The following is a 144,179-nucleotide window of genomic DNA, read 5'->3' as shown; positions in this document are numbered from 1 at the left end:
TTTTGTGTAATGAAAGCAGCTTATCTCCCTGGCACAAGTCAAGAACAAACAGTACACCATTTGATTTTGTTAATGTGGGGTACAGAAGAGTTCCTTAGTGGCATTTCCTCAATATAGTGAGCTCATTTTCAGGTAATCTTTCTGGACCTGCTCAAAGCTAATTAAAGCACTTTTTGGGGCCTTTTTTCCTATACCCAGCAACTAAGTGCTACCTCAGTAAATAAAGAGATAAGGAAAGGCTAATACCTTGAACGATAAGAGAAAAAATAATTATTTAGCACAGAAAAATGGTAGTAACACATGGCTAACACAATTCCAAAGAGCCAAATAAATGGTCACCTGCACTTTCAGTATCAAGCACCCCAGAAATAGTCATAAAGTATGAGAAAAGGTTCCAATGACTCGACATCCAGATTGCTGAGACAGTGAAAAACGCCAATAAATGCATATACAAAACACCAATTACCTCAATTCCGCAGACAAAGTGTTATTAAAATAGCACCAGAATTTTGCTGCATAAAATACATAAAGGTTGCATAAAAATTGGGACAAAGCAGTAACTGAAAGACAGAGGGAGCTACAGCACCCATGTTGAAAAAGATTACAAGGAAAATGATATATATGCATATTTAAGTTTACAATTTTCGCTCCAACATATAGAAAAAGAACGCATGCACTTAGAGCATAAAAAGGTTCATGTGCCTGGAGAATGCAGCACAGTACAAAGAAGCGTCATGAGAACCGAAAAGTAGATCTTACTACGAATGCTTGCAACCTACAATCAGGCATGTGCCATGTCATGCCTTGAATGGATGAAATTCATAAATCTTACACACAAAGGAAGTTACCATCACTCTTATTGGCTTCCTCAGGGGACTCCTTGAAATTGAACTAGAAAAATGTACTCAGTGTCAAAAACATTGAGAAGATAAGGCCCTATAGCGTTCTTCCTGAAATAAACAGCGCAAATAACTTCATGTATCAATTCTATGGACACTTCGCCAATTCGGTGTACATTTATATTTCACAACCACCTAAACAGAGACGAGAAGGATGAATTAAGGTAAGAACACACATGAACGCTGACTCAAGTAGAAGTTTATTCGTGAAGACGAAGATTTTGAACACACTGGCCAACTTCACAAAGAAAAAGCCATGGATGCGCAGCATACACAGCCCGGCACAACAAAAAAGGACCTAAATACGTCCTGTAGAATAAACATGTGCGTCAAAAACTAACAAAAACATGAAAACTGAAAGGTTTCTCCTGTAAGTGATATTAACGAGAAGTACTGCAGCAACTCTTTCCCACTAATGGTCACAGAAATCTTGCTTATGAATATTTCTTCGTGATCAATAAATAATGCTTCCATAAGTCCTCTTGTGTTCTGGTCTTTGTGATGAAACAATCGTTCTTTCTGCTCTATACCACAACCCCAGAGGAGTTCCAGAAGCAATATTTATTGATCACAAACGAAACAATTGCATAACCAAGTTATCTGTTGCCCTTAGTGGGAAAAAGTTGTTCTCAAAAGAGTATTTCCCGTTGGGTAGTATCACTTATCGGACAAATCTTTCGCTTTTTCAATCCATTTGACCGATAGTTCTCGTTTTTCACGCACGTTTATTCTACATGACATGGCTTCATATTTTTTTCTTGTCGCACGTGGCTGTTTCTGCCACGCATGCACGGATTTTTACCTTTGCCAAGTTGACCAGTGTGTTTAATACCTTTGTCATCAAAAGCAAACATTTAGTAGAGCTTGCGCTCGTGTGTGCTCCTACCTATTTCGTCGTCCGCCTCTGTTCGTGCTGCTGTTTACAGTACGCACGTATCACTTGGTTAGGCTGGTAAACATTCTCACAAACAAAAGTAAATGCCTCCCCTCAAAACGTAGTCCATCCTTTACTACTAAACGCCAGAGCAAATCGAAAGTAAGCCTTCACAGCGTCCATGCGGCAGCTAGTACACCACAGAGCAACACAAAAAAAAGTTGAAAATCCCACTTGATGGAGAGTGGCAACAGAGATGCGAGCTTGCTAGTGAATCAGCCACATATCAACGGGTGTCTCTTGCACGACGCCAAGGTGCTTTTGGCGTAGAACACTTTAGCATCTGGGAATTTACTGCATACGTAACCTGTGAGAAGGGAATGTGGACAGAAAATGATATTGCGCGGAATAAGAATCTGCCACACACTGCACATAACTACGCACGAAATAGAACTACACACTATACTGGCAAGTAAAAATTTGCGACTCTTTACGAGTGCCGTCGAGAAAAGGAAGGAATGCGTTGCTACGGTAAACGTTAGCTAAAACACGCACAGCGATGTTTCACAGTGGGGAAAATATTCCCAGCTCTCTCACAGAACCAAAGACCACGCGACAGTGCATAGCCCATACCAAACAGATATCGAATCTTTGGGCAGAAGTCCAGTAGAAGGAATGACCTAAACATACGCCGAGAGTGATGCGAGCGTGAGCGTGCCTGTACGAGTGAGAACATGTACCGCTTCTTTGAAGCTAGCCGCTCCGGCGTGGCTCCGGTCATGCCGCGCGATTTGTGTGCAGAACGTCGCTTACACGCCCTTGCGCGTTTTGCGCGGTAGCGTCCGCGCAGTCAGCTAGCTTCATGCACGCGTCATTCTTCACCGCGCAAACGGTGCTCGAGTGCGACGCTTAGCTCGAGGCGACAACGCGCCGATTGGCGCTCCTTTCGCTTCTGGAAACAACGCACATTCGGATCGGTCCAACTCAAAGAGGCAGTAGAGAACGGTGGCATGTTTCGGTTATCGCTTATTAAAATTGTACAGTACGCCTTCAACGGCAACCCGCCGCGCTAGATAAAGATGCTTACTGCGGTAGTTTTGGCGGCGATAGAGGATAAGGTGAGCCCGTCGGCGGCTGTGTTCTTTGACCACGTCACCACACCCCCGTTCATTTGCGCTGTGTATCCGTGTACAGTCACCGCGCGGAAGCTGTGACTAATCGGTTGGCCGTTCTCCGCAAATCGCAGAGAGGCGAAATATATTTCGCGGTGCGCCGCATCATTAGCCGCAACCTAAATCGAGGCGCGCTAACCGCTACGGCACAAAAGGTGATCACACTAACCGTATGGTATAGGATGAGCCACTACGGAAAAAAAATAATTCTGATGTTCCACGTGCCAAACCAACGACCTGATTATGAGGCACGTCGTAGTTGGGGACTACGTATTAATTTTGACTTCCTGGAAATTTTTACGTGCATACAATGCACAATGCACGAGCGTTTTTGCATTCCGCTCCTTTGGAATGCGGCCGCTGCAGGGATCGTATCCACGACCTCGAGCCCCAAATCGCCACGGAGGCCGCCATAGTTACGAAATGCGTAAGCGTGAAGTGCAACACTGCCTTCCGGTACGAGTGTGGTACAAGCGTAGCACAGCTGCACACCTGCTGCACGATTATTTGTCGCGATTCTCCTAAACTCGTAGTGCCTGCCTAAATACCTTGAAAGGCAGCGCGCCTCTCACGTTACGGAACGCGATAACAAGCGCTTAGACGGCATACATGAGCCCCCATGAAAGATGACGTGGCCACTGTAGAAAATTATCACTGCGCAGAGAAGCCGATCCTTATGTTCCAATTGTGTTCTCTCATACAAATGAAGGAAACGTTATTAGACAGGAACAAATGAAGCAATGCAATTTTACGCACATGGGGCGCCGCTGCCTCTTCGCCTACCATTGTTTCAAACGAAGTGACGGCGGCAGCGAGAGTTAGTATCGCGCGCATTTGCTCCGGGGCATGCAGTTTGCTTCAAGAAAGTGAACGGTGTGCTTAACATGTCACGCTCGTCAATGCCAAAATAGAAAAGAAGGCTACGTGCCCAAGAAAACGAGATTACTTACCTATCTTCAGAAGTGCGGCTGCGACTGTTTCGGGGTGCCTTCTCTCCAAGAGGCATCATGGCCTCTGCCGCGCAACTCATCAAAACCGTCAGGCTCGCACATCAGTAGAAGACTAGTTGTTGGGTGAGCCAACCACTTCACCGGATAAACGTCCCACTTATCGTCGTTAAAGCATTTCACTAAAATGTGCGTCATGATGTCCGAAAAGAAAATACTTTCATCAAGAAGCACGAGGCGTGAACCACCGCACAACTGCAAACGAATAACTGAGTCCGAGAGCCGTTCACAGCTTCACATGGCTTCACTATCGTATTCAGTTATAAAAACCTTTCAAACACAAAATAACGGCACTTAAGAACCACTAATTGATTAGCAATAATTTTTCATCAACTAATCTTCATAAATGTATAAGACCTACCTAATTTATAGCGTAAATAATAAATACTATGACCAAAAAATGCGACTACGAAACTAGCGGTAACCATGTGTACTGTTGCAAAAGTGTGCGCAAAACGAAGCTCGGTTGCGCCCGTTTGCGCGCACACATACACACCCGAACCTACCTTAATGTTTGTTGCGCCACCTAGCAATAAACATTGCTACTAGTTTTGCTACTTTTACAAAAATAAAACTTCTAAAATAGTTTGCAGCATCTTTGCAGATAACGAGGTGACAAGTAAGGTACAATCAGAGTCCGTTACCTGTATTTCTTTCATTTCCCTGTGGTGTTCTTAACTGAACATACGAGGCCTGCAGGCTTGGAACATGAGAAGACGACAGTTCGGCGAGGCTCAAATAAATCGCGTGCTTCTTGCAAGGCGAGTAAAGCCTGTTTCACATGATGCGATTTTCGTCGCACCGGAAGTGCGATTTCCGTCGTTTGCGATGAAAATCGCAGTCGCAGTGCCGACCCCCCGATTTTCGGCTGCGACCAACCGGTTGGTCGCACAGTCGCACCGTCGCACCGATCGCTGCGATTTTCCGTCGAAATTGCGCGGAGAGCTGTCAACGGAGCTATTTCGCCGGTTTGTTTTGGAAAATGGCGTCTCGTACGACAAGTGCAATGCGCGCAGACGTGGATCGTCGAATTCGGTACGTACGCGCAGGGAGAATAAAAAAACTTGTACCGCAGATTGCATTCTCCGATTGCTATGCGTTTGTTGACACGCTACACAGCAAATGAAGTGCATTTTCACGTTTGCTTCGTACGCCTTTGCGAGTTGTCAGTGCTAGGAGGTGTTCGATCCCCAGCAGACGACGAGGTCGTCACAATGTTCTTTTGTAAAATCGCGCTTACGGAGCAGCTTGAATTATTTCAACCTCGGCAAGGGCAAATGACAAGACAGCAAAGCACCCGAAGTTTCAACGTTGCGCTGAACGCGGTACTGTTCAGTTGCATTTTCTTGTCGGTTTTCAAGCATGAATTTCCCGATGCATCTTGAAAGCTTATCTTGCCTCTTATTAAATTTGACAGAGCAAAAGTGTAGGCTATCGTAATGAGTTTGCTACGATAGCATTAAATTCGTGGTTTGAATAAAATATTACATGCATGTTAAGTTGCACCTCTTCTCTGGAGAATTTTTTTTCCTTGCACAGAAACCAATAAACATAGACTATGTTGCGGACTTTGTTCACTTGCTCTGCAAGGTAATTAACTGTACAGCTAGTAGATTAATTAAATTGCTTGCTATAGTGGCAAAGTGACGACGTACCCTCCTGCACAATTATGTAGAACTCGTGCAACAACGCGAAAAGCAGGCAAACGGCCTGTTCTTGTGGGGATAAACCAGTACAAAACGACACGCTGAAGAAAAGTAAATCAAAACTGTGCAGTGAAGTCAGCCAGTACAAGCAGTTCTTGCATGTTCACAGCTGATCAAGTGTGCAGAAACATTCATGCCTTACATGTTTCTAGTAAGTTTCTAATAAGTTTGTGATCACATATATTAGTGTGTAAACCCATATAACGATATCCGCTGCGATTACTATCTTTATAAGTAATGAAATACCATGCTACTTGCAAGAACATACATCACCCGAGGATTTTAGAACAAATTGCTGCATTTCAACTATACACAATATGTGGTTTATTCAATAAAGGACCACAAACTGGGCTTTTTTTGCAATGACAAACTTATTCCAAACTTTACTTACATACAGGCAAGAAAAAGAAATTATAGACAGACATATCGTTCTTCAACTTGTTCACCTGCCACTGTGGCTATAGCATTCTGCTGCTAACACAAGGCGAGGGGTTGATTTGCCAGCCATGGAAGTCGCGTTTCGATGGGAGTCATAGGTAAAAAAAAGCTCTTGCACTTAGATTTAGTTCACCACCTTATATTGAACCCTTAAACTTCAAAATACTATTGCATAGGGGGGCATACTTAAGCAAAATCTAACACCAATAGAAAGCAAAGGGCAGAATTGTAAAACAACCATCTTTCGTGATAATTCGAGTGTGTAAATATTCATTGCATCAATATGTATTGTTCAACAGCACTGCACAAATAAGCATGATCAGGTATAGCAAGTACTCTGTCAGGAAGCTGGTTCTACAGATGTATAAATGTCAAGGCATGAATGCTCATACTACGTCACACACATAGCACAAAAAAAACCTTTTTCAAGAGTTGTCCCTTCTGGCAGATATGAGTGGGCCATAAGCAGCAGAAACTTTATTGCAGGACATTGTGTAATACCGCTTATGAAAGAATGAAGAGAGTGAAGAGGCTTTTAACAGCAGTAGCTCATGCTGCTCTAATAAGAGGAACGATGAGCAAAAACATTTCTGGTAGAGCACTTAAACAGTAACTTTCTGAAAGACAGAAAATTCCAGGTGAGAGTTGGAGGTACATTAGGCCCACACACACCAACAACACAGGCATACTACAAGAAACACTACAGCCTATGGTGTATTACAGTCTATGGGAAAGCTATCTTATACAGAAATCAAGAATGATGCAACAAGCCCTCGACAACACTGCAGACTTTCTTGGCCAGTCTGGCCTCGCTTTCTGATAAGTCAGCTCATATCGACGTTGGCAAAAAAAGAAAGACTAGAATCAAGAACTACCCCAGATTGCACATTGTGATCCACATAGCTGGACAAATATGCCCGCAAGTCAACATCCACAAATCCTCAGCTAGTGTAAGCCCATGACGGCAGAGCCAGCACGTGGGTGAAACAATTATGCAATGCCTGGGCGCAACTTCCACACCTGGCGAAAAGAATAATCTTGAAATAATGGGGGTGGACGAGTGGATACTATAGAAAATCACAGATGCTGTGCTTGTGTCCAAGGTGTGGTACGGTATGCATTACCAGCAGCACACAAAAAAGACAACTCATCGAATACAGGCATCGGGTAGTAATAACAGGTCTTTCCAACTGTACCATGCTTGAAGACCTCCATGAGAAAGAGCTAACGAACAAGCACCTAGACAGAGTAGGGTTGCAGCCTGCAGCACAAATTCTTTGTCTCAAGAGCTCAGAACCTCGTCCCAAGATACTATGCCAGCTAGCATATAAGATGCAAAGACGGCTACCCCTCCCTTCAGAAACACAACCTCGGGAGTACCTGAACTTGAAACATAACAGGCCCATACCGTGGAATATGGGGGCAAACAATTAGGCCAGGAGACTGTATGCAACTGCCAAACACACAGAGGAGGTTGCTAATCATGAAGATGCAAGCAAACATAAGGCACATATAGTACACTGATCTGGCAATAGCAGTGTAACAGTAGTATGACACTACATAAACTTAAACCCCATATAACGTTTCGACAAGTGGACTTGTCTTCTTCAAGGTCCACGTGTGGAAACGTTGGCTCCTACTTTCACCTTGTTCTCATGTTGCTCATCGTCTTGAATTTCCATCTCCTGCCTTCCCCGAGTTTTCCCCAGAAAAAGAAAGACATCTTTGAAGGATAGATAAAATTGGTGCTTGATGCAGCCAAACATAAATAAATATGCTACAGAAAGAAAATAGAGAAAAATTCCAAGTGCAGGAAAAAATCATTACAATTGCCAATCCTGCATGCCGGCACCTTTCAAGAAACACTGTTGTTATTCCAATAGACAGACTGACAGCTTGGTTATGCAAGAACATTCTTCCACTTCCATGCCATTGGGGAAAAAATGAGTTTCCTGGAGGGTAATCACATGCACACTTGGTGATCACAATGTTTTTTTCCCCTGGACTTGTATATCTATATGTATTTTCTCCTTTTCCCGCTTTTATGTTTGGTTTCATCAAGCACTAGTCTTTATCAGGTTTTATTGCTGTACTACTTTGTGGTAACCTTTATAGATCACTGCATTTTCACAATAAACCTTTTAATTAGAAGTTAGCATACCCTGTTCTTACTGCTTCACACTGTACATTCTTTCTACATGGCCAAATAAAAGATTTTATAAGGTATCATGAGGGCCATTAAAGTGACTTGTTGCAGTCTAAAAAAAAATGAGTAGCCTGGCTGCAAATGGCACCAGAGAACACATAGGACAAACAAGAAAACCGAGATGATCTAACAACCAAAAGTTTAATGTACACACCGAGTAAATGCTCGCTTACAAGCAATAGACTGAACATACACAAAAAGGAGAAGCAAAAATGCATGTGCGTTTCCTGACAGGAAATGCATCCATTTCTAAAGGAGGCCGTGCTGACAAGATTAACCCAGCATTTTTAGATTTACAGCTTCCGTAATTTCTCTAGGCAGCCGATCTGCACAGAATGCTAGCTTCTTCCTCTACAATGCACGCTCAGATGTGGAGAGTGCATTGTAGAGGAAGAAGCTAGCATGCTGTGGTGATCGGCTGCCTGGAGAAATTATGGATGCTGTAGATGCAAATACACTGGGAGAATCTTGTGTCAGCATGGCCGCTGTTACACTTTCAGAGATGGATGCGTTTCCTGTTGGGATCTGTATGGACACACATCAGATCTTGCTTCTGCTTTTTGTGTAAATTCGATTTATTGCTTGTCGAACAGCATTTACTCGGCATGTTCAATAAACTTTCATTTGTTAATACACCTCATGATTGTCTTGGTCTCTAGCAGAAAGGCGTTCATTCTTTTTACAGTGAAGCTGTATATGCCTAGGCGAAACACTCATGGTCCGATCCCAAAAACCCTACTGTAGGGGTATGAGCCATTGTTTAAGGGGGTGTGAGCCATTGCATTCGCCTTGCATGATGGACGGAGACATTTCTTGTTGGGTAGACATAGAAATGCTTATGCATTTCAAACATACATTATATCTGCGTATTATTGCAGGGAAGGGACACAGAGGGGGATGGGGTTAAGACAAGATCATGATGTCATTATTATCACAGCAAAGGTGTGGTGGGCCATTGGCTAGACAGATAGTGACGTCGTTTCTCTCTAGCAGCAGTCTCTCCGACTTCCCAATAGGTTCGAAAATGTGTCCCTGTATTTAATTAAATGAAATGTGCAGCCCCAGTGTGTCACTTCGTAACTACAGTGCATAACTGAGTCATAAACATTATGATTAACGCATTACAAAACACAAGTGCGTAACATAATTCAGAAAGACTTTGATGGACCCACTGGATTAACACAATGAACCACTCCATTGCACTTTCTATGATGGTGATCTTGCAAAGTGCAATGTGTGGCATTCCAAATAAAGAATGTGATAAACCCAAGCCAAACATGTGCATAACCTCATTAAGAAACGCAGACATAACCAATAATACAGAAAGACTTGAATGAACCATTGGAATTAACCCAGTGATAAACACCGGGGCTGCACATTTCAGCTTTGCTGGTTCACCGTCTCTACAGGGTGCATGGGCAGTAACTTTTTCTGTTATTGTTTGTTAAGTATTGTATAATGTTATGCCAGTAAAACACGTTGGGCTAGTTGGTGCAATGTATTGGTACTGCTTTTTTTGCTGGTTTTTTTCTTAATGTTGTGCCCTTCTTCCTTTTGTAACAACTTTTTTATTCCCCCTTGCATAATACTCCAACCTTGCAGCCTGCGAGGTATATAAATAAATAAGTACATAAGCACGTCATGCATTCATTTTGTGCGTGGAACAAAAACGCATTGATAAGCTTAGACATATAGTCATTGCTTCACACTTTCGAAATGAATAATTATAGCTTGCTATCGACATTGAAGCAGCCTTTCGACAGCTAGAAAAGGAATCAGTTTTTCCAGCTCTGAACATTGAATTGCAGGAAATGCAAGCAGGCATAAAATTCTGCCAATGTAATCTGTTTAGGAATACCAAATTGGAATAAACATTGAGGCTTGCATTTGTACTTTCTCTGGCTGAGCAATCTAGTTTGAAATGACTCCCATAAGCATGTCGTAACAATGTTGATCTAATACAGACTAAATGCATGACTAGCTTAAGAAATCTGGATGATTGCTATATATTACAGTGAAGAAACTATAATATCTAATAACATTAATAATATAATAATAATATTTATTTCCACAAAACAGGCTAACCGTGAGAGGCGTGCGAGGCTGAGCTGAAAGCTGAAAAATTCTACGGCAAGTGCGCCTGCCGTGGGCCTACGATCCTGCATTACGAATAGCGCGTATTGATATGGTCTTCTTGTTAGAAGTTCCGAGTATACTACCAGCGCGAGACACGGGACAACAAAGTGGACGAGAAGCGTGTCTTTTAGAATGCTATGTTACAACGTACAGGTTTCTACAAAAGTGACGGTAACTGCTCGAAACATTTGATGCGTCGGCTTTTGCGCCTTTAGAAATATTTAGAGAGGGCTCCCATATATATATTCGCAGCGCAAGCACGGCGATGGACGAACCAGGCTAGCGCTAAGGTTGAATTTCACAACACGATTTTCATTCCACGTCGTAATCACACAGATCGTTTGAGGCTTCGTTCAGGGGCACACGCGGGCGTTCGGGTTGGTGCTTCTTGTTGCGTTTGGCGTAAGAATATGGCTAGGAGCAGGCACCACATATGCGCAATGACGGGCAATATACACGCATCATTTCTCCAGAAGCTGACGCCGAGCACGGGTAGCGCGAGGATCTTGTTGGGCTGACACGACAACTTCGTGGCAGCCGAATTCCGAATACTGCATATACGGTGAGGGTAGCTATATGAACTTGTCGATAGGTCATCTTGTAGATTGTTGTAGCGCAGGCAGAACGAAACGGTCATAGAATGTAGATAAGACAACACACAGCGCTGAACCACCTGCGAACAGCTGTTTACGTGCGCGATGTCGCACTGAACTACAGAAACCGCCGTCGCGCACCCCAAGACAAATCTTAACTAACGTTTTTAAATTAGTAAACGTACATATTATTTGTTTCTAATCAAGAGAAGTCAATAATATTATAGTGTAAACGTTTTATTCACTACAATAAAAGAATTATGCAGCGTGTGCCACGAAGCCGAACGAGACCCTGGCAATAAGCAACCCTGGGCGTCGCACCAGTCGCATTGTTGAAATCGCAATCATGTGAAATGAGCCCTCAAAAAATCGCATTGCGACGCGTGCGACAGCACCGATTTTCGTCGTTGCAGTCGCAGCATGTGAAACAGCCTTAACGGGAGCAGCCGCAGATACAGCGATTAGCTGTGATACTGTTGCGGCTGTTGCTGAATCTGAAGCTCTTTGAAGTCAATGGTTATAGCGGCTGCGCGCTGCGATCTCAAAGCGCGTTCATTCTTTGATCTCTAGTACCACGGACATTGGACAAAAAACTATATTTGCTTTACGGACAGAGGGTACGTCGCAGGAAATTCGAAGACCTCACCGTGTATGTTTGTAGCGTGTGCGCGCTTGCATCCTACGGTTCCCACAGTGCGTCCGATGCTCGAAGGTAGCGCCGTCGCCTGTCGGTACCTGTCTTATCGCCGGCCGCGCTGCCGCCGTGTCTACTTTTGGGGAACTCCACATGCGCGTAGTCACCGTGCTTGCAAGTGAATTTCGCATTCTTCTGCTCCCCGAAACGTGCTCATTTCGCATCGTACCAATGGTTATGTCATCTAGTGTATGTTAAAACGACGATGGCATTTGTACACCGGCGAAGAAATAAATCGTTATGAGCTTGGGCGGTCATGAATCTAGTTTAACGTTGCAGTTTTTACGTAGCGAAAATGGCTACGAAAGTGGGGCGGTCCCGGTCATAGGCGCTTCAATGCGCCAGCTGTAGCGACAGCACCAGGAAGTGGCACGAGGCGCACACGCCGAGCATTTCAGAGCTTACTAGCTTTCGAATGAGAGGATTATGCGCGCTCTCGTGGCTTATTGGTTAGAGTACCGGGCTCGACGGCCGACGTTCGATTCCACCCCATCGGTCACACATAATTTTCTATTAATGAAAGCGAGGCGAAAGAAGAACCTACCTGCCGCAAAGTGACAGGAATTAGGTTGGAACGCATCGCAAAACGTGTTTGGAATGTCTTCATATGCGATTTCTAATTATTGTATACTGGACTCAACTGCTACACAACAAAAGAACAACTAGAAAAATCAACACAAATTACCCAATAAATTGTTTATTGAGAACACTCAACAGTAATATTGTTGTGCAAGGATTGAGTGAACTCAATTGCTCTTGAAAATTTGTTGAAGTCCGTTGTTTCAACAATTCCCCAACAATATATCAATGGTTAATAAAACACTCATTTTTGTACGGGCTTGTCACGTTGTTTATTTATGAGTTAATTGGTTACGAATTTTCTTATAGTCTTTCCTCGATTATTTTTTTTTCGCGAAGACATCTACAACGACACTGTAAACTAATTCAATGTGCGCGATAGAGCATAGGGCTGTGTTGTGAAGCACGAACACTTTCCTTAGAAGATTATGATTGCTCAATGTGCACGATGCTCAGATATAGATCATGTATTAAAGGCAATGTTTCGCTGTTTCTGAGGCTAAGACAAGGCGTTCCCAATAATGCCACTAAGGAAGTGCGAAATTACCAATAGCTGATTTCGTGTGACCAAGCTTTAAGTGGTAATTGCTATGTAGAAGCGCTGTTTGAATTTCTTTGCTGATCTCTGATACACCTTACTCCCTGCGCGAATCTACGGGTAGGGGGTTGGGAAACGTAGGCCATTTTCCCACCTCCCCCACTTTTTAAAGCCAGGAATACGTCGCGTGTAGTTCCGACCGAGATCAACCAAGTTTACAGACAGCCACTTGAAGACCTGAAAATGGGGTGTTTGCTCTCCACCAGCTGTACCCAGAGTCTCGGCCACCTTGGTTCTTCAATGTCCTCATCACCGCTATGCACAGAGCATAAAATGTCTACTCGCTACGAGCTGGTAAATTTCCCCACCACTATAAATTTGCAGTTGTCTTTAAAGTGTTGATCAAGGCATTGATTCGGGCTATTTGATCTGCCATACATCGAGCCTCAGAACTGCAGTTGAGGTTCCAAATACCTTCAAGACTGCTTTAATTTTTTTGTCCGTGAAATGCATTCTCTTGGTGAAGCTAGAGCGGTGACAGCATGAAGCGTTCGCTGCTTGCTCCCAAAGCTGTTCATAACGCCAACGTTGGTAATAGAGACTCCTTTCGGTCATCGATTCAGATGTTTTTATATTTGCATGCCCGTGCATGACACCGTGCTTGTCATAGGCATATGTACCGGTGCGTGGGGGGGGAGACATTCCCCTTTCCCTCCCCCCTACACGCCCGCACACACACACTTGTGAAAGTAGGCACTGTCAGCTGTACACCAGCAAAGCCAACAAAACGACATCTGATGCCAAGATTTCTCTCAGAATTGCGCCCACATTAGTGCGATTTCTTTATTACGTATCCCCTGCTTGGGCAGCTTGGATCGTTATTCGGATGTCGTCGCCGCGTGCTGTAGTAGATGATGCTAGGCTTTCCGTACTAAGCAGTTCAGCGGGACCGTGTATTGCGGTACGAGACCCCTGGAGGACGCGCTTGGGAAACCAGCATTGCTGAGAAAGCTTTCCGTGGGCAGCCTAGAAAAATTTTCATCTACCAGCACTAGCATCATCTCGTGCTTCTAGTGGTCGTCTAACCTAACAATATTGAAAACACAAAATCATATTCGCGTCTACGCGTCTATGCTGATGTCCCTGCTCCGAACCTTCGCTACAGCCGCTCGCCCTCACCTCGACGCCACCAGTCTCGTTCGCCCCAACCCCGCCGCTTTTCTTCGCCGCCTATCGCCTCCCGCAGCCAGCCGGAAAACTAGGCACTGCAGCTTCTGGACGTGAAGCTGCGTTGTCGACCCTGCCCTCAAATCCTCTGCTCACGTTACCTACTAACCGAAACCTTCTTGACGTTGACGTTGACGGCTATCCTGTCACGGCACTCATCGATACAGGAGCGCATCTTTCTATTATGAGTGCTGCCTTCCGACGACGACTGAACAAGCTCCTCACCCCAGCGTCGGCACGCGTCGTCCGCGTTGCGGATGGCGGTACTGTGCCTATCATCGGCATGTGTACGGCACGTGTCAGCATCGCCGGCCGCCACATTCCTGTACTCTTCACCGTAATTGCTCATTGCCCCCACGACCTTATTCTCGGCCTCGATTTTCTCTCCGCCCATTCTGCCCTAATTGACTGCTCTTCCAGTACCCTTCGCCTCGAGTTGCCGATGCTCGCAGAACCTTCTGACTCACCCCATTGCCGCTTACGCTCCACCGGCTTTCTTCGCCTGCCGCCAAAGTCCATAGCCTACATTGAACTGTTGTCTTTCCCACCAGTTTCTGATGGCGAGTACCTCGTCACTCCTCTGCCCGACATCCCAATCCAGTATGACGTCACCGTGCCTCACAGTATAGTTACTATTACTGCGAACCACACTCGCATGCCTGTCAGTAACTTTGGATTGGCAAAGCAAATTCTACCGCAAGGTATTTGCCTTGCCACCATTGATTGTCTCGGCGACCAATACGTGGCAGCGTTATCAACCGATGGCTCTCGCGACCTTAGCATGCCCATCGCGCCAGCTTTGGGCGTCGATCCCAACATAAAGAAAATGGTTGCGACGGACCTGTCCTCTACGCAGGCTGAAAACCTTTGCGAAGTATTATCGTCCTACCGCGATATTTTCGACTTTGACGATCGCCCTTTAGGTCAGACGCTCGCGGTCAAGCATCGCATTCTTACTGGCGATGCTGTGCCTATTCACCGACGACCGTATCGAGTTTCTGTGTCGGAACGCCGAATAATTCAAGATGAAGTGAACAAAATGCTCGATAAAAACATCATTGAGCCTTCATCGAGTCCCTGGGCGTCCCCTGTGGTGTTGGTTAAGAAGAAGGACGGCACGTGGCGCTTCTGTGTTGATTACCGTCACCTGAACAGCATTACAAAAAAGGACGTCTACCCGCTCCCACGCATAGACGACGCCCTTGATTGCCTTCACGGTTCCAGATATTTCTCGTCTATTGATCTTCGTTCGGGATATTGGCAGATTGCTGTTGACGACATGGACAAAGAAAAAACCGCGTTCATCACACCTGATGGCCTATACCAATTTAAAGTAATGCCGTTTGGATTATGCAACGCCCCTGCCACCTTTGAGCGTATGATGGACTCCTTGCTCCAAGGTTTCAAATGGTCCACATGCCTCTGCTACCTCGACGACGTCATCGTCCTCTCGCCAACGTTCGATACTCACCTTGAGCGTCTCACAGCTATACTTGATGTATTTCGAAAGGCGAAGCTACAACTTAACTCATCCAAATGTCGTTTTGGCCACAGACAAATTACTCTTCTGGGCCATCTAGTTGACGCTTCTGGAGTACAGCCTGACCCCGACAAAACTCGCGCTGTCCGAGAGTTTCCGGTTCCGAAGACAGCCGCAGATGTTCGAAGTTTTGTAGGGCTGTGCTCATACTTTCGTCGTTTTGTTCAAGATTTTGCGACAATTGCTAGGCCCCTAACTAATCTTTTGAAGAAAGGCGTACAATTCTCGTGGGGTACTGCGGAAGCCGCCGCCTTCTCTCGTCTCGTCACTCTTCTAACCTCACCACCCATTCTCGCCCACTTCGACCCTGATGCCCCTACAGAATTGCGTACAGATGCCAGCGGTCATGGCGTAGGTGCCGTCTTAGCCCAGCGTCAGCGTGGCCAGGATCGCGTAATTGCTTATGCGAGCCGCCTCCTCACACCATCGGAACGCAACTATTCCATTACGGAACGGGAATGCCTTGCTGTTGTCTGGGCGGTTGCAAAGTTCCGTCCTTACCTTTACGGTCGCCCTTTTTCCGTAGTCACTGACCATCATGCTCTTTGCTGGCTCTCATCGCTAAAAGATCCTACAGGCCGGCTTGGTCGATGGGCTTTGAGGCTACAGGAATTTTCATATTCCGTGGCGTACAAGTCTGGCCGCCTGCACCAAGACGCTGACAGTTTGTCGCGTTACCCTGTCGACGACTCTGACTCCTCGAATATTACCAGCGCTTCTTGCGTATTCTCGGTATCCCAGCTGCTTCATTTCGCCGACGAGCAACGCCGTGACGCCTACATCAGAGCACTCATCGACCGTTTTGAACACTCTCCGGCCGATGCTACTCTACGCCTCTTCGTCCTCCGCGACGGTACTCTGTACCGTCGTAACCTTCATCCAGACGGCTCTGAGTTCCTGCTTGTAGTACCTAAACACCTCCGCTCCACCGTTCTTGAAGAGCTTCACGACGCACCAACGGCAGGACACCTCGGCGTATCTCGAACCTATGACCGTGTACGTCGCCGTTTTTTCTGGCCGGGCCTTGCCCGTTCCGTACGACGTTACGTCGCCGCTTGTGAACTTTGCCAACGACGCAAGAAGCCTTCCCAGCTCCCCGCTGGTTACCTGCAGCCGCTCGACATCCCTGCCGAGCCCTTCCATCGTGTCGGCTTGGACCTTCTAGGCCCATTTCCGGAATCTACATCAGGAAACAAGTGGGTTGCAGTCGCGGTGGACTACGCGACCCGCTACGCCGTAACCCGTGTTCTTCCGACCAGTTGTGCAACTGATGTTGCGGACTTCCTGCTACATGATATCATATTGATGCATGGTGCTCCGCGTCAATTGCTTACAGACCGCGGCCGCACCTTTTTGGCCAAAGTCATTGACGACATCATGCGTGCCTGCTCAATACAGCATAAATTTACCACCTCCTACCACCCCCAAACGAACGGCCTCACTGAGCGTTTGAACCGCACCCTTACTGACATGCTATCCAAATATGTTTCACACGACCACCGTGACTGGGACCTGGCTCTACCTTACATTACCTTTGCATATAACTCTTCCCGTCTCGAAACTGCTGGCTTTTCCCCGTTTTACCTCTTGTATGGCCGCGAACCGACGCTACCACTGGACACTGTGCTTCCGTCCGCCACAGCTTCAACTAGCGATTATGCCCGTGATGCAATCGCCCATGCTGACCATGCTCGCCAACTTGCGCGCGCTCGTCTACAAGTGTCGCAAGACAAGCAGAAACAACGCTACGACCTCCGTCACCGTGATGTCCATTTTGTGCCCGGAGCCCTCGTGTTGCTTTGGTCACCATCGCGTAAAGTCGGCCTTTGTGAAAAACTGCTTTTCTGTTACACAGGCCCATATCGCGTGATACGCAAAGTGACCGATGTCACCTATGAAATCGTGCTAGCCACGCCCACGACGTCCTCCGCTGTGACCACCAGTGACGTTGTCCACGTTGCCCGACTCAAGCCCTACAACTCTCCATGCCCCTTGGATATTTAACAGCACCGTGACGGTGCTTTTGCCGCCGGGGGGTAATATTACGATATGATTCCGCGAGAGACGAGCCGCCGCGAGAACGACGAAGAAGTTGGTCGGTGCCCTCGGCACGAGCGAGTGTCAGCCTGGCTGCCTGGCTCCAGTGTAAATAGCCTGTAAATAGCATCTCTCGTCTGTGTCTTTCCACACGTAACAATATTACCGGTCTTATTATATAATTTTGCGACTTTGTCACTAGATTTAGTTACTTTTAGTCATTTAAGGCAGCGTTCTTTGTTTAGCAATCACCGATATCTTGATTGACCTAAATGAACAATTAACGATATTCTAACGACTTATAAGTTCGAAAGGCTGCTTGAAACAATGGTCTTTTGGACGCAATATAATATTGGAAAGCTACACATAGAAAGTGGAAGAAACTCGCTGTACGACGCATAAACTCCGTGAACATGATGAACAGATGGTTGCCTCCTCAATGCTAGTCTTGACATTGTCAGTGTGTTTTGCTGCACAGTGGTCGTCGTAGCCTTCACATGATGCTCCCATAATAGAAGTTTCTTTATAATTTACACAGCCAATTTGAATGCGTTTAAACGCTGCAGATTCAGCGGTGTCACTGATTCCATTCGACTGATAGACTTCCGCAAGCCGGTCAGGAAGATAATTTACCAAAACCAACTGGAATAAAGTTTGTGTTCAAATTTAGGACGCCCCACGCGAGTAAGACATACGGACTGCGTAAAAAAAATGCGCAAGTAGAGTAAGGGCTAAGGCCGTCCACGCACGACTGAACAAATCGCTCTCGTTTCTGACTGCTTTCCAACCAATCAGTAGTTAATGGCGGCTTTTAATTAGGTAAAAGGCGAAAATGTAGTATTTGGAGCCGTACACAGCTCCTGTAATCGTCATCACCGTCTTATCAGCAAGCGGCAAAGCCCATTCCACAGAATTTAGGGTTAATATGTAGCATAATAGCATTTTTGTGCTTAGAAAACTCCATAAATGGTGTCCTTTCCAATCGTGTTGTATTTCTAAATTTGCAATCTGTCGTTAACAAAAATTTAAGCTGTCATAAGAGGTTAGCTACATATCTAATAATAGGTAGGACATCGAATATCGACTTTTTCGAATGCGATTAATAAATATGAAATGTGTAATCGAATATAAAAACGCATACATATATCTTTACAGCAGCGGTTTTTATTCTGGTATAACTTGGATCGTTGGATATAACTTGGAACAACTTGGATCGTTTTAAATGTAAGATCACTGCAACGGCCAAGAAAAGAATTCCCCCAAAATAGCCGCTTGACACCTTCAGAGCCTGGCAGTAAGGAAGCTTTCAAGTATGACAGGATGTTGTATTACCAACCTTCCCAAAACGCAAAATAATGTTTGGTTGGATATTGGATGTGTAAGAAGTTTCTCGAATCATATCGATAGTTGTATCCGCTGGCTGTTGTCACGCGGGTACCAGCTATTACTCTGGAACCTTCGACGAGTCGTTGAGAAAATCCGACGCGCTTGACCAGCAGATCATATTTTCGATGATGGCATACTGGTCACGCCGCCATCCTTTTGCTTGAGTGTTACTTGTTTTGCAACGGCTCCCTCCGTTTGTAACCTGCCGCACGAGACCGATTGTCCGCGTCAGCCAATAAATCGTGATAGTAAGTATGCAAGTGCGCTTAAATTTCACACTAGTGATATCGTATTCGTCTGTAATCTTTTTTTTCTGCCACATGCGTAAAAAAAAATCGCGACACTGTATAGTCACACTCACGTTCGCTCAACACTGTATAATCGGCCGAACACAGTTGCACGTCAAAGAAACCTATAACTTGTTCTTCATTTGCGGCCATACAAGCTACATTATATATTTTAAAAAAATAATGAAAGGGTATTTCATTTCAACTTCATTAGCATAGTGATGAGTCATTTGGTAACTGGCTTACTGAATTATCCGTCAATGAAAACTCACTCATGGTTATCGCAAGCGCTACTTAAGCCATGCAGTAAATTTTTCGCTTTCAAATTACTATTTTGCTTTATAGACTATACATATCTTGTTTTTATAACATGCCGGTGAGTGTAACGAACGTGGAGTTTTTGAAAAGGGGTTTCAGAATTGTAAAACCTGTTAATTAGGTTTTTTTTATTCGAACCATGGTTTCTTGGTCGAAAATGTGTTAGCCTGTGAGCGTGAGGTCGCGCTATGGAATCCCGGTCACGGCAGCTTCATTTCGATGGGACGAATTGCGAAAACTCCGGTGTACTTGGAATTCGGTGGACGTTAAAGAACCCCATGTGGTCAAATTTTCGCAGTCCCCCACTGAAGCATTCCTCATAATCAGATCTTGGCTCTGGCACGTAAAGCCACCTAATTTAAGATAGAGTCAATCACATTTTATTGCGCCTAATTTTCTATTTATAGTCCTAAAGACATCGCGCCGAATTGGGCAATATTGAAACAGACCGCTCCCCCTGCTTGCTTGAGAAAACTTGCCGCATAAGTTAAATTTAGTGAATGAAATAGTGGGGTTTTACGTGCCCGAACCCCGATCTGATTATGAAACACGCCGCATTGGTGGACACCGGAAATTTCGACCACCTATGGTTCTTTAACGTGCACCTAAATCTAAGTACACGGGTGTTTTCGCATTTCGCCCCCTTCAAAATGCGGCCGCCGTGGCCGGGATTCGATTTATCGACTTCGTCCTCACACCACAGCCACTAAGCAACCACGGCGGGTTGCCGTGCCAGTATCTGTCGCGACTCGCCGTGACGTTCAGTTTCAAACTTCGTCGCGCGTTTCATAGCCTGTCGTTTCCGGCTGGTGTGATGCGAAAGGGGCCTTTAAGGCGCTCCCGGCGCACTCGGTTTCAACGACTGAGTTGAAATTCTATGATAGATATATCGTAGTATGTCCGATTTTCAAATTTAAAACGAGTTTTCACTTAAATGTGACTTCCTCTTAAATTTGTTATATAAACAACTGGACTCAAAGCTCAAATGTCAAGTAAAAGAATATTTGGTAATTAGCCTTCCATCACATTATTAGCGGTAAATATGTGCGCCTCACCTAGGAACTCCGCTGAGAGAAACACTAAGGGCGCTACACTGATATTGATAAAAAATCTGCATAGATAAAAAAAATGGAGAGAGAAGATTATGTATTGGGCATCTGAGTTGACGTTGATGTGGAGCTCAGAGCTGGGCTCTTGGGGGCCGTACTTCGGGCGGTTTAGTATCGTGTGCACCGTCGACTCGTGCATCTGCAAGTTGCCGAACGGCTGCTGCAGCTTCTAAGACGTCCCGATCACCGAGTCGAAGAATTCAAAGTTTACGTTCTGCTCGTTGTGGAGAAATAAATTTCGCCAAGCAAATTGCGAATGGCACGACACAAGTATTATATCTAGCCTGACACTCTGCACATATGAAAACGTAGAGGTAGGAGTGTATGAGGTGTACATTGAAGTGAAGTCTACGATTCCTTCCAACGAGTGTATCGGATGACCTCCGAGTCACCCACCTCGGCGACCCAACGGTCAGAGCCTTGTTGTAGATCGCACGGTCGTGGTTAAGATTAGCTGCTGCGGTGGGAATCTTTGGAAGTGGAAAGGAGAAATGTGCTTGTGCACTTAGTTTTAGGTGCAATGTTGGATAGCTCAGGGTTGTCAGAATTAGTCGGGAGTTCTCAGTACTAAGGCACCTATCATAGCCACGTTGTCCCTTCGGGTTGTCACACGCAATCAGTAAGTCAGTTAATCAATTAACTAATGAATAAATCTTTCAAGCGATCAACGATTACTCAGTGAATTCTTAATGACAAAGTTTTTGAGTCATGACTTAGAACCACATAGGCCACGAACTAATTACGGTCTGCAAGCGTTAGTTTCACCTTCTAAGCCACTTTCGTGCCTTCATACCATCTCTCCCAAACAATTTTGTGAGCTGTTTGTTTACTTCGTCACTCAAATAATGAATAATACAGCTTAAGGCCTTCCTCAGGTCCCGTTAAATGGTTTAGTCCGGGACCTTACATATGAAAAAGTAAATAATTTATTAAATCAATCAAATCAGATCATTCAAAAAATAAAAAAAAACATCAGATCTTAGCGAATACTTCAATCAGCCTGGCATATCGCTTCCTTGCTATCTAATGTACGTAAGGAGATATTTGCGCCTCGTATAGTCGATATCTTTAAATGAGAGGTAAAAGCTGAATAATTTAGTACCACTACATCTAAATTACATCTCAAATGTGTTCTTCATAAAAAAATTATGTCCCGTGTCGCTACAGTGAAACTGAACCGGCCCCTAGCGCCAATTACGTGTCGCCTCGCACCAACCTTCCCTAGCACTTACCCTAAGTTCCACTTAACCATGCCCCAAGATGCCTGTAACCGGTAACGCTGAAGAAAGTGGAACACCTTTGTAGTTTCTGACAGATTTTGATGACGAGTACCACAAAAGTGGTGCTCATCTCACAATTCCTATTAACAGCACTGGCATTGACGCTGACCATACAACTTTTTGCAAATGAGGGTCGAGTCAGCGTGCGAATATATAGGAAGTAATTACTACATATTTGTTTTTCCCTAGTTAATCAGAAAAAACTAGAAGTACATGTCGGCAAGAAATGTTTTCAGTATCTCCATGGCATTGTTTCTGAAAAAATTATTTCTTTCTGCTTGAACCCTATGGAATATAAGCAGACACCTTTGGACAATTTAAATCTGGACAATGGTCCAGATTTAAAGGTGCCAGATAAAACCAGTGTTATGACCTTTCTTTGGTCCTTTATGGCAGAAACACTACATTGATCACTTTGTACATTTAAGCAGCCGTGTTCCTGCGCGAGTTTCAAAGAATAAACCAGATAATTTCCGTTAGAGTACTGTTTGCGAAATATTGTCATTAGATAACTGAAGGATGTATTAGGTTATGTAAATTTCAGTGGATGTACATACATTCACGTGTTTGCGCAAGCTCTCCTTCTGTTCACTAACTGCCGAAAAAATATTGTGCTTTGCGCCCGAGCGTTTTCGCTTCAATTCCTTCAATTCAATAACTAAATGATTTGCTTTTGTAAGTGAAAGACAGCACCACTAATCAATTTCTGTACATGTTGTGAGGACGACCTTGAGCAGTGGAATGTTGCGGTGTCGATGGAGCCACATCTAATGAAAATCTCTCTTCTTGCTATGTTTCAAAACCTGCTAGGGTGGGTTGGGAGATTTACACAAGCTTCTTCTAATTTACCAAAAGTCCCTAGGTTTATGCAAATGGCAATCGGACGGTACTTACGTAAGACATCCACTGCTCATATCTTTAAACTGCTATTCTCCATTTTGCCACCGACAATTGCTACTCTTCTTGTTTATGCCTGCAAAATGTATTTCCTTATCCACTACGGAGCTTGAGATCGCAATAACACAGGACATTGTAATATTTTTAACGCTAAACGCATTAGAGCGAAAGCTGGGTTAAAAATCTGGCAAGTGCAAAGGTGGCGACATTTTCTAAGACTGTTTTGTAAGGACAAAATACTTGCAATATTATTTTAAAAAATCATTTACAGGTTGTACGTACATGCGGATATCGTTTAAAAATTTTCGGCGATTTTAAAGTCAAAGTTTTACTGGCCGCGAACTAGCGATTTCGCCGTGGCGGTACTCTGAGGAGGCGCATGAGGTCACAACGCCTGCCTCGCCACGGATATTTCACTCTCTCTCGCTCCCTAGTCACTACTGCGCGTGTGTGTGTGTAGTGATTATTAGGTGAAGGGAAGGGAGAAGTGCAGTGCCGTAACTGTCCCTCAAAGGAGGACACCTCAACAGCACTGCACAGGGTAGGGGAAGTGGGGAGAAAAAGATTAGAGAGAGAATGAAAGAGAGCGGAAAAAAAAAAGAAAAGACAAGAGGGTTGAATAAGAAGAAGCAATGCGGGGCTTATAGCCGCGCTCTCAGTTGTGTTTCGACAAAAAAGTCGAGAAGGGCAGCAAACGCTCTCTTGGCGATGGAGGCGTGGGCTGCGGGAAATAGGAGTTCTGTCTCCGTGGTGCAGGGTAGACCCACACGACGATAGGATGTACAGAGCGCGGTGCGCTCAGCGTCGAACGATGGGCATCGCAGCAGGAGATGTGCGAGAGTCTCATCCTCGCCGCATTCCGCACATGCGGGGCTGCCAGTTCCGCGCAGTCTGTACGATCGGGTCACTACTGCGCATTCGCCACTAGTATTACCGAGCCACAGGTGTTCCGCCGCTGCGCAGCGCCGCGCGTTTCCGCCGCCGCCGTTTGGTATGACGCCTTACCGCGTACCCCGTCGCTGCGCTCGCCTTCACTCGCTTCGCCAGCTGCGTCGCATGCCTGGTAACATGTCGGAGGATTGAAAAGGAGAGCTCGCGTGCGCCGCAACTACTGTTGAGGCGGCAGTATGGGCCTGTGCTGCCCTCCGACGCACGCCGCTAGAAACGTCTTGGGGATTTCGCCGGTATTTGTGTACTTGCGCCCATGTAGAGTGTGCGTCGGCGGTGCGCTTCATGGATCGCGATTAATTATTAATTGTTTCTCCGTGGCAGCATGTCGTTCACTCATCGACTGTACTGGGTGAATAGGCCCGAGTGCGCTCTTATGGTAACAGCGTGGCTAATAAAGGCACGCCGAGTTCCCTCCGCCGACGCGGCTGCCTTGGAGTTAGTTGTCGCTGATGTCTGTGCTTGCGCATCACTTTTTGTATTCCTTTTAGACATGCATGAAACATTTTGCATATTCAAGAAGCTTTCGAGCGCAGCCTCCCGCATCGGATTTGCCAAAGGGCTGCATTTGTTTACATCTACATCTAAAGCTTCAGATGGCTGTTAGCTTCGGATATTGTGGAAACGGCGCATCGCTGATGTGATATAACTTCAAAACGTAGCAAAGATACATGTCTGCACATATGAGCCGCGTTCTTCCTCCCTGAGACGAGTCAACATAAGCGGCGTGCCACTTTAACAACTGCAATTGTGATCCAGACACATATATATTACAGGCTGTTACTACTGATCCTCGCTTTTCTTTAACTTAATCATACTTACAGTTTGTGCGTGCCATAACGTATCATTACAAAAAAATGTGCTCGGCTTAAGCCCCCACTTATAGGCCGTGTAGTTCTCTCGCGAAAACGCGGATGCCATCGCTGACACCTTTGATTACTGAGCTAGTTTATGCTGCTGTGCTGAATGCATTGTCTCTTCTTTCCCGTTTGACGCAAAGGTAAACAGTGCATCTGCGGAATTAAGAAATTTGTCAGCATACCATTAGACACGGGCCCACCATCTACGGAAAAGCGACCGGCAGCGCTCTGGAAAGATCACCAAAGTACTAAATGTTGGCACAGCGGTGTTTGCCGCTTGACGCTTATTGTGTACGTGCCGTGCGAAGTGAAGAGTAGTTATCAAATCGCTATAGGGACACAAACGAACCATAAGAGCTGTTTCCATTGTCCTGGCTGCTTATTTGTTAAGATCAGGTCCAACGGTTGCGGATGCACAAATTCGATGGGGTCAGGCCTGACCCAACCCTCGCCAAACAGGATCAACAATGGCTCAAACTTCAAGTGCACGGCTTGAGAAGACTGAAGCTTGTGCATTTCGACTTGGAAGGCATGTCGACTCATTTCGAGCGCGAATAATTATATTTACAAGTGAATGAGCTGCAGCTATCAAGTTGTTGGTTCGATGGCTGATCGCGTGGGTTTTGGTCGTGCGATCACGGTCGGCACGCTGATTTTCTCTGTGCCGTCGTCGACAAGAAAGCCCGTCACGCTATATGACCACTCCCACCCATCGGTTCCGTAGTTGGCGTATTGTGATCAAATGGTTTCAGTAATACAGTGCTGAATAGTTAGCCAATTGCCGGCGTCAGCGTCTTGTCTGTCTCGTATCGAACAGTGTTACCATGCGTTAAACGAGTACGTGAAGTCAGGCACGCGCTGCTACCACCAGCAAGAGTGGGCCGACGATGCAAGAAGACTGCGTCAGCAACGTGTTTTTGAAGTGGCGCGCAAGTGTGACCTAGGGGTTTATCGATAAATTTGACAGCTGTCAATGCAAGGCGGCAACTACGTGGATCATGGCGCAGTCCGGAAGCCCTGGGCCATTTCCGTTTTTAAGTGGAGCTGTAATCGTACGCTATGCACGTTTTCGGCACCACACCGGCGTCGAGCTTCCAGTGGAGTACAAACGTGGTACACCCCGCAAGTGTTGTCTGCAGTGAGCCTCCGGGCGCTTTTTTTTTCGGTTAACTTTACCCCGATATCTCGCCGCGTGGCCGCGCGCGCGTGCCTTCCAAAATGTTTCGCGACTAACCCGCTAGGGCAGGGTGCATGCGCCGTCACGCCGTGAGGAAGGCGGCTCCCGATAAGCTGGAGGAAGCCTGGAAGCGACATCGGAACGAGATGAAGAGGAAACGAGTCGTCCAGGAAACAGACGAACAGTGCGCCGAACGACTGGCTAAACACCACAACATAGATAGACAACCAGACTAACCTGAACTTGCACTCAAGATTAACCAAGGGCAACCATGGTATGCCTTAGCTTTGGCTACATATATCCTGGCATAGCCGAGCTAAGCCACTGCCCGTTTTTTCGGAGATCGTATGGTTATTAATATATTCCTCTGTAGTCTTTAACATCGATTGAGTGAGTTAGTGATCGAAACATTTTTGTAAAGGATGTGGTAGTCGTGTAGGATCTGGAGTCCCGCGGCTCGAGGGCCTCTTGGCTGTCAGTGCAGGTGTGAACCTTCTCTTCTCTGTGCTCATCACGGAGCATGATGGCTCCATTGATGGCTTGTAGTTCAAGGTCGCTGGCTGTCAAGTGAGCACAGCCACTGTGGATGATGACATGTGCTTACGATTTTTTTGTGTAATAAGGCCTAGCGTTATACATTTTGAAGAAATCGTCATCGTATTGTAAAGCAGCGTTAGTTTAAATTATTTTTCTTTGGCCATTTTTTGCGCGTTTAATGGTCATTGTTATCGATGTGCTCTGCCTTACACTTTGGTGTTCGGGGAGATGGTCTGGGTTTCGTAACCCTTATTACATCCCAGGACGGAAGGCGTTGGTGTAGCTCTTGCAGTTTAAGGTTCATGTGAGGCAATCCAGGTAGCAGTTGCTCACCATCAATGGATTGCCAGCCTCGATTCTGCTACGGCGCGTTAATTTATGTGTTTCCAAACGCCTGAATTAGATAGCGCCGTTTTACTGAGTGAAGCTGAGTATCGCGTCGATTGCGCGTCTCGACTGAATTACATCTCGTCGTCTGCGCATGTGTGCCTGCGCAGAGTAGCAGCATGGTGGCACCATTGCCTCTGCCGATTCCAATGCATGGGCGCCATGAGGAGCTTTTCCTATGGAGTTGATTAAATTAACTATGGCTAAAAGTTTCAAACTTCCTGGTGTAACACCCGCCTTGGTAAATTTGGGGCTAAGGCGTTCCAAGTCTGAGACGAAAATCGCACATTTATTCGCGGCCACTGCTACCTAATTTCGATAATAGCAAAATGGAAAAATATAGAAACCCTTGTGTATCTTTTTGTATGCACGTTAAATAGCCCTATATTGTTACAATTATTCCTGAATTTCCTATTATAGCGTGCCTAGAAATCAAATAGGGGTGTCTGCACGTGGACCTCATAATTGAATATCTACCTTGATGAGCCACCAAAGTTTCAAGTTCATGTTCATATTGAAGTTTATTCACATTTTTGCGTATTTTACAAGATCTTCAGTGACGTTATTGCATTCTGTGGTCCAGTAATTATGAAACTTTCAGATGGACCACCTAATACTATACATATCAGTTATAGAGTACAGCTTGATATGAAAGGAATGCATGAACCATAAATTACAACAGGAAAGCAAGGCGGAACACAACAGTAAAGAAGTAAAAGCAAGCAAATGAAGTGACAACATTATATATATATATATATATATATATATATATATATATATATATATATATATATATATATATATATTTATGACAATTAAAACATTAGTATAAGCTGGATTAGATATGCGACTAAAAGACAGCACTGGCGCAATAAATGAAAACAAATTTGATGGTTTATGGAACAGTAGAAACACGTAGAATACGCTTTACATGATTTACACATGCAGAGTGATAAAAAGAACGATAGAAAACGTAGGCAACAGGCGATATAAATAAAGAAAGAATGTCAGAATTATTATTTAAACTTTAATTCTTCATATAACTTGTGTAGTAGGCGTTTCTTGTGGAGGTGTAGAAGTACAGGTGCTCCCAGAATAATTCGGAACGCCCGACACGCAGCTGCTCGTCGGCTGAGCCCGCCAGCGGATAAATACAGGCAATATCTGCGCATGCGCGGTCTCCGAGCAAGTTTCGCTCCCTAGTGCATCTAGATTGGCGTTGTCTTGCTCCAAAAAGGTAACGCTAGGCGCCCTTTAGCGTTGTGCAATGGGGCTGGGCGAATGAATGTCTGTAGCACAGCATGCACCGTAATCTATAAATAAAGGCTGGTGGATTCCTTGCAGCGTATTCTCGCCATGGTCTGCATCCCGTCTGGGAGATAGCAATGCTTTGCGTGATTACGTGCTAGTGAGGCGGCTTGGCTACGACGGCATAGCTGCCTGTTTTCAACCGTGTTAGCCTGTCCTACGAATTATTAGTTCTTATTAAATTATCTCCCGATCCGTGTTACTACTAGCTTCGTAATACGAGGACAATTTCCACTATTACATGACCCCTCTTAACGGGTGTGTCGGTGATAGTGGCAATAAAAGAGTTTACAAAATGAAATAACGCGGCACGCTCATCAAGGCCAATTTCACGCACCCGAAGTCACTTCATGCAAAGGGCACTCTAATGAACTCTTCCCGAGCCCAGTCATTCATTGGCACACCACGTCACGTGGTTCGCATATATTGTGCGCCAATCAGTCACGGAATCTGGACCATTCGTAGCGAGTATCCCTAAGTATTCTTCGCGTGTCGGCATTTGTTGGCGTAGATACTCATTTTCGTACTCATTTTCTTTTGCTCAGAGCTACAATGATAATGAAGGGTAGGCTGTGTGAGCTGAATGCAAAAAAAAAGAACATAATAAGGAGAACGTAGCAAATCTAAATAACAGGAATAACATTGGGTTTATTTTTTCCACAGGAAACAAGAAGCATCGAAACGTAACTATGTTTTGTCTCAAGCGATTGGCATGTCCCGCTATCAATATCTCTCGAATGCGCTGTCCAGTCGAAGCGCAGCTTGTAGGCTGCGTGGAATTGACTCGTAGAGCGCATCTACGTAGTCTCTCTTCTCACCAAGGCGCTTCCACTCGCACGTTATGGCGAGTCACAGTTCGTCGGCACTGGCCCCTGCCAGATTCAGCTTGGATAAGCTTTCCTTCATCGTGCCCCACACGTTGTCCATAACATTGACGTGTGCACCTTTCGGAGGACAGTCAAGAACGCGAACACCACGTTCTTGAAGTTTTTCCACAGCTCTGGCGGTGTGCACCGGGCTCAGGTCTTGTTGAAACAAGTAGCAGCCATTTTTAAATGGCCCGTCCAGAGCGTAAGGTGATAGGTGGTAGTCCAGAATTTCCCAGTAAGCTTCAGCTGTGAACGATGGGGACAGTCGGATTAACGGACCGAGGACCTCATTGCTAATTGCTCCCCAAACGTTGACAACAGAGCGGCCGCTGCTGTAGATCTCGGAAACATACCCAGACTCGTATCTACACGAAAAGAAGGAAATAGCTCATGGTGTTTTCAGATGAAATACCTTTTGCGCGTCCGAAGAATTTGTGCTTAAAATATGAGAAAGAAAAGGAAAACACCTGTTGTTGTATGGTCTCCATACGCGGCGCTCTTGGTCCCATCTAGATGAAAATGTCGATTCATCTGAGAATATTACTTCCTTCCATTCTTCCGACGTCCAGCGCACATTTGCCCTGCCAAACTCAAGGCGCCGGTGCTTTTTGCGCTCCGTAAAGTGTGGCTTTTGTGCCGCGACAAATCCACGAAGACCAGCCTCTCGCATGCGCTTTCTAATTGTTTCCTCACTGGTTTACAGGTTGAGGGCTATCTTGATCTGGCATGCGCTCTGAAAAAGATCGGCAATGGCTGCAGCAACAATGATAAGGCCGGACTCTTCCGACGTGCATCGGTGTCGTCCCGATGGTGATGCATCTTTGAGTCGGCCATCTTCATCCCTGTATATATGCTCAGATTACTCGGTTGACGTCACTTATGAGTTTCCTGTGAGGCGGCATATCTCACGTTGAGTTATACCTTGTGAACTGAGTTTAATTATATTTCTCCGTAAATTCATCAGCACTCTTTTCGGCATGTTGCCTCAATTTGAATAGGGCGGAATTCCGTAACTGTTATTGTTTAAATATGTTCGTATCTCTTTTACAATCGAGCCGCCGATATCATCACGGTTGCATCAGGCGAAAACGCCACCCTTTGCCGGCGCTAGTCATGGTCACCTACCATAAATATTTTGAGCAAATCATAAATATGGCACACATGAACAATACAGGAAAAAAGGCGCCCAAGCACGCGAACATGCAGACACGAGCGCTTATGCTCCAACGCGAGTGCATGCGCAGACACAGCTTGTCACAGACACCACCGACCCATCCCCCCTTGACAAAACGTTAAGGGGCACCTAGGGCTACCGTTTTGCAGCAACGCAACACAAACTAGATGCACTAGGGAGCCAACCTTGCTCGCTAGGGAGACCGCGCACGCGCAGACAACGGTACTACTTTTTCCACGGGCGCGCTCCGCCGGCGAGCGGCCGCGTGTGTTGCGTTCCGAATTATTCTGGGAGCGCCTGTACATGTACCAATGCTGCCGATTTAATATAGTATGGTACGGAATTCCGAAATTGGTTGCCAGAGAAGACAACATTTCGTTTTCCGCGGTTTGCTCAAAAGCGGGAAAGAAGTAAATTATTGTTCGCAGAAAACCAGTAATGTTAGTATTTTGGGGGAAATAAAAGATCGTAAGTTTCGTTCATTGCAAATACTTGGTAATGAAATGCTCGAAGCCGTTTTGCGGCATTCTTCACCCTCTTTCACACCATCTTTAGAAACTTCTATGTCACCCCAAGTTCGTCTGTCGCAAAAATGGGGCTAATGTTCTTTTTATTGCAATAATTAAATTCAAGCTTCGTAGCTGTTGTTAGACTTGCACAGAAAACTCGGCCCAGGAATTATCCCTATTTTCATTCCTTGTGCACGGTTTGTACAATTGCAAACATTTCTTTTGGACAACTGAGCATGGCGCTTAGAAAACATTGCTTGAATATAAGGGCTTATTGTGTAAATTGCACAAACGAAGGTAAAATTGTCGAACTCAACTACAGCCTCTACAGAAAATTGTGTATTACCCCACCGCAGGACAGTTTTGAATGTAGTTCGCAAAGGGTGGGGGGAGAATTCAATACGCTCCCATGGAATTAGTATTAATGCCACCGAAACATATTTAGCTGAAATGAGGGGAAATGTGCGTGCGAATTCAGGGCGCGTGCTTTAATTGCGGCACTTCTAAAAATCAAGTCACAATTTCGTTCAGCAGTCGATGCACTTCATTGAGATAGCAAGGTACCACACAATGGCAAAAAGTATAGGTAATAGTTTTAAGCGGCACTACACAATCTATTACTAATTAAATTAGGAAGCACAGTATCACGCCCGCAAACGCAAACGTGAACAACGCGGGCATGATGAAGAACGTCGATATAAAACGAACGTCGCGGCTGCCTCTCGCTTCAACGCCTCTCCGACACGTGGAATTACGCAATCTGCAACACTAGACCCGCGAGAAGAGAGCGCGCGCAATGGAACCAGCCATCTCTTCTCGCCTACTTTATGCACCCGCCACAGATGACCTCCAAGATACAGCCCGCGGCGAGAGTATGCGATCAATCTTGCCGATCAATAAATTTAAAGAATGTTGATCCCACACGAAAAAAAAATAAAGTAGCCGAATCCTTAGACTATGAGCGGTGAGCCAACGGATACATAATATTTAAAAATAAAACTAAATCATTGTCGCTCAGTTAGCCATGAGAAGTCTGGAAGGGTCAGTATTTTTGTCCTTGGTTGTATTTCGAACGTCGCAAGAAGACCTACCGTGTCACATATACAACAATTTGGCTTTGACATATATAAGACAGTCACATCTTATTTTCTCGTTCAAGAGATTGCTTTCTATAATCTGGCATAATTTACAGTTATCGCTTGCATAGAAATCGCCACTCGAAGCCTTTTCAAATTCTTAATTACTTCAAAGTTTGTACATTTCTGTACGACCTCACAGCTCCAACCAATCAACCTTTCTAACTACTGGTTCCTTCTTGAGTTCCCCGTAGTAGGTGAACGTATCATTCAAGCAAATAGCACGCAAATAAAGATGAAATGGCGTCAGAAGACTTGTGCTGTCACAATACATGAGCTTAGAGCGAAAGGAATCGTAAGATCATCCTCTTTTTTTGCCACGTGTATTTGCCACTAGCTTGAGCTAAGTTTCCTTGCCACTGCGCACGCTTTCATTTTAGTGTGCACATCACCCACACTCTTACCGTCCTCCAAATTCAAAAAATATAAACAAGACGATTCATTTAGTCGACCGAGGACATCACGTGATCGCTTCGTATTACCCTTAAATGTACAGAAAATTCGAGGGTTCTGTAACTAATTGAAACTTTCATAATTAGGCCACAAATGGTAGCCTTCCGTATATATTACTCATAAGCAATGCTCCCAATTCTACCGAATCTGGGATCGCTGTCATATATAGTTCTTTCAGTGACGCAGGGAAAGACTGAAGATAGCGCCAGTAAAACGTTTGACAGTACTTTACAAGCACCTTAAGTGCTGCAGTGTCTATACGCCACAGGAAATTCTCTTTCAGAGTAGCGACTGTGTAGCACATATTTTCATTATATTCTATCTCGGAGACTCTCGCAGTTTTCTAAGGATAGAGGGGCTACATTCTGCATAGTGCGCAGAACACACGTACAATAATCCGGAATGCTTGCAGACGTTTTATACTTCAAACGCTTTAATTACGTCCAAACCTAACGTTTTGGCTGCATATTACTAGAGATCATCATCATTGGCCTATCTTTATCTCAGCTGCAGGTCCAAGGCCTCTCCCTGAGATCTCCAATTACACTCTCCTGCCTCCGCCGATTCCAACTTACGCCTGCGAATTTCCTAATTTCCCCCCCCCCTAATTTTCTGTCGTCTTCCACTGCGCTTCCCTTGTCTTGGCACCCATTCCGTAAAACTAATGGTCCGTCGGCTGTTTACGCTACGCATTTATTTTTTCCTCCTAAAGTGCATTACAATATCGGCTATCCCTGTTTGCTGTTTGATCCACACCGCTTTCTTCCTCTCAATTATGGTTACGCCTAATATTCTTCGTTCTATCGCTCTTTGCGCGGTCCTTGTTCTCGTGGCACTTATTCAACCTCCAAGTTTCTGCCCATATGTTGGCACCGGTAGAATGCATTGATTGTACAACTTTCTTCTCAATGATAGTGGTTAGCTTACAGTCGGATCTGACAATGTTTGCCTTATGCACATTAGCCAATTTTATTCTTCTCTACGTTTTCTTCTCATTAGTGTCCCTCGTGAGTAAATGAGCTAGGTAAGCGTGGTCCTTTACAGACTCTAGAGGCTGACTGGTGATCCTGAACACCTGTTCACTTCCCAGGCTACTGGTCATTATCTTTGTTGTATGCATAATAAATTTAGGCACCAACAATACTTTCTCTCTCTTAAGGCCCTCAATCCTTTGTTCTAACTGGTCGCCAGTGTTGCCTCTTCAACTCGAAATTATCTGAAATATTCGCCATTGAACTTCACTTGTAGGCCTACCCAGTTTAATACCTTGTATATTTCTTACAAGCATGCAGTTCATAGTATAAAAGAGATTATGTCTCCCTGTCTGACCCCTTTCTATAACGGGATCTTTTACTCCTTTTGTGTAGAATCAAGGTAGAAGTGGAACCTTTTGTAGATATTACACAATACTTTTACGTAATCCTCCTGTACTCCTTGATTACATAATGCCTCTATGACTGCTGGTATCTCTACTGAATCCAATACCTTTTCATTATCTACGAAAGTCATATTGAGAGGTTGATTGTACTCTGCAAGTTTCTCAGTTACCTGATCGACGACATGAATGTGATCCATTACACAGCATGCCTTTCTGAAGCCAGCCTACTCTCTTTATTACCTGAAGTAAAATCCTGCCTTTATTCGATTCGAAATTTTCTTGGTGAATATTAAGTCGAATACTGGAAGTAAGGTAATGGGCCTGATTTTTTTTCAATTCTTTAACGTCTTTCTTCTTGTGCATTAGTTTATTGTTGGCATTCTACCAGTTCTCTGGAACTCTTGAAGTCGCGAGACGCAGCCTTTTCGAGCATGATGTCAACCACATCATTGAATAAACGACGTTTATTCTACCTTATCCTGGGGGTTTTTCACGTTTAATGTTTTGCAACGTCCTTCTAGTTTTATCGCTAGTTATAGATGGAGCACCTGTAACCTATTCATTATTACTTTGAAAGGACGTGCCGTAGGAGCTCTGGGTATGCATAGAATTTTTTCGGTTATTTTACTATGTCTATGGAATAGCTGATGATATTACTGTGTTTATCTTTCAGTACATATTTCTTGGCTTGTCCTATGCCAAGTGTTCTTCTCATTGATTTCATGCTGCGACCATATTTTACTGCTTCCTCACTCTCTCACACGCTATTATATCTAACATCTCTAACCCTCTCTTTATTGATGAGTTTTGACAGTTTCGCGAATTCTATCTGACTTCTTTAGTAGGACGCTCTCATTCTTTGTCGTTTTTTGTTACGTCCTTTCTTACTTTGGAGATCTTACCTATTGGGTTGTCTTGATAACTTACTTCCATTTCAATTGCTGCTCCTGAAAGCAGCCTAGTTGGGGTTGGATTCATTAGCAATATGTCATCACCATCTCTCTGTTTTAGGGCTGCATATTTGCAAGTACAAGCCTGAATTGGTTTGATTTTACTCTTACTGCATCCAGGTTGGTCAGTTGCTTCTCGACCAATCTTGCTCTTTATCCCTTCATATTGAGGTGAATCCTACACCTAACGGACGATTCGTCACTGCACTTTACCTAACACTTCTACAACCTACTCTATGTTGGGATCGGCAGAAAGTACGAGATCTATTTCATTTCTTGTTTCAGCATTAGAGCTTTTCCAGGTCCAATTTTCTGTTGCTATGCATCCTCGAGAGGGTGTTCATTGTTCAACGCTTATTCCTTTCCACGAATTCTAACAACACCTCTCCTCTAGTGCTCCTAGAATCGATGCCGCTGTTTTCGTTTGCTTGTTCACCAGCCTGCTTTTTGCCTGCTTTTGCATTGAAGTCACCCATGAATACAGTATACTCAGTTTGTACTATTCTCATCGCCAGTTCAACGTCTGCATAAAACTGTTCCATGTTATCATTATCGTTACTGGAGGTTGAAGCGCAGGCTTGTACTATCTCTTTTATATACCTCCTATTTTGTTTTATTGCAATCACCTTTTCACTCTCTTATACTGCCGGGACCTCTGCCTGCTTTCCTTTGTCATCCTTTTCCGCGTGAGCCGGAGTTGATAAGGGGCATTGGCCCCTGCGTTCCTGCTTTTCCTTTTTGGTCACCTCAAGGAAGGTGCAGCTCATTGCAGTTATCCGCGTCACACGTTACACGCATTCCACGTGCTTTCCTGACGCGGCCTGCCCTATCACGTCAGCAGACTTCTTCTGTAGTCAAGACCATACTCGTTCGCGATAGCGGCCCTTTTCAGCTTTTCTTCGGCTGCTTGATGTCCTTTTTCCACCGTTTTCCGTGCACCAGGCTCAATATTTAGCTCATTTTTGAGTTCTTCCATATGTTTCACAAGCTCTTACTGGAAATCCTCCATTTTCTTTAGCCTAGCATCGACATCATGGCGTCTGCGTTTGAACTGATTTAATCTCCATTCTTATCCTTCCCGTCGTTTACCTTGCGGGACTCCCCGCACACCACACGTTTTACCGACTTTCTTGCCATGCGCTGCACTAAGGTTTCACGTAGTCAAACACCGAAGCTTTCAAAGCACATGCCTTCTAGAAAATGCCGAGACGCACAAGATCTGTCTTTAATATGCCACAAAATAATTATCAGTAATGTTTTCAAAATCATGAGTACTGCACATATTTAAAGTATGGCACGTGTTCGCACGTGTTCAAACACGCTACCACGCTCCCACTGTCCTACCAAAGCGATATTCCCTATAGCAATGCACACACCACACCAAGACCACTAATATCTAATAGTCTTGCCACTTTCAAACTACTATTAAAAGACAGTAAATACTTAATGTCCCACACGCTTGTACGTGTTCATACACGTGGCGCTAATGGGCACTCTGACTATCCTGCAAAATATACACGAAACACACTCGCAAGAGGAAAAAAGAAAAGAAAGAGAGAACAAGCAAGTTACTATTTAAAAGCTAAAAAAACTGCAAATGAAAAATAGAAGCAAGCTGAAAGCATGTACAAAAAAATGTTTGAGTGCCACCACAGAGCCCTAGAAAAACACGTTCATCCGCCATCTAGTGGTGTCCTCGGCTTTCATCCTGGGGGATGCCCTGACTGCACGGCGATAAACGCCAATCTCAAACATAGGATCTGCTCTAGTCCTGCCACAGCCACCCTTGGGAACACGCACACCCGACCTCTAAAGGAGGCACGCATCCTTCCTTCCACATATCTGTTACCGCCATTTTAGGCCACAGACCATCATTTCTAATAAATGTTTCAATGAACCAATAAATGAGACGATAAATGAATATTTAATATATAATGGTTAAATATCTATTAGCGTTCTACATAAGAATGTTATAAAAAATAATCTGGTCTTTCCCAAATATCGACGATCTTTTTTACACGTTCTCCTCACGTGCGTGCTGCTTGTGAATGAATGTATTTGAATAATATTTTGAATACCTTTACCTTTATAAATTGCTATCGTAGAAGTATGGCGGCGCTTTTGTGGTTTCCACTAATCTGCCACCTGTTCCTAGTCCGCTTGTCGCGGTAAAAACCATTAAGACGTCCTATCTTGATGCTGAATGAAGCTTCGCGGTAGATAAGGAAATTTATTTTGCAAAGAAGCAATGAACACTTGCATTACTAAATGGGAAAAATAAAGTGTCAGAATAAAGACCTGAGGTGCGGACATTTTACGGCAGGATCATTTGAACGCTGCTTGCACGTGTCGAGTTACCTTTGCAAAATCAAATTAAAGTTATGTAAAATCACGGAGCATTCACGGAGGCTTTGTTACATTGCAAGAGCGCAGTGTTCGTTGCTATGCCGGCTCCATCGGCTTCGAATGTATGTGAATTCTGGGATGGCACGTTCGTGTCACGGCAAAAAATCTGTAGAAATTTTGATCAACCTTGATACTGGCTCCGTTGGCACCTTGCGTTCATCTTAAATGTTTTTTTTTTTTTGGGGGGGGGGGGGCGTTTACGTGCCAAAACCAGTTTCTGATTGTGAGGCACGCCGTAGTGGAGGACTCCGGAAATTTTGACCACCTGGGGTTCTTTAACGTGCACCTAAATCTAATCTCTTAATTGTTGGATACCACATTCCTTCAGGGAAAAACATGTACAGAAATTTAATCAACACAGGAAGGGAGAAGCCCTGGCTTATGCCACTTCTACCCTTTGACTCACACTGCTCGCAAAAGCAAACCATTCAGTTACACATGGGCGTAGCAAAGTTATCCATAAATGAAAACAACGTCAACTGTCTGTGCTATGGTTGTCTGTTAACACCGAATGTTGTAGCTCTTTGCGTTTCTTTTTCCTGAAATTTTGAATGTTGCTTATGCGGCTGTTGCTTTGCCTGGTTGGCATAAAAGAACCCAACGCATCAATATAGACCATTTTGGCTTGTTCCAAATTGCATGCCCTAACTAGTGCCGTAGGCCGAAGCGGGATACGCCGGCTGCTGATAACATGCTATACGTGAGCTATTGTCACATTCGTGCCGAAGACATGACAGTACTGTTATGACGCTCCAATATAGACGTCTTAATCGCCTCCCTAACTGCAGACATTCCTATACATTCACATCAAATCGTTGTTTAATGAAATTCTAAAAAAAAAATTAAATTATGGGGTTTTACGTGCCAAAACCACTTTCTGATTATGAGGCACGCCGTAGTGGAGGACTCCGGAAATTTCGACCACCTGGGGTTCTTTAACGTGCACCTAAATCTAAGTACACGGGTGTTTTCGCATTTCACCCCCATTGAAATGCGGCCGCCGTGGCCGGGATTCGATCCCGCGACCTCGTGCTCAGCAGCCTAACACCATAGCCACTGAGCAACCACGGCGGGTTAATGAAATTCTGTTGTAATAAGTAGGTTCCAAAGCCATCGGATTGTTTTAAGCCAACTGGAGCTTTTCTAACGTGCCCGGAGTGCACGGTACCATCGAGGTGCGGCCGCAGCAACCGGGATTTGATCCCGCGAGCTCGCGCTTAGCAGATCAGTGGGAAATCCACTGAGCAACCACGGTGGCTACGAAAACGTCATTTTGGTCAACAATGTTTCATCGATTTAAGAGAAAAACTTTCGTGGTTTTAGCGCGCTGTACGCGCCGAGATTTTGCTTGGCAAATAAAATTGAAATGAGCGCTCGATGATTGTTCTACAACTACTGGGGATTTGTTCGGTGCATGGAATGTACAGTCTCGGCTTCTGCGCCGATCACCTAGGAACGTACCTTCGTTGTTCACCGATAGGAGAACAAACTCATTCGAAAACTTCAACTGCATACATTAGGCATGAATTTGTATGCATTCTTATCTGCACAAATTTCTTACTAAGGACAGTGATAAGGCGGCTCGTGCGGAAACATACTTGGCGGCCCTGGTTAAGAACATTTTTATGCACAATAAATGCACCACTGCCACGGTAGAAGTATGGATCTCTCCCATGTTTGTTTGATGTAAAGGCGAATGGCCGTCAGCTACGTACCGTCGACGTTGTAATTCCCGACAGTTATGACCTGTGATGCGTGTTCCACTGGTAACATCAGGCGTCGTCAAAAATCCTTCAGTTAGTAAAGGTAATGGTCTTAGGCACTTGGAGCTGTGACAAAAAAGCTGAAATTATGTTTTAATGGAAGAAAGTTGGAAAAAACCAAAGCAGCGTTTGGTTAAGCGCGCTTCTTGCAATGTCTCGTTCTCACTAAAGACACACATACTGGCTACATAGGACGAATGTCGCACTCGGGGCAATATCTGGTGTAGGGCATTCATCTAATAAATTGTAAACGTCACCTTGACTTGTGCGAGCCCTTCCAGCTTAACTGTAGAGTACTTACAACGGGTATGATTCCCAAATATGTTGTTGGCTATATAAAAACCACAATTTCGTATCGAAACTTGGTTTATTATATTTTTATCTATCCGCCCGTCCGTCCGAAAAACTTTGGGGGAACATAAATATCCCCTCGTGGTCAGATTTAATCTGGAGTCCCACACTGCGGCGTGCCTCGTAATCAAGTCACGGCTTTGGTACGTAAAGCCCAAGATTGCAATTCAATTCGATCCAAGGCACAGACAGTTCAATTAGAAAACCTATGTGAAAATAGTTCAACTTCTTTTGTTCATACAGCTGATGCTTTGTCAGGCATATATTTGCCTTTTCGCCAGCGTCCACGGAAAATCTGTACATGACGGTCTGAAATTAAACAAATACGAGTAAATAATCCGTTTCAAATATTTTTGTGTACTAAAAGAACAACTGGTAATTTCCTTGCATTTCGCAATTTAATAATTCTTTGTTTGTGACACCTATAAACCCACGAATCTCGCGCAAGACGTCACTGCGCAAAGCGCCTATTAGGTCCTGCTGAATGGCGTTGCTCACTTGAACACGGCGGTTTCATTTAAGATTTTTTTCCATATTTTCTTGCGTGTTTGTTGAAAGCATCACGTGCGCGTCACTTTAAATTTTGCGTGACCCAACGCATCGCATTCATTGGGGAAACGTATGAGTGGAGGCTTTCTGTTATCGGAAAAGTTCACGCTGCGGCATCCGACGCGCTGTGTGTCGTCGTGACGATAAATGATGGACGCTCATCGAGGAAACGTCGCGTTATGTTCGTTCACTCTCCGTAGCACATGCACAGAGTGTACGACGCGCAGCAAAATTAGTAAGTCGATTGCTTTCTTAACTATGTTGTCTTGTCTGCGAACTGTTGGATATGAATATGAATGGTGTCGCACGGCATTGCGAATCCTACGAAAATATTTGGTATATGTTGCTATGCATTACGACTCTGTGCTGGTCAAAGCACATTTCATCCATTGAAATATGTTTGGCTTGGTTAATTATATCGGTTGCCTTATTCTGGAAGAATGAAATTAAAGTTGCTTTTCTAACCTCCACGATACTGCCATTTACTTCCATCCTATTTGATCACCTTCCTAAGCAACCTGCTGGAGCAATTGCCGCCAATAACGGCCTAATTAAGTTCACATTAAGACATACGCCACTCTCATAGTTTAATAATCCGCTGGCGCTTATGCTGAGGCAAATTCCAAGCCTGCCTCAGGCTCAAAAGAACAATAAGTACTGGCATGGCGGTCCAAATGTTAGACGCTTAAGGAATTCAAACATTCGCTCCAAGCAGCGTAAGGTATAGATGTCACTGCCATTTTCGGATGTGACGTCACTTTCTTTATTTTTCATTTTTTGCTTGCTTTTAGTGTCCCCCCCACTGATACGTAGATGGCAACGGTTGCAACGAGCCGCCATTTTCTGGACATATGGGCTTCTATGAAAGCTTCCCTAACCAGTTTACATATACCTTGGTGCTCTCGCCATGTGCGCATTCAAGGCCACTTTTCTCGCAGTCATTTAAATCGCAAGTCGCAGAGGCGTGATTTACTCGCGCATTCATAGCACAATGAATATGGTGACGGTATAAAAGAAGTGCCACCACATAAAACGAGACTGAATTCTCCGAACAAATCGAGGGAAGGTGAGGCGTTGGTCGTTTGAAGCTATTCTTCTATATTGTGCTGGCTATGGCGTGCCATTTATATTGGCAGCCGCTTCCCCATGTTGCTCTAGAAATACAACATAGTGAGCATCAACATGGGATTTGAACACGCTTACGGCTCAGACAATCCTTACTTACTTCCACCCGGCGTATGCGCTGAAAAAGCACACTAAATAAAGCTTTTCATTTACTCATTATTTCATGGCGGCAATCATGTCTGTTTTTGTTGCGTAAGGAAGCACGCTGCATAGACGATCTGTCACAATATCGCAGCAGCGCGTTGGGTAATTTTGTAGTTGCTAAGATGGCGACACAGGTTCTTGCGGCAATGGACGCGGCATTTTGAAGGTAGCGGCGTGGTTATTCATAGGACGTTAGCTTCAATACGTTGGTGTAGGGGTTGCAACGGTGATATACATAAATGCCACGACCCTGTGTGGTCGACGCGCCGAAAAAGGTATTCTGGCGTCTGGAACTTTGGAATGTGTCGGCGAGTGTTTAAACAATTTAAAAAAGGGAAGATGAAAAGAAAGAGCGAGAACGGATAAAGAAACAAAAACCTAGGAACAAATTGAGGGGTCACCGCAAAAAAATCGGGAGGGGGCCGGTGTACATGGGAAAAGAGCTCGAATGGTGGGTATATGTGAATTGGGGCTGAACATAATATGAAATCGATTTGTAAGGGAGAAGCAAGGAAGATATGGAAACGGACAATTAGGCGACGTTAAGAATCGAGGTTAGATGGTGGCACCGCGCGTGTTATGCATTTATAGACATAAGAATTTTCTGTATAAGTTACTGTTTTAACGGTTCTAAGCTGCGACGTGCCGAATTTATTCCTGTCCAGGATATACATTTAAGCATGTGTGAGGGACCATTCGGCATATTTACTGTCACAAGTTGAACGGAAATTATTGTGTAATGTATAGATTCTGGATTCATCGAATGTATAGTTATGTTCATTCAAGTGGTTAGCAGCTGTTTTATATAAATTTTGTTTTGTATCCGTGCGGTGGCCGTGGAGTCTTGTATGAATTGTTTGTCCAGTCTCACATATGTATTGCACGTCACAATTGTCACATTCTAGAGAGTATACTACGTTGCTTGACGTGCAGGCGAAACTAGAAGCTACCTTGCGAAGATACTCCAACGCTCTACCATTTAATATTTTGTTACATTCGATATGTTTGCATGTAGAGCTCCTGGGGCGGCCACAAGCGCCGGGTGTTGTCTTCGTCATTATTCTGGCATATACATGAATATCGTTGATATTATTGTTGCGTCTATAGGGTACCCGGGGGGGGGGGGAGGAGTAAGTTTCGGGTTGCTGGTGTGAATTGAGCTTGCAAGGTGTATTCACGGCTAGTAGGGTGTATTAGAGGGCAGTAAATGGGATATAATAGGGCTCAGTGAAGTTAGGAGGCCAAAAGAAGCATATACAGTGCTAAAAAGCGGGCACGTCCTGTGCTACCGCGGCCTAGAGGAAAGAAGAGAACTAGGAGTCGGATTCCTGATTAATAAGAATATAGCTGGTAACATACAGGAATTCTATAGCATTAACGAGAGGGTGGCAGGTCTTGTTGTTAAACTTAATAAGAGGTACAAAATGAAGATTGTACAGGTCTACGCCCCTACATCCAGTCATGATGACCAGGAAGTCGAATGCTTCTATGAAGACGTGGAATCGGCGATGGGTAGAGTGAAAACCAAATACACTATACTAATGGGTGACTTTAATGCCAAGGTAGGCAAGAAGCAGGCTGGAGACAAGGCAGTGGGGGAATATGGCATAGGCACTAGGAATAGCAGGGGGGAGTTATTAGTCGAGTTTGCGGAACAGAATAATATGAGGATAATGAATACTTTCTTCCGCAAGCGGGATAGCCGAAAGTGGACGTGGAGGAGCCCGAACGGCGAGACTAGAAATGAAATAGACTTCATACTCTGCGCTAACCCTGGCATCATACAAGATGTGGACGTGCTCGGCAAGGTGCGCTGCAGTGACCACAGGATGGTAAGAACTCGAATTAGCCTAGACCTGAGGAGGGAACGGAAGAAACTGGTACATAAGAAGCCGATCAATGAGTTAGCGGTAAGAGGGAAAATAGAGGAATTCCAGATCAAGCTACAGAACAGGTATTCGGCTTTAACTCAGGAAGAGGACCTTAGTGTTGAAGCAATGAACGACAATCTTGTGGGCATCATTAAGAAGTGTGCAATGGAAGTCGGTGGTAACTCGATTAGGCAGGATACCAGTAAACTATCGCAGGCGACGAAAGATCTGATCAAGAAACGCCAATGTATGAAAGCCTCTAACCCTACAGCTAGAATAGAACTGGCAGAACTTTCGAAGTTAATCAACAAGCGTAAGACAGCTGACATAAGGAAGTATAATATGGATAGAATTGAACATGCTCTCAGGAATGGCGGAAGCCTAAAAACAGTGAAGAAGAAACTAGGAATTGGCAAGAATCAGATGTATGCGTTAAGAGACAAAGCCGGCAATATCATTACTAATATGGATGAGATAGTTCAAGTGGCTGAGGAGTTCTATAGAGATTTATACAGTACCAGTGGCACCCACGACGATAATGGAAGAGAAAATAGTGTAGAGGAATTCGAAGTCCCAAAGGTAACGCCGGAAGAAGTAAAGAAAGCCTTGGGAGAAATGCAAAGGGGGAAGGCAGCTGGGGAGGATCAGGTAACAGCAGATTTGTTGAAGGATGGTGGTCAGATTGTTCCATAGAAACTGGCCACCCTGTATACGCAATGCCTCATGACGTCGAGCGTACCGGAATCTTGGAAGAACGCTAACATAATCCTAATCCATAAGAAAGGGGACGCCAAAGACTTGAAAAATTATAGACCGATCAGCTTACTGTCCGTTGCCTACAAAATATTTACTAAGGTAATCGCAAATAGAATCAGGAACACCTTAGACTTCTGTCAAGCAAAGGACCAGGCAGGATTCCGTAAAGGCTACTCAACAATAGATCATATTCACACTATCAATCAGGTGATAGAGAAATGTGCGGAATATAACCAACCCTTATATATAGCTTTCATTGATTATGAGAAAGCGTTTGATTCTGTCGAAACCTCAGCAGTCATGGAGGCATTAAGGAATCAGGGTGTAGACGAGCCGTATGTAAAAATACTGAAAAATATCTATAGCGGCTCCACAGCCACCGTAGTCCTCCATAAAGAAAGCAACAAAATCCCAATAAAGAAAGGCGTCAGGCAGGGAGATACGATCTCTCCAATGCTATTCACAGCGTGTTTACAGGAGGTATTCAGAGACCTGGATTGGGAAGAATTGGGGATAAAAATTAATGGAGAATACCTTAGTAACTTGCGATTCGCTGATGATATTGCCTTGCTTAGTAACTCAGGGGACCAATTGCAATGCATGCTCACTCACCTGGAGAGGCAAAGCAGAAGAGTGGGTCTAAAAATTAATGTGCAGAAAACTAAAGTAATGTTTAACAGTCTCGGAAGGGAACAGCAGTTTACGATAGGTAGCGAGGCACTGGAAGTGGTAAGAGAATACATCTACTTAGGACAGGTAGTGACTGCTGATCCAGATCATGAGAGTGAAATAATCAGAAGAATAAGAATGGGCTTGGGTGCGTTTGGCAGGCATTCGCAGATAATGAACAGCAGGTTGCCATTATCCCTCAAGAGAAAAGTGTATAATAGCTGTGTCTTACCAGTACTCACGTACGGGGCAGAAACCTGGAGGGTTACGAAAAGGGTTCTACTCAAATTGAGGACGACGCAACGAGCTATGGAAAGAAGAATGATAGGTGTAACGTTAAGGGATAAGAAAAGAGCAGATTGGGTGAGGGAACAAACGCGAGTTAATGACATCTTAGTTGAAATCAAGAAAAAGAAATGGGCATGGGCAGGACATGTAATGAGGAGGGAAGATAACCGATGGTCATTAAGGGTTACGGACTGGATCCCAAGGGAAGGGAAGCGTAGCAGAGGGCGGCAGAAAGTTAGGTGGGCGGATGAGATTAAGAAGTTTGCAGGGACGGCATGGCCGCAATTAGTACATGACCGGGGTTGTTGGAGAAGTATGGGAGAGGCCTTTGCCCTGCAGTGGGCGTAACCAGGCTGATGATGATGATGATGATGATACGGTCACAACGAGATATCACGTTGTAACGGCGAACAACACAGTAGCAAGAACTTTGAGTCAGGAAATACTTTTTTATTTGGTGTAACGGAACTAACAAAACAGGTAATACTCGGGCAGAAGGCTAGTGCCGGGCATATGCGCCGATCGTCGAAAAAGTGGTTTGTGCCTAATCAGCGTCGGCTATTCCCACGTGATTCATCGAAGATTGCACCGTCATCGCTGGTGCTCACGCGCCTCTAACGATGCACATCTCTATTGGTGTCGCGCGCACAACGTCATTACAAAAGGTCATCAAAAATGATCGACAAGAAAGTTCGAGAGTGTTCTTATACATGAAGGCTCGTCATGCACTGAGCAGTAACTTAAGATTTGTTAGTGGTTTAAACGGGTTCAATGTAAACAGATACACAAGTACGCGTGTTAATAAGCATAGGAACTGCATCTTACTTGACATGTCATTGGTCGCACGGAGGCGTTTGTCATATCAGACTAAGATTTCACAGCTTTAACTAGAGAGCAGGCCGAGTCAAAACATGCGACTTCCAAGTGATTAAAAACTGCCCCTTAAAACTGACACAGGTTCTACCAGGATAAAACAATAACGAAACATTTTGTACATGGAATGCATATCGTATAAGGAAGCTCAAATCATTTGAATTTAAAAGTCTGACTGCTGTCATCAGCTCAGTTTATAACGAACAATTCGGTAATGAATGGTGTAATGAATATTTCGGTAAGCATGCAAACGCCAAAGAGACCCAAAATATTCAAAGCATTGAAAAAACGTTACAAGAAATAAATGTTCCTATTCATACAGTGTGGCTATGCTTTTGTAAAAGCCCCTAAAAGTATTGTCCGTCGAAGGCAACCTGGCTGAAGAACCGAAAATGATGGCAGATATTGCTTTTTAGTTAATAAAAAACCGTCCCTACTTTTTAAATGGTTCCTAATGATGCGTGTTTTCTTTTATTCAAACAGAAACACCAATATGATGGTTAATTAAAAGTTTTCTATTACACTGCAAAAGACAGTTCCACAAAGCACTACTCTATTTAAACGAGCTGTCAACAATCATCTACGGACATTTCAAGTTTCTAGTTGCACAAAACATGCACTCGTAGCCCATCAAAGTTTGTCTTGAAATCAGTTTCCTAAATCTATGATCGCGAAGAACTTAGTTCTCCAAACAGTGCGCGCTGACCAGGACCTTTACTATACTTCGAGACTGAAGAATGAGAAAATTCTGGCGACGACTTCTTCTCTCTTAATTTTTAAGAAAGCAGCGTTTTACTCAGCCGTTTCTAATGTCAAAAGAAGCCGGTCTCTGCGCATGATGTGTTCAGGTAATTGCTCACGCCTATGAAAGAATGTTAGCGTTGTTTCTCTGCACAGTCTCACAGTCGCGTTATTATGCGAATGCCGCGGGCGATTTACCTAACTTGCGAACTTGTCAGAATATTGCGGCTGCTCACCCCTATGCGTAACGAGGTGTGTGATCAGTTGATCTTCTTCATAAGAATTTCCACATAACTAGCACTTATTACACAGACACAGATGCTCATCGAGCGTTTCTTTCTCAGCGAAACGAAATCCACAATGCGTACACTCATACGGTGCTTTTATCCCTGTGCATGCTTTGACGGTGATGACTGAGACCTGATTTATCCATAAAGAATAGATTACATGCATCGCAAACGAAAGCTCGGTATCTACAATGCAAGTTGAGATGACGTTTGAGAGCTTGTTTGATTTTGAATGCTTTAGTACATTTGTGGCAGACATGGGGTCTCTCGTCAGTGTGAGTGAGCTGGTGTCTACAAAAAGTCGATGGGTCCGAAAATGATGTATCGCATATTTCACATTTGTAGGGTCTCTCGTCTGTATGCATGCGCTTATGCACATCTAGGTGATCAGAACGACGAAATGATTTATCACATATCTCGCAGCTGTACGGTCTCTCGTCGGTGTGCGTGCGGTAATGTCGAACTAGAAGGGAACCCCAAGGGAACAGTTTACCACAGCTTTCGCATTTGTGGTCTTCCCTAGAACGCTTGCGGCAATGTTCTGCAAAGTTCGACTGCTTCGCAGATGATTCATCAGACGCTTTGTAAATATTGGCTGTGTCGCCCGTGTGTTCAATGGGATACCCGTGTAAGGCATTCCTTTCGCTGGGAACATTTCCAGAGGCACCACACAACTCTTGCAGTTCTCTTCCTCTGGTTCCAGTAGCATTCCTGCAACTAGACGAACAAAGGAGCGGAAAGTGGGCGATTGTTGTTACGGGAGGAGAAAAAGAAAGTTTGGCAACATAGAGGCTGACAAAATAGATGCTACATTTAGAGGTTGCACTAGAGGCTGCATTTAAAGTTAGTGCTCATTCTGGGCTATTGATTGGCAGAAATTGAACACTCGTGCTTTATCGTTGTTGTTGTTGCTAAAGTTGAAGGTGAGAACCATCTTCGTTCGAGTTACAAGCAATACAAAACCATGCTTTACTTATTTCATCATGCATAACATACATAAAACAGGTGGAGGTGAGCGGAAATGCCTGCAAGTGAATGTTAGATAAGAAATTAAGCCGGTCTAGACATTCAAAATAGACGTACGCCTTGAACATGCTCGAAAGGAGAATTCAGGGAAAACTCCTGAAATGTGCCCCTGGCAGTCTCACATTCGGCGAGAAAAATAAGTGTTTTGCATCAGCTATAATGCTTCTGCGTTTTCACGAGGCCTCTTATTTTCATAGTAAACAAAAGTACTGAAGCATGATACACTTCTCTAACATGTGAAGGCGGAAGCTTGCTGCACCCGCGGTAGTGCATTAAAGAGTGGAATCAGAGGGATCAGCCTCCTTGTAAGACATAACGAGCTACTGTGTCAATAACCGTATGACGCAGTAGGTCGACCTCTTCAACCACACATGCTTGAACCTAATGTAATACCTGAAGGTTCTTTCGTTTTTTCTGCAATTCTTTCTTTCTGCCTTTCTTTTTTTTGTTCTTGTCTTCTTTGTTCTGTCATTCTGCAAAGGCGCACTATTAGGGCTTTTTCTGCGAAGGATAGGTGGATTAATTTCCCATCGGATATCATACGTCATAGGTCATTCCATACGTATCAAATAGGAAGCAAAAATTTCCGGGTTCAAATATTTCTGCAGTCTTTGTATCAAGTCATTTAACATTCCACTCGCATTCGAACGTTACACCATTGCTGCGTAATGCATGGAGCTGCTGAAGCGTAGATAACGTCTTCCCCCATGTGCAGCGATCACCGATGCCTCAAATACTTCAGTTTTTTGACGCACAATAGATGAAATATGTCGCCGAAGGAGTGTCCCTTTTTGCTTCTTTATATCGTTAGGAAAATATGCATTACACTGTTCTTTACAACTAACGTTGGTGTAAAACAACCTGCATTTCTCTCTTACTTCTGTCCATGGCAGACAGCATTTTTCTCGGTCAGTTAATTATGTATGCAAGCGTTGAGTCAAATCATTGTTGGTATGACATCTTTCGTACCGTTTAGGGGAGAAAAAAATAAAATGGACTGTAGAGCAAAGATGCCTGCGCTTAGTGTATCTTCCCTCTTGTCTGTTGCTCTACAGAAATATTTACACTAAGCTCTACATAAACATTGTGCGCTATTGTTGCGGTAATCTGTTTATTTGTTTACGCATATTGGTTCTTGTTACCGTTGTTAACACGAGTCATACAACCTTATGGTGTGGTTCAACTCGTGTGGTGTTAACATGTACGTAGTTTCTAATCATGGCAGCTTGGCCAGCATTGAGAGCAAATGATCTAATGAGCAACTTACGGCTAGCTAAATAAATAAATAAACATTAGAAAACTTTTTAGCAGGCCACGACAGTGAAAGTGCTGTTTCTAGAAAACTCAGTTAGATCTAAGTGCAGAATACTTTGTTGCCTTGCTCGGGGATTGCAATAAAAATTTCATTGGATTGAAACATTTAAATTTCGTCAACTCTATCAATAATAATGTTGACGACTTCTTTTATTCCATGCAAGATATTCTAAGATTGCTAAGAATCAAAAGAACAAAGGCATAAAATTTACAAATTGAACTTCGCAAAAAATATACCAACGAAGTCCTATTGGCTGCATCATTTGGATATTGCTCGGTGGCCAACTTTGAAACACTTTCACTTCGCGTGAAATTGTTACTACGTGAACAAGGATTTCCGAAATATATACTCAAAAAGTAGCATATTTAAGAGTGCTGTCTTACATATTTATTTAGTGCACTTTACCTTTGTTATTTGGTGCAGTTGATAGAATCCTCGCATTGCTTTTATTGCCGATTTGAAAAGGTGTAATTCTGATGCTTGTGTTTCTCACTTTCTACTCGAGTATGACATCACACAAAAACGGAACTGCTCGAAGTACACTAATAGCGAATTTTTTTAAGTGCCACAAACTTTACTAATGCTGGTGCAGTGTGTTGTCAAAAAAACTGATTTATCCTTTCTCATGTACCTAGGTAGTAGATTCTGAGCTAAAGCTTCCTGTTTAGGCCAGCGTCATACTGTGTGAACAGCAGCTGATATATGGCATTTTTTTTTTGAAGTTGAAGTTTGAAGTTTATTTCCTTTCTTCATTACAGATAGGGGAAACAAGAGCTAAAGCCATTTGGCCTGACAGGGGCTCTTGCTCCTAAGTGCGTTCGGCTTACATGATGATCCAATGTACGAAAAAAGCAAATATAACAAGAAACAAGCAAGTGCGATGTAGAAAATACAAATAAACAAGATGATGTGTACATTATACAATGACTATGTGAAAAAGACATTTATGCTTCAATTTTTGTTTGTGCAATCGCATTACCGCGCAGATTAAGGAATACATATATAGTGCATAAATAAAATTTAGTGTGAGAGCAATTTATGTGTAAATAATTTGATAGTGTATGAGTAGGTTTTTTATACATTGCTTAAAATTAGGCGCACAGAAGTCAATTTTTGGCTCAACAATGTTTAGTAGCCTTGGTATTTGATACTTTATATCCTGACGTCCGTAGTTAGTACGCGTGAATGGTATTTTCTTGATTTGATAACGTAATGGGTATCGAAGAGAAGTGGGTATGCTGACAACATGGAGGCTGTGTTTTTTTATATGTAAGAGTAATCTATAATAAAATACTTGATTTGCTCGGATCAATAAATGTTTGCCGAAGAGGTTGTGTGTGGGTAAGTCACGCGGCCTACCATGGTAGTTTTCGAAAATTCGGACTACTCGTTTTTGCAAGCTAAATAACTTATCAAAGTTTTTTGTTGTAGTTGTTCCCCAGATCAAGACAATAAGTTAGCTTCGAGTAAAAAAGGGCGTAGTGTATTGCTTTCTTTAGCCATAAAGGTATTAGATCACCTATTTTATACATACAGCCTACTACTTTGCTAAGATCATTGCAAAGCTTATTGACATGATTGTCCCAGGAGAGGTTTTCTTGGAACCATACGCCAAAAAACTTTTGCGTTGTTACTTGTTCTAGCCTCTTTGGTTGAAATAGAACAGTTATATTAACAGGCAATGGCTTGCTTATCGGTCTAAATATTATATCTTTGGTTTTGTTGACATTCAATTGTAGTTTGTTGATGTAAAGCCAGTCAGATAATAAATTTAAATAATCATTTATTTCTTTTTGTATGCATTGCAAGGAAGAATTTGCAAGGAAAAGATTAGTATCGTCTGCGTACATGATGATTTTAGGTGAGGAAGAAATGTTAGGAAGGTTATTGGTATAAAGATTAAATCATATAGGACCAAGTATGGATCCCTGTGGCACGCCAGTCTGTATTTTGAGAAGTGAGGAAGTGGCTTGATTATATGAAACAAACTGGTAATGATCCGTTATGTAACTTCTCATTAACTCTAATGCTCTGCCACGTATACCGTAGTCAGAGTTTGCACAGAAGTATACCATAATTTACGCTGTCAAAAGCCTTACGCAGGTCCAGAAATAAGCCTACCGTGTATAAACGGTTTTCCATATTTTGCAGTATCTGATGTTTTATATTTAGGAGCGCATCCTCACATGATTTATTTGAATGGTCAGAACTTGAATCCCTCGCAAAAGTACTTCAGTGTAAGCATCAACGAGCCGTACACGGAATTCCCTGTCACCCGAGTGAGTTGTTCTATCGAAAGGAGTTCTTGCAAAATTTTGGCTCACCTAGCTTCTTTTCCCAGTGCACCCGATTCTTCCACCATGCCCGCGCGGCTTGTGCTGGCCACTGCGTCATCGCCGCCGGCACTGCTGCTGCTGTAGACTGGCAGTGGGAAACCGGTGCTTCCATTTTCAGGATTGTCTGTATGCCCTGAAATCAGAGGGGCAAATTTCACACTGGGCGACAAGTGACGAGACTGGAGCATTCCGTAATATGAACGCGCAAGAATCAAGAAGAAACTGACAGCTCTGCTGCCGTCTCAAGTGATCCTCAAAGCTTTAGCAGCAAACACCTGAAAACACAACATAGTTTCGACGAAGAAGACAAACATGCGTTTTGGGAGTGGTTCATTGTTTTATTACGGGGTCACTTCTGCCTAAACCGGCGCCTGGTTGATATTGAAGTGCCTGTTGTTTGTTTCCTCGCTTCTTGTCGCGCTTTGACAATGAAATGGCTCTAAGATAACCTACTCGGCATGAGACGTTGATGATGCATCTGATACAACCCTATATATTATGTCTGCAGGGACGAATTGCTACATACTAGCGTGGGGCTATAAAAACGTTCATGACGGCGCCTCACCGGTAATGGTTGCTCATTCTAATAGATTTCCTAAATGCGTAAGGTTTTCGGAAGATCATTCGCGCTTTTGTTTAATTGTGGTGTAATGGCTACAGTGCCGGGCTGCTGTGCCCGACACCACTGTAGCGGTTCTGTCATCGCGGACACAATCATTTTCATTTAAACAGCGCTAGATAAGAGCGTACATAGCCGGCCGGCCTACCCACTTACCTATGTAACGCAAAGTGCTTATAGTCGCCTACAAACGAAGCTCAAACACAAGTTTCATGAATGCGCCATCCACTTCGGTTCGCTTACTTCGTGAGATCAAACAACGTTGCGCATTTAAAATGGATATTTTCACCGTACACAAGTGACTGCGCCATTGGTGATATGTCGAAGCCTAAATCTTGGGAAATTTAATCAGTGATACTTTTGATTACCTTGGAATTTTCATTAGCACGGCAAACTCAGCAAGGTGCGAGCGGATCCCAGCCGTCTTGGCTTTCAGCGTGCAAAGATGGTCATACTTCGGTCTTGCGGGCGGATCTTGCACTCCATTCTTAGGTTGTTAGCGACTACTCAATGAGGCAAATAATTCTTAGCAATAAAATGACTTAAGGGAAGCAAGAAATGTTTAGCCCAAGGGAATAGCTAAGAGGTACACGAACGACATTTCGTTAACTACATGAGCCAGAGGCGATGCTGTTTCACATTGAGGGCACCGGAAACGTCCTCTCGTGGTAAAAATGAATTCGAAGCCCCTAGAACGGCGTGCATCATGATGAATTTTGGTTGTGACAGGTACAAACCCAGAATTCATTCAGTCATGCTCATTAAATGCGTGGTGCTCGATAGCAAACGCTAGATTCCACAATCTCCCTGAAGGCGAGGCGTGGTATACTAACGGCTGAAAACATTCCCTAGCCTACCGGAGACGCCGGATGTGCCGTCAGTCGTGGGGTACTGCGTGTTCCATTCGTCAGCACTGGTAGTCCCAGGTATTCCGCAAAACAATACAAATATGCACATGAAGAGTAAGACGTGAGCTGGTGAACAGTGGTACAACAAATATTGCAGTCGAAGAGGATGCTTAGAAAAGGGGTCGCAACTGACGAGGACAAGTGCCGTCAGAATCCCTCAGGCAAACAGACGAATTGCATTGAGGGAATATACTGCTATCTAGGAGGCCTAAATGAGAAAGGTCTTGGACTTATATGGATATGGAAGGTGGGAACTGTTACATCTATAGCATGATATTGGAACTATAATAAATTGAAATAATAAAATAACAATAATGACCTGCAACGTGCGTGATCAATAAGATTGCATTATGGGGAGCACCGATAGACTACAGGTGATTGACCTATAACGAACATTTGCTGACGCCCTCCCCGTTACACGCGATTTGCGTAGCACAGTTCAGGGGAGCCGGAAGCCATTGCATACCAAAGCGCCAGCATTCTCTGCACGGGAGGCTAAATTTAAGAGCATATGTACTTTGAGATCATTAATGATAGGGAAGGCATTTTTACCAGAAAAAGAAATGGTACAATTACGCAATATATTACTTGGCATTTTGACACATCTCATGTTATTTTTCTGCCTTATATGAGGCTCAGCAACTGCATAACTTAGTGCCTTCTGAAACATTTGATGGAGGTGAAACTATTTAACATATAAAGAACTAAATGCTGCCGTTTTTGTACCAAAATTAGGATCCGGCTATGAGGCAAGCCGTAGTGTGGATGTTGGGATTACTTTCGTCCACTTTTCTTGCTCCCTGCGCACCCATGCTACACCGCCTCGGTAAACTTGGACATCCTGTGTTTCTTTTTACGTGCTTTCTTTTAGATGAACCTCTTGGTCCTGACTATGTTCATATATTCCACAAGGGGGATTGAGTAAGCAAGGTAGCCTACTTGAAAGTGTGCCTTCACGCATAACAGAAGTGCAATATGCTGCGTAATTTTTTTTTTTTACTTTGTCCTTGTCCACCCTCGTTCTTGCAACTAGTACGTAGGTTAACTCCAGCTCCGCTTACCGAACACACAAAATTGCTGATGCAGTGACTGCTCGCATCTAAGCTAGCCCTCCCCGGCAAAGATTAGTGAGTACAAACATGATTGCTCAGCGGGTAGCCATCCTTGTCTCTGTGTGCTTTTGCAATAACGTTATCTAAATGTGCACTCACGTGGTCCCACCTTTTATGTTGGGTGACGCTTGAACCATGCCTACGAAGCTTCCGCTGGGCCTTGTGCGATCAATGCTGCTGCGGGACCACAGCGGCAGGCAGCTTGTGCCACCATTGTCAGTGACACCTGTACGATACAAAAGCACACCACAGGTGTTAATTTGCCACGGTGCAAGGGAAATTCATGTGGAAAGAATATATTGTTTTGATAGAAGGTGCCAGGAAAGAAGATTTGTCATTTCTATATGCCTAAAACTTAACAGCACCGTTACGACCCTCAGGTATAGACGTCTGAAACGCCGCTCCAATTTCACATCACACTCTACATTCGTATTGACACGTGTACATGTTTATCTTTCTCGGGTGACCACGTTTCACCACTTAACAAATGTTATCACGCAGCAAAGGACGCGCCTGCATGTATAGGAAGTTTAAATGTTATCGATTGTTCCGTCTGTAGTCCGTCACCGAACGTTGTGTAATCTGATTGCATGTATGCGCGACGCGAATAGTGTAGAAATTTGTGGAAAACACGCGGGTCCCAGTGATTAGTCTGGAACATTCGACGATTGATGTATAAAAGCCGACGCGCTTGACCCGTTCATCTGATTTTCGACAATCGCTGACCGTGTTCGCCGCTATCGTTGTTCTATAAGTGTAGCCTGTTTTGTGGGCACAGGTTCGCCCAATAAAAGTTAGTTTTGTCGTTCACAGTATTGCTACTGTTTTCTTCAACGTTAGCACCACGTGACAGTATCAAAACATTTTCTTTGTCTTCTAAGTTTGATTGGTTCAAGGGAAAAAGTGTCATGGTGGTAGCGCGACAGACCCACTGAGATTCTGCTTGGCAAATGAAATGGTAGACCAAACCACACGCGCTAATTTCAATTTTGAGTGCATTGATCACGGCATGGAACGGACAGTCTCGGCTTCTCACGCGACCACATTGGAGCGTGCATTTAGAATTCGCTGATATGAGAATTCGTTCCGAAACTTGAAGTGCATATTTTTGTATCATTTGCATGTATTCACATGATCACAATTTTTTTTACTAAGGACAGACTTAAGCTGGCTTTTTCGGAAACCACCTTGGCGAGGCTGGTGAAGTGCCTGCTTGTACGCAATAAATACACCGCTGCCACGGTAGACGTAGGGGCTATCTGCCATGTTTGTTTCATTCCACTTTTGCTAACAAACGTTGCGGCTTGGCTGCGATTGATGTCGCGTGAATCTTCGTTACTCCTGTGGGATTCTAATATCTTCACCATGTATCGTCTACGTTGGTTGTCTCGGGTGTATGGATGCACCTACCGCCTAGATTACCACGACGTGAAAAGACCATACTGTACCGCCAGTGGGTAAGCGTTGCATTTGTAAACTTATATGTCTTCCTTATTTGAATGGCCAACACACCCACGTGCGACACATTCAGCAGCAGCGATGAGGCACTCGCACACGTTATCTATGTCTGCCCGTGATATAGCGGCCGGAGACACAGTACTAGACCAGTTGGACGATCGTCCACACTGAGAACTAAAGGTTTTAGGTCAATATTCTGAAATAACATCCACGCAGATGGCCTTACTCGCGTTAATAAGGTTCCTGCGGTTTGCAGGCCTTCAAGATAAACTTTAGGAACACCACCCCTCACCACATTCTCGTTTGACTTTCTCGCTATCTTCCCTTTCCGCTCTTTTCCTCTTCTTATCCCCCTACTCCTCACCCGCGTGCAGGGTAGCCACACGTAACTACCTCTGGTTAACCTCCCTGCCTTTCTATGCATAGTTTTTTCTCCCCTGTTTGCGCTAAAGGCAAATGGCCATCGCCTACATACTGTCGACGTTTTTAGTCCCATCCATTATTGGCTGCTGTTGCGTGATCCACAGGTAAGGCCAGGCGTCGTCAGAAGTGCTGCAATAGTAAAAGTATGCGTGTTAGATATTGACAGCTGGGACTAACAAAGTTGAAATGATGTTTTGTTAAAAGAATGTTCAGAAAAGCAAACTACTGCTTTGTTAACACAGTAATTGCAATGTTTCGTTCTCACTAAACGCAGATTATGCTGGCTGTCATAGGACAAAGGGCTCAAGGGGATGTCTGTTGCAAGGCACTCATTCAAAACAGTCGAAGCGCCACCTACATTGGCTTGAACGAACATTGTCAGCTTAACTCTTGGAGCACTTACAACGGCTATATTGCTTCCGTATACAGTTCGCTATATAAGATGCATGCTCCACTTGCCACAGTGGCAGAATCCTCACAATTTCGGAAAAAAATATTTTTCTCCATGGAACATTTTTCATTCATATAATAAAACAGGTGGAAGCATAAAAATTAGAGTTTGTGGATGGTTTGTGCGATTCTCATACAAGCCAGTGGTCAGATTTGAAAAATGGCCAGTTGTACTTCCCTCATGCCTGTTGTAGTTCGGCATCGCCGTCATGGATATGGCGTTTTCACGCTAATTAGATTCATCACTCATGGATCGAGGAGCTATGAGGACTATATTGTAGTCTAGGTAATATTTGAAATTATGGGCTTAAGTGGCTTGCCCTATATACAATACAGATTTCTGCTTTGTAGCCGAGCCTTAATTGGAAGAATCCAGAACGAAAAGATGAATTGGAATGAATTGATGATCAACGAGGATGGTTCACAAATGATAAAGGCTATCGTGGAATACCATGACTTCCCACTTACTTATCGCTGTTGTATAAAGCCGGCCAAGTTTCGTCTTTTAAAACTATTTATGGAACTCAGGTAACAATTTCAGTGGTAAAACAACCCTCGAAAGAATAAAGACTAAAGTGATTTCATCGACCAAACTACTTCAAGCGGGAAATGGGTCAACTTGCGAAACAGTACGTTTTCTCTTTTATACGTATTTGTCGCCCTCAGACAACACAGGCAAATGGACCAGCAATCGTTTGAAAGAAACCTGCGGCTTCTCATCTGGGCTTATGTTTCGTGATAATATAGCTTTATGCAGGATTTACATATCCTTCGTAAGAGTTTTTTTTTATTTGGAAAATTACAGGAATTACTTACCGGCTTGGCAATGCAATTGTGCAGTTCGCTTAAAATGAATAATTCTAAGGTTTTTCGTTGAAGAGTCATAACCTCATAAAAGGCATGTCACACAAGGGGAGCGGCACGTAAATTTTCACCACCGCCCGCGGCTTCTTTGACGAGCACCTAAATGCAGGTAAACGCGAGCCTTTTTGTAGTGCGCTTTCATCGAAATACGATGGTCACATCCGGAATCGCACCAGGGACTGATTTACAACACCCAGTGGGGTGTGTGTAGTGGAATAATCAGACAAACGAAAAATATTTTCCTTGTTAAATAAACTCGCTTCACGTTGTGACAAGTCTTACCCAAAGCGCTAAACAGCAGACTTGGCGCTTAACTTGACAATATTTCTCACCACCCGTTCAACGACGCGTTTGTATCTAAGAAAGTCACGGATTTCAACGCTCAAGTTGGCCGTCAACAAAGACACGTTTTGGGTGAGAAAAAATGCCTAGCAGTTAAAGCCTTCATTCTGCGTCGCGTCTGCGAGTGACAGTATTCAATGAAAATTTTACAAGTGGTAAAACTCACGTTGTGTAGGCGCGCAGAGTAGATGAAACGTCCTGAGTATCGTCACGTCTTGCACTGAGGGTTGCTTCGTTTGTGAAGCTGAACACAGGAGGCGTGTATTCGTTGCTTCGTTTTTCAGACATGCCTTGTGTTACGACGCTTTAACGGTCTGCTACGTATTCGCCGCTGCAAGATGTTGCATCACCGCGCATGCGCACCGAGCGCCCATAGCGAAAGCAAATGACGCTTTCGGCACTTCAGGATTTAGAATAAAATGACATCGCATATCTTCCAAAAAGGAGACGATAGAGTGCGCCGCTAGTTTAACGCTAAACTGCAGATCTTTGAATGCTAACAGAGGCACCCCGATAATCCTTTCTAGCTTTCCGCCAAATCATTTAAATGAACTAGCCCTCACTTCCAACAAGAAAAAGCGTTCACGTGACGTTAGGATAGATGGATGGATGGATAAAAGTTCATTTGATCTATTTAAATGTGGTTGGGCCCCTAGATGTCCGGGAGCCCGCTGGCCGACATCTCTAGGCAAGCACGGTGCACCAGCCAGAGCTGGTCATCCGGGCAAGTGGCCGAAGAGCGGCCTCCCACGAGGAAAGGGAAGGATTGGGAATAGGCTCTACCGACATGGTCTTGGGGCAGCTTCACAAACAATGGAAAGCATCTGCCAGGGGCGCTCGGCAGGTGGTACATTGAGGATTCTAAAGATCAGGGTGAAATAAATGTGCCAGATAGGGAGAAATAAATGCTTTCGACTGAATCTGGCACCAGATCGAATTGGGATGGGCGGTAAGGGAATGGTAAGGGGGAGGTAGATCTCGTGTATGATCCCTGTAATATGTGGTAATCTGGTGGTAGGTGCAGATCCCCTCTCCTGGTTCTTCCATGGGGTTGGGTGAGTGGTCGTCCAGTGTCGGGAGGGAAAGACATCGGTCATACGCATTAACGCGCTCGTTCCCGGGGAGGCACTCATGCCCAGGTACTCCCGTGATAGTCACCTGGTGGGGAAGGGAAGGAAAGTTTTGTCAAATGTGTGTGACCATCTTAGGTGCTACGCCTTGAAGGAATTAACGGTATGCACTTTGGGAATCGGTGCAGATTTCTGTAATGGTAGAATCCTCAGCCGCATGCGCCACTACTAGGGCTAATGCGACCCCCTCAGCCACATCTGTGCGCGCTGTTTTAATCGATGCAGAAATGGTAATGCGTCCGTCCTCCGTCATGGCAGCCGCAGTGACCATTCCTTTGAGTGGACCGACCGCGGCGTCGACATAGAGGACGTCTTCGCGATTTTGGTAACGTCGGGTGTAGTAATCAGCCCGCGCCTTACGTCGGCCCGGATAGCTGTGCAAAGTCATGCTTCGTGGAAACGGTTTGAGTTGCATGTTTGCTGCGAGTCTTACAGGAATGGGGAACCACGGCTCTTCTATGGGGAGCGTGCCACCTGGCTCACACCACAGAGTTCTGAGTAGGTTTCGCACAGTGGGGGTTCGGGTGAGGCGGAGAAGTTGATTACTCCTCTGTGCCTCTATGATTTCTTTGACGGTATTTATAGAGACCTGTCTGTAGGAGGCGGATAGTGCTAGCGCGCATCGGCAGGCTCAGTGGCGTCTTAACCGCCCACCTGATTAGACGATTAGCCTGATACATTTGTTTTTCAGTGAGGTGGTGATACGGGAGGTGGTAGGCGAAGCGACTAACCACCACAGCTTCAATAATTTGTATGGTGTCCCTTTCAGACAGGCCGTGATTGCGTGACGCTATCCGGAACTAGTCCTGAGATTTGTTTTATTTGCTTATCGAGGAGGTTCAGTGTAAAACGCACATCTAGGTAACGTTCGATGTGCCGACCCAGGATCCTGATTCTATGTACCTTAGGCACTTGTTGACCGTGCATAAACAGGTCTATGCCTGGGTCGCCCTTGTGGGGTTTATTAGTGAGCAATTCGTGTCATTATTCTTTTTTCCATGCTTTCGTCAAGTGAAGCGCCCAGCTTGCAGGGGAGGAATGGTTGCTCCTGTAAAGACTCGTGAAAGTGGAAGACGTATGCAAAATAAGTTAGCACTGAATAGTGTATGATTACCAGATGTGACAATTCTTCTGGCTGGTGTTGGGCTGCTGAGCACTAGGTCACAAGGTCGAATCCCGGCCATGGCGGCCGCATTTCGATGGGGGCGAAATGCAAAAACACCCGTGTACTTAGATTTAGGTTCACGTTAAAGAAGCCCAGGTGGTTGAAATTTCCAGAGTCCTCCACTACGGCGTGCCTCATAATCAGAAAGTGGTTTTGGCACGTAGAACACCATAATTTAATTTAATTCTTCTGACTCTCGGGCTCTGTTCGAATGAAGCACGTAGTTCTTATCGCCTCACGGGGGCGCTCACTTTGTTCTATTATCAACAGATTGCAGTGCTGCCTTCCTACTTCCTAGAAATGAAGAACTGCAAATGCTTCGCACTTGCCGCTCTTCTTCGGTGAATATATATATATATATATATATATATAGTTCGTCTGGGTAGCGTGGCGTTGAACCATTTTTCTTTAAGAAAAGGGCTTTGATTTATTTTTCCACATCCTAAGGCGAGCCCATGTTCACGCGCACTTGCTGCCTCCGATATGCAGGGAAGTTCACCTAATTGCGACAGGGGTGGCATTATGCCTAGCAGACGAAGCTTGCGCTTCCAGTGAACTTTGTGCGCATGCGCTACTCTTGCTGAGCGCTCGTCGCTTTGCGGCGTAATCAGGCACTGACCGGCCGGCCAGTCATCGCTGGTGCGGTACTGCGAATGTAAACTGTAGTGTTCAACGCAGATGTGTAAGTTGGCTTTCCTGCAGTGCGTTTTCGGCGCTCACTGACGAATCAGTGAGACACAGAAAGTTTCCCTTTAAATGTATACTGGAGGTACGACATGTCACGATCACAAAAATTTGTGTTCCCAAACCGGCGGTCCGTCGCTTATACTTACTACGCGCTGCGAAAAGTGACGCTTGTGACATCACGTGCGAAAGGCAAGCAATCTTTTCATTATATCTGGGAGGTGTCGCTTTGCCCACGAAAACGGTTAGGAAGATGCTAGGAAAATGTGCGCTACACTTAAGAGGAATGCTTCGTATTACAATTCAGGCGTGCCATGAAATTCGAGATTGATTTTTCCGCATTGTCGTAAGTTCAGCGGGAACTATGGACGAGAGAATTCCTGGACGCATCGATCATAACCCAACGGTCTTTCTATTTTATGTTCAAAAACATCTGCACTCGGCGCATGGTTAAGAAGTCGGCAGCGCAGTACATATAGTTACTACGCGTCACACTGAAATGTCCGTCTACAGGCTATCTTTCCCGCCCAAATAAGAGCCACACTCGCGGCACCGACATTCCCTCTTAGCAATATGCAGGCTTAAGATTTCTAACATTCTTTGGAAGAGTCATACGCTATTGTGGCATGTGCGATGAATGTCGTCGCACGCGAGTCGAACGATGCATCGCATTACTCGCACATGTAAGTCCTCTTGACGAAGCACGTGATACGATGCATTTGCAAATCAGACAAACGGATGCAAACGCCGCTGTACAGGTTGCAGACCTGTGCAGACCTGGTATCCTTGGCTTTCCCTGGTTACTGCAACACCCCTAGAAGTAAATTGAAGAAGGATCCCAATACACAGACAGGCTACAGTGACAGCAACACAGGAACCATTTTTTCTACACTTCTGAGGAACTTCGGTGCACGCATTAGCACATTTATGCGAAAGCAATTCGCGCCTACTGTCATCCTACACCGATTTTAACCATTTAGGCTAACATGAGAGAAAATAATTACGGGTTTTTTTCCTACTAAAATTTCCTGGTCTACAGAAGTCAGTTTGTATACTTCCAGAGAAATACTGGTGCTGATCCCGCTTTTTGCAAAAGAACATGCATTGTTTTTTCGTGGGATGCGTGTTGATTCACGAGCTTCGACTTCGGAAGAAGTTGCAAGAAGTTTTCAAAATTGCCGTACGTACGTTCGCTCACACAGTGAAACAAGCTGGGTTTATTCCATAGTGTTTCCTACAATATACTACGTGGAACTCTGGCGCTGCAGTCGTTGAGCCATCATAGGAATGATGCCAAGCACATGGACTTGTCTGATCTTCGTGCTTTTGGATTCAGACGTTCTTGTGGATTCGTTGATTGCGCTTTGTACGCATTTATTATCGTAAATTTCAGAGTAATCCATGCTTTTCTAAGTGGTGAGGACGCTGCGAACGCGCACAATTGCTACTCATTGCAGTGGTTCAGCGTGTCGATGTGGACAAATGGAAACGCGACAAGGGTCTTAAGGCACTAGGTTGCCCGTGATAAATTCATGTTGATGTGTGCGTCCGTTACGAAGTCATTTGAAGCCAGATGGACGAAGTCGAGGCAAATCCATGCACTTTCCATAATTCCCATGCTGGCTGGACCGCGCGCATTGCAGCTTCCGTGGACGCTAGAGCCAGACTTCCCTATAGTAGTTATTGTATACACCTATTGTTTATTCGTTACTTGTTATGTTGAGCTTACCAGGCATTTTGTGGGGATGTATTGGCGTTGTGTGTCTTTGAAACCAAATTCCTACATAGATATGGACAACCGAAGACCACTAAAAAATAATGTGAATACTTCAGAAAAATTTGCTTTAAAGCTTGCGGGCTGCAACCAAATATTCGAGTATGGAACAAGTGGTTCAGAGTATTCTGTCTCCAATTTTAAGCATGAAAGCAATGTTTTTGATTCGAGAGGCAGTGTTAATAAGCATGGCTACTGCGAAGAGTGTGCTTCTGAAAGTTACGACAAATACAGAGAGTGGTATAAAGGTACACAAGGATAAAATGTCTCAAAGGCTGGAGCGCCTACCTTCGTCAAAGGAGGTTTTCTCATTGTTTGCAATTCTTAATCACCTGACATTTCACCTGACCTGAAAATTCTTATTCAATTCTGACATCACCCAACAGGTTAGTTGGGTGTTATCACTGGTGGTCGTTGTCGGTGGTAGCTGGCTGTAAAAGGAGAGACTGAAAAATAAATGAGCGCTGTGGCTTGATTTCTAAGACGACGGGACGAGAGTAGAACACTGGGAAGGCAGCAGAAAAAAAGGAAGAAAGCAGAAAAACGACGTTGGAGGGTGTTGGGGGAGGGAAAGGTTAGGGAACATTCAGAGAACATAATAGAAGCCATAGGTGTCGTGGATTGCATGCGTTTGTGGTGTTAGAAAAGCTGGTCAAGCAGTCAGTGCCCGAGTAACAAAAAAGAAACGAGTTGAACGAATGATTGAGTGGGATAGCAGAAGTGCGTCGGGTAAATGTTCTGATACTAAGGTGGCGACTCAGAGTCTGGGGGAAATGGATGGGGTAGAATGCGAGTATGAAATGAGATATAATGGGTACAGTGACAGTAGATAAAAAGATATAGAAACCTTGTCGACTTTCGTCTATGGAAAGTCTGAACACTTTGAATAACCAGAAGACCAAATCTATAGAAAGGCAAAATCGTCTATAAGAAGTCTACAGAATTTCTCTAGGCAATATAAATCATTTTTGCAAGGCCAACGCTGTAGCAAGAACAGTAGGTGACGAAATACTCTTTATTGGGCGAGAGTGAACGGACAAAAGAAGTTATACTCGGGCAGAAAGATGGTGCCGGACCCATCCGCCGATCATCCAAGACGTGGTTAGTGTTTAATGAGCGTCGGCTATTCCCACTTGATTCGTCGAAGGTACCACTGTCATCAATGGAGCTTGCACGCCTTTTAGAATGCACATCTCCATCCGCGTCGCGCGTACAACTTGATCACAAAAGATTCGACTGCAATCTAGACAAAACAGACAACCACCGAGAAAGTTCCAGAATGGTCTGATACATGCAGGGTCGTGATACGCTGAGCAGTAACTTAGCATTTCCTAGCGGTTCGAACATGTTTAAAGTAAAGAGATATACAAGTACGCGCGCCAATATGCATAACACCTGAACCTTACTTGTCATGCCATTGCTCGCACGGATGCGTTTGTCATATCAGACTAAGATTTTACAGCTGTATGTAGAGAGCATGTCTAGTCAAAACATTCGACTTTCTTAGGGATAAAATCTGCAATTTATAACTGCTGGAGGTTTTACCACAATAAACAAGAATAACTAAAATGTTGTAGAAGAACATATCACATCGTGAAGCTTCAAACTATTTGAATCTTATAGTCTCACTACTGTCATTATCTTAGTTTATGACATACTACAAAGATCTTCGGTAAGAATATAAGAGGCAAAGAGAAAACTAAAATATTGAATGCATTGACAAAAAGGTCTAGGGAAGTAAATTTTTCTATCTCTACAATGTGGCTATAGACTTTCGTAAAACCTCGTACAAGTGTAGTCGGGCCAAGGCAACCGCACTCAAAATCCTCAAATAATGACAGATATTACTTTTCAGTTGACAGAAAAAGAGTACGTATTTTTAAGTGCTTCCAAATAAGAGGATTTCTTATAATGACTCAACAGAATCTCAAAAGGATGGTTAATCAAAACCGATTGCCGAATGCACTTCTCTAACTAAATACGTTGTCGAGGACCTTGTACGAACACTTTCACCTTGTACCTACACAAAACAAATACTTGCAGCCCATCAGGCTTTGTCTTGAAAAGAGTTTGCTAAAGCTACTTTCGTGAACGTAGTTCTGCAGACAGATAGCGCGGTCCAGGACCTGCACTGCACTTCAACGCTGAAACGCGATAAATACTTGTGGCGACAATGTCTCGTGTACTAACTTTAAGAAACGAGCATTTAAATCAGCGGTTTTAAATATGAGGAGAAGCCGCTCTCTGCTTACGATGCGTTTAGTATGTTGCTTGCTCCTGTCAAAGAAAGTCAGTGTTGTTTCCCTGCATCGTTTAATTCTCACGTTGTTAGATAAATCGCCCGCGGCATTTCTATAACTTGCGCACTAGTCAGAATATTACGGACGCACACTCCTAGGCGTCACGACGTTTGTATTCAGTTGAACCGCGTCGTCAAATGGATCTGCACATAAGTAGCACGTATTCAGGCACACGTGTCCGTGAAGGTTTTCTTTCTGCGTGAAACGAAATCATGCAGACAGTGTTTTATCCTCGTGCACCCTTTGGCAGTGACGACTGAGACGTGAGTTGCCTATGAAGGATTCATCACATATTTTGCAAACGAAAGCTCCTTCGCTACAACACAATTTGAGATGACGCTTGAGATAGAGTTTCGCTTTGAATGCAGTACATTTATGGCAGACATTGGGCCTCTAGTCCGTGTGAGTGTGCTGGTGTCTATTGAGATACGTCATCCGCGCGAATGATTTACCACATGTTTCGGAGGTGTAGGTTTTCTCGACAGTATGCGTGCGCTTATGACAATCTAGGTGATGAGAAAGCCGAAACAATTTATCACATATTTCGCATTTGTAGTGTTTCTCGTATATGCGTGCACATATGGACATTTAGATCATAATTGTGCCGGAACGATTTCTCACATATTTCGAATCTGAAGGGTGTCTCGATTGTATGCGTGCGCCTATGGACATCTAGGTGATCAGCCCGGCGAAGCTGTTTACCACAGCTTTCACATTTGTGGTTTTCGGTAGTACGGTTGCGGAGGCGCTCTACAAACTTCGACTGCTTCACAGATGATTGATCACGTGTTTTACAAATGTGGGCTGTGGCGCCTGTGTGTTGGTTGTCGTGCCCGTGTAAGGCCTGCTGGAAATATTACCAGAGACACCGGACAGCTCTTGATGTGACCTTCCTTCGGTTCCAGTAGCATTCCTGTAAGTACATGGACGAAGGAGCCAAAAATAACCTACTCTTGTTAGGGAAGAAGAAAAACACATATGCCAATTGACAGGTTGACAAAGTAAATCGTGCGGTATTGCTCAGGCGACTAGCTGAACCTGAGTTCTAACTGGCTGCATATAATCTTGGTGCTCTATTTGGGCTCTGCTATGGCGTAAATAAACGCTGCTGCTTTTGATGGTCTTCGTTGCTAAACTTGAAAAGAACCGTATGCGTCAGAGTTGCAAGCAATACGAAAAATGATTGCCCTGATACATTAGGTATAGCCTATCTAAAACAAGTGCAGGTGAGCAGAAATGTTTGGCACCGAATTTTAATGGAGAAACATAGCACGTTTATTTATTTAAAATACATGTGCGCATTTACCACGCTCATGAGGCGTTTTCGGGCAGAAAGTTCTGAAATGTTTCTCGAAAGTGAGACATTCGACATTGAAAAAGCCCATTCTGCATCAGCTAAAATGCATCTACGTTTTTAGGACGCCCTTTATATTAAGAAGAGTAAAAAAGTTCGGCAGCATGTTACGCTTCTGTAAGAGGTGAAGGCGAGAGCGTGCTGGTCACGTGGTCGTGCATTAGGTTGTGCGATAGGAGGGGTCAGACTTCTTTCAAAACGTAACGAGCCGCATGGTGAAGTAAACGGATGACGCAGTAGGTCGACCTACTCAACTACACATGCTTGAACCTAATGCAATTCCTAAAGGTCCTCTCGTTCTTTCTTTTTCCTTCCTTCGTCCTTTCTTTCGCTTCTTCGTTCATTAGCAGCCATTACATCATTGCTTGTTTACGGGGTATGAGCCATTCCTTAATTATGGTGTCTTTTGTCTGTAGGCTACACCCGCTTTTTCCGGTTAGGAGCCGTTGCATAGAGCAACCCAAGGCTTTCGCCTTCATAATTGATAGTGGCGCAGAGGCACGCTATTGGCGTTGTTCCTGACAAGTATACAGGTGGGCTGAGTTCCGGAAGGACATTTCATGTCCTATCACAATCTCGACCTGTAGAACACGAAGAACAAAATTCCAGACTCAATTTTTTCTGCTGTCTTCTTGTCAGGTAATTCAACATTCGACTCGCATTTTAACATTAAACCATTCCTGCTGAAGGCATCGAGCAGCCGACATGCAGATAATCTATTCCGCCATACGCAGCTAGCATAAATGCCTCATATCGTTCAGTGTTTTCCCGCACAGTCGAAGAAATGTGCTGCCGAAGAAGTTTGTTTCCTGCGTCTTCAGCTCGTTAAAAAAATATGCATTACAGCGTTCAGTGCAGTCGACGTTGATGTAATTGAAATAACCGGTGTTTCTCTCTTCTGTCAATGGTGGACAGCATTTTTCTCGTTATGGTAAGGAATTTTGCAAGCGTTGAGTCAAGTCATTGTTGATACATTTTTTTGTACCGTTTAGGGGAGAGAGTAGAGCAGAAATGCCCGCGCCCATTGTTTGCGTTCCATCTTGTCTGTTGCTCTTTCGAAATGCCTGCGATAAGCACTAGCTGAACCTTGTTAGCGATTGTTCTGCTAATGTACTGCTTATCCTATCGTGTTAATTTGTAAACATTTTCAAATCATGCCAGCTTGGCATGATTGACAGAGGCAGTATTGTTTTCAGAGAACACGTGTAGGTCTAAAAACATATTTTGTGGTTGTCTTCCGCGCCGATTTAATGAAATTGTTTCATCTGATTTAAATATTTAAATTCCGGTAACTGTATCAATCATAACCTTTATTTGGTTTTTCATGTAAAAATTATGAAATCGCTAAGTGAAAAAAAGAACAGAAGCATAAAATTTACAATTTTAACGTCCCCGAAAGTTGTATTTAACTTCACCGGTGTTGTATTGGGTGAATACCTTAAAAAAACCATAGGAGACAACTTTTTTTTGGAACCATTTGTAGATGCGAGAAATTGTTAAACTGTATGCCATGATTTCCAAGGTGTCTACTCATGAAAGAGTCTGTTTGAGAATGGTGTGTTATACACATATTTGGTGCAGTTTAGATGTGATATTATGTGCATTTGATAGAACTAATACATTCCTTTTATTTTCTCGTTAAGAACTTGTAATTCTGATGTTTGACTTTCTAACTTTGTTCCATAATATATGACATGAATCAACTATAGTAATAGAACATATTATTTAAATGCCGCAAACTTCCCCATTGTTCGTGCAGTGCATTGTCGAGTAAACTGGTTTCTTCTTGCCCATGTACCTGGCTAGTACATCCTGAGCTTAAGATTCCTGTTTACTCCAGCCCCATATTGTGTGAACTGCAGCTGATATTTGGCATTGGAATCGTCAGAACTTCAATCCCTCGAGAAAGTTCGTCAGTGTAAGCATAATGGATCCCTAGGCAGAATCCCTGTCATCTCAGTGAGTTGCTCTATTGAAAGGAGTTCTCGCAAATCTTTGGCTCACCTAGTTTCCTTTCCCAATAGGCCGGATGCTTCTTTCATACCCACGTGGCTTTTGCTGACCACTGAGTAATCGCTGCCACAGCCGCTTCTTCTGCTGTACACCGGCAGTGTGAAACCGGCGCTTCCGCTTCCAGTACTGTTTCCATGCCCTGAAAGCCGAGGCGCAAATTCCTCACTGTGCTACAAGTCCCGAGGCTGGAGCATTCCGTGATATGAACGCGCAGGAAGCAAGAATAAGCCCTGACAGGACTGTTGCCCTGACAAGTGATCCTGAAAGTTTAAGCAACAAAAGCTAGAAAACACAATCACTGGTGAAAGACCATTGCGCCTGGAAAATCACCGGTGTTGTTGAGCTAAGCAGCGCAACATCGCAGACAATGGGCTACTGCTACAAGTTTGCGATGCGGTGATTAAACGCAATCTCAACATATACGTAAACACTTTCTTAAAAACACTTGCCTCCTGTGGAGACATTGCTCTTTACAACGACCATAAGCAGCCGCAGCTACGCTGCCTGTAAGTTGGCCTCGAAAACGCCCACTTCGATGTGGGAACAAATGTAAAGCTGCTAAAGCCTTTATTCCTGGTTGTTTCTACGGCTGACAATATACAAGAAAAATTTCACAAGTGGGAATACTCACGTAGTGTAATCGTCGAAAGTGCCTGAAGCACCCTCGCCGCCTTCATGGCTTGTACCCGGGGTTGCTTCGTCGATGAAGGCAAGCGCGCCAGGCCCCTGTCCACTGTTTGTTTGATCCGTCATGCCTGATGCTGACGCTTTCGAGTACTAGCGTCTTTCTGAGACAGAACGCTGTTGAATGATAGCGCATGCGCACTCTGTGACAAGGACGAAAGGGAACCACTAAAGCTCTGGGTATGGTGGGTATTTGGGCAACTCGAACGAAATCTAAGTGCATCTGAAAAATACATCTGGTAAAGTGCATCTGGAAAATACAGACAATAGAGTGCTCCACTATGTCGACGCTGAAGAGCGAATATTCGAACACCAGAAGAGGTGCCCCAGTGACGCGTGCTATACTGACTCCAAACAATCAAAACAAATTTAAGTAAAGCGCTCGCCCAGCCAAAAACCGTAGACACGAACATGTGTTTATTACTGTTCCTTTCTTTCAGCAGAAGTGCTAAGGCTTGCCCGGGAGATAGTGGCAGTGGTGGCGCATTTAGTGAATACATAAAATGAACAGAAGCCGACCCACCGTTTATACCAGAGCGAATTAGAAAGTCTTTTCCTGTATTTTTTTAGCCTAATTATGCCTGTAAATGTGAAGTCAACATATGAGTAGCCAGCGGCGGACCGTTTTTGCACCAGCCCAGTATTAATATGCCGGCAACTCCGCGGTACGGCGCTGTTGTCAGTTGTTGAAGGTGACGGTTGTGCTTCACGCTTTCATGGCGTATGAGCAACAAAGCGTGATTCCTATTCTGTGAAGCAAAGGAGGAACGCCCTCCTAAATCCACAGTGAAATGAAGCCCACGTATGTGGAAAGGTGGCTCGCTTTGAGAAATGTGAGGTGGTGGTGTTGTGAGTTCACAAAAGGCCGTGAAGGCCAGCATGATAATGAGCATTCGGGGAGGCCGCGTGCGTCATTTCGTGACCACAGAGTCGTCCCAAATTTAGTGCGACGATGAGACAAATGTTGGAACTGGTGTGGGTACTATATGTAAAAATATTGTAAGGTACGTACAATGCTACGTATATTTAAAATTACCTGTACGTACATTTTTTGGCAAAAGATAAGTGTCCAGGACGTTCGGATTCCCCCTCATACATACAGATTCAGTTCCGGAGCTTCTCCGAAACCGGCAGCGGCTTGTTACAGACCTTTGAAAGAGAGTTGCATTTGAGCGCAGCATGATCGGGCGGTGGCAATGTTGCTGCGCCCTTTCCGTCATTTCTTTGGCAGTGCGCTTGTTTTTCATCGGTTGTTATTTTTTTTGTTTACACTGCGAACAAGTGACCAGCATTGACTGTTAAGTGCATTAAGGTCGTCGAACACTACTGGCCTGTGGACCAAAACATCTTTCTTGTGGAAGGATACCAACTTCCTTCGCGCCAGGTTCCTTCCTTCGGCTCAGATACCAAGCTAGGAAAGCATCACTTTTTTCTTCGCTGTCATCCTATTCGCAGCTTCTCGGATAATTGGTTAGAGCAATGAGTAAATGAGCAATGAGCAATGAGCTGTGACCGGGCGTGTTGTGCAGTATCTGTGCGCTGAAACTACATGTGCATAGGCATTTTCTGTTTCCGTGAACGATGTCGGGCCTACTGCATTACTCTACAGCTATTCCTCGCCCAGATATACGGCTCGGCAACACATGTACAAATGTGCGACGTGTATTTTGTGCAATATGACTTTGTGAAGACGTACAAGCATGTCCTTGGTGTTGAGATTGTTGAGATGACTTTTAATGTTCCGGCAATAAAGGCTGTTGCAGTTTCGTTTAAAAATATTAGAGGTAGTTGCCGCAAAAGTGCAGTAGACGGCAATCACAAAATAAATGTGCTCCTAATTTCTGTGCTGTACAGCTCCTTAGCTCCAAGAAATGATTGAAGCGTACTGCAACCAACTCGTATGCGAGAGCTAGAGGGTTGAAATCACGATGCAACTGCAAACCCGCCGATACTTCTAAAGGTTATAGATGTTCCCTAGCGTGATTCTCGGCTGACTGCATGTGTCCGTCTGGAAGTTGTTCGTATTAGAAATCCTTGGGCGTGCGTTCCAGGCGCCTGTTGTCTCACCATATTCTGTAAGGGAAGTAGTCATTCTTGAAAGAGTTGAGATTTGACGGAGGTGTTGCGGAATTAGGAGACCTGTGACGTGCGGTCCGTGGGTTCAAAGTGAAATTTCTTTTGTTTCTTAGAATTTTACACTGTGCTCCTGTCGCTGTCTTGGCAAGCGGCGTCGGGAGCTGGTTCAGAGCGCGCATGTATATGACAGGAGCGTGTTGGAGAGTAAAGGCGACGAGAGAAACTTGTTTGCGTAGCACGAGTTGCGTAAGTGTCATAGCTTGATGGCTTCCTCCTGGTTTGAATGCACTGCGCGTTGTTGTGCTCCGATTATGGTTATGCACGTGTGGTATAAAGAGCAACAGGGTTGCGAAAATAAACAGCCAAAACTAGCCAATGTTTATTTTTATGCCTTTCTATGCAGTGTAGCACAGTTTTGCTGCCAGCAGTAGGGCCGTTTTCGCCAAGCAGATGGGGTTGTCTGGCGCCCAGTTAGTGCCTGAGGTGCCGGTGAAAGATCGCGGAATCACTTAACGCTTGAAAGATCCCCTCTAGACATTGACTGTCGATTGAAAATTTCCATCGCCAGGGGCAGATTATTGACACTGGCGTTAGCCCTGGGTGTGTAGCTATCCAAGCAACAATTGACGTTAGACATCCAAGGCACGTATAAGTGACATCAGTGCTCTCTGTAAAGACAGGCTCGCTCCTACTCATTTCGGTGTTTTTGAGTTGTGCATAGGGCCTTCACGTAGCTGCAGGACTGTTTCTTGCCAAAACCCCTCACTCCAAAATATTTTCCACCCAACCGAGTTCGAGGAACATTGGCGTAAGCGTCCCGAGGCTGCTTGCAATCATCATGTGGCTCAGACAACACAGACCCGTGTTGCCGTACTATAACATTTAATAACATTTAACATATAAGATAAATAACATTTTGGATCTTGTTCTATCGTCCGCGCCCCATAGGGTTAACACTATCACTTGTGCGGATGGGTTAAGTGACCACCGGTTATTACAATTCACAGTTCATACACCTTCATGCTCACGTCACCTGAAAACTTAAACAATTATTTGATTACCAAAGGGCAAACGTCAACGCTATTAACAATGGTTTGGAAAGCTTCACGTTGTCATTCTTATTAACTTTTTTGAGCGGACAGTGAATGGGAATTGGTGCCGGTACAAAGAAAATTTAACAGAATTAGCACATTTATTTAGCAAGGTTTCATTTCGCGTTAACTCATTGAAACCATGGTTCAATAAAACTCTTCGTACTCTCAAAAATGAAAAGAAGTGTCTTTACAGGACTGCCAAATGTGTGGACGCACCTATGTCTTGGAGCAAACATAGGTCTTGTGATGTAGCCAACTGTAATACCCTGCGTCAAGCCAAGCAAAAGTGTTTCTCTTGCGATCTACAATCACCGCTTCAAAACAAACCAAGAAAATTTTTTTGAAAACGACCTCTTCCGTTAATGTTTCCAACATATCAAAATACTTGATAGTTCTGGCTTGCCGATTGCACGAAAGGTTTCAGCATTTATCTTTAACAATTACTTAACTGCCGTATTTACAAAGGAAGATCACTCGAAAATACCAACACTCATCGAACTCTGTTATCCATACATGGCCCCATTCAACATAACAACCACAAGATTTCCACTTCTTCCGGCATGGACGGTATAAACTCAAAAATCTTAAAATATGCAGTAGTACCCTCAAGGAAACTCCTTTCTTGGTTGTTGCAAGAGTCCCTCTCAACAGGGGAAGTTCCGTAGTTCCGTATGACTGGAAGGTCGGTAGAGTTATACCTTTCTTTATGTCTGGTGATAAAAGCGCTGTTAGCAATTACAGCCCACTATCACTAACAAGCGTTCCTGGTAAGTTACAAGAACACATATTCTTTTCAAACGTAGCAAATCACTTGGAAACTAACAAGTTCTTCTTTAGACATTGGCATGGTTTTAGAAAAGGACTATCATGTAAAACGCAACTATTCGAATGGACTACGGATATTCTAATAAACCTGGATAAGGGCACACAGACAGCTTCTATGTTCATAGATTTCGCTAATGCTTTCGATTGCGTGGCTCATTGCCGTCTCATAGATAAACTTTCATGCGTAAACACCCATTCCCTAACAGTATCTTGGATAAGACGTTTCTTGTCATTCCATAAGCAATTTACCATCGTCTATGACTTTATTTCCAGTATCAGCGATGTAACATCTGATGTACCACAAGTAAGCGTACTCGGACCATTACATTTTCTGATCTGTATTAATGACCTGCCATCCGAAATAACGCCATCCACTCGCTTGTACGCAGAAGATTGTGTGATCTATCGTCAAATCGGCTCACCTTCTGATCACATCGCTCTCCAACGAGATCTTAACCGTGTTACTAACTAGGGCTCTTCTAGGCAAATGACCATAAACACTGATAAATGCAAACCAATAACATTCACCCACAAAAAGACTTTTCCCGCTTTCGATTACTCACTTGATAAGAACCCCGTCACACGCACCAACTCATACATATACCTCAGTATTCTCCTTACACCTAACCTGTCATGGTCTCCACACATAAAAAAAATAACTGCTACAGCCTCACGTACGCTCGGTTATCTTGAACGTAACCGGCACGATGCTCCTGCCTTCACCAGGCAAATCGCCTATCAGGGTTTTGTAAGGCCACAACTGGAATTCGCAGCCCCTATCCCGTCACCTCATGAAGCTTACCTACTCGCGACTTTCGAATCAGTCCAAAGCCGCGCCGCCCGCTTCATTGTCAGAGATTATCACCGTGACTGAAGCGTGACTAGCATTAAGTCATCTTTATCCCTCTCATCTTTTGAATCCCAAAGAACCATAGCATTGCTTTGTCTATTTCACAATAGTCCATAGCACGCGCCCATACACTTTGCCGCTCAATCGTCCATCTCGTATATCTCGGCGTCTGCACAATCATCTCAGTTTCCGTCGTATCTTTGGTCGAAGCAATGCTTTCAATTCTTCCGCGTTACGACGTGCCATTCAGCATTGGAATAACCTACCAAACGACATAGTTTGCCTTCCTGACCCAGTAACCTTCAAAGCCCGCTTATGCATATTATTTCCATAGTTAATCACAACTAAACCATACTGCGCACCTAAGCAAATACCTTTAGCGAAGTTGTATATATTTTTTGTTTGTTTTGTATTGCTTTAACATTGTTAGAGACTTGTTCCTTCATCTTCAACAGCTACAATTTGTATAATTTCTTGGTACTCCTTTTTTTGCTACTTCACGCGGTCGTTTTGTTTCATTTATCGCGTTATTTATGTTGTTAAATATTTGTTCTTTCATGTTTACTCGCTTACAATGTATAATTTCCTCTTACTCCTTTCGTTTTTGCTAATTTTCTATACCTTCCCCTCACGCAATACTCCTTCGGGAGCCTGTGAGGTAAATGAATAAATAAATGAATAAATAAATAAATTACCGAACGTAAGCGATAGATGGCCCTCTCTTGCATCTCTTGTGTGCAGGAATTTATGCCACAGCAAAACTGCTCCAGCTTGTCCTCCAGCGTGCCCTTGCGTGAGCCATGCGTTTGACTTACCTTCTTCAATTCGATAGAATTTTACGTGTTTGGGCATCGACGAAGTGTGCCCCATGGTTTTGATTGGCTTTTCTCGTCTCTTTGCAACCCTCATTTACTCATTCTTGCATGTGTTTTATGGCGTCAGTAATAAAAGCGCTAAAGTATGGTACTGCGTCGTCTACGCTGCTTGCTTATCTAATAATGAATTAGACATGTAGATTTCTTAAAGTACGACCAATTGGCCGAAGCTAGCATCAGCATAGGAATATGCCGAGGACAGTTGTGTTGCTGCATTAAAGTGGACGCTACTGTCAAGTGTTCATTGCCTAAAAAGATTGTATAAGCAGGGAAGAAGCCCAGACGGGCCAAGCGCTGAATCAATAGAACAATAATGATTCTGTGATACATTACAATAGATGGCTTCCTCTTTATTAACCACTCACCGTAGGTTCCATGTACTTACCCTTGGCATTGCACCGAGAGTCTCGCTACAAATTGTTGAGCATTCCTCACCAGCATTCACTCACCAGCCATAATATCGTATTTTTATTAATACGCCTTTCGATTGAAGGTGAGGAGAATTAATTGTAACCAATCTATCAGTTAGAATTTCTTGTACAGACACTGACTCGAGGGCCGTTTTAAGTTGTGGATTATAAATGACAATCTCATCTGCACAGTTATTGCCATACCAGGAAATAAGGAAATGCAGTCGTCACAGTAACTTCAGATGGCCGATCAGCGGAAGTTTGATTGGTCAGAGTTTAAATGCCTCTCCTTTAGTCAAAAATACCTTAGGATTATGTTCAAGGAATAGTTCAGTAAAGTCATCAATGTTTTAATTAGCCCTCTCGCATTGCAATGCATTATACGCAACGCCATATTTGTACTACTAAAAGTGTTCCACGTGCCTGGGTAGGATTCAAGTTTGTGTTCCGGACCCTTTGTCTTGACCGATAATTCTTTTTTTTTGTTTTTGGGCGATCAAGTGAACTGTGCAGGTTGTTCTGCGCCAACGGTTCGAAAGTTGTTTCTCTTGTCTTCAGGGAGGTGCTGAGCGCCCGCGCTTGCAGGCTGTTCGTGCATGTTTTGGCGTCGCCTCGTGATGGGTGGCGATGTAGCCCGACGGTCCCGGAGTCGCCCTGCTCTGTCGTAGTGAGTGCGGATTTAACTATTGCCGCAGATGGCTAGCTGCGCAGAGGCCGGGCTGATAAAGTTGGCCTGTGCGTCACTCCCCCCCTGCCCTCCACCCCCGCTTACGATTCCTATCAGCAAAAGCTGTGTAATGAAAAACTGAGCACCTTTTATGGGCTTACTCAAGCGAGGTATCCTCTTTGACATTGAGAATGACGACCTTTTTCCTTTTTTTATTTTCATCTTGAATGTGATCCTGGCTATGCTGCGTGGTCATCCTTACAGGTCAGTTCTTGCAATGGGGTGTGTCGGCACACTGGTCCGAGGGGTTGCTTTGGAAAGCACGTTTTGCACAACTGAGCTGGCCGCTGCAGCTATATTTATCCGCGCGAGCTTTTTATGCATCAGTGTGGTATGCTGGTGATCGAAATATCTCCAAGTTTCACAAGACTGATTAGCATATCCTACTCTTGTTTGTCACGAAAAAAGAGCAGGAGATCTCTGGTGACCATTTTTAATACGTTACAGCCCGTGCTTGGGGTGTAAGTCAAAGAATTGCCAGCAACAAAAGGAGAAAGTATTCTTGCTTGGTTTTGAGTTTTATCGCAGTTTGCGGCATAGAAACGGCGGAAAGTCTTTCGGTCTAGTGAAAGAGTTGGTAAGCCTCAATCGGTGCGTGAAGTTATTGGGAGAGTTACGATAGTCTAGAAGAGGGTGGGGTTCTCATAGCCTTGTATTTTGTTTAGATTGCAATGAATTTGAGACGTTGCAGGACTTAACATGTAAGAATGCATACGTGAGCTGTACAAACAAATAGGAAGGTAGGAGTTGTTGTGAGTAAAAGGAAGCACATCAGAAAAAAAAACGCAATTGATGAAGAGGAGAGCAAAATGCGAAAGCCGAATTTTCCCGCATGGGTCACTCGAGGTCTACGCAAAATCCAAAGCAATAACGTGCGGGGCCTTCACTGAAGGGACTTAAAAGGCCCTGGCACTTCCCTAATTGTCCTAAGTCTCCTAATTGTCTTAATAATCTTTCCTAAGGACACGATTAAGCCGCGCGCGATGAGGGAACGAAAGGTCCGACCCCCATCTGCTGGATGCTTTGTTGTCACGGCACACCGAACACCTGCCGACAAATGAGCACCTGTGGAGCCAACTGCATGGAAACTGCCGGTTCTTGTAAACACAATGGAATGGACATTGAATTGTAATGTATTGGAATACTTTTTGTAGTTCTTAAATACTATCGAGATGTGACGATTGCATGGCCTTTGGCTCTTCATATTTCCAGCTTTATAAGACATCTTCAGTCATTGTTCCCCTTCGCGGTCGCTCTATATGATTCGCTGACGAAAAAATATGCATAGGCGTTTTTTTTTACACTACGAGGTATTTCGAGGTACAATTAAATCGCGCGTTTGCATTTAGGCGATTTGCACAGTCTGAGCGCGAGCTTGCTGCATTTATATTTAGCGCTCGATTTGGCCTCTAGATTGGTAGAACTTGAACACTGGAGCTTTGGTGGTCTATGATGTTAAACTTGAAAACACGAAGTATGGCCGGTGGAGTGGAAAGTAATGCAGAAGTCTTGTTTTATTACATCACGCACAGTTTAAATTTAACCGGTTCAGGCGAGTAGAGCAATCTGGAAGCGATGGTTAGTTATTAAGCTTACATAGGCTAAAGAATCAAAAATACTCCTGCGTCTTGGACTCGCTAACGAAGAGTATTTAGGCAAAGGTCAAGAAATTGGCCCTCGGAAGTGCGACGTTTGGCACTGAAGCAGACCATATTGCCCGAGCTAAAACATGTTTGATTCTTATAGAGCCCCTTCTGCGTGAGGAGGACTAACATAATTTGAAATGCTTCAAAGGCGTACTATTCACGTTATCTCTGACAAATACATTAGAGGGGGGCTTACTCCTCGTCGGACATATGTCATAACTCAATACACACATGTCGAATACATGTGGAATAATATGAAATGCCATAGAGTTTTCACTCACAATCGATAAAATCTGCTGCCGAGGAAGTTTCTTTTTAAATCCTATCGTGCAAACATACAGGACAATCATGGCCGCTCGATGCAAAAGCACCTTGATTTTTCATCGAGCGGCCGTTGTACAACGCTCACTGCAATGTTAGTCAACGTAACATAAAACGCCTGTATTTCTTTCTCTTTATTTCTTGGCCATGAGATCCTTGTACAGTAATTGATGAAGTTTGCATGCGTGGAGTTTCGCAATTTCTCCGGTGGAGTTTCCTGGAGTTTCGGAGTTTCACCGTTTAGGGCAGAAATGAAAAAAAAAAAAGAAAAAAAACGGACAGAATAGGAGAATGCACAAGTGCCTAGTTTGTGCGTTCTCTCCGGGCTGTTTTTTCTTTCAATTTCTGTCTTATATGCGCCAGATGAACATTGTTCGCAATATTGCTGTTACTATGCAATTTATTTGTTTACCTGCATTTATTGCTGGTATTTTTGTTAACGTTATTCACGCAATGTTATGGTGTGCTAAAACTCATGTGGTGTAACGTTGTACCTTTTTTTTCTAATCATGCCCGCTTGGCCTGTATCTAGACCAGATTGCGTACATAATTTCTACGTTGTGAAATTTATTACATAAATAAATACATATATAAACATAGGAGTAGGGAATAACTGGCCACACAAGCGGCAGCAGCGTTTCCAGAGAATCGGTCAAGGTTGTAGAAACGAGTTCTTTATTGATTTCCATATGAATTCAAACATATTTGATGGCATTTGATTGAAACATTTAAGTTCTAGCAACTGCATCATCCACAATTTCGATCTAGGTTGCAAACTTTGAGAAATTTTGAAATCGCTTCGCTAAGTTACAAGAAAAAAAAGAAAAAAAGTTTATTAAGTAAACAACAGCAAAAAAATACCGACCGCAGTTATATTAGCTGCATCTTTTAGAGATTCCTAAGTGGACAACTTTCTTTGTATTCATTTCAAATATGCGTGAAGATTGCCTTTAGCAGGATTTCCAAAGGATCTGCTCATAAAATAGTGTATTCAGAGCTCTGCATATTACATCAATTTTGTGCCCTTTATATGTATTATTGGCTGCAGGAACTATCAGGAGCTATCAGATATTCCTTGGGATATCAGTGGCCTTAGCGACATTAGCAAAAATTGGTGAGGCATATACAGTGCTGACTAACGGCCATGTCCTTTGCTGTCCTCCAGGATAAGAAGCAATACGGGTAGGTTCCCTAATCCATAAGGGCATAGCGGGCAACATTGACGAATTCTATAGCATTAATGAGAGAGTAGCAGGACTCTTAGTCAAACTTAGTAAGAGGTGTAGATTAAAGGTAATACAAGCCTACACCTCGAAACAGTCCCGATGATGATAAACTAGATCAGTTGCAGGAAAATGTTGAATTTACGATGAGAAAATGGCAAACTCGGTATACTGTACTATTTGGCAACTTCATTGTAAAAGTGGGGAAAAAGCAGGCTGGTGAACAAGCACTTGGAAAGTACGGTGTCCATTCTAGGAACGCTAGAGGAGAGATCCTGGTACAATTCTCATAATGTTATAAACTGAGAATAACGAACACCTTTTCCAGGAAGCGTAGCAACAGAATGTGGACCTAGAAAAGCACTAATGGTGAAACAAAAAGTGAAATTGATTTCATACTTTGTGCAGACCCCAGCATAGTGCCGGAGGGAGAAGTGGTAGGTAGGGTAAAGTGCAGTGATAATAGGCTAGTGAGGGCAGGAATTCACGTCATCTTGAAGAGAGAAAGAACAAAATTGGTCAAGAAGAAACAGGTCAGCCTACAGGCAGTAAAGGTAAAAGCAGACAAATTCCGGCTGGTGCTTGTAAACAAATATGCAGCATTAGAACGGAGAGATGACGATGGCGTATAACCGTAACTAGGCTGGCTTCATAGGCAGCAATTGAAGTGAGAGGCAACGCACCAAGGCAACCAGTACGCAAACTCTCCCAAGTAACAAATGACCTAATAAACAAACGACAAAGAATGAAAATGTCCAACTCAAGAGATAAGCTAGAATTTGCGGAATTGTCAAAACTGATCAACAAATCGAAAATAAGTTATATTCGAAATTGGAACGTGAGAAAGACTGAAGAAGCCATAAAGAATGGACGCAGCTTGAAATCAGTGGGAAGCAAACTTCGCACAGGACAAACCAAGATGTACGCACTGAATGATAAGCATGGTAATATCATCAGCAATTTCGAAGGTATAGCAAAAGCAGCAAAAGCAGTGGAAGAACTCTATAATGACCTGTACAATACCCAGATGACTCAAGATGACTCCATTCGAAACACTAATGAAGAGCATACTGAAGCGCCTCCTATTACAAGCGATGAAGTCAGAAGCACCTTGCAAAACATGAAACAGGGAAGATCAGCAGGAAAAGATCGAATAACAGTCGATATAATTAACGATGGAGGAGACGTAATGCTTCGAAAACTGGAGGCTCTCTATACGAAGTATTTATCGACTGCAAGGATCCCAGAAAACTGGAAGAATGCGAACAATATGCTTATTCACAAAAAGGGAGACGTTAACGAATTAAAAAATATACAGGCCCATTTACTCACTTCCAGTATTATATAAAATATTCACCAAGGTATTCTCCAATACAATAAGGGCTTCAGGAAGGGATACTCTACAATGGATCACGTCCATCTCAATAATCCAGTAATCGAGAACTCCGAAGATTACATTCAGCCTCTCTATATGGCTTTCATAGATGACGAAAGGGCTATTTGATTCAATAGAGATACCAGTACAGACTCTGACGTAAATACCTTGCAAAATATCTACAGAGGTTCTACAGCTGCCTTAATTCTACACAAGCAGGAATACACCTCTAAAGAAAGTGGTCGGACAAGGAGACACGATCTCTCCAATGCTATTCACTGCGTTCTTGGAAGAAGTATTCAAACAATTATACTGGGAAGGCTTATGAGTATGGATGGACGCCGAATACCTCAGCAACCTTCGGTTTGTCAGTGACATAATTCTATTGAGCAACAATGTGGACGAGTCACCACAAATTACTGAGGACCTTAATAGAGAGTGCAAGAGTTGGATTGAAGATTAATATTGTTACGTACGAAGGCGCCGACGAAAAGCTATATACAAGTATATTTACAAGGCAATACGCAGCGCTTGGCCAAGAGGCAACGGCCCGCGCTAGCCTGTAATCATCGTCGTCGTCTGCACCCTGCTCGCCTCTTTGTCATCGCAAATACTAAATTGAATTAAATGATGCTGTTTTACGTGCCAAAATCACTTTCTGATGATGAGGCACGCCGTAGTGGTGGACTCCGGAAATTTCGACCACCTGGTGCTCTTTAACATGCACCTAAATCTAAGTACACGGGTGTTTTCGCATTTCACCCCCATCGAAATTCGGCCGCCGTGGCCGGGATTCGATCCCGCGACTTCGTGTTCAGCAGCCTAACACCATAGCCACAGAGCAACCATGGCGGGTCTCGCAAATACTGTCCCGTAGCACTACCCTCGGCGGCAAAAGCGCTGTCCCGGAGCGACTAAACGCCGGGCTCGGAAGCACTGTAGTAGACCTTGAGCCTACTGACGTGCACAACATCCCTAGATGCCAGAGTAGAGGACGAGGTTGAACGCACAGGAGCAATTACGTACGTCACAGGCGCCACCTGGCGAAGCAGCGGTAGGGCCCTCTATATCGCGAAAGGAGCTTCTCTGAAAGTCCGACGTGACGAGAGGGCGACCACAGGAGCACGAGCGCACCGGGCGAAAATTGTACGTCATGGTGGCGGATGTTTTACTGACGCGGCTGAGTGGTTTGCGAGACCGTCAGTCGAGTACGGGCAAGCTGGCGTGCATGGTCCGCGAGGTCGATGGCGTCACGCGCATACTCGCTTGTTGGGATCGCAGCAGGAGAAGTGCCATGTCTAGAGGCAAGGTCGGTTCGCGACCGTACAAAAGATAGAATGGACAAAATCCAGCGGTGTCGGGCAGGGAAGAATTGTACGCAAATGTGACGTAATGAAGGGCAATGTCTAGTTTTCCGACAGGGAGCGGCGTCCGAAGGGAGTCGGCAAATAGGACCGACGGGGCTGGGGGGAGCGAGATTGTCGTCGTTGGCGCGAAGGGGAACGAGAATAGGGGCGGTTCGGCGCAGGAGAATCTGTGGCGGCATTATCGGAGCGGGCAGCATAATTACGAGAAGGGCCACCTGGGGGGCGAGAGCAGGCAGTATAAGTAGACCGGTTCGGGGAACTCCAGCGACTGCGACTGTGCAGGGAAATCTGCCCGATTCGATGGCAGTGAAAACAAATGGGCTTCTCATCTGCAGTGCGCCATACAGACGGGTTGCGGAAACGTGGTGGGTAAGAAGATGCGGAACGGGGCGGAGTCGAAGAAGCCGGGTGGGTATCAGGGCGATGGGCCGAGCAGATGGTGTGAAGACCCATGTTTGCGAACTGCTAGCGGACAACTGCCTGGATCTGGGAAACCGTGACTGCAGGTGCATTGGAGGGGCTGGAGTCGAAGGCAGCCGCATAGGCGGCCTCGATCTCACGCTGGACGATTCTGGTAACATCGCCAGTGTTGTAGGGGCGAGGACTGTCGGCACAGGAAGATGTCGCTAGGGTGTTACGCAGACGGGCAAACTGCTGGTCGATACGTCGGCTTTTAGCGAGGTATAGATGACGGCACTCTTTTATAACTGCATCCATCGTCGCCACGTCGATAAAATCGAGTAAGTTGAAGGCGTCATCGGCAATGCCTTTGATGAGTTGGGAGACGTTGTAGGACTCAGTCATGTGTGCGTTACTTTGCGACACAGAGCCAAGACGTCCTGAATACACGTGACCAAGGGCTCTGTTGACATCTGCACACGGCCGGAAAGCGCCTTCTGCGTGGCATGCTTGTAACCGTAGGGGTTGCCGAACAAGTCTCGGTGCTTTTGCTTAAGCGATTCCCAACTTGTGAGCTCATCTTTGTGCGTCCGAAACCAAACTCGAGGTGTGCCACTGAGGTAAAAGACTACGTTGGCGAGCATGATAGTAGGGTCCCACCGGTTATTGCGGCTGACGTGTTCGTACAGGCAGATCCAGTACTCGACGTCTTCTCCATATTTGCCCAAGAATACGCCAGGATCACGGGGAGTGGGGAGAGTGATGTAGGTCGTCGAAGTAGCAGCAGGTGTCGGAGCCGGTGGAGTTGGCGTCACCGGGAGCCATGAAGGAAGGCTCGACGTACCGTCCACTGCGAAGCTGCGTGACGAGGTACAGGGAACGCAACCTCCACCCGATATGTTACGTAGGAAGACCCTGACGATTAGCTATATTCAAGTATCCTTACAATGCAATGGGTCGCACTTGGCCAAGAGGCAAGAGCCCGCGCGCGCTAGCCTCTAATCGTCGTCATCGTCTTCACCCTGCTCGCCTCTTTGTCATCGCAAATGCTGTTCCGTACCCATGTGTAGAAGACAAAAATAATGATGAATAACCGGGCAAGGGAACAAGATTTCAGGATCGCCAGTCAGCCGAGTGACTCTTTGAAGGAGTACGTTTGCCCACGCCAATTATTCGCTGGGGGCACGGATAAATGAAATGAAATATACAGAATAACATTGGGTTGAAGCGTATTCGGCAGACATTGTCAGCTTCTGACTAAAAGCTTGCCATTATCGCCAAAAATAAAGGTGTACAGTCAACGCATTATACCGGTGCTGACATATGGGGCAGAAACTTGGAGACTGAAAAAGAAGCTCGAAATCAAGTTAAGGACCGCGCAAAGAACGATGAAACGAAGAATTTTAGCGTAACGTTAAGAGACAGGAAGATATCAGTGTGGATTATAGAGCAAACGGGGATAGCCGATATTTAAATTGACATTAAGGGAAAGAAATGGAGCTGGGAAGGTCATGTAATCCGTAGGTTAGGTAACTTGTGCACCATTGGGGTTACAGAATGGGTGCCAGGTGATGGGAAGCACAGGAAATACGAACGCGCTAGCTGGAATTGGTTGGCGCAGGACAAGAGTTATTGAAGATCGCAGGTAAATGGCAAGGAAATCGTAGCCCTTCGTTCTGCATTGGACATAAAATAGGCTGTTGATGATAATAAGCTGCAGTTCAGAGAATCGTGGCGTTGGCTTTACTGCAAAATTGCTTCTGAATTTTTGTAGGCACGTCATAAATGGAAAAGGCGATTTCTTACAATAATATTGCATTTTTTTTTTCGAATAGCAAAAACTTCAATATTGGTGCTGCCGAGCAATTTGAATTCTCATATTCAATGTGCTTAGGTTCTGAACTAAAGCTTCCTGTTGGCGTCACCACCATTTTGTTTGACCTAGAGACGACATTTGGGATTTCAGAGAACAACACTTCCATCTGTCGGACAAGTTCGTATGTGCAAGTATAATTGAACCATAGACAGCATTCCGTGTCGTTTCCGTGAGTTCCTCCATCGAAAGGAATTCATACAATAGCATGGCTTACCAAGCGCCGTTCCCAAAAGTGTCCGATGGTTCCTTCGTGAATGCGTAGCTTGTACAGACCACTGCGTTGTCCACGCCGCCGGTGCTGATGTCCGATGGTTCCTTCGTGAATGTGTAGCTTGTACAGACCACTGCGTTGTCCACGCCGCCGGTGCTGATGTAGACCGGAAGTGTGAGACCAGTGCCTCCGGTTTCTGTGTTGTGTACGTCCTCATTTGGCAAACTTGCAAGAGTGCCGAGCATGACAAGCATGTTAGGACCACCTCCAGCATACCGCGTGTTTAGAATAACGATTGATATTGTGCGCGTTTCACGCATCACAGTTCTCCTCCGTAGAAAAAGTTCGACAGTGGAGGCATAGTTGCACCACAGGCAGCATTACGCACCCTCTGATTTGCTTTATGCAAGGAAATTTTCGCAAACGTGGGCTAATATAGCAGTGTTTTCTGGAATGGCTGATGCTTTCCAATGCCGGCGCGCCTTGTACTGGGCTGTGCGTGATTGATGCTGCTGCTGGACACCATAGGTGGGGAACTGGTCATTCCGCTTTCAGTGACGTGTGTATGGCCTGGAAGAATAACAGAGGTGTTAGCTCGTCACTGTGCAGGGGTCATTCAACGAGCGTCAACATTTCGCGCAGAAAAAAAAGAAAAACACGATGATTTAGTGGAGGTTTAGTGATATGGTAACCTGACTTCACTGCTTCCGTATGCGGTGCTCTTTCTGACAATATGGCTTCAACACATATGACAAAAGAGACGTGCGTGACGGCAATTATGCAACGTTGGATTTCCCCCAAAATATGTGCTGTATTTAGTACACCTGAATAAAACACGACAGTGTTCCATTCCGAAGATGAGATTAGGCACTTTTAACGCGATAGCACTGCGGGCCTCGTGTCGCCGATGATCCAGTGTCTGCATCCGGCGCTGGCGTTGATCATCTTCTGGACAAAAAAATCATTCCGAATCAGACATACCGAATCACGCAGGCCTTCCGTGTAGAGCAGATTTGTTACTGAAGTGAGTGAATTTAAGGAAAATACACCAGAAACATAGTAAAGTACGACACACATACAACATACAGACATGATAGCATCAGATTGTTATTTGAATATACGAGGAAACATTGTTTTACGTGGGAACTGAAGCACAAACCAATTTCCCGGCTTTTGTACCACTCTTGTACTACGGGCAGTGGCGCACCCATTTTCATGCAAAACCATCCAGATGGCGCTTGCCTCCGTGCATATGCGGTCTACGCAAGAAGCCGCGTTTCGACCAGAAAGCTCGCTTTCGTGCATAGCGTTTGCGGCCAGTGTTTCCCGGTAAACATTACGGTTACATAAGATGCTGTTACCGGGAAGCGCGAGAAGCAAGCAGGGATCGTTGAATGGTATTGTGTTCCGCTCTTAAACGAGAAACTAAAGCGTCGTGCAAATTTCGTTGTGTCTGTTCTCGGAGTCAAATCATTGTTTACATTTCCAGCAATAAGCATATTTCAGGCTTTACTAAGGTTTCGATAGAAAATATGCAAAATTCCGTGAGTTAGCTTTTTCACAAACCTAACTTGCCTTAACCATGTAGGACACGTTCTCCTTATAGTAAAGCTCATTAGTAGCGCAGAAAACTAAAGTTTAGCTTGGGGAATTCTGTCTAAATACACGAGAAATACGCTGTAACTATTCCACTAAATTTGCCGATATCGGTTGCACTTGAAAGAATACGAGAAATTGTAGGGACTGGAGCATTGTTTTGGCTGTGAATGTTTTTATTAAGAATATTTTCAATATGGAAGAATTTGTAATTTTAATCTAATGGAGCAATAAAAAGGATAACACAGCTTCGGAAACATCTGTTAATACATATAAAGTGGTAAAAATGATATAATATGCGGCGCTCTGAAATATGATACTATGTTGTGGGTAGGGCTTTGAGAAACGCTCGTAAACATTATACTTTTTGGAAGTTGGTAATTATTGAACCAATATTGGTCGCTTTAGGTGTTCTAGCTCATGCAACTTTACAGAACTGCGATATCTGTTTTTTCGGTGGGAGGGGCAGAGCTACAAATTTGTAAACTATGTCCTTGTCCATTGTGTCGGCTTTCATTCTTCATGGCTTTCACGCACCAATTTTCCGAATCAGCTACCCTATTAATTCACGTTGGGGCTGTTCATGCGGAAACCGACACAGCGACACACGTAAACTGTGTCCTCTTCTGCAGCAAATGCACCGCTCTCGTGGCCTATGTAAATGTTCTTTCCGTTGAGGATTGTTAAGCGTCTTCGCAAGTGGCATCGATGGTCGAAGGCTATGCCGTACGTACCCGTAACGTCCTTGGAATAAATGAGGTTGTTGAACGCGTCCCACAGGTCTTCGAAGGAGTCTTCACAAATCCTAGAATTAGACATATTTCTATCGGAATCTGTGCATCCAGGTAAGGCGGGAAATACCTGATGCAGCTTTCGTACAAGCACAATTTGGAACAAGCACACTGCTATTCTGCTAATTAACCTGATACATGTAATGTTTCATTTTACCGAAATGCTCACTTGCTGGCTGGCATAAGGCAAACCCTGTGTAATACGTGGAGTGGGGAACGCCTCTGACTTAAATAAACAGGCAAGTCAAGTTTAGTTTACTTTAGTGTAGAACTTTGGTTTTTGTGCAATTCAAACAGTTCTGATAGGGCTTTGAAGTTGGCTCTATGTTGCCGTTTTTATAATTGCCGTGGCGTCAACAACTCGTGGAGGAGAATCCCAATGATAATTTGCCAGTAGGCTCAGCTGAAAAGTTTTCTCTGATTGTTCTATCAAATAGGGTGAGGCTCAAAAGAAGAGGCTGCGTGAACTTCTTGTATGCTTTGATTCAAAGCAGAGCTGTAATAAAAAGAGATAGTCTTTCCACGCCGGATTGAATTCGTAATTGCCTTGGTAGTATTCGGATTTTCACGGGAATTTCAATCAATTACGAATCATGGATCCATGCCACGAGCAATTTATCTAATAAAGAATTAAAATTACGAGGAACATGGCTTACACAGATTAATAGTGAACCAACAGTTGCCCCTTAGTGAAGACTCACTTCGAACACTTGAGAAGAGAAGGACTCGGTAATCTTAAGCATATGTGACAAAAATGTGTTTCGAGTTTGCTTCACGTATGACAGATATGACGCGCTCCTGCGAAATCCCGTCTTTGAGCATCAAATCCTGGCCGTCCAGCGTGCCCGCGATCGGGCCGGCAGACTAGATTTGTCAGTCGTGTCATGGGATTAGCCGGATGCGCGTTTTATGGCGTTTTGCTAGACGCAGCAAAAGTTTATTCACTCACTCACTCACATAGGACACGTGGAGCTGCCTTTCCTAAAAAGGAAGTTGAGTTACAGGGGTATGAACAAGGCGCAATTGCAGACATAAGCCTCAGATAAAAAGAAAACGTATATGAATGGACGTGCATCTGCAGTTGTATACCGCATATCATTCTAACTTGCGACTTCATTACCGTGGCAGCAAAAAAAGTTGGAGGTTTAGTCTTTAAAACCTGCTTTAGAACTTAAATATACTTATAAGTTTCACGTCAGATACAAAAGGAAGAGACATCATGAAGGTGACATCCGCGCGATGAGCATGCGTTCTCGAGAAATATTTTTCGTTTGCTGATTATGCTAGTATCTATGTATTTTGCACATCCGTTTGGAAAATAAATATTTTTTGGGGAGGTATTTATGTGTGCTGTATTTAGTGTTATGCGAGCTCTGCTTAATGAGGTGAATGAGTGAAGTATGCGAGTCGAACATCTTTCAATACGGGTGTTCACCAGGAACTGTACCAGAACTCTACCAGGACGGAATTTTAACAGGCTCACGCCGGGCGATATTGTATCGGGAAGTTGTACTGAATTCTGAAGTAGGAGAGGTGCTAAAAGACTCGAAAGCTTAGAATAATAAAAAGGATGTGTTTTCTTTAGAATAGATAATAAAGGGCAAAAAATTGTCATCCACGCGTATGAAGCACGAAGTTACAATGAAAACCCATACGGGTTTCCACTATGGGTTTTCTTTGTGGCTTCGTGCTATATCAGGATGGATTACGACTTTTCCCTTTCATGATAATTCCTCCACTTTGTGGTACCGCAGAACCGATTTGCCATATACTGTGTTGCTGTGCTTCCAATTTCTGTTTTCTTGGATTTCGTCGAGCGATCTGCTAGCCTCCTGGTTAGCTCAGGTAGCAGAGCGGTTACCACGTAAAAGCATTGGTCCCGAGTTCGAATCCCGGCCCAGGAGGAATGTTTCCTCAACTACAAGGCGTTCTTCCTGTGGATTCCACATGTTTTTCCTTTGTAGCTACGCGCTACATTCGGCTGGACGACAACTTTTCCTTTTAATGATACTTCCTCGTCCTAACGGGATTGCGCAGAACTGATTTGCCACAATAGTTATTGGGGATTGCTTTCTTGAAATACTTTCCAAACATTTTACGAAGCCAACTGTGCGCACTCCAGCATTAAATTGCTGCAAAAGTTGCTGTTACTGGGACTCAAATGAGTGCTGGATCTTCTCTCAGACGGGATCAGGAACTAAGGTTGTTTGAGACTGCGTCGCAGAAGATATCTAACGGGATTTCTACGCGTACAACGGTTCTTATGGTCTCCGAGAGCACGGAGCCTTGTCGCGGGATTTTCCACTTCGGCTAAGGCTATGGGCGGCTGTGTTGCCGAGTGCGCATTTCCAACATCTTATCCAGGCCCATGGGATTCGGGAGAAATGTCGCGACGGCCTTCGCCGGCTTCGGATTTAAATCCGACGTGAAGCTCTTGCTTCAAAACATGCACGAGGAAACACGTTTTCCTCTCGGGCATGTCCCGGTCAACGTTGGTGAAAAGACGGTTCATCACTTCCGTAAACACCGCGATATTCTCATTCGGTCGCTGCACACGGGTTTCAAGCAAAACTTCGGCCCGCTCCTTGCACACGGCACCCATGAATGTTTGCAGGAAGAGACTGCAAAACTGCCTCCCCCTGCTTAGCTGGACTCTCGATTTTCAAACCATGTCCTGGTGGTGTATTCAAATGAGAAACAGTCATGCCATAGCTTATCGTCAGTTTCAATTGTTAAACATGGTGGTTGCTGCGTAAGTTTCTAGCCAGCTTCCTGCATATTCAAATAATGGTCCGTGGAAGATCGGTGGGTCGCTTCGTTTTCGCAGAGCCGGCGTTGCCGGCCACATGGGGGATTTCAATGCTACTGCTCACTGCGCCATGTCATTCCTAGTCGTCTCGGGCGCACGTCCGTGCTCTATCGGTAGTCGGACGTTTCAGCTAGCTCACTGGCCCATGGCAACATTTACACTGTTTTCAGGGCTTTCAGGGTGTATCCGGTAATGAAGAAGCTCCTCTACGAGGTGTCGCGCTGTAGTGACGGGAACAACACGGTAACAAGAAGCATGTGGCACAAATAAGTCTTTATTGGGCGAACGTGATAACACAAAAGAAGTTACAGTCAGGCACAAAGATAGTTCCGGGCACATGCGTCGATCATTCAAGAAGTGATTTACGGCTAACGAACGTCGCATGATTCATCGAAGATTCCAGCGTAACCGTTTCTGTCTGCATGCAGTCCAGAATGCACAACTGTATTCGCGTTGCGCGTGGAATTTGATTACACAAGTTTCGACTACATCGCAGAAAAAATACATAATCGACAAGAATGACAGAATGCTCTTATACACGCTGGCGCGTCATGCGCTGAGCGGTAATTTAACATTTGTCAGCCGCTGAAACGCATTCACAGGAAAGGGATATCGAAGTACGCGTGCCAATCTGCCTAAAAACTGGATCACATTTTTTTCTTTCCTTGCTCGCACAGAAGCGTTTGTCACATCAGGCTGAAAATATTCTGGAGCTGTAATTACATAATAGTGCGAGTCATAACAGACGGCTTCCAAGTGGATAAAAGACTGCCCTTTAAATCTCTAAGCTCCCCCAGCGCAATCAAACAACTAAAAAATTGCGTATTGGGAGAACATATGATGTGACGCTCAATATCATTTAAACCTAATGCAGTCTCAGTACTTTCATCAGCTTAGTTTATGGTACATAACACATTTTCGGTGTTAATACACTGAAGAAGTTTGCACCGTTTGGGGCTTGTCCTCAAACAATAATCGTCAGAAGCCTTGCTTTTGCTTGGATTTTGGAAAGTCAGCGCTCGCTACTTTCCTGTCGATAATGCTGTGTCAAGCTGATAACGTGCACGCCGTTCGTGTCTAGGAAGTACCGGGCTCACAGCGTTAAAGCAACGAAATGCGGGCAAGACAGATGACGATTATTGTTCCAGGAGAAAATGCAACCCAAATGGTGTAAACTTTTTTTAGAGTTTACAAGAGCCAAAGAGAACCCAAAGAGTCAATTCATTCAACATCTTTTAAGCAAATAAATTTTCCCATGCGTACAATGTGTCTATATATTGTCGTAAAAGCTGTCTCTCGAAGGCAACAGGGCGTAAGAACCTTAATTAATGGTAGAGATTACTTGTAAGTTGACAAGAAAACAGTGCCTCTTTTTTAAATTCCTTTCAATCAGACATGTTCCCTTCTATCCCCAATGCAAGATCATTAGGCATAGGGTCCATTAGAGCTTGTTTACATGCTCACTCTGAAAACGCCTGCATAAAACTTCTCTAACGAAACGGGGAGTCAAGGATCTTGTGCAGGCATTTTGACCTACTTACACAAAACTCAAAATTGCACCCCATGAGGGTTTGTCTTAAACTAAATTTTCTAAAGCTGCGTTCGCGAGCCATCACATGTGTTTCAAACTGTAAGCGCTGGCCGGGATCTGCAGTATGCTTGGATATTGAAGCACTCCAAATACTTCTTTCGACAACGTGTTGTGTCGTAATTTCGAGAAACCCCAGGGCATCGTCCACATCATGCATTTTACGAAGTCGTTCTGAATGTCAAACCTAGCCGGCCTCTGCACACGATGCGTTTAGTTTGTTGCTAACTCCTGTGAAAGAATGTCAGCGTGATTTCTCAGCAAGGCTTCACTCTCGCGTTATGCAAAAGCAGCGGCCGATTTACTTGCGCACTAGGCAGCATGTTACGGCTGCCCACAGCTATGCGTCCAGATGTGCCTAATCAATTGAACCGTGTCTTGAAATGATGCTCCACATAAGTCGCACATATGATTCCGGCGCAGATGTTCATCGAGGGCTTCTTTCTCGGCGAAATCAAATCCACAGTGAGTACACTCATGCGGCATTTCATACCCGTGAAAAATTTGGTGATGACGAACCAGATCTGAGCTGTCCACAAAGGATAGATGACATATTCTGCAATCGAAATCTCCGCCCCCACAATACCACTTGAGATGACGTTGGAGAGAACTTTTGCATTCGAAGGCTTTAGTACATTTATGGCATACATGGGGTTTCTCGGCCGCATGCGTTTGCTGGTGTGCGCGGAGATGTGATACCTGTGTGAATGATTTACCACAGGTTTCGCAAGTGTAGGGTTTGTCGCCTGTATGTGTGTGTTTATGGTCATCTATATGTTTACACGACTGGAACGATTTATTACAAATATGGCATTGGTAGGGACTGTGGTGTTCGTGGGTGCGGTCATGTGCGGCTAGGGGATGAGCCAGGTGGAACGATCTACCACAGGTTTCGCATTTGTGGTTTCGGTCGGTGCTTTTCTGGCAATGTTTTATGAGCATCGAATTACTCACAGAGGCTAGATCACATGATTTGCAAATTTGGTCTGTGTCGCCCCTGTGTTCGTTGACGTGCCCGTGTAAAGCATCCCGACTGCTGCAAACAATGGAACATGCACCGGAGAACTCTTGCTGTTCCCCAGCATCGGTTCCAGTAGCATTCCTGCAAGTAGACGGAAAAGGCAGCTCAATATAGCCGACTCTTGTAACGGGACGACGTAGACACATTTTGGCCAATTGAGAGGCCGGCAAACTAAATCGATCGTTTACGGTAAGGCGACTTGTTCAATCTGAGGGCTAAGTTACTACATTTATATTTACCCTTCGATTCCGCCTCTAGATCGGCAGAAATTGAACAATGGTGCTTTTGGTCGTCTAAGGCGTTAAACTCGAAACACAAACTACGGTCGGTGGAGTGTCAAGTTATGCAGAAGTCCTGTTTTATTTATTACATCGTGTGTAGCCTAAATGTAACCGGTGCAGGCGAGTAGGGCTATCTGAAAACGGTGGTTAGTTATTAAACTCACATGTTCTAAAGGTAACAGAATACTCGTGCAATTCCATCACGCTAACAAGGAGTGTTCAGGCAAGGGTCCAGAAATGTGCGCTCGGTAGTGAGACATTTGGCATTAAAACAGGCTGTATTGCCTGAGCTTAAAGAGGTCTGCGTTTTATAGGACTCCTTGCACATAAGGAAGAGTAATATATTTTAAATGCTTCAAAGACATACTATACAATTAACGTTATCTCTGACAAATACAGCCGGACGGCGCCCTCGTCAGACATCGCATGCAATAACTCAATCCCTACATACAGAATAATATGAAATAATTCAGGATTTTTACGCAGAATCGTCAAGATGTGCTGCCGAGGAAGTTTTTTAAAATCCTATGGTAGAAATACAGTAGAACGCTCATGGCAAAGTTCGACAATTTAACACAAACAGCCATATTTCTTTCATTTTATTCCTTGGCCATGAGATTTTTTGCGTTATTTGATGAACTTTACATGCGTGGAGTTGCGGCATTGCTGGCACAAGATCGTTCCTACAGTTTAGGGGAGGAATGAAAAAAAAAATAATACGGACAGAATAGGACACACACACACACGTGTCTAGTCTATGTCTTCTCTCCTGCCTTTTTTTTTAATGTTCTGGCCTATGAACTAGATGAACATTTACTGAAGTACTGTAGCGCCAAGTAGACGACACAAGAAGAAGAGACACGGAAAGCGCTCGTCCGTGTCTCTTCTTCTTGTGTCGTCTACTTGGCGCTATAGTACTTCAGTAAATATGCACCAACTAGCCCAACAAAAAGTTCTGCTAGATGAAAATTGTTGGCTTTGTTGTCGTTAATGTGCAATTTAGTTGTTTATCTATACTTATTCTAGTTATTGTTGACACGACTCATGCTATGTTATGGTGTGCATCAGCTCATGTGGTGTAAGCTTGTACGCTTTTTCTAGTCGTGCCCATTTGGCACGTATCTAGACGAAATCATGTACTTAGTAAAATTTGACAATACATAAATTTATTTAGCAAATAAATAAATAAATTATAAATTATAGGCGTAGGGAATAACTGGCCACATAAGCGGCAGCAGCGTTTCCAGAGAACTCGTCTAGGCGGAAGAAAAGGGTTCTTTATTGACCTCCGTATGAATTCAAATATACTGGATGGCATTTGCTTGAAACAGATAAGTTCCAGCAACTGCATCAATCACACTTTTCATATCGGTTGGAAACTGAAAAATATTGAAATCGCTAACCTACCAGAAAAAGAAACTTAGTTTAGTAATTTACCTAAACAAAAAATCTACCGCAGTTACGTTAGCTGCATCTCTTAGAAAATCTTAAGTGAACAACTTCTTTCGTATCCATTTCCAGTTTGCGTTTGCCAAGATTTCCGAAGGATCTGTCCATAAACTACTATATTTCAGATCGCTGTGTAATACATCAATTTTCTGTTCTTTAGATGTGTTATTAGACGCAGTTTAGGGAATGGAGGTTTTGTCTTTCGTGCAGAATTGCTTCTGAATTTTTTATATGTACGGCAAATCGCATCTTTTTTTTCACATGCCAGAAACTAATGTTGGTGCAGTGTGTTTCTGGGCAAATTGATTTCTCATTTTCAATGAACTTTGCTCCTGAACTAAAGCTTCTTGTTTGCCCCATATGGTCGGAACTGCAGATCAGATTTGGCATTCGAGGCAACAACAGTTCCCTGTGTCGCAGAAGTTGATCAGTGGAAATACAATTCAGCCACAGACAGCGTTCCGTCTCATTTCAGTGAGTTGTTCCAACGAAAGGAATTCATACAAAAGTTTAGCTCACCAAGTGTCGTTTCCAAGAATGTCCGATGGTTGTTCCATTGGCGCGTAGCTTGTACTGGCCACTGTGTTGTCCACACCGCCGCTGGTGCTGCTGTAGGCCTGAAGCGTGAAACCAGCGCTCCCGGTTTCTGTGTTGTGTGTATGCCCTGAAACAGAGGTGCCGATTTCCCATTGTGTGACAACGAGGCTAGAGCGTTCTGTGATAGGAACGCGCAGGAAGCAAGAAAAAACCCTGGCAGCACAGCGGCCGTCTGAATTGAATCTCTAAATTCAAGGAACAAAAGTCGGAAGCCACAACGTGATGCTACGAAAAGGACGCGCATGTGTTTCGGGAGTTGTTCATTGCTTTAATCCTTCGTTTTTTCTGTCGAGACCGGAGCTTGGTTGACCTTGCAATGGCTGATTTTGGTTCTCACGCGTCTTGCCGCGCTTTGATAATGGTTGTGCTCTCCGATAAGCTCATTTTGCTCTCATAGAACGAAATGTGACGTGGTAATACACGTACAGAACAATGGCTGCAAGCTAATTTGCTGCTGTTAGTGAAGAATAAGATGTATTTAACTTTGAATCTTTTACCTTTAAAATCACTGGAACAAAATTGGGCTTATGTAAACACCAGTTAACCCTGAAAAGCAATGAATCTGGAATCGTATATTATGATGGAACCTGGACATCTTGGAAAATTTTATGGGTGATGGTCATATCAGCGCTGAGACAAAGATAATGCTTTAACTCGAAATTGTGAGCTTTCGTTCTTCGATTGTGTTTTAGCAGAGCAAGGTCATTGAAGTGCGAGCGGATTCGAGCTGCCTTGGCTTTTAAAGGCTAAAGGCGTTTGCACTCGGTCCATGCGAGTTAAGCTTGCACTCCATTCTTAGGTTATCACAGTATATTAGATGAGGCAAATAATTCTTAGCAGTAAAATGATTTAACTGAAGCAAGGAAAGTTTGGATCAACCGAATTGCGAAAAGGTTTGTGAAAGGCGTTTAATCAACCACACCTGCGCCAACGGCGATGCTGTTTAGCATTGGTGGCACGTTAAAGGAACAGTGATACACATAATTCGAAGTCGAGTTATCGTGTGTGATCGATTTACGTGGGCACACACACATCGTCTGCAAAATATAAACGGCAAATATAGTTTGAAACATATTAAAAATCAATGTTAAAATACGCTTCAGCGCAGACAACCGCCACGCTGACGGCAGCACAAGGAATGGGCTAAAATTTTGATTCCGAGTCGAAATAGCGCGGAGTAAAGTGACCTCGAAAGTGTGCAAGTCAAACTGTTGCGCGAAATAGTAAATTATTGGCGTAGCCACCGTTGCAATCGTCTCCAAGAAGCAGTTCGCCTGGCTAAGGTATTTTCTCATCGCTATCAACGGCGTCGGGAAAATTAAATTGTATTGTCACTTACAAGCGACATAAATGTGCAGACACCGATTGTGCTGACGAATACAGGTGCTTTATTACGAACTGCGGACGGATCGCAAGGGTCGTCGGCCTTGGATCCGATGACGAGCGAGCTAGGCCTACACAGTTTTCCAGTGATCGCCAGCTCACCTGGCTTGCTCGTTCACTACCGCTGGCGTCGACGAGCGGCAGAAGCGAAAAAAAAACAAGCTCGAAAATTTTTGTGTCAGTAGTCCTTTAAGGGTGCCCTGGCGATAAGAATAAATCCGGTGTCCAACACTATGGTGTGCCTCATAATAAAATCTTGCTTTTGACGCGTAAAACCCCCGAATTCATTCCTTAGTGCTGTGTAAATGTGCCTTGTGCGATAGCAAATGTTAGCTCGCTCCCTAACCTTGAAAGGAACCCGTGGTGTACTTACGGCCGATAACCTTCCCGCACCTACCGGAGACTGCGTGCGTGCCATCAGCCGGTTGGTAATGGGTGTTCCATTGGCCAACACCACTGGCCACAGGAATTCTGCAACACGAGACAGATATTCACATCAACACTGAGGCAACAGTGGTTGGAGAAAGGTTCTATCTGAAGCCAATGTTTCGACTAGGGGACACAATACACCAGGACAAGTTCCCTTGTTGAAACGCTTGCCTCCAAATTCCTTCAGGCATACAGGAACATCACACTGAAAGAATATACTGCGATCGATGCTATCAGAATGAAAGAGTCCTTGTGCCAATATAGACGCAGTCTTCGCGGAAGGGCGAAGCAGTTTCATCTATAGCATGATATTAGAACAATAACGAAAGTAAGGCTAGTAGTATTTAAACAGTGTGTATTCTAATAAAGGCTCACGTATTAACGAAACACATGTTGTACCACGTGCCCAATCACACGCACAACACGTAAACCATAGACCTCTAACATGCCCGGTCAAAAAGATGGCTTGATAAGGAGGGCACGCGAAGGAGACTACAGGAGTTTGTCCAAAGGCGAACGTTCCCTATTGCCGCTACCTTTTATGAGGTCTTTCAGCTGCACAGGTCAAGAGAGTGGGAAGCCATGTTGTACCAATACGTTAGGCTTCCCCGCTCCACGTCTCTTTGTCACTACTCCCCCCCCCCCCCCCGGCCCCTTCGCGTAGAAGTTCACGTGACTTCCAAAAGTGCGCCTGGGCGGCACATGCGCAGTGAAACTTATGATAGAACGGTGGTTGCGACGACGCGGGAAGGCCTCGAGATTACTTACCAATCTTTCTCCCAATATCACCCAGAGGTAAATTTGGCGCCGCCATCTGTTCTTGTTTCCTAATAGGCTTTATGCCACCATGGTAATGCCGGAATATCGGTATCCGAGGCGTCGTCTCCAAAGTGGAATGGCTAGAAAAATGGTCGTGATTTCTTGGAAGCAGAATAATTAATATGAAATATTTGTAAAACGTTTTTATTCACCGTCGCAACATCTTTCCATAGTGTTTACTCACCTACAGTCGATAAGGATATGCTAGCAAAATGTTGCCATGCTTACGCAAATCTTGTCTGTTGTCTAACATAAGTGGTTCGCAGGCAATTTATGCATTTCATATTTTACATCCAAGCACATGCGCTCGTGACTGAAAATGAAAAAAAATATTGGGTAACAATAAAGAAAGAACAGTTCATTACGTGCTGCTCTAGCTGAAAAAATAGGCATCATTAAAGACGACACGGTGCTGGCCATGCGCGTCTTGGAGGTCTCCTGTCTCTTAGAAAACGATGCCGAACCTTGGTCTCCACATCCCACTTTCCTAGGCTTGAAACACAAAGGCGCAGCTGAAGTTTTTGTTCTACGTGATGACCTAGAAACTGATGTAGCTCCTGTATTTGCAAGCAATTGAGAGAACGTTAAGACTTAAGCCCCTATGGCGATTTGTATCCCGGTAAGATAGTTCATTTACACAACACACGCATCGGGGAGAACTTGCCTACGCAGGGGCTCTTAAGGCTATACATATCGCGTGGATGTTTGACCCAGGGGAGTCACTGTATGATTTGTATCGGAAAGTCGTGTCAAGGCAGCCTCCTTTGCTGAAGGTGCATGGAAATTCTCTGAATACGGTAATCGAACCGCCACAATATGTACCGAAGGACGTTTACAGCCTGGAAGCCAAATAATATTCCCCGGCATGCAGCAATTAGCCAAGAATCGAACATTGGAATTTAAACGCTGACCAGAAACTTGAGAGGTTATTTGCAATGTTCCACCGAAGATCTCATAAGCTTGCGAAACAACACAATGACGCTGACTATTTAGCGATTCTTAAACGAACACCAAAGGTTACTATGAAGTCAAGTTAAAGTGATAAAGCAATGCTCTAGAACGTCTAAGGCGTCCATATAATCGCGAACAGAGCTTTAGTAGCCGAGAAATTGAGCTAAATGCATGACACGATTTGAGAACCCCCAGCGACACTCCGGTACTAACCTGATGATGAAGGCACTCTTCATCATAATTTATGTCACTATTCCTCAACTACTCGTATTAAAAAGATCATTTCATTATGTTATAAGGCGGAAGAAAATGCTACGTGTCTACATCTGTTCGATTCTAAGAAAAAATAACATTTTGACGTAACCCTTCAGTCGTATAGGTTGTCGAAATGTTTCGTTTTCGCTCGACTCTGCGCGCTTGACCCTGCGCCGCGCGCGCTTTGGAGTTTCCGTTGTTTTGTTATCGCGTCGTGCTGCGCTGGTTCTGCTTGCTCGCGAAACTTGCATTTGGAACAGGCAGCGAGAATGCCACGTCCATGTGATGTCGTGGGATGCGCGAACGGTCCGCGGAACTTGGCCAAGGGTAGTTGTAGCGGCGAACGTAACGTTACTTATCACTGTGTGCTATGGAGTGAACCTCTCCGTTCGAAGTGGTTAAGTGCCGTACTTCTGCCACAGCGCGTTGGCAAAGAGCCGAAAAATCACATAGTGTGCTCGCTGTACTTTCGACCAGAGGATTACAAGTTCAACGCCGACTTACTAAAGTCGTGTGGAGTGCCTTTCAAAGCAATGCGCTCCCGTAGCGCTTTTCCGTCGGTCTTTCCTACATTCTCCGAAGCGCAAGAACAACTGCAGGTCGAATAGGGGGCGGTGAGTGCGGCATTGGGTTTCCACGAAGGAAAACCTACAAATGTGCGAATATGTAAAGCCATGACATACAGTTGCCGTCGTAGTAGTACGCAACGACGCCGGCAGCGCGAGCTCTTAGCAGCACGTCACGGTCATCAGGGCTTGAATCGCTGAAGACGAGCCCAGCATCAAGAGTCAATGTGTCGTTGTCAGGGTCGTCCATTGCAACGAGCGTCGAAGTTGGCGTCGTAAAATAAAGAACCAGCTTATCGTCGCGCGCTTTCCCTTCCGCTAGCCATCATAGTTCCGCTTTCGCGCTGCTGTCGGCTCTGTCTTGGCTCTTTCTGGCCGCGCGTTTGCGTTTTGCGCAGAAAAGCCCTAGCCCCGTCTGCGGGCGCCGTTTTACTCACCGACGGCGCAACGTCACTATGAGACCATTACGTCACCACTCCTCGATCGGAGAGCGGGCGATTTGAACGGCGCTAGAGGTGCGCGGATGCTTCAGAACGCGTTTTCTCTTAAAATAAGTCTCTTATTCGCATGAAGCAAGCGTTTCGAGATTTGTGGGATGGCATTTCGACATTCCACGTTGACCTAGTAATAACCTATAGTGTCAATTTAATGGCGGACTCATGCACACCCATCCAGCTAAATCGGAAACATAAGCCTCATTTGTCAACGCGTCTCAACCCACCTGTCAAGGCTTGTTCTACCGTTCTTCGGCAAGCTTATTTATAGAAATATCAAGTATGCGGAAACTCCAGGCCCAGTTCTGCCGTCGGTGTCGCCATCGCCGTGATGTTTTGTATAACTTCTAACAGCTATACTGCGGTCTCCGCTCCCACAATGCCGCATGTACCAGTGAACTCAGATCAATGGTTTTAATGCGAGAATAATGGACGCGTAAGCCTTTCAATAATTCTGGTATAGGGGACACCTGTGCAATTTTATAATATCGCGTGGATGTCAGCCGGACTGTATGATGAAGTTAATCAGTGGAACAATCGAGAACGCGCGCGCGCATGCACAAAGCATAGCCCGGAACAACTGTGCTCGATCAGGCTTTCCTGCTTGACAAATTCTTCCCATATCGCCTTACACTGCTTTATGTTTTCCTGCCTTTTCATTTTTATGGTGAAGTCTTGCACTAATAATTGCTTAAAGCCACGCCTTCTTGTGAAGTTCTTGAACACAGGCGAAGTCGAGACAAGCATATTGACGTAGCTTCTATTTATTTCTTCGCCTCTCAGTGAAAAGAAAGCAGGAAAGGCGAATTCGGACCAAAAGGGGTGGCCTTAACTGGTCGGGGTGCTGGCCCTTCTTTACAAAAGCACTGCAATTTGCCGAATTATCGCTACAAGACTAGCTTGTGCAGTTGGCCTAGCGGTTGACGTATCATAGCTACGTATCGATCAAGGTGAGAACACCCCCTCAACAACATGCGGAAGTATGGCAGGCTAAATTTAAAAGAACATGTACTTTGATATCATCCACGATAGGGAGTCCTCAATTAGCCGAAAAAAAATGGTAGGATTACGCAGTACTTTCCTTGACATTTTACATATTTCATGTTTTCTTACTGAGATATCTGCGGCTAACCCACTGCTTAAATTACGGCTACTTAATAACTTTCTTCTTATAGCCTTTGAAAGGTTTGGTGTAGGTAAATGTAATAATAATTCAAAAACTGAACTCTGGTGTTTCAATGCAGCAAAACCGCGACTTCATTATGTGGTAGGCTGTAGTATGGGAGCACGGACTGATTTCGATTGCTTTGCTTACTACCAGCGTACCTACGCTGCATTGCCTCGGTAGACTTAGGCGCCTTCTGCTTCATTTTGAGAGCTTTCTTTTAGATGACCATCTTGCTCTTCACTAGGTTCATATAGTTCACAGGGGGGTGAGTACCCAAGGTAACCATATTGAAAGCGTTCCTTTACGTGGAACATGAGTGCAATACGCTGCCTGTTTTTTTTTTTTACTCTCTACGTGTCTAGTCGCGCTCTTGCAACTATTACGTATAGCATGACAAGCTCCGCCTGCCGAACTCTCAAAACTGCTCATGCAGCGCCTTGTTCCATCAACAGGGATAGCCCTCCCCGGGAGAAATTAGTGGGTACAGGCATGATTGTTCCCCGGGTAGCCATGCCTGTAGTATCAGAGTTTCTTTCGAATTAAACTTTTCTAAATGTGAACTCACCTGGCGCCGCCTTCTATGATTGATGATGCTTGCCCCATGCCTGTGCGGCTTGTTCTGGGCCTTGCGTGATCAAGGCTGCGGCTGGGCCCCAGGTGCAGGTAACTTGTGCTACCATTGTCAGTGCACCTTAGGCGCCTTCCACTCGGCGCCTTAAGGTATTGTCCAAGGGTATAGCGAGAGGGTTACGCGATAGGGTCGACACATCGCGGTTGAACTGCCTTGTTCACTGCTGCAGTGTCTTTTCCATTGATGTGGCTTCCGCGAGAAACTCTGCAGCGGTCTTTGGTGGGTTGCGTATTAGGGCACCGAATAACTCTTGCTTGACACCGCGCATCAAGTTCCTGAGCTTCTTTTCCTCCGGCATGGACGGATCCGCGCGTCGGAAAAGTCGGCACATATCTTCGACAAACATTGTGACGCTTTCGGCCTCTGTACTCTCGCCTGAACTGCAGATTCATCTCGCTACTTGCGATCTAGGCTGGCGTATGTGCCGATTAGCTGCCGTCGGAGTTCGTCCCAGGTCGATAAGGCTGCCTCATGGTTCTCAAACCATGTCCGCGCATAGTCCTCGAGGGCAAAGTAGGCGTTGCGTAGCTTGCGGTCTGGAGTCCAGTCGTTGAATCCTGCGACACGCTTAAAATGATCGAGCGAGTCCTCAACATCCTCGAAGGTGCCGCCATGGAAGAATGCAGGGATTCGCGGCTGGTTAAGGACGTCCTCGGTCGGTGCGTTGAGGAAGAAGATGCAACCGTTGTACTCATGTTTCTGACATCATTGGGTAGGGGCTCGAGCTCAGGCGGCAGTCCTTCACGTCTTTGGCTTGTCCGTACGTGCACAGGAGTCAGCTCGACCGGACTTCATACTGCGCTTGTAGACGGTGTTCGATCTGGGAGTGGTAGCATGTAACCCGCACCTCCACCAGAAAAATGTAACGTAGATTGAAGAGAGTCTTATAAAATAGACGCTTTTCTTTAATGGCGGGCCAGATTTGTCTACTATTATAGCCACACCACCCGACGAGGTGAGACCATCATCGCAATATTTTGGTAAGAATGACATATTGTCTATGAGAGTGTGTGTCGTTAAGTGTGTCTCTTCCACACACAACAGTGAGAAATTGCTGAATTACGGGGTTTTACGTTCAAAACCATGATTTGTTTATGAGACAGGTTGCAGGTTGGGACTCCGGCATCATTGGACTACCAGGGGCTCTTATTGTGCACCTAAATCAAAGTACTCAGGTATTTTCGCAGTTCGACCACATCGAAATGCGGCCGCCATGGTCGGAAAATTATTCCCATGACCTCGCGCTTAGCTGCAGAACTCTTTAGCCACTATGCAGCCACGGCGGGTCACAATCACTTTAAGACTAAATTTTAAATAAGTTCTTTGACATCTAGATTGCGTAGAAGTCCCCTTACATTCATCTGCAAATATTTGTCTGAACATATTACAGAAGACGTCTGTACTGCGCGTGAAATGTAAGACAGCTAACTTAGCCTACCAAGTTTTTTCCGTTCCATATGACGCATACTTACACGACCGCAAGTGAAACGGTGGCGCCGTTCGGCAAGAAATCGTGTCCAGCGCCGTTCTTGCAAGCAGCGGTTTGGCAACGCCTCGCCTTTAGTGACAGTATCTTTAAATGCAACGAACCTAGAAGTTGATGAGCTCATCTTGGATGGCGGAGCAACGCTGGCTGCACCCGCCGAAGGGGCTGATTGCCCAACATTGTCCACACTCTTTCAATGGGAATTTGCTGCAGCGCTGCCAGTTTAAACGCCGCGTCAGCATACTCTACGGTATGGAGGAATGAGAAGCAGTTTCGCGCGTCCTTGAAGCGTCCTCACTCGTCCTTGAAACGTCTCCACTGCGTCTGTGAAACGTCTCCACTGCGTCTGTGAAACGTCTCCACTGCGTCTGTGAAACGTCTCCACAGCGTCTGTGAAACGTCTCCACAGCGTCTGTGAAACGTCTCCACAGCGTCTGTGAAACGTGTATCCACTACGTCTGTGAAACGTGTATCCACTACGTCTGTGAAACGTGTATCCACTGCGTCTGCGAAACGTGTATCCACTGCGTCTGTGAAACGTGTATCCACTGCGTCTGTGAAACGTGTATCCACTGCGTCTGTGAAACGTGCATCCACTGCGTCTGTGAAATGTGCATCCACTGCGTCTGTGAAACGTGCATCTACTGCGTCTGTGAAACGTGTATCCACGCTTCTTTGAAACGTCTCCACGCGTCCTTCAAGCGTCTTCAGGAGTCTTCAAAATCTCATCAGGCCTCCTTGAAGCGTCATCAGGCATCCTTAAAGCAGATGATTTCTTTTGCTTTTATATTCCTACTATAACCTATTTTTCTATTTATTATGCGGGATGAGATCTGGCGTGAGCGGTGCAGTCGCTGTCGCAGTTCCCTAGATGACTAGGTTGCGTTATGTCAAGAAATACTTCGCAATGTTGGCTCACCTCGCGATGCCTTTCGTAGCAGACGACACTTTCTCGAGGCCACCGCGGCTCGTACTGGGCCTGGCGTGGTCGGTCCTGTCGGTGGTTACTGCAGGCGCGTAATTGGTGCTTCCGATGTCACTGGCATCTGCATGGCCCGAAAAAACAGCAGAGGTGTTCACTCGCCGCTCTGCAAAGGTATTCAAAAAGTAAGAAAATTTCGCGCTGAGAACGGTTGCATGCGAAACGTTTTAGTTTACCTTTAATGGTAGGGAAAGGCGGCGGCTGCCGTTGCAGAACTTTTTCTTTCAGAAATTTTGAAATTAGGTGCAAAGTGCAAGCAAGAGACTTGTATGGACGAAAGGGCCAAACTCGATCAAATTTACAGAACGTTGATTTTTTCTAAAAATAAATACGCTGTAATTGTGACTGCACAATGGAACACGACCGTGTCCTAAGCTAAAGACGACAGATCACTATTTTTAGTGCGCTACAAAGGTCAAATCTCATTTCTAATTTCCAGCAATAAGTGTGTTCCATGCTTCACTTAGGTCGCAATGAAACGCATAATAAACTTAATAAGCAGACTTTGGCACTCACCAACTTGCCTTTACGAAGAGGGACGCGTTCTCGTTTGGTAAAGCTGCTTAGTTAGTAACGCGCAAAAGGAAACTTCAGCGCGGAGGTTTCTGTCTAAGTATTTTGGAGCAGGGATATTGTTCTGGGCCCGGAGGGCGATCCAAGCCAGAGGGTTCCTAGAATAAGGGACCCTCCCACCTCGACTGACAAGTCACTGCATCAAATGAAGGTTTCATTCTGTCACACTTGCACTAACTTTCAGGCAGGCTATCGAATGTAAAAGAAAATGATGAAATCTTGTGACTGCCGTAAACGAACTTCATGATCAAGCTGTGAACGTTCTTCTAAAGAGTATTGATTTAGCCAAAATTTATAAAAACAATATCAAGCTTGCAACTCTGTAATTGAGCAGTAAAAGCGATACCATAGTTCTGAAAAGAACGTTTAATAATACTCGTAAATCGACAATGATAATACGCAGCGGTCTGAAATTTACCATAATGTTGCAGCTACGAATTTTGAAAAGCGCTTTGAAACATTTGTCATTTCTGTAAATTGTAAATTTCTAAATCAAATTTGGCCGCTTTAGATATTCTAAACAATGCGGACCACAGTACGGCGATATTTGTTTTAGGATTAGAGTTACTCAATTGCTGACGTTGTGTTTAAAATATTTAGAGACATGCCAATTTCCGGGAATTTTGGCATACCATCCAGGCCCTAAATATGTAATCTGAATACAGTCACTAGAACATTCTCAAATGCAACGAACATCGTTCACGTCAGTCTCAGAGCTGTTAATCAAAGCATTTCTGCATTTTTCATATCGAGTAGGAAAATCTGGAATGCCCCAGAGACGAGGTTCCCATTCAAAAGAAAATTGCTTCGAAAGGTTGGATCGTGCAGCGAAAGGATGGCTGCCTAATGATGTTACCACCCCGCATGTTGACACATTCATTAGTATTGTACTCCGATAGCCACTAGCTTGTACAGGACAACGGGTTGTGTGCAAAAGTGCACCTGTTGGTTCTGCATATCGCCTATTCATTATTAGCTGTGGATGGTCATATCTAGTAGTGGACAAAGCAATAGGTGACAGAACAAGTGTAAAATTTCATTGAAGCTTGACCACCCATGAACACCTGGTCTTGATGTGACAGATGCAAGTTTCCACCGATAGTGCACTATTCTTTAGGACCCTGGCTATCCTTTGCATATATTTTACCTACGTCTGTAGCTGCAGTTACTAAGAATGGATTTACGGTTAGCTGTGCATGTTTAACAACTAATTTTAAACAAAAAGTAGCTGTGATCATCTGCTCGCCTTCGATACCTCTCACACTGCTTAAAATAGGCCGCCCATTGCGCATATATGAAGGTGGTGTTTTCGGCATCCGATAGGATCAGAAAGACTTGCAGAATTACAAGTTGACAAGGCTGTATCGTTGAACAATATAACAGCAATGATCACGCGACGTTGCGTTAAATATAATAACCGCAATCGTTGCAGAAAACTAATAAGGCGTTGCTGGTTTTCCGTAAGGTAGACAGAGAGTCGCCTTAAGTTCCCCTCGCCAAGTTTGGCTGTCGTAAACACACAAGAGCGGCTGGTAAATTAAGTAGTGGCTACCGCGTCTCCAACATTTAGGAGGCTGCGTGGCAGGAAAAAGTCGCAATTTTCAACAGCAGGCCACGCGCCCTTCCACTGGATGGAGCCGCGCTTTGAGAGAGCTGGTCAAGGTCCCACGAAGAAATGCATTTGTGCAATGCAAACTGCTTGCAACGGCACCGACCAGTGCACGGAAATTTGGTTGATCATCCAATGGCGGAATGCGCACAATCAGATGTGCCGTACGATAAAAATTTATCGAAATAAATAATAGAGCAGGGGCTCGTCACGTTAACATGACGTAGGGCCTTTGCTCCTGTAGGAGAGAAGGCAAGCAAGGAACGCCGCTTGAGGACGCCATTCGAGGCAGAGGGGGAGAGTGTCTGTAAGCAGTAACACACGCATGCTGATGCCACAGTAGCCAGACAGCTCGATGTCACCTGTCCTTTTCACAGCGTATGAACTCGAAAAATTGTATTACCGAAACGCTCGTTTGACGGCGCCTTGTCAATTTCCAGTGTATAAATTAAATTTTCAATCGCGTCCGGCAAGACATCCTTTGATGACAAGATTCTCCAGCCAGCATTTAACGTGAAGAATAAAACATGCGGTTGGCTTGCTACCCATTGCAAAGCTTGTTACTCTGACCCCATTCCAACACGAAATCCATAACAAATCGAGAAGCGTGAATGAGTTCATCGCATTGAAAGGCAATTCATTCAAAACTTGAGGCACGCAGAATATGAGTGGTGTTGTCTCTGTTAGCACTCAATTCATCTGCATGAATTGCACGCTGACTGCACAAGCAGCAACCGACATGCTGACGCTAGTAAGGTGCCGGTATGGCCAATAAATGCACCGCTGTTATGATCGATGGAGAGGCTGCCTTCTCTGTGGGTTGTTAAACATCTTTGCAATTAGTATCGATGGTGAAAGGCCATGCCGTACATACCATTGACCTCAGTGGCATCGGTCTGGCGGTTTGACGCCTTCAACTCGTCATTGATGTACTCGTCAATATACCTGGAATGAGACATACATATTGGCCTTTGACTTAGCTCCAAATTACGGCAGAATATATCCGAAGAATGTTTTCGGTAAACAGAATTTGGAACAAGGGAACTCCTGCTTCGTTAAAAGGTTGTACCCATGATGTATGATTTTGTCAAAATGATCACTTTCTGATCGGCCCAGGGCGAATGGCATGATCTTAAATTACGCAATTTCTTAAATGTTGACATTAACCCTGAAATATAAGAAAGCAACGGATGATGCTAGAACCAAGTTAAGAAGGTGGTAAGCTGCAAGGTTCCGAAATTATTACGGACTGCCATCCCTCCGAGGTGTTCATTTTAGACTACACGCGTATGGCTCTACGACGTCATGCTAGTCAACACATTGCGACACAACGGCCGCGCCATGAGCGGCGTGCGTTCACAGCGCGCGAGAGCTTAAAAGTATGCTTTAAGTAACGCAACGGTATGTTAGGTTTGGCTATGTTATAGTAGCTCTCGTACAGGGGCCTTGCCAGTCGGCCTAATCGGTCGCCCAGCCACGTCCGGAATGCCTCTGCTAGACTGCGACTATGCATCTTAAGATTTGTGGTCCGTAACTATCTTCGCCATTTAACGATTACGTTCGCACGCTCTGTCAACGCGGCCATTCGCAGTGCGCCAAACTGACGCGGCCGTCGCGGCATCCCGGTAGTACTTTCCCATTTACCCGAACATGCCGTATAAATGAATAGTCTTCACTTCAAAGAGAAAGGGCGTTTCTCTTCAAGCGTACCTTTTGTCTTTCGTGAAAAACAAGTAGCAGCAAAAATTTCACAAGAAGTGAGCCCACTTGGTCACACATCTCTTGCGGTTTGAGCCAATTGTACTACTTGTGCGATATTTGGTGAGGCTCCTGCACTATTCTAACTCGACCGCCAAAGGAAGTGCGACGTACTGTTCTATTTATTTATGTCCTTGTGTTTCACGTATCAAAATATTGATCTCGCGATGATGGCCTCTTGGACGGATCGTGTTATTAAATTTCACCACCTGGGTTTCTGATTGCAGCCACGCTGCCTGTAAGTTGTCCTCGAAAACGCCCACTTCAATGTGGAAACAAAAGTATAGCTGTTAAAGTCTGTATTCCAGGTTGTTTCGGCGGCTGAGAATATGCAACGAGAATTTTACAACGGGAATACTCACGTAAGGTGATCGTCGGAAGCACCTAAGGCACCCTCACCGCCTTCACGGCTTGCACGCGGGGTTGCTTCGTCGATAAAGGTTAATGCGGAAGGCGTGTGTCCACCGTTCCTTTGTTCAGTCATGCCTGATGTTGACGCTCTGGAGTACTAGCGTTTTCTGAGACAGAACGTTGTTGAACGATCCCGCATGCGCAGTTTGTGCCAAGGATGAAATAGAACCAATAAACGGTCGGGCATTTTGCCAGCTCGAATGAAGGCGCAAAGCCCATGTGGTAAAAATAGACGATAGAGGGCGCCACTATGTTGACGCTAAGGTGCTAATATTCGAACACTAGAAGAGGTGCCTCCTGGTTTTAATGCACTGCGCGTTTTTGTGCTCCAATTACGCTTATGTCAGTGCGGTATAAAGCAGCAACAGGGTTGCGAAAATAAACAGGTAAAGCTAGCCAATGTTTCTTTCTGTGCCATTTCTCTTCTTCTTCAGTGTAGCACGGTTTTCCTGTCAGTTGCAGGACCGTTTTCGACAAACGCTCAGATAGTGCGCGAGGTGCCGGTGAAACATCGCGGAATCACTTAACGCTTGAAAGATACCCTCTACACATCCGCTCTCAACTGAACGTTGTCTTTCGCACGGGCAGATGGTGGACAATGGCGTTAGGCCTGGGTGTGTAGCTATCCAAACAACGATAGACGTTAGACATCCAAGGCACGTTTAAGTAACGTCAGTTCTCTCCATCAGAACAGGCTCGCTCCTGCTCGCTTCCGTGCGTTTTTAGTTGCGCATACAGACTTAACGTAATGCTACAGTGCTGTTTCTTGGCAAAACGCCTTACACCAAAAAGCTTTTCCACCCAACCGAGGAACATAAGCGTAAGCATTCCAAGGCCGCTTGCAGTCATCATGCGGCTCAGACACTTCAGACCCATCTAGCCGCCCTGGAACGAAACTTAGTTATCGAGTGTAAAAGATAGGTGGCCTTAACAAGCAAGCGATGTTACTTCGGTAAATTGAAGTATTTCACCTACAACAACCACCGTGTATTTCCAGCTGCGCATGTGACCAGCTACCACCACGTTAGAGCGGTCACCGTTTTCGGTCCAGAAAGTAATATGGGCTGTCACTGCCAGAATTTCTTCTAGTACGGCAGGCCCTGCCGTCAGTTTGCATCATCCCTGAGGCATTGCTGCGTGAATTGCAAAACTCATACGCAAGCAATAGTCGTTTCCCATGTGTTTGCGTCACCACATTATTCTACTAGACAATCATAATCTCTCCATATGATCAAAGGGACAATCCTGAACGGAATGGCAAAGTCTTGATGTCTGAACCGTGCAGACAGGACCACATTTGTCAACGGTATCCTGCGGTATAAGTTTATTGCTTGACAGACGCAGCTGCCGTAGGAAAGAAAATATGAAAATACGTGCATGCCTATCGCGGACAAGAGAACGAATTTATTGCGGCAACTAGAGGTGATAAAGCGTCGAAGTTGACTACACGCGGGGAATTCTGTACGTCAGCCCCAAGAAGTGAATCTACAGGTACATTTAGGGAGCATTGTTTAATGAGGCCGTTTTGTGGTAAGAACCATACGATTGCCTCACTGAATGCCCTCTTTGGTGAGCCAGCTTTCGGAGTCACCCCAGAGCACGAGCACAAATTACAACTCTAGTAAACGTTATCCTTCCACTAAACTCCGTTGTTACTGGCTCAATAACACCTCTCAACACTGTGTCCAATGATGGGCCTACCCAGGAAGGGCTGTCCTTTAAGAGAAAGCATGCTTTCTCTGAAGTATTTAAACGCAGGTTAAGTTTTCCTTTTTCTTTCATTCTTGTGTGCCTCAAAAAGGGGCCTTTGTTTAGATTCATCTTCTGCCACTAAATTTACTATATTGGAAATTTAAGCCTAATCGTTCCGCACAGCTGTAACTTAGTAGTTGAACGTATTTGGCGCCGCCCCCGCGCGTACGTGGCGATGCCAATAAAATTTATCTTCGCTAAAGATTTGTTTTTTTTTTGGTGGTAGCAAATCTTGATCCGATGCAGTCTACAATTTTTTGCCTACTCGTGGTTGAAAATAAGTAAAGGAAAAAAATTATGTCAGTTCCACACACATGTTGGATGTTGGCATTTTATAAGGACAGGTGGGCAGAGGGTGAAGTATAAGACACCAACGACCGGTGTAAGACTGACTTCTTTTTTTGTCGGTTCATTCTTGTGCTTGTGGCGTAATGAAAACAGCACAGCGCATGCGTTCGAAGCGACGTGAAGCACGCACCAGTTCTGTAACACAGTAGCAGCCACAATCAACAACAAAGTCCGGGATGGTTCGCCGAAAATGCTTCAGTTTAAAAACAAAAAGACCAGAATTGCATTGGCTCACCCTGAACTGTCTTTCGATGTAGTTTAGGCTTCGTGAATGCCTACTTGGCCTGTGCTTGGAGTTGTACGACTTCTGGAAACGTGAAACGCGTTTGTCATGATTCTGTGTTTATCCATGTCCTACTCTAGGAATGAAGAACACGTGCCAAGCCGTGTACACTGAAGCCAGCTTGCTGTCCTTGCGAGTGATGACGCCATAGTCGTAAATTATGTCTCACACTCAGCACCAGGGAAGTGAGCTTATACATAAAATAATGAAATACGTAAAAAGCTCTGACATGCTGTCCGGCGAATGCCCGAAAGATCAAATTTGGCTAGTTCGGCGGGCGAAAGATGCTGCCAAAACTCAAGGTCCCGCCGCCAGCTGAGGAAGGGAGGCTCCGGTCGGGCTAGCATCCCGGCCACCCGTCTCCCTTGACTTTAAAAAACGCGTTATCTCTCTCTATCACCGTGATTTAGTTGCAGGGCGCATGAACGATTGATTACAAGCTTACAGGTTGAATAATACACAAGTAAGCCATTTGAAAACGCGGCCAAATGAACGCGCCGTAGGCAATAGAAGTGTTCTTCGATGATTCGAGAAGCTGCAATAGCTCTTAAGGAAAGGTTAGATGGTTGAATTTTCGGCATAGATTTACACACATGCTCGAAGTGTTCACCAAGAGTATATGCGTGATCTTCTAGGCTCCTGCCTCAGTCATTCACCAGGGTCTACGAGTGAGTTTACTGCCCTTGTGAGCTCGTTAGCCCATGCAAGACTTGCATTTCTGTGTGCAGGACCTTACTCAAGAGAGAAACTGCCCCAGTTTGTTCTCCACCTCGCGCTTGCGCTGGCCTACCCTTTGATTTACCTTCTTCAATCCAATAAAATTATACGTGTTTGGGTATAGACAAAGTGTCCACATGCTTTAATTTGCTTTTCTCGTGACTCTTCTCAGTCTTCATTTCGTTAGTCTTGCACGTATTCTATGGCGTCAGTAATAAAAGTGCTAAAGTATGTTAATGCGTCGTCTATGCTAAGTTTGCTTATCTAATAACGAATTAGACATATAGATTTTTTTCATATACGACCAATTGGCCAAACATAGTTTCAACATAGGAATATGCCTAGGACAGGCGTGTTGCTGCATGAAAGTAGACGCTATTATGAAGTAGTCACTGCCTAAAAAAATTGTGTAACATTCCTTTCCAACTACGCAAGATAACGAGACGGGCCAAGCGCTGAATCAACCGAACACTAATAATTATGTGATACATTACATAGGGGGCCTCCCCTTTATTAACCACACACCGGAGGTTACCTGAACTTGTTCCATGGGCTTAACTTGGGCATCGAACCGAGTCTCGCTAAAGATTGTTGAGCATTCACCATCAGCTTTCACTCACCAGCCATAAAATCTCATTTTTATTATTACGCCATTAGATTGAAGGTTAAGAGAATGAATTGTAACAATGTATCAGTTAGAATGCCTTGTAGAGGCACCGACTCGATGGGGCGTTTTAAGTTGGGGATTATAATTGACCATCTCGTCCGCACAGTTATTGCATTTACCAGCAAATGAGGCAATGCCGTTGTCGCAGATCAACTGGCTGATCAGCGGAAGTTTGATTGTTCAGAGAGTTTAAATGCCTCTCCTGGACTCAAAAATACCTTAGGTTTATGTTCGAGTAATAGTTTAGTAAGGTCGTCAAAGTTTCAATTAGCCCTCTCGCATTGCAATACATTATCCGCAATGCCCTAATAGTACTAATAAAAAGGAAGTCTTCTACGTGCCAGGGAAAAATTCAAGTTTGTTTTCCCTACCCTTTGTCATTACCGATAGTTCACTGTTTTTTATTTTTGGGCGATCAAGTGTACTGTGGAGGTTATTCTGCGCCAACGGCTCGAAAGTTGTGTCCCTTGTCTTCTGGAAGGCGCTGAGTGCCCGCGCATGCAGGCTGTTTGTGCGTGTTTCTGGCGTCGCCTGGTGATGGGAGGCGATGTATCCCGACAGTCCGGGAATCACCCAGCTCTGCCGTAGATGGTTAGCTGCGCAGAGGCCGGGCAGGTGAAGTTGACCTGTGCCGCACTATCCCCCCCCCCCCCCTGCCCCCCTCTGCTTACGATTTCGATCAGCAAAGGCTGTGCAGTGAAAAATTGAGCACCTTTCATGGGATTACTCAAGCGAGATATTCTCTTTGACATTGAGGGTGACGACCTATTTTCTTCTTTTTCATTTCGCACGTTATCATGGTTATGCCGCGTGGTCACCATCGCTGATCAGTTCTTGCAGTGGGTGTGTCAGCACACTGGTCCGAGGGTTGGCTTTGGACACCACGTTTTGCTCAGGGGAGCTGGCCACTGCAGCAATATTTATCCGCGCACGCTTTTAATGCATCTGTGTGGTATGTTGGTGATCGGAATACCTCCAAGTTTCACAAGAATGGTTAGCATCTCGTACTCTTATTTGTCACGAAACAAGAGCAGGAGATCTCCAGTGACCATTTTTAGCAGCTTATTGTCCCAGCTTAGGTTGTAAGTCAAACAATTGTCAGCAACAAAAGAAGAAAGTATTCTAGCTCGGTCTTTTATTTTTATCGCAGTTTGCTGCATAGAAACGGCGGAAATTCTTTCGGTCGAGTGAAAGAGTTGGTAAGCCTCCATCGGTGCGTCAAGTTGTTGTTGTTGTTGTTGTTGTTTTATTTCTATTCTTGCCATACAAATTATCAGACACTGACTGAACCCATAGCCAGAGGCTAGTGTGGGGTTCAGATACAAAAATACACGATGGCAATGACACAACACTTGTGTAAAATAGAAAGCCCAAAATCACGGCGAAAGACCAGAGTACACTATACAATGAGGAGAAAATAATACAATATGCATTTTACAGGAGAATGAATAAAGATCTGTAATGAACAACACTGTACAACAAACACAAACCGCGAACGACTATCAAATAAGGCTCAAAAAGTATGTTCTTAATGCTTTATTAGTTTCGTGGGACTGTTTTATTTCTGGGGGTAAAGCATTCCAAACCTTGGCTCCTGAAAACTGCACCAATCTTTCACTGTAGATGTTATTATTCGGTGGCAGATTAAAGTTACTATGTGTGAGGTTTCTCGTGAGTCGAGAAGGAGAGCGAAACAGGGAGGCATTGAAAGGTTGGTTATATTTTACTATGTTGTTTACACACAGCGCTATCTTTAAAGACCGCAAAAGATCCAAAGGAAGGATATTTAATAACTGGAAAATTGGTTTACTTGGTTCAGTATACTTGCTTTGTGTTATAATTCGGACAGCCCGTTTTTGTAATCGCCGGATAGGATCAAGGTAAGTGTTGTATGTTAAACCCCATGATTCTACACAGTATGTTAGATGACTGTTAATAAGGGTAAAATAAAGGGTACGCAGTGTATGTGTGTTAAAATAATCACGGGCCTGTAATAAGGCATAACAGCCAGAAGCCAACTTTGAACAGACTGCGCTAATCTGATTTTTCCTGATTTTTCCTGCGCTAATCTGAGTTATTTGGAGAGTTACGATAGTGGAGAAGATGGGGTTCTCATACCCATCTATTTTGTTTAGGTTGCAAAGACTATGAGACGTAGCAGGATTTAACATATAAGAATTCATACGTGAGCCGTACAAACAAATAGGAAGGTAGGAGTTTTTACGAGGGTTGCAATGTGGGCTTGTTGGTAATGCATCTTCAAGGGGAGTATGGTAGCGCGATTCAAAGACGGGACAAGAGAAGACACAAAGGGACACACACAGCGCTAACTTCCAACACTGTTTATTGTCGAAAACCAGGTCGTACTTATACACTCAGACCACATGAGTCACAGGCACGTGAACAGATTACCAATCAGAGCGATACATTTTGTGATATGCTAAGCCATGCGCAAAAATGTCAGTTCTTTTTCAGAGAGAGCCAATGATGGTTTGCTGATACATGAATCCCCTAGGGCATCAATCTGCTCGGCTTCTATTATAAGTCTAGTGAGTTCGCACTTGTTTCTACCGGTAATGATTGTTGATTCGAAGAGAGGGGAGCACTTATGTTGCTTACAATGAAGGGAGAGAAACCCATCTGATACAAGTTTGTCGACTTTATTTTTGTGTTCGCGCAGTCTATCATTAATGCATCTGCCCGACTGTCCGACGTAATACTTCCCACACGATAAGGGTATACGATAAATAATTGAAGTCTTACATTCTCTGAACTTCTTCCTGTGTCACTAACGCACTAACTAAATCATGCCGTCATTGCACTGACGAAGCCTTCACACAACAAGCCATGCGGCTACATGAAGCAGGCTATCCCAATCATGTACTGACATCAGTTGCAGAGGGAATACTTCGGCAAGTGCAGCAATCAGGGACTGCTGAACGAGCGGAAAGAGATAGTACCCGAGAGAAAAAAAGACCAACAGTGATACCTTATATCCACCGGTTGTCGCACAACCTAAAGAAAATTGCCCACCGAGGTAACACTGATGTGGTTTTTTCAGCACCCAACAAACTAATCAGCCTGTGCAGGAAAACAAGACCAGAAAAGAAAGAAAGTGCCCCTAGCTGCCAAGTTAAACACAGGAAGAAGTTCAGAGAATGTAAGACTTCAATTATTTATCGTATACCCTTATCGTGTGGGAAGTATTACGTCGGACAGTCGGGCAGATGCATTAATGATAGACTGCGCGAACACAAAAATAAAGTCGACAAACTTGTATCAGATGGGTTTCTCTCCCTTCATTGTAAGCAACATAAGTGCTCCCCTCTCTTCGAATCAACAATCATTACCGGTAGAAACAAGTGCGAACTCACTAGACTTATAATAGAAGCCGAGCAGATTGATGCCCTAGGGGATTCATGTATCAGCAAACCATCATTGGCTCTCTGTGAAAAAGAACTGACATTTTTGCGCATGGCTTAGCATATCACAAAATGTATCGCTCTGATTGGTAATCTGTTCACGTGCCTGTGACTCATGTGGTCTGAGTGTATAAGTACGACCTGGTTTTCGACAATAAACAGTGTTGGAAGTTAGCGCTGTGTGTGTCCCTTTGTGTCTTCTCTTGTCCCGTCTTTGAATCGCGCTACCATACTCCCCTTGAAGGAGTTTTTAATTTTTTTACTCATCACATCAGAAAAAGAAAACGCAAACGAAGAAGGGGAGAGGAAAATGCGAATGCCAAATTTTCTGGGTTGGATAAATCGGAGTGTACGCAGAATCCAACGCACTAACGTGCAGGGCGTACTCCGAAGAACCTTAAAAGGCCCTGGCACTGCCCTAAACGTCCTAACTGTCCTAATCATCTTTCCTTCGGACACGGCTACGCTACCCATGATGAGGGAACGAAGAATCCGACCCCCATCTGCGACGCCCAGCTGCATGAAAACTGCTGCGTCGTGTAAACACAGCGGAATGGAGATTCAAATATAATGCATTAAAATTCTTTTTCTAGTTCTTGAATACTATCCGGGTACGACGGCTGCGTGACTTTTCACTATTCTTAATTCCAGCTTTCCAAGATATCAGGCAATGCTGCACCTCGCGGTTGCTTTACGTGATGCGCCGACGAACGAACATGCATATTTTCAGGCTGTTCTTTTTGCACTTATATGTATCTCGTGAACATGCGCAATCGCCGTTGTTTTAGTTTTTGTGAACTGACGGTTTGCTACTCGCCCCTTTGTCTTATATCGCACAACTGGGATGCACATGTCTAGGAACACCTGCTATCCAGTGAGGCCCAGTTGACAAGCAATGGTCATTTTGCTTTCTTTCTTAATGCTTTGGTCGGAAAAAAATTGTTCTGGATATCGACGCCTCTAAATAGCAACGTATGGGAATCGCAACGTTGCGATTCGCATACCCAAGCAAAACCACGTTTCGTGCGTTATTGCTAGATTGAACATACTTGCCACATCTCCGTGCGTAGTGCAGAAAACTGTACAAAGCCTACATACGTAACCGCCTTCTTTTTTTCTTGTCTCCCCCCCCCCCCCTCATATTGTCTCTTCTCTCAACGCGCTAAATTATTCTGCTATCGGTGCCAAATGAGACGTGAACAGCGGAGTGCATTTCCGAAGCGTAACTCGAAGTTCAGCGTGCATAAACTGCCAGTCTTCACCAATGACGGCTACATCTGGTTTGACCTCACGAGGCGATGATGCTCGCCTTATATTGCGCTATTTTCTCTTCTGTTTTGTTCCTATTTTATTTTAAAGGGAGAAAAGAAAAATCAAAGAAAACAGATGCCAAAACATCGCCGTATAGGGCGATCACCGTCGCATAGTCCAGTAAAGCCGGATTCGCGAGCCTGGCAATGGTGATAAATGTCCAACGGCACCCACATTACCTTCAGTTATAATTCGGTCACGGGATCCGCTGATCGTGTTTAGTTCGATTCAGATAGTACATCGCAAGCAAAGTAATGCCCGTCAAAACAGATACAGTACACGTGGATAAGAGATTTTTACAATGAAGCTGTTACCGAGGCGGGTGGTTTTCTCTTGACTTTCGGAGCTTCGCTGAGCTGGGGAAGAGATTGCGGTGAGAGAGTAAATGCAGAGTATAAAAATTATCTTCGAACAGCAAATTGATGTGGCGAGGGTGCGTGGAGTCTAGCGAGGGAGAAGGAGCAGCGCGATCGGGGACAGAGGTAGCATGACGTCATGGGTCTCAGATGTAAAGAAAGAAAAAAAAAAGACAAAGCCTTCATTTTGGTGCGACGCTTCGCCGTGCTTCTTCATGGGTTGCAGAATGAAGCGTCTTTCCTTTCTTTAGATCACTGTTATCAGCGCTTTGGCGGATTTCTAAAAGCTACCAGGTACACGGCGTCGGAGCTAGCATGCATCAGAGCTAAGGGGCGGTGGTGCAGCGTCTGGCAGACGACACGCACCATATGGCGTCACAACAAGTCGCTTCTGTTGCGGCGGGCACCTTAACTGGCGGGTAGTCGCAAACAATACCTCGCACAGAGGAAGATGGCATCAAGTTTTCTGTAGCCTTAGCTTCCCACAGTTTCGCTGGTCTGTGATGTTTGCTCATAGCAGAGCCGCGCACAATTTTCTATTACTGTCGACGAAAGTTTCACTAAGACGCGGCTTATTCTTCGACATTTTCACGTTGCAGTGACGGTAAAAAACACAGTAGCGAAAACCGCGAGTCAAGAAAACAACTCTTTATTGAGCAAAACTATACCTACAAAACAAGTTGCACTCGGGCTGAATGATAGCAGCGAGCACTGCCTAAACCGTCGGAAAAGTCACCTGCGGCTCAAGCCAGTCGGTCATTTATAAATGTTTAGTCGAAAATTGCAGTCTAGTCGCATGGGCCCAATTGCCTGACTGTATGTGGAACATTATACTCGTCATGTATGCAGTCTGATTGCACAAGCTTCCATTGCAACACAGACAGCAGACAAAATCGGTGAGGATGACCCGGAACGTTCTCATACATGCAAGCGCGTCATGTGCGGATCAATAACTTAAAACTATAGGCGGTGAAACGCGTTCGCCGGAAAAAAGATAAAAAGCACACGGTGTCAATGCACCCACCTGAAAAAGTATCGCTCCAGAGCTACGAGCACCAAACTAGAGCAAAGACCAAAATACCACATAGTAAAAGAAATTAAGAAACTGAAATCATGGTTGGTTAGCTACGGTAAAACCACTTACTGGCACATAAGTTCGAGTGCTTACAGGCATGTTATGGGCTTACGGGCCGTGCGCACATTCCCTGTATGTTTGTGTCGAGTCCGAAATAACCTAGCATTTCACTCAGTCCACGTCGGCTTATAAGGGTGCAAACCCAATCATGGTCGCCGCCCTGGTATGCGACGAAGCGTCGTGGAAGATTGTAGCGTTGTTTGACCGTCCTTGGCTGGTGCTTCATGCGTAGGCGGGCGAGTTGTGATCCTGCGACATAACGGTGATTCTGCGACGCAAGGGTGTCTAGCACCTCTTGTGTTCGACGTACGTGCTCATTGCAGTCGCCCTTCTCAGGTGGCCTCCAGCTGCTTGGATTTGGGGTTCTTGCCGCGAAGTCATAACTGTCATCGACTGTGCGCTTAAGGATTGATTCATGACGGTGTAGTCGGGTCCTGTGACCACTAACGCGGCCACTGCGCAGCGATAGCGTCGACAATAGTGGTTCATAGTCTTACCTTAGTTATTTCGAGGTGTCTGATCATGGCTTCATGGCACTGTCCCATGTGCACTGTTTCGTGGCGCCGTCAGGTATCCCTTAGGAGGCGTGGTTTTTTTCTCTGAAACTTCGTCGAAATTGCAGCGCGTCGTTTCTTCGTCGTGATGACCGATTTTCCGTTAGCGGCGGAGGACCTTCGGCATTTCAATTAACAGAAACCGCACATCCGTAGGTTGCAGCGTTTAGTTTGCCGGATACGGACCCACATATCGGCCACGTATTGCCCCAGTGTACCCTCGGCGCCGAACTGAGAGGCACTGCCTTGGCGACAGCGATTAAGAAAGTGGTTCGGGTCTCCGCTAGGCGACAATGTTGCGAGTGCGCTTTTCCAACGTATTTTTCTATGCCCGTTGCTTCCGTTGGAAATTTCGTAATGTTCTTGGCCGGTTAACGTATCAATACGGAGTAAACTACTTGCTTCAAAACCGCAGATGAGGAAAAACGCTCTCATCTCTGACATGTGCGGGTCGACGCGGCTGAATTAACGGTTGATTTCTGGCCTGGAGATCACGGTGTTCTCATTGAACTTCAGCCGGGCTCTTCAGCATGACGCTCGTGAATGGTTGTGGAAATGTGGTAACGTTGTAATTGGTGAAATCGTGCAAAAAATGCTGTAAAGTGCGAAACCGCAGCTCGTCAAAGTTTAAATTGGTCAACATAGCTGTTCTTCAGTAGGTTTCCGGCCAGCTTTTGAGATGTCCAAGCAGTGATCCGCGTATAATCGGAGGCTTCCTTGGCTTTTGCAGCACACGTCGATGCACGTGACACGGGCACTCATTGCGGCAGTTGTCTGGGCCACGCTCTTCCTAGTGTTCTCGGGCAGCCGTCAAGTACTCGGAAATTAGTCGTAGCTTGCGGCTTGCTCCCTCGTCCATGACGACATTCGCGTTGTTTTCATGGCTAGTAGGGTTTATTCGGTTTTCCTGAATCGCCTATACGAGATGCGATGTTGTAGTGACGGTGAACAACACGGTCAGAAGAACCGGGAGTCATGAAGGACTCTTTATTGGGCGAACCGGAACCAGCTAAACAATGTACATTCGGGCAGAAAGATAATGCCGGGCACATGAGTCGATCGTTGAACAAATTATTTGCGATTAACGAACATCGGCTATTCTCATTTTTTTCCGTAGAATGTTCCAGCGTTCTCGTTGGCACTCGCGTGTCTTCCATAATACACAACTGTATTCGCGTAGCGCGTGCAATTTGATTCCAAAAGGCTGGACTATTGCAAAATGTTCTGATACATGATGGTGCCTGATGCCCTGAGCTGAAACTTAACATGTTATTCGGTGAAACGCGTTCAGTCGAAAAAGATATAGAAGTACTAGGGTCAATAATAAAACTAAAAAGTATCTCAATCGTTATTTCATTGCTCGCACGGATACGCTTGTCATATCAGGCTGAAAAATTACGCAGGTGTAACTAGAGTGGAGCGCAAGTCAAAAGAGACGACTTCCGTGTGAACTAGAAACTGTATTTTGAAACTGACAGAGCTTCCTCCACAGTACAACAGTAATGAAAATGTTCGCAGTGGAAGAACATGTAAAGTTGAGGTCCAAAGTATTTGAGTCTAATACGTCTCACTGTTGTCATCAGCATGATAAAGATTGTACGTGAGGCCCAAGACAAAAGCGCGGGATGCCTCCGTCGAGGGGCCTTAAAAAGCCTTGGCACTCAGCACAGACTCCATTGTCATCAGTGACTTTCCCCTGCACACGACTAAGTCGCGCATAATGAGGCGCCGAATTGTGCACTCCCCATGTCCTGGATTCTTTGGTGTCATGGCACACCAAACACCTGCTGACACGTCAGCACTTGCGGCGTCAACTGTGTGGAAACGGCACCGTCGTGCACGCAGTGGAAATGACAATAAAACGTGACGTTAAATTAATGAGGTACTTTTTCTGGTTGTCGAATAGCATCTAGATGCGACGACTGTGTGGCCGTTGGCACTGCTCTTCACAATTCCAGCTTTGCAAGACGTCCTCAGCCAACGCTCGCTCCTACTTGCGGTCGCTGTACATGATTCGCCGACGAACGAAACTGCCCATCTTCTGGCTCATCCTTTTTAGACTTTCATGTATTTCGTACACATGCGGAATCGCCACAGTTTTAGTTCTTGAGCACTAAGTGACAGTCAGCTGCTAGTCTATTTATCTTATTGCGCACAACTGGAAAGCGCATGCCAGTGGGCACAAGCTTCCTTTCAGTTTAGGATTCCATTTGCTTTACGGATTTCTCCTTTAAATAATCTTTTTATGGTGCTTTCTAATAACCAAGCTAGTGAGGCAGCATGCCCAAGCATTTATTATTGCTCTAGGATCAGAGAGGGATCGCATGGTCAGTTACCAGGAAATAACCCAGCACTACAGGTTAGCCAGGGCAGTGTACCCGCCAGCACACAAATCGCTTAACAAGCGACAAGAAGTAGCTTGGAGACGACTTCAGACGAACACCTACCCCAACCCCGTAGCTTATCACCACTACTACCCAGACCAATACCCTAATACATGTAAGCATTGTAAGCAAAAAGCGGATCTATTCCATATTATGTGGTCGTGCCCAGCCGAAAATCACACAAATCACGAAATAAGTAATACTGAGCAGTGGGAGGCCGTAGGTCATCGAGAGAGCTGAAGATGCCGCCCGGGCCCAGGGGCTCGCGGCTGCCTAACAACAAGGTCATCCGTCAATACCTTGTTCTTCAATAAAGTCTTTACTCACTCACTCACTATTGCTCTAGTTATTTTGAGTGCGTTGATTAGCCCACAAACATGCATTTCCACGATCGTAGACAGTACTACAAGATTAAGTGGGCGCCGCGTAGGTATCCAGAAACAGCGTTTAGTTTCGTTGGCAACTTGGCTTGGAATCTAATCTATACAGTTATTCCTCACACACGTCATTACGTTATGCCTTTGGGCAGAATTATGCTGTCTGTTACAGTCTTGTAATTTAAAACCGATAAAAATTCCTGGAACACATAACGATGGCCCTACATAGCGGCAACTCCCCGACACCTACACGCAGCAATTCTCCGATTCGTCTTTCCGTGATTTGGTCTTTTCGGCATTCACATGAGTTCTCAGGACGATCTTAAAGTGGTCAGTTATGTATTCCCCTCGGTTAGGATCCACTGCATGACCTCGTCGTGCAGCCTACACTCTAAAAACTAAGGGAGTGCCGGGCGCTCTCTTTGAGGGAGTAGCTGCTTGTCCCATATTTCACTCTCTTTTCGAGAGTAGAGCGACCCTCTTTGAGAGGGAGTAGGTCAACTCCTCCTGAGATGTCGGCGTTATCGATTAGTCGAATTAAACTGACAAGCAAATCTACGAGTAGAACACGTGTTCAGCACTGAAACAAAATTGTCGGTCAGTCCGCATATCATTCCGAGCTCTGCTGGAGCTCTTGCATTTTCCAGGATATACTGCTGTATGCCCGATGGCATATGCGTAGACATGTCTATTTCGCTGTACAATTGGCGACCATCACAGAATCGTGGGCATGGTAAGCTCACTTTCTACAGAGAAATGTCCTTTAACCGTGAAATTCGGAGTGAACGGTAGTCGGAAAACGTTTCTTTTTTATCAATTTAAACAATACATTGATCAACGTTGATCAATAGTAACATAACGATTCCCAAATCCAAGGAAAAGTTCTCGTTTCCTGCTTTACTGAACGTGCTTTCCAGATGTCAATGTATAGTGCAGCAAACGGAAAAAGCCTAGTTACGCATCTCGTTGCCCTTCAGTCCGTGTCCCGCATTCTCCCATGCAGTATTGCGCTAAAATATTGTTCTACTGGCATCAAATGAGAGGGGAACAGTGGACAGCGCGTTCGAAGCATAAATGTAGTTGTAGTGCGCGCCGTCGGCCAGTCACCGCCTTAGACATGTGCGCACACCCAGTTGCACCGCACTGCGCGATGACGCCCGCACAATACTGCAATATTGTCGCTTATGTTTTCTTTGACGTTTGCTGTCTCGCATGGAAATAAAAGCGGACACCCGCTGCGCCAGTCGCGTTTAATTTGGCGCCAGTAGTGCAACTGCAATCTGAGTACTGTGACTCAACGCAGACGCCTTCCACCTGGATGAGACGTTCTTACGCGGAAGCGTACAAGACCACTTGGTGAAATCAGTGAGGTCAAGTTGGAGGCTGCCGAGATGAGAGAGGGAACCGAGTGCAGGTAGAGGAGAGTGCTTGGACGCAGAGAGGAGGAGGGCGCGGTGGCGAGTGGAGGTACATGGAGGCGCGCTGAGTTCGTATCCCCTGGCTGTTGCTCCGGGCTTTGTGTGTGCTATGGGTGTATCTGTTCGCCTGTCGATCGAGTGGCTGAGCACCAAGCGAGAAGGGCGGAGCAGTACCGGAAGCGGCGGCAGGCCTAGCATGAGTCGACCGACCATGAAGTAGTCGGCAGGTGTCGGGCACGAGCTAAAGAAGACAAGCAAATAGTGGACGCTGGGCATGCAAATGAGAATCCCCAAGAATAATCTGGTATTTCTGGCGAGGCGTCGTAGCCCCTAGAAACTCCGAATAAACCAAATAAATTTACGCTAAGATAATCGTTATTCCTCAATATTGTCACGTTGTAGGGAGGTTAAAGAACACAGTAGCAACAAGCGTGAGTCAGGGAACCAACTCTTTCTTGGGCAAACATGTGTCCACAAAAGAAGTCACACTCATGCAATATGTAACCGCCGAGCACATGTGTCGATCACCGTAAAGCTGATTTGCGTCTCAACCCTGTCAACTATTTATAAATTATTAGTCGATGATACCAGTGTAATCGCACGTGCTCGTGTGCCTTTCAGAATGTACAATGCTATTCGCGTCACGCATGCAATCTAATGACAAAAGCTCGCACTACAACATAGGGGACTGATGCAATAAGTGAGGATGATCGAGAATGTTCCGATACATGCGAGCGCTTCATAGCTTTTCACTGAGTCGACGTCCGTGTATTGTGGCGCATGCCGAAACACCATCGCTTGGCTGCTACTCCTCATATCTTCGTCGAAGACTATAGCTTCGGCTGTCCGTACTTGGCTAGTACTTGACGCGTAGGCAAGCAGGTTGCCGTGCTTCTTCGGCACGCTGCAGTAAGGTGACGTCGTCGAGATTTTCTTCTGGGGTGACGTGCGGTAGCATTGCATGTCGGCGTTATCGGCTGACCTGCAGCTGCCTGGATTCGGGGCCTTACGAAGTCATCATAACTTGCCCCGACTGCACGCTGAACGATTCAACCAAGACGGAGTAGTCGCCTCCTACGTCCATTGAAGCGACGACTGTGTTAATATTGAGGAACACGTCGAGATTGCTAGTCATTATTGCTGTGTTAGTCATTTCGTGGCATTGAACGAAGTCTCGATCGCATTGCTTCGTGGTTATGACGCATCCTCTGTAGGGGGCGTCTTTTTCATTCAGAGGCTTCTCGAAATTGCAGCGTGTCGTTGCTACGTCGTGAAAATCGCTGCGTCGTGCAGCCTACACTCTAAAAACTAAGGGAGTGCCGGGCACTCTCTTTGAGGGAGTAGCTGCTTGTCCCATATTTCACTCTCTTTTCGAGAGTAGAGCGACCCTCTTTGAGAGAGAGTAGGTCAACTCCTCCTGACAGAGTTTTGTTACTCCACCGCAAGAGATTGCTAGTACTCTTCCGCAGAGTGATAATACTCTCCCCGCAGGGTTAATAGTACACCGCCAGACCGAGTACTTCTACTCCCCCAAACAGAGTGCTTGTACTCCTTCAGAACAGAGTGCTAGTACTCTTCCCAATACCCTCTTAGCCAAGTCCTGGTCACGCATGCAGGCAGGAAATCAGATCAAATTAGGGCCGCTGATATACAGTTCCCTAGGCGGCTCCTCAGAGACACTGGCCCGATTCCAAGCGGCCTTCAGAATAGGCGTGAGCAAAGTTATGCAGGATTTTAAAGTCATTTTTTTTTGGCTATTTGCTGCCTACCGTGAGGCGTGACTGCTCTGAAGCGGCCTATGCGTATGCGTCACGAACGCCACTGAGGAGAAAAAAAAAGCGAATTAACACTTAATCTGCAAATATCTTCGCAAATTTCACAATCAGGAGTCACACAATCTAATTAGAACACAATTGTCAAGGGAATCGCATACTTATCAAGAATCACAATGCTCTATACATCATGTGAATTCGAACCCGCGTACACTTGCATTTATACAATTCAAAAACACACATCATAACCATTACACCACAGCGCCGCCACGCCCAGTCGTGTTCTTTTAGAGGTTATATATATACCAAACGTATTTGATGAATCGGCTGTGGTGGGTGGGGTTTCTCTGCAGTGTGCTGTGCTGTTGTGTACTGGAATACGTGTGCGTTTGTATCATTTCCATTCCTTGCTACGACTAACGAAGGAAGACAACGTAGACGACAACGTGAGAACTATTCACGGCTTGTCGTCACCGCAGGAAAATAACAAATGTACCGTTCAGCTCATGATCGAGTGCTTCTCCAGTCCATGTTCTCCAAAATTCGCGGATACAAAGTATTGCGCCAACCATCCACGTATGTGAATTTAATTCGCGCGTATACTGGTGAGCAACTGCGACGCCAGTACCAGGCATTTCGACGTGCCTCACGCTGCCGTGTAGGCGTTCTTGTCAAGTGCATTAGTTTAGAGTTTGGTTCAGTCCGCTGTGAGCTGTTGTCCTGCATTAGCAGCGGATCGTTAGCGTTTTGAAGCGCATGCATTCCAGCATTTGGAGACTGCTTATGCCGATAGCCGCGTCAAATGCATTGGCACGCATGTTTAAATGACTAATGTGTCCACTTGTTACGCGTGCACTGCTCGTATCCTGTGGCAGTGCTCGTTCTAAAAGCTTCGATGACCATCTACACTCATGCGTGTGTTCAATTTATATATGCATAGGATGGACTTGCCGGCTAGTTGGTTGAGCATTTTAGAAAAAACAGCGCAACACAAGGACGACGCAAAAACAAGCCACACCACGAAGTGCTGGTGTGGTTGATGCTTTTTTTCGTCCTTGTGTTTGCGCTGTTTCTTCTTCCACGATACACGCACACCACAGGTACGCGAAAGTTTAGGAGCATAAGTGGTTAACTCTGTTTTGCCCGTTTTTTCTCAGTGTCAATGGCACAGTGCGTTGCCCGGAATTGTGCACGCTTACCCCCATATGCAGAAATGCATCATAACTTGAAGCCCATGCTTGACTTGATCTAAACGACGCAAGTCGTGAACGCACCAAAAGAAAGGCAGTGAGCGTCTTGGGGGACGTTCGCACAAGGCGTCGTTTATATCAAGTCAAGCATGAGCTTTGTATTAAGATACATTTCTGAATACGGGGGCTAGATATCTGCTTCTTCCAGAAAATGTCGAAGAAACGCCCGCCAAAACCAGGCACATTCGTAAACTTAACTAGGCATACGAAGCTCCATAGAAAGAAAGAAGAGTGGTATTAAAAGCTTTCAGTATTTTTCTTTACTCCAAAATAGTTGCGCTCTCGTGGCTTCACTGTACAGAGATAGTGCAGCGTTAGCTAGAAAGCATGAATTTCCTAACTCCATGCCAAAATAAGCTTGTAAAATTATTTAGGTGCTAGAATCCAGGGTTTGTAGCGATCCTTGAAAATCCTTTATTTCTAAAATGCCATTTTCAAATTGAAAACCCTTGAATTTTTAGAAGTACTGGAAAGTCCTTAAACTTGTACACTTGGCTAGACTTAGCAGACATTGCCAAGCGCTTTTTTTCCCTTCTGTGACACTCTTTCGCATGTCACAGAAAATTGTCTCTGGAGGTAATAGAAGGAAAGCGACATCCTTAAAGTTGAAATTACAAAGGAGCTGCAGATACCAGTTTTATGCACATGGAACCGGCGACAAATGTGCTTGGAGGAGAAAAGCAGGAAGCTCAACAGTTGAGGCATTCGAAGAGAAGCCGTGAAGAGTAAATTGAGAGCGACAGACACAATAAAAAGAAATTAGAAATGTCTATTGCTTATTTGATGGTGAAAAAAGCTGAGGCAACAGATGAAATCACATACACTGTCAAACCAAACAGTATTCAAATGTTGCAGGCCCAAGAAGTTAATTGTGCTATTGCAGAAAAACTGAGCGCTTTCTTGAAATGCTTCCTTGTGTGCGTTTAGTGGTGGGCGGTGAAAGGCAAATTAGCTGTCTTTCAAATGTTTGAAATCACTGAAATGCGATTTGTTTTGTTTTCTTTTGTTTGCATTAAAGTTAACGGTGTTCTTGAACAAGATATTGCCTGTCCAAACTACTACACACATTGTACGAGGTCCTTCAAGTTACTGTGTCGGTGCCTCGAAAGTCCTTGAAAACCATTGAATTTTTTTCTTCAATATTGCTACGAACCCAGTAGAACAACTGTCATGGAGTAAAAACCTTGGCTGAACAGGGGCTTACACGCAGAGCACAGGAAGACTAGAAATGCAGTAGTAGGCATGGAGGGCCCTGAAAAAAATGTGCCACATCTGCACGTCTGCCTTATGTTTCTGCACCGACTGTCGCATTTTTAATAGAAGTGCACTTTCTGTTCTACTCCCATAAACGCAACATTACGAACTTCAGTGTGGGGCAGTCCTTCAGCCAGTGCAGAACTTTTTCTGTACATCCGAGTCAGCTCTGCCATTTTTCCAGCATTGTAGTACAAGATTTGTTAAACTGGTTTAGCAGAATATGAGCAGTATACTCTTAAATTACCTGTTTATTTGTATGCACAAGTTCAGGTCCTCAGTTTGGTTGCATGACAAATTGCCATACCTCAATAGATACAAGAAACAATTTTATTACAGTTTAATAAAATCCAAACAGTAATAATCACAAAAATATAATGACATACATTTCTTTTGGTACGTATACAGCCCATGTCTTGGCAGTGTATAAATTCAACTATACACCGCAAGTACTGTGTCCTGACCACTATTATTTACATGTGTAAAACCATCACAGCAATTCAACAAATATCGCAGTAATTAGTGACATACAGTTTGTAACTGCTTTACATGAGCATAATGTATACAAATGGTCCCTGTGTACCTACACATGACTAGTGCCACCCGAGTACTATTACTCACAGGTGTAAAACCAACAAAGCAGTTCTTTAAAAAATATCACAGCGCTTAGTGACGTACATGCTGTAACTCCCTTGTAGAAACTTAATACAAACACGTGAGGACACAGAAAGCTAGCAGTGGGCATACATGGGAATACCACCGCCTCAATACTAATTCACAAGTGTAAAACTAACCAAGCAGTTCTTTAAATATCACAATGCTTAGTGACATACATTTTCTAACTAGCCTATATAAGCTTTATACAAACATGAGGACATACTGTAACGATGTTAGTAAAACAAGGATATTTATTAAAGGCGAACTTGTGCCCACAAGTAAAAGTCACTGCGGTCGTGCAGGAATCCGCGGCAGTCTCGTTCTCAAACTGGGCTCGAACCGTCTTCCTCTTCTTCTCGCGTGACACCTCGTGCGCGTGCCGCATGCGAGCCGGGTCCAACTGGCTGCCCGTGCCACGAAGATCGCTTCCTGTTGTTGCTGAACAACACCACTGTACGGCATGCACAGTGCCCAATGCAAAGGGCGCGCAACTTGAATGTCACCAAGTTTGTCGTGGCATTATCCCGCTCCTTGCCGCATCGGCCCGATGCGTGAGAGGAAGTAGGGGTTCCTGTGGGCTCTCACTTTTTTTTTTTTTTTTGTTGTTCATGACCTCTCCTGGTAGGGTTTCATGCGGACAACATGCACAACTTCCATGGAGTTGCGCCGTCTTGGGCTCTCGTGTCCAGCGGATTTCACCTCGTAAGTGACGTCGCTTATACGACGAAGTATTTCGTAAGGGCCGAAGTATCGGCACAGAAGCTTTTCAGATAGTCCACGGCGTCGCACTGGGGTCCATACCCACACCTTGTCACCGGGCTGGTAATGAGCTTCACTACGGCGCTGGTTGTACCGGCTGGAGTCGATGCGTTGTTGGCGGCGTATTCGGTACCTTGCCATCTGTCGTGCCTCCTCGGCTCGTTGCAAGAAATCTTCTAGGTCAGATGAGTTATGGTTTTCTTCATCTAACGGCAACATAGCATCCAAAGTTGTGGTTACTGCTCGGCCGAATACAAGTTCAAACGGGGTGACTCGTGTTGTTTCCTGAACGGCCGTATTATATGCGAAGGTGATGTATGGCAAAATTTCGTCCCACAGCCTATGTTCAACGTCGACATACATCGAAAGCATGTCGGTCAGTGTTCTGTTAAGGCGTTCAGTTAAACCGTTTGTCTGAGGGTGGTACGCCGTAGTTTTCCTATGATCAGTATGTGTCATTTGCAACAAGCATTTCATTAGGTCCGCAGTAAAGGCCGTTCCACGATCGGTAATAACAACTGCGGGAGCGCCATGCCTGAGCACGATATTGTGGACAAAGAATTTTGCAACTTCGACAGCCGTTGCATTGTACAGGGAATCAGTTTCTGCGTAACGGGTCAGATAGTCCGTGGCCACAACTATCCACTTTTTGCCTAAAGATGATGTTGGGAAGGGTCCAAGGAGGTCCATACCGACTTGTTGGAATGGGGCTTTTGGTGGCTCTATTGGCTGGAGGAGGCCGGCCGGTTTTACGGATGGAGTCTTGCGCCTTTGACACTCGCGACAAGTCTTGACGTAGTGCTGCACTGAGGCTAATAACTTGGGCCAGTAGTATTTCAGACGAATCCTAGCGACTGTACGGCTCACGCCCATGTGTCCAGACGTCGGCTCATCGTGACATGCATGCAAAACTTCTTCCGCATAGATGTGGGTACGACAAGTAAAAACTTTGTCTCGATGTTCTCGAAGTTTCTCTTGTAGAGGACACTTCCTCGCAGACAGAACGAGGATAGCCCCCTAGAGAAAATACGCGGCAGTTGAACGTCCAGTCCCTCCAGGCGCTGTATAAGTGGAAGCAATTCCGGGTCATCTCGTTGTTGTTGAGCAATTTGTGACGCGTCAACAATGCCAAGGAACGGGAAATCCTCTTCTTCTGACACAGTTGTCTCGACGGGTGCGCGTGACAAGCAGTCGGCATCGCTGTGTTTCTTCCCGGATCGGTATACGACAGTAATGTCATACTCTTGAAGCCTAAGGCTCCATCTTGCTAGTCGTCCGGATGGATCCTTGAGATTCGCCAGCCAGCAAAGCGAATGGTGATCGGTGACTGCTCTGAATGGTCTACCATAGAGGTAGTGCCGAAATTTACATATTGCCCAAATGACTGCAAGGCACTCTTTCTCGGTTGCGGAGTAGTTTGCCTCTGCTTTCGAGAGCTTACGGCTGGCATAAGCAATTACTTTCTCCTGGCCGTTATTCCACTGCACTAGTATCGCACCGAGGCCGACGTTACTCGCATCGGTATGAACTTCAGTGTCGGCTGTCTCATCAAAATGGGCAAGGATTGGAGAAGCTTGCAGGCGTTTCCTTAACTCGTCAAAGGCGTGTTGTTGTTCGCTTTTCCACATGAAAGGTTGATCATCTCTTGTCAGTATTGTAAGGAGCTCAGCAATGTTTGAAAAGTTTTCCACAAATCTTCTGTAGTATGCGCATAAACCCAAGAAACGTCGCACTGACTTTTTGTCTGTGGGTGTCGGGAACCTCGCAACAGCTGCTGTCTTTTCGGGATCTGGTCGGACGCCTTCAGCACTGATGACGTGTCCGAGAAACCGAAGTTCATCGAAGCCGAATTGACATTTTTCCGGCTTAATTGTCAAGTCTGCTGCGCGAATAGCTTCTAATACTAGTCGCAGGCGCTCTAGATGTTGGTCAGATGTGGTGGAAAATACGACCACATCATCCAAATACACTAAGCATGACTGCCATTTCAATCCTGCAAGCACAGAGTCCATCATTCGCTGGAACGTTGCGGGTGCGGAACAGAGGCCGAATGGAAGTGCTTTAAATTCGTAGAGGCCATCAGGGGACACGAATGCTGTCTTTTCATGGTCCCGTTCATCCACCTCTATTTGCCAGTATCCACTCTTGAGATCCAGGGAGGAGAAAAACATTGCACATCGGAGCCGATCTAAGGTATCGTCGATACGCGGAAGGGGGTACACATCTCGCTTGGTTACGCTGTTCAGTTTACGGTAGTCGACGCAGAATCGAAGTGTGTTGTCTTTTTTCTTAACCAGAACTACCGGAGACGCCCATGGACTGCTGGAAGGCTGAATAACGTCATCTGAAAGCATCTCCTCTACTTGCTTCTTGACGATCACCCTTTCTTTTGGTGACACTCGATACGGGTGCTGGCATACCGGTCTTGTGGCGTCCTCTGTTATGATTCTGTGCTTCGCAACAGACGTGCGCCGTACCTTCGAGGACGTGGAGAAGTAGTCAGAAAAATCCTTTATCAGGGCATATATCTGTTTCTTTTGGGCTTCAGGGAGTCTCGGGTTGACGGTAATTGATCTGTCGACACTGCAGGTTCCTGGCAGGGCAGTTGACGTAGTTAGGCTGCATAATTCGGTCGCTTCACAGAACTCGTGGAAATAGGCAATAGCTGTTTCTTGTGCGATGTGTCGGAATTCATTACCGAAATTTGTAAATGCGACATTTGCACGGCCATCGCTTAAGTGAACAAGGCCCCGAGCCACGCAAATATCTTTGTTGAAAAGGAGCTCTATGTTTCCATCCGCTATGCCTTCGCGGTCGGAGAATCTTTCATTCTCCACAAGAACCATTATACTGCAGCGTGGCGGCACAGTTACGTCATCGTCAACGACGCGCAGTGCAGCGAGACGTCGCTCCTCCGATTCTTCCACAGGTATAGCTTGTTTTGTCGAGAAAGATACACTGGACCTACGTAGGTTAATTATGGCGCCGTTAGCGTGTAGAAAATCCATTCCCAATATAAGTTCCCGTGAACATTCTGGCAGTACAATAAAGTCAGAAACGTAAGTAAAGCCTTTTATCGTAAGTCTTGCGGTACATCGGCCAAGGGGCGTAATAAGATGGCCGCCTGCCGTGCGTATCTGCGGACCAGTCCACTTCGTCACAACTTTTTTAAGGTGCTTCGCCATCTTGAAGCTTACTACCGAATAATCAGCGCCGGTGTCGACTAAGGCATTCAGCTCGAATCCGTCTATTATCAACCGTAAATCCGACGTAATCATTTCGTTCCTGCACTTGTAGACTGGAATTATCTCGTCACCGCACTGGAATCGCGTTGGAGGATCTTCGTAACTCTGGTTATCAGCGGCCTCACCTCCACAGGTCGCTTGCTTCAGTTTTCCTGGTGTGGGCTTGGTGAACGACGCCTAGGCAATCTTGGAGACGCGCGTGGGCTAGGCGATCGGTAGCACATGGGCGACGGTGATCGTGGTTGACGTTGGCGAGGAGTAACGGGGCTTCAGGTATTCTTCGATCTCCGCTGGCCGTTCACCGTTTCGGGGGCATGGTGCGCTTAAGGGAAAACCCCTTAACCCAACTTGACGGTACGGGCAGAACCTATACAGGTGACCCGCTTCTCCGCAGTGGAAACACAGAGGCCTGCGCTCGTGGTCACGCCAGACGTCGCTTTTCCGGGGCCTTTGTTCCACAAAACGAGGTGCACTACGTGCTGAAGGCTGATAGGCAGCCGGTGGTTCCAGTAGACGAGGTGCACTGCGTACTGTCGACGGGTAGGGAACGGTCGTCGCAACTGCTCCACTACTGTGTACCGCGGGTTGCCTGAGTACGTCGGCGTACGTTGGGGTGCGCCGCGTCGGCTGTGGCTCACGCTCTGGATCCCGTATGACGTTCCTGAGTTCGTCCCGGACAACGTCGACGATAGATATTGCAGCTGGAGCCTGAGGTATCTGCAACTTGTTGAGCTCTTCCCTGATCACTGACCGGACAAGCTCCCGCAGGGCTTCCAGGTCGTTTGGCAGGCCTCCAGGGAAGACATGGACAGGTGCGCAGCTTGCCTCACGGTTGTATTGCCGAGCCCGCTGTTCCAGCGTCTTTTCGATGGTCGTTGCTTCACATCTGAACTCGGCAACCGTGAGCGGTGGGTTGCGGACGAGAACTGCGAAGAGTTCCTGCTTTACCCCACGCATGAGATGGCGCAGCTTCTTATCTTCACTCATGGTGGGATCAGCACGCTTGAACAGGCGGGACATGTCCTCGATGTACATCGCCACGTTCTCGTTTGTGAGCTGGTTCCTGGCTTGAAGTGCGATTTCAGCCTTTTCTTTACGATCCGTGCTGGCGTACGTTGCTAGCAGTTGTCGTCGAAATTCCTCTCAAGAGGTCAAAGAGGGTTCGTGGTTTTCATACCACGTTTTTGCGAAGTCTTCCAACGCGAAATATACGTTACGGAGCTTCTGTCTCTCATTCCATTCATTAAAGCTCGCCACTCTCTCGAACAGTTCCAACCAATCTTCCACGTCTTCGAACGAGTCACCATGGAATGTTGGCGGCTTGCGAGGTTGGCTTACGACTAGCTGTGCCGGTGTTACCTGGGTAGTCATTGTGGCGGCGTCCGTTGTGAGAGTTTATCTTGGCAAGAAGAGAAGAGGGCCGAATTCGGGCGAGTCACCTCGAAGACGGCGGCTGGTCCGCTGGTGTACAGGTGTCAGTTCCACGGGATGGACTCGCAGGTTGTCGGGGCTACGCTGACTTTCGTTCGTGGGGCTTCGACTCATACCCAGCACTTCCACAAGAAATGTAACGATGTTAGTAAAACAAGGATATTTATTAAAGGCGAACTTGTGTCCACAAGAAAAAGTCACTGCGGTCGTGCAGGAATCCGCGGCAGTCGCGTTCTCAAACTGGGCTCGAACCGTCTTCCTCTTCTTCTCGCGTGACACCTCGTGCGCGTGCCGCATGCGAGCCGGGTCCAACTGGCTGCCCATGCCACGAAGATCGCTTCCTGTTGTTGCTGAACAACACCACTGTACGGCGTGCACAGTGCCCAATGCAAAAGGCGCGCAACTTGAATGTCACCAAGTTTGTCGTGGCAATACACAAAGCTAGCGGTGCACCCGCATAGAAGTGCGGCCATCTGAACACGATTATTTGCAAGTGTAAGCTCAACAGAACAGTTTGTTATAGTGACGCACATTTTGTAACTGCCTTATAAAAGCTTAGTGGAAGCACGAGAATGCAGAAAAATATAAATTAAAAACTTGCTCTATGCATACACAAACAGATCAACACAAATGGTAAACACCGCTTTGAAGACAAATGTGACTGTGGCAAAGCGCAGTGCTGTGCCGGTTGAAATTGCCACCCACATAGTATTGAGCAATGCTTAAACCACAGGCAATAAAGTCCTGAAAGACTGCGTCTCTAACGTAACTATTTTAATTCAAATTTCTTGAATATAGGGCTCGCTTGCAGATAAGGCATCTGATCCAACTGACCTGATTTTACACCTGCTACATGCATACAATGCACTCAGATATAACTGGTAATAATAATTATAAAAAGCATTTAAAAACTTGATAGTATGATGAAGATGCATGACTAGAAAAGTTCTGTCCCCCTCGTACTTGTTAAAAAGGTGTAAGTACGACACATGTTCTTTTTTTCCTCAATTTTTGCATTAATGGACAGCCGGGAACCTCGAACCGACACAAAAAAAAAGATACTGCTATGTTAATAGTGTTATGAATAATTTTTTGTGAAATCTTTTTTACAGACAAGTTGCAGTCTCCTTTCTGGAGGTTGAGCTGTATCTTGCAAAATAACTTGAAAAGTGGCCACATGGGAGCATGACACTATATCATAATGTTAGTTTCAGTTGACTCTCTTGCCCTACAAATCGCTGCTCACTGTGGCCAGTGATGCAACAGCAGTGTCTCTGTGATTTTCATCACACTTCTGTCCTATGCCGTTCTTACCAGAGTTGGCGGCACATAGATACCCAAATTTCGATAGTGTTGCTTTCTCAGGTGGATGCTTTTGATTTGCTCAATATCAGTTGGCACTTCAGCTGCTTCAAACTTCTTTTTTACCTCTTCAACAACAACATCAACAACAATCTTATGACACCTGTGTTGTCCTTCTAGTTGCCTACAAAGACCAGTCAATCTAGCATACAACACTGACAGTCTCTACTATCTTGTAATGGGGGAGAGGTGTGTCCCACCATGTGTTCCACATTGTTGTCACTATGTGGGCTGGCAGGGGAGGCAACAACTGTAAAAAGTCAGTGATAGCACACATGTTGCTCTACCAGGCCTTGTGTGGTTCCTTCTGACACTGCTGCTGATGCTGACGCGCTGCTGCTTGCCTCGTACACTGTTGCAGCTGCAGTAGACATGGCAGTCTCTGTATCTATTGCTGCCGCGTCATCTGTCATGGTAACTTCCAAGTGGTATCGGGCTCACTTCTGCAACAGAGATGTTGTTTGTCCCTTGAGGGCTCTCATGATCAGGGCCAATAATTTCGTAGGCATTGTCTCCTGCATCGAAGAACCAATAAGAACAGCATGAATTAATAAACATAGCTCTAAAAAGTACGGACATCAAGACTTAACCACAAGCTTTGCACATAAGTGACCGGGCTTAATGAATAATACTTGCAGGAGGAGTTACACAATTGTTTGTGTATATTACAGTAGAGCCTCATCAGAAGATATTCAAGAGGCACGGGAAACATGTCTCTCGAAACCAAAAATTTTGAGACACTGAGGAGCCAGACTAGATCACTTTATTATGCATCATCACTAAAGTATGTTTTGATATATCTGAAGGAATAAATGCTCAGGGTGGCTTAAAGGGCCCTTAAACCACTTCTCGACATTTTTTGAACATTTCAAGTAAACACGCGTATCGAAATCAGAATGCAGTCACGATCGACGAAGCCAAATGCCAGAGTGCGTAGCACTGCAGGTGCACCACAATATGAAGAAAATGACCCCGTGCGCCTCTCTGGACCTATCCTGCACCCCCCAGTTTGTCCTGACGTCACCAGGCTGTCTCTGATGATGTCACCAGTTTCCGGTGCTGTCGATTGGTCGAACGAAAGTGTACGACTGCCGGCAAGGCCTGCAAGCAAATACACACACACTCCTTCTTCCTCGTCGCGTTGCGCGCGATGCCATTGTGGGCAGCCAATGGGGGCAAAGAACAGAAACGCCAACAGAAGGGTCTCCCTATGAGGCTCTTTACCACGAGTCACCATACAGTTCCGTTGTATTAGCGCCACCCCTCGCAGGACGACAGGCCAGCGCGGCAGCAACAGAGCTCGTTAGTGTTGGCCTGTCCCGTAACATTTGGAGGTGTACAAGGCAAGGAAAAGACGATACTGTCCATAGGGCGTGTACCAGATGAAAGAGTAAAATGAGTGGGGAGTACTTTTCGATAATCAAACACACGTAGCTCCACTATTACTGCACCGTTTCGAAAAATTCTCGTGGCTACCTGTTCATTGCCTTATTGTGTAGAACTGCAACACCGCAACTAAATTTCAACCTCGGTGGTTTAGGGGCCCTTTAAAGAAGACATTCACAGCTTTTTAGTGACTGTAGATTGTGTTAGCTTCCTTCCCAACTTCAGGAATTTAAACACTTCACTTTGCAAGCCTTGTTGCTCGCAGTACCTTTGAGGTGCTCTTAGACGCTCGTCAGCTTCAACTGCCGACACTTTCTGCCCTGCACTGTCCTCGTTGCCCTCCTTTTCTGGTTCATGCTAAAAGAGACATGCGCGATTGACTTGTGTAAGGATTGCGTGATCTTTACGCCCTTCGGAGCACACAAGGTGCACAAAGTGAATGTGTCTAGGTTGTGTCCATTCGAAGTAGTGAATACTTAAAAATGTCATCCTTAGTAACAAACGTGTCTCTTGTATACAGTATTGTTAACGTGGCAAACATCGGAAAACCAACCAAACCATTTTCAGATGTCTCTTACAACCAAGTGCATCTTGTAATGAGATTCTGCTGTACTGAATATTTTTCAACTATGGATCATCTGCATGTACATATAGTCACAAAGACATGTTGTGTGGAATGGCGAATCGGGAAACAGTTCGTACTCTTACTTTTTGTCCCTAACATAAGCAGCTGATAACAATATGATAAAGCAGGCAATGAGGCTAGAATGGAACATGATCCTTCAGCTCTAAACAGTTTTTTGGGCCCACATCATTCCCTCATATGACATAAGGAAACAACTTGATTGCAGTAATGGCTGCATGTGATCTGAGTTGATTGAAACAAACTATACGTAAGGTTGTCCTGTATGTAATTTTATCAGAGTGCGTTTTAGATGTCCTGCTGGTGATCCTGGCTGCGCGATGCTTCTCATGCTTTTTGGCACGATTCCTTTTTTCCACTCCACTTTTTTTTCAGAATTTCTCCCCTTTCCCTTCCCCCTTGTGTAAAATAGCACACTTGAAGTATCAAATCTGTTGAACTAACGTGTGTATCAACCCTGTTAACGTGTGTGTGTGCGTGTGTGTGTGTGTGTGTGTGTGCGTGTGTGTGTGCGTGTGCGTGTGCGCGCGCGCGTGTGTGTGTGTGCGCGTGTGCGTGTGTGTGTGCGCGTGTGCGTGTGTGTGTGCGCGTGTGCGTGTGTGTGTGCGCGTGTGCGTGTGTGTGTGCGCGTGTGCGTGTGTGTGTGCGCGTGTGCGTGTGTGTGTGTGCGTGTGCGTGTGCGTGTGCGTGTGCGTGTGCGCGCGTGTGTGCGTGTGCGCGCGTGTGTGTGTGTGTGTGTGTGTGTGTGTGTGTGTGTGTGTGTGTGTGTGTGTGTGTGTGTGTGTGTGTGTGTGTGTGTGTGTGTGTGTGTGTGTGTGTGTGTGTGTGTGTGTGTGTGTGTGTGTGTGTGTGTGTGTGTGTGTGTGTGTGTGTGTGTGTGTGTGTGTGTGTGTGTGTGTGTGTGTGTGTGTGTGTGTGTGTGTGTGTGTGTGTGTGTGTGTGTGTGTGTGTGTGTGTCATGTTTTGAAATATATGTACATTCAGGAGTGCCTGCATGCCCTTCTCGCCTGCTCCAGTGACGAAAAGGAGAGCCTGTTTATGTACCATAGTAAAAAATTCAAAAGTTTTCGCTGTGCCCATTACATCCCTTATCATATAGATCTGTCACAATACAGAGTAGCAGTGGTCCATAATACCAGCCCATCCCAACATAATTATAAATTAACACATACCGACATGCTGCGAAACAGCTGTTGCAAAGCCGCTGGTGAAGGCAATTTCCGCAGCACTGCAGTGGTACAGCCGAGTTCCACATGTATAGTGACAAATCCATATGCATGTTAGCAACTCAGTAGTTGCTGATGGTTTCATAAGCTTTACACTACACAATAAAGTAATCTAGACAACTTTGTTGGAACAAATGCACATAATTAGGACACCACTTAAACACTAACACGATTAATTGCCCCCAATCTCTCACTCACTAAGGGATAATACTACTGAAACATCGGTGGAGAGCTCAGATTAACACAGCCCATAAAGGACAAGCGTTCTTTGAGGAAAACAGCTATAACAGTGGTTAGTTTTCTTGATCATTTTATGTGGTAGCTTTGATTTAAATGTCATGCAGTACTATAAAATACGAAGTGCCGCATTTCTAGCAGCAGAAGGCGTCGTCAGGCTCATGGTACAACAGATTTTTGCACTGTTTGTCAGTGAGCCGACACATACAAAGAAAACCAAATTCACACATACATATACAGTGTCAAGTGCACTTCTCCTTCTGAAAACGCAGCCACCAGTTCCAATGTTGCTGAAAGGAAAGGTTATATAAAGTGCGAGACTGCATGGAACTGCCACTAATGACTGTAAATGTATGGTCTGCTGATTGCAGAGGTAGTCACATGCTATTTCTAGTCTCTTTTAGAAGCATTACTAAAGAATAAATTAAAATCTATTCATAAGTCACGAATTTCATGCATCCACAGTTTATCTAAATAACCTGTGAGAAAAAGACATGTTTACCTGGAATAGCAACCTTTTTTCCTGCTGCAAAACTTTCCTTCGAATTAATGAAATAACTTTACAGCGTCATAATGCGTTTCTCGCAACTACTTGCCGGCAGTGGCGAGTTAGTGTTTATATCCGACTCATTGGGCGACAATACTGCCAAACACAAATGCTTCACGAACACGAGAACACCTCCCTCGCAGAGAATAGCAACCATATATGCCTCTGTGAGACATGATCGCACCTTTTCGGTCAAAATGTACATTAGAACGACATCACCATCTCATTAAAAAAAAAGCCTCCGTACAAGGCAGCCGCCAACTGCATAATGTGAAATTGCAACTGATGTACACTTACTGGTGGCCTGTGTTTGAGTCACTTTTGGCAGTTGACTGGGTGCTGAGAAATGCACGTCCTGGGTTGTCCCTGCAAAACATACAGGGTTATGTCAAATGTTGAAAATATATATATGCCGGCATTTCATCAGTCGCAAAACAAACGAGTAAACTAATAAACAACTGTAATGTAAACAGAGTACACATCATAAGATAGGCTGTCAACTGTTAATGCATTACGCAAAAAACCTAATGCATAGGAAAGACTATATGTATACACACGAAGCTGACACACAATTGAATTCGGTCTAGGTTTTCCCGTGCAGTATATTCAAATTATTATGTCTCGTGGTTAGAGCAAAATTAGTGTAAATTACGAACTAAATTATCTACCCTGGAAACGTTTCTTCAATATGCACGTGTGCGCGCTTCGAACGAGTAGCGTTGTAAAATTTACGTACATGGCATTTAACATAGTTGCTGAACACGGATTTCCTTTGCCCTGTGTCGTGTAGGGTGAGCTACATATATCTGCCCCCCCCCCTTTTTGTACTAGCCATACTGCGTGCCACTGCACCTATACGCACGTCAATAAACCTCAGGACACAGAAATAAAAAAGCGCCAATCACCCATGCCTGCATGTTGTAGTGGGCCTAACCTAACCAAGCATGGGCTGTTGCTTTTTATAGTAAACACAGGCACCGTGCTCATTGCAAGTATGTATCATGTCGCTAAGCAAATATGCAATTTCATTGTACCACTATTTTTTTATCACATGGATATATCTGTTGAGAGGCAAGACAAAAAGCAGTCACTTCTCAGAACTAATCAGCTTTCTTAAAACACATTTTTAACTTTTCAATGACACTTGCTGCTATGTGTTTGTCTCCAGAGAGCATACTTGATTTGACTTTCCAATCAGAGACATTACATAAATATACCATGTTAAGATGACTGCCTGGAGCACGTGAGAATTTTCATCTTCGTGTAACATACTGTATCTTGATTTTGTTGACATTTGGTCAAATGGTACACCCAATATACCCACATACTAGTTTTCTTGTCCAAATAACATGCCAATGTATTTTGATTTCTTGGCATTGGCTTCTCTGCACTGCGTGAAGTCGCGCTGCACTGGCTCTTTCACATCCTTGTGTCCTTGCAGCTGCCTTCTTGCATTATATAAAGCGGGTGCCTGAAAAATATCGTATGCAAAAGTCAACACAAGGGCATGGTGCAAAACAACATCAAGACAGTCAAGGCCATGGCAATAAAAAAGTTTTAGCTCTTAGTCTTCCTAGTGAAATGTATGCAAAACATCCAAATGACTGCAACAGTGAACTGCTAAACCAACTTCAATTTTTAGATTTAAGCAAAAAAACAAATAAACCACAGTTCATCCTTGTTTTTCATGAATGTTAGAATACTCCTGCTAATGAATAGAATATTGGTCATTTTCAGACGTCATAGGTCTGTCATGAGTCTGGTGTATCGCAAACACCACTTGTGACACATCCTAAGCACGTGCCCAGTGTGCCCCCCCTCCCGCACCATCCCTGGTTGTGCCACTGCTGAAGCCATAATTTGAGGATTATAGCTGCAAACATGATGCTCAGTAGGGATGAAAATATTGTCCTTCAGCTTAATGGATATATGGATGTGCCTATAAAAAAGGGCAACAAGGCTTGTTATGGCAAGCTTACCCACATTTCAATAATAACAAGTTCACTGCGGCCTGCATCTAAGCTTACTAAAAGGCATGAACTTATTTTCATGCATGATGTGCGCAGTGGAGTTCATTTTTGACAGACCCGACTACTGCTGCAGTTTGAAATCTAGCATTTTAGATTCTTGTAGGCAGGTAAAAGTTGCAGTTAAACCGCAGTTATTAGTTTATTACACCAACCTATTGTTCTGTGTACGACAGACTGGTAACACGGAATTAAAGCAACATTTTATTTTGATATTTTATTTCTCTACTAAAATATTCAAGCGATAAACACATCTTGATCTGCCATGCTATAGCAAAATGCACACATTACGCTTGTAACCCCCAGAGGAAGGCTGATTTAGCTGTTCATATGACATAACTCTGACACGCCAACTCATATTAGCAAATGCACAGGCATGTCCAAAACAATAAGCGTATGCAAAGCGCCCCTGCAATTGTAATTCCACACAGCAGCCGTTATATTCGATGCCGATGCGTAACTAGCTGCTCGACAATTTACCGAGTTCGTAGACATAAGCATCCTTTCAGTTTCGCACCGTGCACGAAAACCGCAACAGGAGACAAAACCAGACCTATAATCACACCATTTCAACATGAGCAGAAACAGTTCAGTCTTAGGGATAAACACTGTGAGAGCGATTTAGTGCGCGACGGCGACGAGCGACGGCTTCGAGCGACAAAACGGGCCGTCGCTTGAACAGATGGCTCGGTTCTGGAAATCTAGAAATCGTCGCTCGTCGCCCAGAAGTGCTATGAGCGACTAGCCAATAGCGCGAAGCCGGAACTGGTTGTACATACATCGCTCAAATACTACCGACTGTCGCGCGGAACGAGCAAATGATTCAATTTTTATACGTACAAGGATAAGAACGTACTGCAAGACCTCCGGAAATATTTTATGCTACTTTTTATAGCAAAATACATCAACGTAAATTACTAAAGCACGCGTCACGCGTGACTGCAGCCCTCATGCCGGCAACACCGGGGAGGCGTCGCTCAAAATCGTCGCTCGCACGGAGTACGACTTGTAGGCGACGAGCGAACGCGACAGCCATCTCCGTCGCGTCGCTTGTAGCTGCCGCGCGCAAGATCGCTTATATGCGGTTTATACTTTTTTCAGCATAAAACATGGATTCCTCATGCGTTTTCAGTAAGTTCAAGATAACGCGCCCAACTGACCTCTTGCAGCATGCAGCTGAATGCCTGCGGCAAAGTTTCTGACTAGCACTGGTGCTGCACGTAACTTCAGTGGTCGCAGATTCCCCCTGCGCGAGACACCGTCAAGCGCGCGGTTTATTTATAAAAAAAAAGCATGCTGCCAGCAAAATGACGCCTTCTGTTATGTGATTCCTTAGTTCAACAGCGTTCCGTACACAGTAGACTGCCAAACTGAATAAATTCAAACACACAAAACGCACGCTAATCACGCTCCGCATAGGCTCGGAATCACGGGCTGGTGAACTAACCATTTTAAGCGTCCTCTCGCCTGGCGTCTTATTGAACATACCATAGTTCTGGCAGCGTTTGCGATTTTTAAAGCTCTTACGGACAACGGCAAAGTGATAAAATTACATGCAGTTATCGCGATGACTGGCTTTTTCGATTGACATCGAGAGACAGCGCGTCCGCCTAGTCCTTTGTCAATCGCGTCGGCTAAGCGCAGCGACGACTTCCTGGCGATAGCATGACATATACGGAGAATGTGCACCTAAGTTAGAATTCACTTACCGTGGAGGATTTGTTGTTATATCCGAGGCATGACGAACGACTGTCGTGTTTTCGTGGCGACGCGAGATGGCTGCCACACGATCTTCCTCGGCTGGCCTTTGCTCGCTGGATGGATCACCTTTCTGCGGTGCTGTGTTGTTCCGCGATCTTGAGCGCGCGCGCGTGCGGTGGAGCCACTCCGAGTGAGAAAGTAGAGCGCTCGCTACGCGTTCCTTTGAACTGCGGCGGCCTGTTCTCTTAGAAGCAAAACGATGTGTTCTTTGCTCAGCGTGCATGATTGATACATTGCCATGTTCGGGGCCAGCCACCTACAGTTGAAGCAGAAGATTACGCTACGTTTTGTTTTCTATTGCCGCAAGAGTCTCTCTTTTCTATTGTCGCAAGAGTCTTTTCACTCTCTCTAAATGAAGGGGAGAGTGAAAAGCACATTTCACTCTCTCCTTGGTGATAGAGTGAACAATGCATTTCACTCTCCTCGACATTTTGCGAGAGTAAAACGACACATTGAAGAGTGAACCAGCAGCTTCACTCCTGCGATACCCTTCCTAGTTTTTAGAGTGTACCGAATACTGGTTCACGAAAATAGTGGCCACGTATTGGGCCAATGAACTGTGGGCACGGCAGTGAGTGGTAGTGCCGTGGCCAGGGTAATCGGGAAAGTCGCCAGGCTCTCCTCCGAGTTGCAGTCACATTGTTTGGAATTTAACGTGGTCGCTCGCCTCGCTATGGACGTAGAGATTCAGCGCTCAAAACATGGTAATCCCATCTCACGGTATGGTTATCGACAGTAGACGTGGCCTGCACGTGGCCGTGGCCTGCAGCAGAGCGGGCGGTGGTCGGGTGCACACCATACGTGTGTCTTCCTCAGGGAGGTGAGTGAGGTGGTGGGCGGCTGGGTTGGTAGCGGCACGTGGCGACGCAATTAAAGAGTTCCAGCACACTAGTGTGGGCGCGGAGAGGGACGTCAACGGCGGATTACAGCGACATAAGTCATTACTTCCTGCTTGAGCTGCGAAGACCCAGGGACGCATAATGACTTCTGAATATGCCCTCAGAGGATGTCCGCAGTTAAGGATATTTGAGGCAGCGTCGAACAGAACATCCTACGCACTCACTCGCGTACAACGCCTCCGACCGGCTTTGGGAGCTTGTCGGAGTCGAGCGCCTGTATTTTTAACTTCAGCAAAAGCGCAAGGCGGCTATGTTGCCGAGTAAGCATTTCCAGCGTCTTGTCGATGTGTCTTCTGTCGGAAATTTTGCGACGGTCCTGGCCTGTTTACGAAACAATCCGGCGTAAATGTCTTGCCTCAAATAGCGCATGAGGATACACGCTTTTTTCTCCAACATGTCTGGGTCGGCGTTCCCAATAGACGGTTAATATCTTCCGGGAAGGTTGCGATGTGCTCATTCGGTAGCCGGACGCAAGTTTATACCATGGTTTCGACCGGATCCTTGAGCAAGGCGCTCGTGAATGTTTGCAGGAAGCCCCTGCAAAACAGCTCCCACGCTGTATGCCGGAGTCTCGTTTTTCAAACCACGTCCTGGTGGTGTCCTTTAATGAGAAATATTCATGACGCAGCTATTCGCGTTTTCAATTGTGGTATGTGGTGATTTATGCTTCGGTTTCCAGCCAGTTTTCCGGATCTTAAATGATGATCTGTGGATGACGGTGGCTACATTGGCTTGCAGCGCGATCGTTGATGGCGACACAAGGACTGTCATGCGACTGCTGATGGGGCCATGATATTCCTGGTAGTATGGTCCAGCCGAGCGTACTCGGGCGGTAGCCATAGGTGGTTGTAGCAAGCTCGCTGACCGAGGACAATGCTTACATTGATTTCATGGTTTCTGGGTGCATTCGGTCACAACAAGCACCTCTACCAGATGCTACGTTGTAGTTACGGTGAGCAATACTATAGCAAGAACATTGTGTCACGCAGCTAACTCTTTAATCGGGGAATGGGAAGGCACAAAACGAGTTACACTTGGGCAGAAAGATAGTTGCGAGCGTAGACATCAATAATCGAATAAGTGATTGACGGCTAACGTTTGTCGGATAATGATGCATGATTCGTTGAAGATTGTAGCGTAATCGTTGGTGCTTGCAAGCCTTCAAGATAGCATATTTTTATTCGTATTGAGCATGGAGTTATTACGAAAGGTTCGACTGCAGCATAGAAAAGAATGTGAACTTGGTGAGAAAGATCGAGAACGTTCTGATACACGCAGGTGCGTCATGTGCTGAGGGGTAACCTAATATTTGTTAGCCGGTGAAACGCGTTCACAGGAAAAATATATAAACAAGCAAGCGTGTAAACATATATCAAAGCTTACGTGTCATGTCAAACCTTTATTGCGTTTTCGCACAGAAACTTTTGTCACGTCAAGCTAAAAAGATTTTACAGCTGCAACTAGAGAGCAGTCCGAGTCCAAGCAGACGACATCGGAGTGAATAAAGAACTGTGCATTAAACTTTAGAAGTTCCACCACAATAAAACATAACTAAAATATTGCCTTGTAGGAGACCATGTCGTATAGTGAAGTGCCAAATGATTTGGAACTAATACAGTCTCACTGCCGTCATAAGCTAATCTTATGGTATTGAACAAACATTTGCGGTATGAATACGCGCGCCGAAG

The 144,179-nt window shown here is 45.0% G+C and overlaps 1 protein-coding gene and 1 long non-coding RNA gene across 2 annotated transcripts in view; both read right to left on the bottom strand.

Annotated features, from left to right (window-relative positions):
* LOC129381559 (uncharacterized) overlaps positions 1 to 4,146 on the bottom strand; it is a 4,812-nt gene extending 666 nt beyond the window's left edge. The window contains exons 1-2 of the long non-coding RNA XR_008609725.1: positions 3,896 to 4,146; positions 1 to 2,140 (exon numbers count right to left, since the gene is read on the bottom strand). The exon at positions 1 to 2,140 is cut by the window's left edge and continues 666 nt beyond it. This is a non-coding gene — a long non-coding RNA (uncharacterized lncRNA). The remainder of the gene's footprint in view (positions 2,141 to 3,895) is intronic.
* A 24,843-nt stretch (positions 4,147 to 28,989) lies between these two features.
* LOC129381461 (uncharacterized) lies at positions 28,990 to 107,413 on the bottom strand. The gene is made up of 12 exons (XM_055064342.2): positions 107,263 to 107,413; positions 106,017 to 106,087; positions 102,898 to 103,024; positions 95,577 to 95,650; positions 93,719 to 93,863; positions 83,668 to 83,889; positions 55,682 to 55,758; positions 53,858 to 53,974; positions 51,098 to 51,242; positions 46,690 to 47,149; positions 29,711 to 29,742; positions 28,990 to 29,374 (listed from the first exon to the last, which is right to left on the bottom strand). Exons 1-12 carry the CDS (start codon positions 107,382 to 107,384, stop codon positions 28,990 to 28,992), a joined length of 1,977 nt encoding a protein of 658 aa, XP_054920317.2. The 5' UTR covers positions 107,385 to 107,413.
* Between the last annotated feature and the right edge of the window lie 36,766 nt (positions 107,414 to 144,179).

Source organism: Dermacentor andersoni, unplaced genomic scaffold (assembly GCF_023375885.2).
Source record: "Dermacentor andersoni unplaced genomic scaffold, qqDerAnde1_hic_scaffold ctg00000033.1, whole genome shotgun sequence".
In the NCBI taxonomy this organism is placed as follows: domain Eukaryota; kingdom Metazoa; phylum Arthropoda; class Arachnida; order Ixodida; family Ixodidae; genus Dermacentor; species Dermacentor andersoni.
This window is presented reverse-complemented; position numbering and strand designations above follow the sequence as displayed.

Bases quoted from the DNA above. Each gene is read 5' to 3' on its own strand.
- LOC129381461 (XM_055064342.2), bottom strand. From the start codon at position 107,384: ATGACTGAACAAAGGAACGGTGGACACACGCCTTCCGCATTAACCTTT. The intron at 95,651-102,897 runs GTGAGCCAACAT...CTCGTGTTGCAG, and splicing joins GCTACGAAAGGCATCGCGAG to AATTCCTGTGGCCAGTGGTG. The intron at 47,150-51,097 runs GTGAGCCAAAAT...TTGTTCGTCTAG, and splicing joins GCACTGGGAAAAGAAGCTAG to TTGCAGGAATGCTACTGGAA.